We start from the raw sequence: 144,179 nt of genomic DNA, 5'->3' as shown, positions 1-144,179 counted from the left end.
CTGACTCTAGAAACATTCTGAAAGGCTCTCTGTCTGTCCACAGACGTCTAAAGATGATCTGATACAGGCGGACTTTGAGGGCGCGCTGAAGTTCTTTCGAGTGCCAGTGCCCAAGCGCTATCGCTCTGAGGAGAACGCCAAGAAGCTCATGGAGCTAGCGTGCAGTATGAAGGTAACCGGCCCATGTTCAGGCTTTCAAGTGCTTTCAAAAGTATTTCATGTGATGATCATGGAATTTAATGACAGAGAATTTGAGGAAAATGCTGTTTTTTAGTGTAGTATACACTAAGTATATACTAAGTATATAGTGTAAAAATTGCCAAATGAGAGAGCATTTTTCTCTTCATCAGAGGCCCAGAAATGGCAAATGCAGTGATTAGGATAGTATGATATTTGACAGGACTCTTGAATGCACTTTTGCTGGGTGCCAGAGGTACTGAGTGCTTCACCATTTTACTAGTGTAAATGTGCTTTTCATTTAGTTCTTGCTGTGAATAGACCACACAACGCAATTCACACAGCTTTTCTGTGCTGTGTTTTATGGGGCAGAAAGAGTGTGGATGTAATTCTCTGGATTGACCAGCGGAGGACACTGCAGGGGTAAAAAAGAGACCCGTGATAAAAAAAGTTCTTGGTTCTTGTTTTTAGTGTATTATAGCATCTGTACGTGTTATTTATATATCTACTGTATTAAAAAAAAATTGTATATATTTTTTTTCTTAACAAATCATATCATCACCATAAAAAAGGAAAGGTAAATGAATACCTGGATTTACTCACCCTCATGTTGTTCCAAACCAATAAGAATTTCGTTCATCCTCTGAACCCTATTTTTTATATCTGTATCTTTTTTTCCATCCATTAAAAATCCACGCAACCAAAACTTTCACATCAACACATTAAAAAGTACATAAAGACATCATAAAAATAATCCACATGAATGGAGCAGTTTAATCCAAGTCTTCTGAAGAGATCTTATCACTTTGTAGGATAAACAGATTTAACCTTTTATTCACATATAAACATTGATCAGCGACATACATAGAGCACATCAAATATGGTAAACAGAAGCTAAACAAGCCCCCCTCTTTGGTGAACAAGCCCTTATTTTCAGTGTTCTGAGACTTTTGAACGCCACTGTATCTGTCTACCTTTGCGCTTTGATCCCTGAATCGGCTCCTCATTGCCGTCAAAACATGACTGATTGAGTTTCTTTTGGGTCTTGCTCCTTTTCCTCCAAATACAAGCTAACCTTTATTCCTTTTTCCCTCAGTCACGCCATCCCACCACAACACTGAAAGCTCACTTTCACTGCTGAGTTTGGGTGTGTTTGTGTGCTCTTTCAATACGAGGGGCCTAGCGTTAGAAAATCTGAAGCCCACGGCCCCTTCCTCGGTTTAACACCAGTCGCGATCAAAAGAGCTTTCACAGACTACGACACTTCATTTCACTGCATCCAGGCCTAATTGTTCCCCGGGGTGTCGCTGAAAACACGCTGACTGATGAACTACTCTTGACATTGAGGGCTTTTATATGGATCTCATTTCATCTGTGGAAGCATTACGGATTAAATATGGAACAGAGCCGGTTCTGTGTCCTAGAGCTAGTCAGATATGGCGCAGTGCTAAATAGAGCTCATTTACAAACCTGCACGTACCTGCGGCTCTTGCATCGGTTTCACGCTCTTCTTCTGAGAAATGGCTGATGCTGAACACACAAAACGCACTCAGTCTCAGAGAAATGGGGTCATTCGATGAAAATGAGCTAGTACTGAGCTGCAGGTGGATAAATGTGGCACGGCTTGTGTCCAGTGTGCACGAACAGAAATCCTGTTAAATCAATTAGTGCTTAGTCTTGTTGCAATTGGATAAATTAGCTTGTTCAGAGCAAGTTTCACAGTTTTAAAGTCATAAAAGTTCATGCTAGTTGATTCTTGACTATCGACATCAAGTCTGGTCCACTTTGGAGCAGATAATTACCAAGAACTGAAAGGAAGGGGCCGTCTGACAGACATGTGAAGTAACCAACACGTACGTGGTACTTTACGAATGTTCCTTGACGGAGTAAAATTGCGTAGAAGTCAGCCAATACGATTGAATTTTTAAGAGTTTAAGATCTTGTTTGGGCCGGGCGATATACCAGTAGACCTGATAAAATGGTACAAATCTGTTAACCGGTAGAGATTTTGGATTGTTGTCTCTATCACGGTTACCCTGGAAATCCAGAGTTCTGGCAAGAGCACAATTTGAATTTGTTCAGCAAGTTTACTCTGGCATTGAGTAATGATGGTCATTAACTATGCCCTTGTATCCGAGCTGCACCAATCACTTCGGGTTATCTGATATAGGCGGGCCAGAGGCGAGATGACGACAGCGCTGTGACGTCAAAGTCATTAGTTAACATTGCAAGATGGCTATGGATGAACACCAGTTGTTTGAAACGGCTTTGGCCGCTACAATGAACGAGTTAAGGGCCCTACACACCGGGACGAATATCGGCTCGCGTTATTCGCCAGCGTTTTTCAACGCGTTTTTTGTGTTCACACCCAAGCGATTTTCGCTGACGATGAGCCGAGTGAACATGCAAATTCATTCCCTGACATTAGATGGCGCTTAATACCACTCCATAACAGTTCTCTTTTATCAGTTTTTTGTAGTCGCTGTCGCGTTTGTTATATAGTTCTTTATGTTCCGACACCAACGAGACCAGCAGCTCTACATTCATCTTGCCTTGTATCTTCCTCGTCTTATTTCTTCCCGGCAGTGTTTAGACGCTACTCTGCATATATCTTCTTCGCCGTTACGTATATGTGCTCGGCAAGACCGTTTTGTGTTTGAGCGCCCCCAAGTTGTGTTTTACTGTAACTTCAGAAGCTTTAGACACGTGAGCAAAAGCGCCAATCTCATTGGTCGGATAGTTTTTGACGCAGCGTGTCAAACCAAAAAAACGAACCCGAGGCGTTTTTTAAAAAATGACGCTTTTACGCGTGCCGTTTTTCGCGTCGGTGTGCACACTCACATTGGCGCCCTTTGTTTAGTTACGAGGCGTTAAACGTCGGCGAATATCACGCGCGAAATTCGTCCCGGTGTGAACAGGCCTTTAGACTTGGCTTTTTATCTAAAAGAGGAACAATAGACGGCGCCCGAATCCTTCCTTTGCAAGAGGACGTTTTTGCTGTTTTGCCGACCAGATACGGCAAGAGTCTAATCTACCAGTTAGCTCCGCTGGTAGCTAAGGTATGGGGCTTGTTGTGATTGGTCGTAGTGTTATCCAATTGCGTGCAGTGAGATTTTCAAATGCATGCTTGGTGCCGCCCCTCGAGCTGGGCGATTTTCATTAGTCGATGCCAGACCTTTAATCTTTTGGATTTGGGTCTGGATTTCCAGGCTATATCACGGTTGCATTCATGTGACATTGCAGTGCTGCATTTTCGCAAAAGTTTATCCTTTTAATTAATCTTTAAACCTTTCCAATTTAAACTTTCAATTGATTTTAAACTGTTTAAGTGCAATAAGAAGTGAAAGAAAACTTAATTCAAAATGTCCGTTTTTGCCAGTATTCACGTAAACGCAGTTGGTCATCCTAAATTAACGTAATAGTTGGTGAAAATTGGGTTTGTGTAAATATATTGGATCTGTGCATTAGATCTTAAAGTGACAGCAGCATCATATACCTGCTGCTGTCGGTGTGCTTAATATTAATACAAAATAAAGACTTGACTGAATTACTTTTGTAGAATTAGGCCCAGTTTTTGCTTTAGTATCAAAATGATTAAGAATTGTGAAATTTCAATGTAATCTAAAATGCATGCATCGTAACCTTGTTTGCAACAAAAATGGCTATATCATGAAATACATTAGTCGTGAAATAAAATAGCTATAACGGTTATGGTCATATATCATCGACCCCTAGCTCTTATCGTGTTTTGGCTTATCGCCATTTGATCTTTGTGGACTTGTTAAACTATGCCCTGTGTCCCTGGGTTACACTTTTACACTTTAGCATATCAATACTCTCTTCTGTGTCTTTGTTTTTATATGTCGCAGATCAGTCAGAAGAAGCTGAAGAAGTATGAGAAAGAATACCACACCATTCGAGAGCAACAGGAACAGCAGGAGGCGCCCATCGAGAGATATGAGGTACATTTATTTAGAGTCTGTTTGACTGTCTGACCACATGATGCGTTTCTGTCGGATTTACACATCTGCATTCATGACTGTGCACATGAATATTTACATGGCTCTTTAGGTTGCGCGTGCGTTTGCCCATATGCGTGTAATCTAGCCGTTAGATTTCGTTTTACCCCACAATCAGAACTAGTTTTCTCTTCAGCGCTGAGCTCAAACTCATTTTCTTTCATTTCCATCCTGTATCTTGTGCCATTAGCATATGTGCTTTATGCTTATAATGAGCAGCGATGTGAAACGAGGTTACCGCTGGGCTCAGAGATGATGAAAAAATGGCCAGATGGATTCCTGATAACGGCGGCCTGCCAGTCAACTGTTAGCCTGAGCCCAGCTCACGAGGAATTACTCTGATCATTTAGGAACTGTCAGTCATGTTTGAATGTCTACACACACACACACATAGTAAAAATTCTGTTTGAATTATCTACAACAAAACATTGGCTCCTAAATATCACAATTAGAGCATCATAATAGTTTGCTAGAGTTGCCCAGATCTTGCGCTAGTTCAACGGCATTAAACTTCTAATTAGAACTGTTAATAGAAAACGCAACTACAAATAAGAAGACATTCTTACATGTTGTGGTCCAACAACAGATTGTCCCGACAAAGTGCTTCATTTCAGGAGAAGCTTTTATGTGTAGCCTGCTCTGTGGTTCTGGAAGCCGTTTGTAACAGAGACGGGGGTGTGCCAACTGCCTCAGAGAGGCCCCAGAGATGTTTCAGTAGCAGCACCACTGCTCTGAATGTCCCGGCAGATGGAGGCGTAAAAATGAAGTGATGTGATGATGAAGTCAAAAGTTCAGTGTTTATTCCAATAAGTGAAAACAAACTTTTGGCTATGCCAATAAATTGATCCAAAACAGAGGAACAACTACAAACCAACTCCACTCAGTGAGCTTCCTAACAACACTAATACCCCTTTTCCACCAACAAGAACCGGGTGCTGGTTCAGAGCTAGAGCTATTGCCAGTTCGGAGTTGGTTCGACTGACGAACCCGTTTGCGTTTCCACCGGCCAGAGAGCCACAACAGAGCTATATCTTACGTCACTGCATACGTATCATGTTGCCCAGCAACGCTAGTGCGGCAGCGCCAAACACAAACACACCAGACTTGTTCGAGATGCATCGGCTTCTCGCAGAACGATCAGCACATGAAATCAAAGCACTGCGAAAGCGATCAAAAAGCACAAGGAGTCGTATGATCTCCAAACACTCCCGAATCTCTGATTCGTCCACGCTGCTCCGATGCATCTCGAACAAGGCATCAACAATAATAGACGTTGCGTTACTATGGATGCTCATGGGTTTGCGAAAATAAATCGGCATCCAAACACGGCGAATCCAACGCGTTCGTGCAGCTCGCCGTAACTTACATAGACGGATATTATAATCGAGCTGCTATTAGCTCGACTAGCTGCTATTTAAAAATGGCGGTCACAAGTTTCTCTTCAGTATTGTTGGTCACGGTAACCCCGCCCCCAGCCCCTGACGCAAGCGGTTCTTTCTTGGCTCCGTTCTAGACCCTGCAATGATTTGGTGCTACTTAAGAACCAGTTTTACTGGTTCGGAGCTGGTGCTTTGGCGGTGGAAAAACAAAGAACCGATTTGAAACTAGGCTCTGGCTCCGAACCAGCACCAGCTCTGCCTTGGTGGAAAAGGGGTATAAGAGGCCCTCTTAAAAAGGCTAAGCTCCTCCTACTTGGAGTAAACCATTTAGTAATTAGAGGTAATAAAGAAATTTAAGAAAGACAAAAAACAAAACAAAAAAAAAACAGATTAAACAGTAAAAAAGAGAATAATACAAAAATATTAAACATTGGAAACAAAACAAACTCAATTAATTATTAATGTTTAACAATGTTTAATGAAGAATCAAACAGAAAACCAGTCTCCCCCTCACACATGAGAACAGTTATCTGTGCCTTCTTTTGGCGGGAAATAGATATTCATAAATGGTGGCAGTTACTGTGACCGGGTTTTGTCTGTTTGCTATGGGAAAATGTTCCAGTACGCAAGTATGACAATTTATATTATGCAAGTGGTTAATTTAAAACAATAAACATTTAAAGTGCATCTGAAATCAAAATTGACCCCATTTACTTTGTTAGCGCATATTATTTATTTATTTATTTATTTTTATTTATTTTTTTCTCTCTGGCTATACAAACCGTATCACACAAACAATTTCATGTACATGTAACATGTAACATAACATGTATAATATTTAACCAAAAAAGAAAAAAAAAAGGTTTAGGCTGACAGCTTATAGCGCCTAACCTTCTCACTTAACATACAAACAAACATTTAATTTACTCTATAACATCATAGTCTAACATAGAGTGCAAACAAACTCATGATTTATTTTACTTGAATCACCCACTTAATCTATAAACCTCCAATCTCTTTATTCTTAGAAGCCTCTTAAAACTACTAATGGTTTGACACAATTTCAATTCATCATCTAAATTGTTCCATACATTCACACCCTTTATGGAGATGGTCATACATCTAATATTAGTTCTAACTTTCTTTTTTTTTTAATATACCTCTTCCTTTTAATCTGTATTTGCAATCCCTTTTTTTCAAACATATCTAAGATTTTAATTGGCAGCAAATTATTATAAACTTTAAACATAATCTGTGCAATTTTATATTCTTCCAAATCATAAAACTTAAATGTTTTTAGTTTAAGAAATAAATCATGTGTGATGATCCTTATAGCCCTTTTCTGTAAAAGAAAAATTGAGTGGGTATAAGTCTTGTAAGTATTTCCCCATATCTCTAAACAGTAGGTGATATATGGCAAAATTAATGAGGAGTATAGCAAGTATAATGCCTGTTTATTCAACAAACCCTTCATTTTATTTAGTATTGCTATTGATTTAGATATTTTCATCGTAACAAAATTAACATGCCTCTTCCATCCCAATTTACAATCAAGTATAACACCCAAAAATTTAGTTTCCTCTACTCTCTCTATTTCCCCTTGCCCAATTCTTACTTTTATCTCCTGTACCTTGCAATTTCCCCAAATCATAAACTTAGTTTTGCTCATATTTAACGATAATTTATTTGTCAAACCACTTTTTAACCGTTACCATTTCTCTCTCTACAACCTTCACTATGTCCTGCAACTCTTTGCCTGAGTAGAAGAAACTTGTGTCATCAGCAAAAAGAATACTTTTAAGCGATTTGGACGCTTTACACAAATCATTCAAATATAAAAGAAATAATTTAGGTCCTAATACACAAAGTATTTTTAAGGAATCTGAGTCCATTCCATCAAATGAAACAAATTGACTTCTATTATTTAGATATGACTTAATCCAGGAATGACCAATTCCTCTAATCCCATATTTACTTAATTTTTTCAAAAGGATCTCATGGTCGATCGTATCAAAGGCCTTTTTTAAATCGATAAAAATCCCAAGACAAATTTCCTTTTTATCTATAGCTAATGTAATTTCTTCTACTAGCTTCATTAGTGCCAATCCAGTTGATTGATTAATTCTAAACCCATACTGATTCTCAGTTAGAATATTATATTTACCAATGAAACTATCCAGCCTCTTAACAAATAATTTTTCCAAAATCTTGGAAAATTGTGGGAGAATCGATACCGGCCTATAGTTCGAGAGTTCCTTTTTGTCTCCCGCTTTGAATAAAGGTAACACCTTGGCTATTTTCATTTGATCTGGAAATATTCCCTCTTTGAAGGAAGCATTGCAAATATATGTCAATGGCTTAATCACACATTCAATAGTCTCTTTCAATAACGCCATATCTATACCATGGACATCAACTGATCTTTTATTTTTGCAATTTCTAACCGTTTCTCTTACTTCACATTCGTCAACCTCCCTTAAAAACATTGTATATAGATTATTTTCAATTAATTCTTCTACCCCCTCTTCATCTTGGGGTTCAATGATGTCCTTAGCTAGGTTGGGCCCCACATTCACAAAGAAGTCATTAAACTCTTTAGCAATGTTTTCTTTTTTGTCAACCAACATATTATTTTTCATAATATATTTAGGATATTCGAATTCCGGATTTTTATTTTTCAACAAGCTATTTATAACTTTCCATGTGCCTCTCATATTGTCTCTGTTTTTCTCTAATTTGCTACTATAGTATGCCTCTTTCCTTGTTCTAAGTATTTTTGTTAATTTATTTTTATAAACCTTATACTTCAATTCAGCATTCTCTGTTCTGTGTGTTATAAATTCTCTATACAGAGTATTCTTCTTTTTACATGCATTTAAGGCAGATTTATTAAAGCAAAATTGGAAGAATGTTTATGAAAATGGTGTACAGGAAGCTTACAGTTCATTCTTAGCTACATTTAGTCAATTGTATGACAAGAACTGTCCTATGATGATATACAACGTAAAGGACAAAAATGAGCAGCAAAAACTTTGGATGACTAAAGGACTATTAAAGGCTTCCAACGTTCCTGGAGTTCTCATCCTCCGTTTTCTAATCTCTGTTGTCGGCTCAGGTGTTTTTAATTTATGGTTACAATGATAAATGGCAAATATAGGTAAATGATCACTTGTATCTTCAATAAGTAACCCTCCTGAAACAGCTGTATCCATAATATTCGAATATATGTTATCAATCAGAGTCGCGCTATAAGCTGTGACCCTGCTTGGCTTGGTGATGGTTGGAATTAAACCCAGGCTATGCATGACATAAATAAATTCACTAGTTCCCTTGTGCACTTGTGGATTTAAGAGATCAACATTGAAATCCCCACACAAAAACACTTTCTTCCGCCCTGCTATCCTGTCAAACATATGAATTAAGTGATCTTTTGTGATGTCTATGCATGCTCCAGGGGCTCTATAAGCACAACTAATAATTATATTTGTACTTCTTTTCATTTCTATCTCTACAGTAACTATTTCAAAGAGGCCATCACATTCTTTTGACATGGTTAACACCTTGTTACATTTCAAAGAAACATCAACATACAGGGCCACCCCACCACCTTTCTTGTTTGCCCTATTAACTACAAACATCTCATATCCCTTCATAACAAAATCATTTGCATTATCATCATGTAACCATGTTTCAGATACTGCAATAACATTAAACCTCCTCTTAAACTGATTTAAATAATCTACAATTCTGGGGAAGTTCCTATTCAAGCTTCTACTATTAAAATGAATAATAGACAATACCCCATCCCCATCAAAATCAAAGTCATTAAATTGTTGGTCAGTAAAATATCCACAGTTATCAGTACAAGATGAATCTAGACCTATTATAGAAATTACTTTCTGGATCTATTTGACATTCCCTTCCATATAGGCCTTCTTCGTTTTCCAAATTGCCCCATAATCCATAATGTCCTAATCCAGAATGCAGATCTTGTGTAACAACCGTTGGCACATATCTAGGCCCTTCTGCGTCGTGCTCCATGTCACTTTCTACATCACAGCCATCCAAATCCTGATCACTGTCGTCCATAAATGGGAACACATACTCTTTACATGGCATCATTATAATTCAGTCCACATCCATGCAGCACTTCAATAGGCCTAATTGTCCATCTACGATTGATACCTGGCCAAACAAACTCAAATTCCCTTCCCTCACGGTCCGTGAGTGTATATCTAACAACAGCGGCATAGTCCAACAGAAAAATGCACACGCGTATAATACCAAAAAAAAAACTAAAAAAAATCCAATAGCACAAAGTAGCCTAGATTCTGGCCTACTCCATGGAAGGCTTTGATCCTGTTTTCTTACAGTTTTCATGATTCAAACCGTTCAAGTTCATGAAGATCCCTTACTGTAATAACTTTTGCCTCAGGTGTTCCAACTTTATCAGTACTTTGCCATTTCTTGTCCATGTCGCTTGTATCTTCTGTTGTTTCCGTAGATTCCTCGCCGTTCTTGCGATTTCTGCATTCTTTTTTAAGTTTTCATTAACATAGACATTGGTTCCTTTTAACTTTTTCCCTTGCCTCAAAACACCAGCCTTGTGTTTCGCAGCAACGAAACGTATTAAAATTGCCGGTTTCGTTTGTTTATCTTGCCGTGAAAGGCTGTGGCAGGATGATATATTGTTATTCTGTATGTCAATATTGTTGCTTTTGAAGAAGTGGATCACTTGAGATTCCAGTGATTGTTGCTCTTCTATCGATGTGTCCTCACCTTCTTTTCCCGCAGCAACACTCGAGTAATTTCTATGTCGAATATCCAACCCACTTACAATAATATCATTCATTCTTGCATTTTGCTCGAGTTCATCGATCCTTCTTTCAAGGTGGTCAATTTTCCGGTCTTTTTCTTTCATCAAGGATTTTAATTGCTTAACTTCGGCCAACAGCTCGGGAAGCGTGGCCTGCTGTTTGGCAATTTCACTCATATCCTCAGATAGCATGTTAAAGGGATACTTCACCTCTGGGAAGATGAATGTTTATTTAAAATAGGTCATTTAAGTAGAAGAAATGTGGAGAAATTTTTGAATTTGGAGCTTTCTAGACTGAGAAAAGCCAGAAAATGTATTTTTGGCTTATGTGGATGAAAGACAACAACTCCCAGAATGCACTTGCTTCGCTGCCTTAGAAGGCCACGCCTACCGGTTAGAGAGCACAGTTGAAAACAACAAGGCTAGCCTATGTAAGTGATGAGTTTGCCAGGGATTTAGAGACCCAAAATGTCCGGGATTCGGCTTTTGCGTTCTACAGTCGCCATTCATCATGTTTACTGTGGCGAGCAGGACGAGGCTGACGGCCGCGGGAGAACGGCGCGAGGCCGGTGGCTTCATTACTGAGACGCGCCGGGTCTCGCATCTCTCACGGAGGAGCGGGAATTTTCTTAGCAATGTTAAAACGCACATCAACCGATCACATGTTTAGCGTTCATGTAAACACTACAGTCAGATTCACCGATCGGAATTAATTCAGTTAGATTGAAACGAGAGGTGTGCATGTAAACAATGAATGGCGACCGCAGAACGCAAAAGCCGAATCCCGGACATTTTTAACAGTCTCGCCCGCCGGACAAGTCCGGGAAAAGGAAGATGGTAACCCCTACTTACTCAGCTTTCTCCTATTATTCAGCTTTCTCCACAGAACAAGAGCATGCTAGCTTAGCTTCCAAAGAAAGACGGCTGATACTGTGTACATTCTGTGAGTGAGATCCCACCCTGTATGGGCGGGTTGAAAACATGCGGAACAACGCCATCTACTGGCTGTAGTCTTTAGCCTCTGGACAGAAAATCCTCCGATGACGCAAAATGACGAATTTTGCGTCATCGGAGGATTTTTTCCAGACAAAAAATACATAAATCTCTCCTCTCAGGGGGATATGAGGGGGGAAAGCATGGTAATTCGAAAATACTACAGGTTTTCTACTAATACAAAGCTTAATGCTAAATCCTGAAGTAACCCTTTAAGTGATTTGCGAATCTCTTCCATGTCCTCGTCGAGTTTTTTTTTATGTGACATTCTTCCGAGAAATCCAAGCTTGATTTTTCTAATAGTCTTTGTATTTTAGTGTTGTGATTAGAAGGTTATATTACTAGTCTTGTGGTGAAAAATTAATCCGTGCAAGTTAATACACAGAAAAAATTGTTTGCCGTCGTAATCTTTAATCAAAGTCTGAAAAGTTACTTCCGGTCTGGAATGGCGTTCCTTCTCTGATGATGTAGGTTTGACGGCTTGGGTTGGGAAACGCTTAACATTGCACAAAATGATAAATCTTGACTGTAAACTGAAGCATCGAGTCGCCCGCCTACTTTGATTTGATTGGTCATCTCAAATATTCTGACATTGACGAGCAGTGACAGACCAATGAAGCTCAGATAAACACACACACACCCGCCCTGTCCTAATTTTCTGACGTGCGCTCTGCTCGGCCCCGCTGCGGATTGAAGATGAAGAACGCGCTGAATCTGTTTATAACAAGACTGAAGTGAACACAAATTTGTGTAGCCTACACTTAATCACAAATTTTTAGGTGGGCTTGGCAGAAGTTTGGCTGAAGCCCCCCTTAAAGGGGCCTAGTGACGCCTGTGTGACGAGCTGCTCCTAACATTTACCACAAAGCACAACGCATGATGATATACATGGCAGTCAAAACCATAGGCAGAGATTAAAGTTGATTCAGCCACTTACTCTAAATTTCTTGCTGACACACCAGCGCCTGCGCCCATACCCGGTACGCAAGTTTTGACAGCTAGTGAAGTGATATCAAAGAACCATAGCAAAGAACAGTCTGAACGTACCAGAGAAATGGTGCAGCCCGATGGGGAGTGAGGGTTTGAAAATCATTGTTGGTATGTGATGGTAATACTGCATTTAAATACATAGAATTTTGGATAGGCTAACATTATATTTTATTACATTTTTTTCATTACCCCCCAAACTATTATTTTCATCTCATCTAGTGGGCTCGGACCCCCCCCCCCCCCCCCCCCAATACCCTCGTAATTTGAACTGTGGTTAGGGGTTTGGGTTAGACATGGTGAGGACAGAAACAACACTAAACAATACACAATCAGTGACACACACATATCTGCGTTAACTGGTGTTAAAATTTGCGCAAAACAGATAATGTGTTATGATGTTAGTATGAAAAGTGTATGTATGCATAGTATGTTCTCAGTCCACTGTCATAATAAGAGTCCTTTTACAAAATAAGAGTCTCTAGTCACAGAGCCTCACTGTGACACCGTTCTTCGTAAAATGTACAGCGCACAGATAAACATCGGGATTATAATGTGAACAGTGTTAAAAAATACATTCTACCCATTTTAAGTTCGTCAGCCTTTTGAAGGTCAAACAAGTGAGTTGTGGGAAAAACGGCGTCTCTTTGACACAGCAGCAGCTCATCCCGGCCTCGTTTTCCGTATTCCGTGTTAATCGTGTCGTTGTCCAAACGAGCCGTTCGTTGTAGTTCTTGGAAAGTGGATTCTGTTAAATAAAATATCTCCCTTTGGAGTGGACTTTGAGCTTTTTAACCTTGCAGATCTTTTTTATGCTCAAACAGCAACATTACACACAAACTAAGGTTTAAAGGAGAACTTGGTAACTTTTTTAACTTAATAAAACTGTCTAGAAATCATTTGGATGGTTAAACAACCTGTTCTGGTGATATTGGTGACTTTCCCCGCTCCCCCCAGCGTTCCCAGGCGGAAAACCAACCTTGCAACTTGGAGACTACCGTCCCGGCAAGATAGAAATTGGAAGTCTCGTGAGAAGCGAGAATGAGAACGAGAACGAGCGCGAAACACGAATTGCTTTACGGCAATTCGACATAAACACACACGCATGTATGATGTATTACCAGATTACCCACCTCGGTAGACATAACTCCACACGATACAGTTGGCTTGCTCCGATCAAAACAAACGCACATGAGCAGCGGTAGAGAGGGGGAGGAGGCCGCCGCAAGTGAGTTTTTTACGGCCGTGTTGTGAAATATACGCCCCCCCACAGCTGTAGGGGGAGCTCGTGGGGAAAACATGCGACAACAAAAGGGAAAATCAGCGAAGAAGTGACTAGAGTTCGCTAGAGTTGCCGAGTTCTCCTTTAAAAGTGGAAAAGCATAATACTGTAGGACCCCTTTAAGGGACAGCAGCTTAATAAACCTGCTGCTGGGATTTTAATGTGAATCAAACAACAAAGGACAGATAAATCTTTTATAAAGATTTTTATTTTTTATTTAATTTATTCAATTTATACAGTGAAGACTGCAGTGTTATTTTACATTTGATTACTTTATTCAAACTCTGTACCTGAAAACTACTGTTAGCACAACCTGAAAACCTGAAAAGCACTGTTTATTGCTTTTATTGTTTTTATTTGTGCCATTTGTATATGGATTATTTGTTCGGATTTTATTACTATGTAGGCTACTTGTCTTTACTATACTTATTTTTATTAACAAATTTGAACAAAGATAAATTTCTTTAAATAATTTTTGGATTTGTTTTAGTTAATGATAGTTAATGTATTAATTCCAATGGTTTTTTAAAAGTTTTTAAAGACCTACAATATGAATATCGAAAACTTTACATATTTATAATTGTATTCCTCTTGTATTAATAATATCAAGTTAAGTCCACTCTTGCACTGAAAATGCACACTATATGTTGTATTACCTAAATTCAGTCATATGCTCCACTTAAATACATAAGCTTATAAATATTTCTGTGCATGTATTATAACCAACGCCTTTGTGAGATCAAGGAAACGGTTATATAATGTTAACAGGTTTGGGACTGTTACAGTATGGCATAAACACACATACACATGCACAATACAAACACACACTCGCTATTTAACAGGCTCTTAGTACAATAGCCGGAGGACTGAAAGTCCAGTCAGTGTGTTAATTGCTTTCTGACATATTTCCCTCTAACTGGTCAATTTTTAATCAGGTTTCTTCTCCAAGGTTCCTTGTATTCCCAGCACAGTTAACCATTATAGTGACTGTCACAAGACAATGACTGAGTCACACACCCGCTCACGCTCTGTGTCTGCCCTGTAGAGAGAAAACCGGCGGCTACAGGACGCTAACATGCGCTTGGAACAGGAAAATGACGATTTGGCTCACGAGCTGGTCAGCAGTAAGATCGCCCTGAGGAAAGACCTGGACAACGTAAGTCTTTCAGGCAGTTTGCCACTTTTGAGGGCATTTTAAAAGTTTGTTCTCATTGCAGGTCTAGCTTTAGCGGTTGGTGACATTCACACATGCCTGTGGCCTCTGCTGCAAATGTTAACACACTCTGTCCTTTTTCCTTCAGGCTGAGGAGAAAGCTGACGCGCTCAACAAAGAGCTTCTCATTACTAAGCAGAAACTGGTGGACTCTGAAGATGAGAAGAGACGATTGGAGGAAGAGTCTGCACAGGTCGGACACCTCCACTACCATCCAAAACCTTCCTGTACTACTGGTCAAAAAAAAAAAAAAAACTGAGTTAGATGCGTTCCTGGGTCAACATATTTTGAATATCTGGGTCTGAAGATTAGTCAGGTTCTGCATACTGAAGGTGTTCAGAAGTGTTGAACTATTCTTGGTGTCTTTTTCTTCACTATACACTCCAATTCACCCATTTAAAAATCTAAAATAATACATATTAATTATAATACAAATAAATATAATAAATAAAATACATTTTCTCACACCACCTGAATGCAAAATATATGTAAAATATTTTTTCTAAGAAATTAAATTACCCATATGCTTCAGAAATAGCTAATGTCAATGATTTCAGCTATGTTTAAAAAAGTTGAATTGCCAAATTCCCAGTGAAGGACTACACTACCCATAATCCTCAAGTGATTTCCACCAATCAGAGAAGTCATTTTACCATGAAACGTTTGTGTGGTGCTTTCTCAAAGAAAATTACATTTAAAAAGACAAAATCACAGATTAAGCTTTATTGGATAATTTATATATATATATATATATATATATATATATATATATATATATATATATATATACAATGAGGAAAATAAGTAAATGACATGTGAGGAAAATGACAATTTCAGACCCCTCCATGATTTCCAAGTGGGAGAACTTGCAAAATAGCAGGGTGTTCAAATACTTTTTTTTTTTATTCTATAAGTTATATAGCTATATATATATTCTTACATTGGCACAAGAAACATAAATTACGTATGTCTTTTGTTTGGTAGTGTATTTCCCAATAACCCCATAATATGATTACATTCATATATTTTATTGATGTCTATATTTTGGATGGAGTGTTATCAGGGGATGATCCCTGGAGAGGGCAGACTCACGGTATGCTGGATTTGTGCTAGAGTAGATTACTCTGGCGCCTCTGAGACAAGTCTTACGTTAGTACAGCCTGTGGACATAGTTGTCCTTAGATAGACAGGAGATATGTCTCCCAGAGGGGACACTTGGGTCAAATATAGTGTTGTTGTGAAATGACGGATTACTTTTTAAGCGAAAAAGAGTGTTTAACTTGCATCTACGTCTGTGTTTTCAGCTGAAGGAGATGTGTCGGAGAGAACTGGATAAATCTGAGTCTGAGATCAAGAAGAATGGCTCCATCATTGGAGAATACAAACAGGTGAACACACACACACACACACACACACACACACACACACACACACACACACACACACACACACACACACACACACAGTCTCTCCAGTGAGCATGGTCTGCAGTTTCTATTTGAGATTGCTCTGATTCTAATGGCCTTCTATCACTATAATAAAGACCAATATCCCTCCATTTGCTGCATTAAACCCTAAATCAGTTTAAATGTCCCAGTCTCTGTCATATCTCATCTTTAAACACCCCATCGCCCTGTTAAATTACCTTCACAAAACACTTAACTGAGACTCTCTATAAATGCGCATCAGTTTTACAGTAGGGTTTTCTCTTGCCCCTCCAAATGTTTGCCTAATTTATTTTTTACTTTATTTTTATGTGTGACTTGCAGTGCTTTCAAAGTATACATTTTATCAGTTCATGCATTCCCTGGGAATCAAACCCAAGACTTTTATTCCCAAGACTTTCTTGAGCATGTCACTATGTCCTTGTTATCCCTATACCGTTATTAGTGGGCTCTTTACCTTTTACTTTTGTTTCATGCATCATAACTGAACTCGTCCTCAAGGAAAAGAGCCCATTAGTCTGTAGCAGACTCCCTACAATACATCTGCTGTTTTTAAGGGACCAGGCACTGATGGTGTGCAGGCACACATTTCATCATTTTCATCTTTTTCTTCTGTTGCTGCTCCTGGCTGGGAGTCTATGGCAATGCTTTGAACCGGGTAGTTAAAAGTTTGGCACAATGATTAGGGTGGGTTTCAGTATCCCAGCTGGCAAGTGTGGTGTCAATAGCTGCTTTTCCACCGTCGGGCCAGTGTGTGAACCAGGGCTAACAATGTACCGGGCGGGAACAAAAGCCTTGGATCTCGAGCTGCAAGGATTTATGATTTATGACAGAAAAAATGTTACAGTGGCAGTTATGTTTTATTTGTGTCAGGAGTGCACATCAATCATTCTGAATAAAACTGTTATTAATCATGATCTTACATAAAAAGAGAACACATACTTATTCAGTCGTGCCTGCTTTCATTTATTTATGATCACAGCAATGCACATTTAGAAAAATATCGATCAAATATGTGTACATTACATCACTTGCACATCATTTTCAATCAAATTAATGCGATTCACAATTTTAAACTGATTCACTTTTAAAAAATTTGTTGCTGCTTCTCCTTCAATTGTTTTTTTAATCTTTACCAAAACTGGCTCAGACCAAAATTTTGAGTTATGACACTTTTCTACATAAAAACCTAGCTGGCAAAGACACCAAACAGAAAGTGAGGCAATAACAACTGTGATGCATATTGACATAAAATATTAGATGTATTGTTGTTCCATTAACATGATAATACCGTTACATTGGTTGCAATGTTCCCTAATGGACAAAAGATATTGAGCTGTAAATAATGGTAACTAACTTTAAATGGCTTTGACCACACAAATCTATTCATCCTTACAATGTCCAAATGTTGTGCTTGGCCTCAGCTGCGTTTTATTGTAGTTTTGGCCTTTTTTGACACATTTATTGACAAGTGAGTAGAGGGAAGGCAGGAAATGATGAAGAGAAAAGTGCAGAACAAGTTTTGTAAGCCTGTGCATGTTTACCAGCCACTAAGCCATGGCTCCAACCATTTCTAAGTCTTACATTTACATTTCCCCCCAGAAATAAACCAAAATAGCTGTTAATAGAGCACAGTAAATAGACCAAAGTGCTCAATATGCTCCTGTAAACATACAAGTCCAAACTGGAGCAGTTGAACATGCTTGTGTGTGGATAAGAGCTGATCTGATGTGTGAGTGTAGAGGAGAGGCTGGCCTGAAAGTGCTGTATGAGAGCATCTCAGTAAAAATAGTTGAGCTGCTGTCCCTGCAGAGCTCATTTTAATGGGGCCGCTGACAGCGTGATTCATGGTGGAGCATGATAATGGTGTCCTTTGAGCTGAACCAGCTCTCTCTCTCTCTCTCTCTCACACACACGCTCTTACAATGAGCATCAAAGGCCTGCAGGTATCATGCTGGACAGCTTCCCGGTGTGAAATGAACACACATTCACTCATTAGTGTGAGGAGGACAGGTTTAACACATCTGCCGTGAGGAAAAAACAAAGCTAGAGCAAAATTCCAATTCTGTGAAATGTTTTTTTTTTAGGCCTAGTTCATTTCAGACGTCTGCACAACTGCACAAATGAATAATTGATTCACATCTGACTTGGCTGTGCATCACAAAATGTGTCTTGGCTTTAAGTATAAGTCTCTGTTTGATCAAAAATATGTCCCATCCATCTCTTCAGTTAATGAGTAGCTCGGACTTATTCTCAAAATGTAGATGCAATCTTTCTATTAATGCTTGTCAATCAGCAAGAATAAAACCTCTGGCCTGTTAGTGTTAGAGACATGAGTGATGCCTCAGCTCCAGAGCTACAGCATGCTACTACTTTTCTAAGTGATCAGGCTTACAGTTTCGTTTGGCGGATGACAAGAGAGGCGGAAAATCAATGTCACTTGATGTTGATAATTAATAGTGGAGAGCAACATGAAGTTTTGGGAAGATAGGAGAGTGGAACACGGGGCAGAGTCAAATCTGCATGAAAACTATGGCAACACTTTATTTTACAGTGTCCTTGTTACATGTACTTACCATAATAATAACAGTAAATTATGTATAATTACATGCAACTAACCCTCAAACAAATCCTAATCCTACCCTAACCCTATAGTAAGTACATGCAGTTGCTTAATATTACTCAGTACTTAAATATATAATTACACTGTAACAATGACACCTTAAAATAAAGTGTAACCAAAACTATCAACCAGCATCAAACCTAAGCCCTGGTTTTACACGTACGCTAGGCTATGCGTACAGTACGCTTGACATAAATTTCCTGACACAAAAAATGAATCAGCACTGAGCTTGTCCCATTTTACTACGTAATGCAAGACAAATAAAAGATTTTTAGAGATGAAGGGATTATGTTTTGTTTTGCTGTAAATTAACCACATAACGTTCAACTATGCGTAATGTAAACCCTCAGGAGACCACAGACGGTTGTAATTACATGTACTGCATTAAGTAAGGGTTAGGGCTAGGGTAAGGGTTAATCTCATTTCTCTGTCTTAACCCTTCCCCTTCCCCTACCCCTTTATCTGCGTCTTCCCCTTGCCCCTCGATACCGAGTGAAGGGGGGTAGGGGGAAGAACGTTTCTCTAAGAAATGAGACGCCACTCGATTACCGTTTGCGTCATCTTCCCTTTCCGCTAGCTGGCTGCTACGTCAACAGAGGCGATACGCGTTGACATAAACAAACGAAGATGCCGTCGTCTCGGGTTGTGATATCGATTGCCTGGTCTCTCTTTATCTTTGCACGCTTGTGTGCCATCAGTCAAAGACATTGTTTCATTGTATTTAACGGCGGCGCCGGCGACACCATAGCTAAGCAAAACATTAGCAAATGGCAAATAGCGCATAGCTGCTAGCTAGCGGTTAACTTGCGATTCAAAACAAAAATATTACAATTAAAACCGCTTGAATATTTTATTAAAAGTATCATAAAACACGAGTGTCATTAAACTGCTGAAAATACTACATTTGTGCGACTCACTTCTGGGAAATTCCTACCCCTCTCTTTCAAGTGTGGTCCTCCGCAAACTTCGTTTCAAGGGCTATGTAGCCCTACGCCTTGGCCCCAGCCCTTAGTCAAAATGAGAATTGGGACACCACTTCCCCTCACATGAACGCGCAAAACCGAGGGGAAGGGGTAAAGCCGCTTGTCCACCAGCGTCTCGATTTCTGACGCGACGCCAAAGCCCATTCATTTCCTATGGAACTACGTCAGGCAGCAAAAACGCCCCCGCAAAGCATGATGGGTCGCGTCGCGTCGATTTGGTCAACAGCGGCGCTGCAAAAAAGTATCTCGGTGGATACTTTATGCAAATGAGAGCGTCAAAACGCGGGGCAGCAGCCAATGGAAACTCGGCGGCGAGAATTTGTGTATGGGCGTTGCTATGGTTTCATATTTAAAGTACATTCCCCCAAGCAGCGAAAACGTCACAGGCGTCGCGTCGGAACAAAAATTGATCGGACGCTGGTGGACAAGCGGCTTAAGAGTAAAGCCGCTTGTCCACCAGCGTCCGATCAATTTTTGTTCCGACGCGGACATACTTTTATGTACTTTAAATATGAAACCATAGCAACGCCCATACACAAATTCTCGCCACCGAGTTTCCATTGGCTGCTGCCCCGCGTTTTGACGCTCTCATTTGCATAAAGTATCCACCGAGATACTTTTTTGCAGCGCCGCTGTTGACCAAATCGACGCGACGCGACCCATCATGCTTTGCAGGGGCGTTTTTGCTGCCTGACGTAGTTCCATAGGAAATGAATGGGCTTTGGCGTCGCGTCAGAAATCGAGACCCTGGTGGACAAGCGGCATAAGGGGTAAGACAGAGAAATGAGACGCAGCCTTAATGCCCGACGAGGTGTCCATTGTCAGGTATTAATGGACGACGGCGAGGCGTATTTTCCATAGACTGTAAAAAATTAAATAAAAAGTATGATGTAAAATGACAGAAACCATCTTTAGAAAAAATAGTTAAGCGTAATTCGATTTTTTTATAGAGGGTGTGGTTTATGACCTATACTACACCCTGCCACCAGGGGGCGATCGAAATGCTTTGGCACTTTTCAAGACTTGTGCAGCATGTTTGGTATTTTCGGGCGGAAACATTTGTGTAACATTTAACTTACCGTTTAATACTAAGGAGGGCTCTAGCCTCCAAAGGACTGGACTAGGAAAGACACAGCCTCTCTAGGATACAGCCTTGCATTTGAGAAGCACCTATTCTCAGTTTAGTTTCACTGTGGCTTATCATAGTATGCACACACTTCCGAAAATTTTTTTAGTTCTCTTTACACTCAGCTAGCACATGCGCCTTGAATTTCCGTGCACTAATTAGTTTGTCCACAAGGTGGCAACACTGACCCAGGCTGTTGTTTCACTGTCTAAAAAAGAAACAGAACATCAACAACAACAAACAACTGATGATTGCTTGTGTGAGATATTATCTAACTCTAGTTTAAACAAGAACAAAGATATTTTTGTGACTTCTGGAGAGGAATAGCTCAGACACTGGTTAAGAATAAATTGCTGTGTCGAGCACCTGTGTTCGTTCATGATGTTAAATGGAGTACACTTTGAAAGGCTACATATTAGGTGTAAAGATACGGTTTTATAGTTGGGGCTCTAACCACTGTGTCATGGCTCAGATGTAAAACAGAATTCCTCAACTTTAATATTCTGGGGCTGCGTCATCCTTGCTCATTCATTCATTATTCATTTGAAGCTACATTCTCCCTGATGAAGAATGCATGTTTAATGAGGGTCTTCACCAAATTAAGCCATGCTGAGCTGCCCGCATTGATCCAGCGACACGTGCGAAGGAGTGATGCCCGGTTGGGAAAGAATGCTTGAACCCCATTAGATTTACAGTAGGTGAGGAACAGCGCTCTGTCTGAGACGTGCTCCTCACCTGAGCTGTGTGGCGCGGTTAGTGCACTTCCTGTAAGAGGATGCTGGGAGTTCACTCACAAAGAGGGGAAATGTGATATCCTGTAAGAGGAGCGATAGATGGAAAGATTGTATGTTCCAGTCATGATGATTGACCTTTTACCGTAAGCCTCGTTCTCCATCCTCTTCTTGAGCGAAAAGCATGTGTAGCGCATTGGTGTGAGCCAGATCGTCACTGACCCTTGACCTCTGTGTGTATGTGTCTCAGATCTGCTCTCAGCTCAGCGAACGACTGGAGAAACAGCAGACGGCCAACAGAGGAGAGATAGAGAAGATCCGGGTGGGTGATGACACACACACACACACACACACACACATACACACACACACACACACAGACAGACAGAAGTCCATAGCTTGATGCAGGAATGTGTTGATTATGGCTCATTACTTAATATTATTGCTGCACTGCTATTATAAACATATACAACATCCATACTACATATTTAATCTAGAATTTAGCACTCACTGTGGCATCACACATTATAGAGTAGATTTTTTTTAAATCCTAAGGGAAAAAAACAAAGACTACAGGCAAAAACATTGTTTTTTGTCATGCTCTGGTTAATTTTGAGATGTTGGGCTATTTGGTCTTCCATGTTGTTTTAGACTAGTGAAAGAAAACATTCACACTACACCTTTATTGCACTTTATCTATTTGCGTCTGTAGATTTAAATGACAAGACAAACCTTTAAAAGCTATTTTCTCAAACGAATGAACAGACTGAGCCAGAAATCTCCACTTTAGTAGAATTTCTGTACACAAACATGTAGTTTATTCTTTTAGTCCTATATGTATTCTGAAGGGGTTAATCATGTCATCCGCTGGATTTGAGATTGCATTTTATTCCTTAAAAACATGGGGATTTATTTTCTGGAATGATAAAAAGGATAAATTCAAAATCCTCTCTGTAAAAACAAGAAACAAGACTTTTGAATCTGGCTTTATCCAGTGTTCAGGTTTCAGTTCTTAAAATATATGCAAGTTTGTGCATATTTAATTACATAATGCCTCATTTGCATATTTAAACATAACATTTCAGAAAACGTGTAATACAGAAACAATGTTTGCGATTCTTAATGGAATTAATCAACTTTCCCCTATTCACCTGTGATATGTCACCTTAAAAAAAGTATATAGAAATTATTGCAAAAAGTGTTTTTGGCTGATTGTACTTTACCATATTTCATAGCTATATAAATATATACATTATTATTTAGGTAATATTGATTTAGCAATTGTCTAAGACAATAATATATACAGTTTATCATCATTATACCATAATATTTGATCATAGAATACTGTGATCGACCAGTCAGAAACAAGTATTCCAGATCAACGAGTAACAATATATCAATAATATCACCCTAATCAGACTCTAACGACAATTAAATCAAATGTAACACACTCTCTTCCTTTAACTCATTTCGATATGTAAATGATTTGGTAAATAGGCGTCTAATAAGCAAGATAATGTACGACCTGCGCCTCATTATTGCTTTGCTGATTGTCCTGATCTCCTGCCGGGCTTTATTTAGTGTTAATAACCAGCCGAGTTATGTCTGTAGTTTGATCATCTCCAGGCTTGTGAGGTTTAACGTGTGTGTGTGTGTGCAGATGAAGGTGGAGGGCTGTGAGAAGTGCAGTATTCTCTTCAGTAAGGAGGGTCGTCTGAAGGCTCTCAGCGCTCCTAAAGAAGGCAGTGAGGAGGACATGGACGAGGAGAAGGAGGCGCTGAAGAACCAGCTGAGAGAGATGGAGCTGGAGCTCGCACAGACCAAACTACAGCTGGTGGAGGCCGAGTGCAAGATACAGGTGCGCACTCACACACACACCACAGCTTTCAGTGTGTTTACTGGCTTTAGGACATAGGGGAACGTTCAGACTGTCTTATGATTGGACACAGATACACACACACACACACACATTGTTTGAGATAGTCCAGTGGTTAAAGATCTGGTAAATCAGGGTCACTTTGAATAAAGCGTGAGCTGAATGTCTTCTTTAGGATCTGGAGCATCATCTGGGTCTGGCTATAAACGAAGTCCAAGCAGCCAAAAAGACGTGGTTCAACAGGACGTTAACCTCCATCAAGACTGTGACAGGAGCGCAAGGCAAAGAGAGCGTCTAACAGGGCCACATCATCATCATCTCCCCCGCAGCCGGAACAGTGCGAACAACATGACTTCTCTCTCTCCTTTTATTTCCTTTTGTAAAAACTTTACTTCTAGGGAACCAGAAGTAAACACCCCCATTTGAAACACAAGTACTTACTTACTGAAAAACAAGACTTTAACGCTAGTGTTTCTACTACTGATGTTAACAAAGGCCTGGGGCGTATAGCTGACTGAACTGTCTTCTGGGGGATATTAACATTTCTGTCTACTGACCTACTCAAGACTACTTGCACAAACACAGTCCGAGTCAACATGAGGTACGTGTGCGGCCGGAAAACTAGCGTGACTTCCGTTATTGTGACAGGAGACGTGTTGATGGTGTGCATGTGTACGACTGAGGTCCCCTTTTATTGTACAGTGTGTGCGTGCGTGTGTGTGTGTGTTGGCCAATATCGTGGTCCTCTGAGGAAGACTAAAAACAGGATGTAGACAGGTAGCACACTGTACAGTGAACGTTTAATTAGATTCCTCCTCAAACCACTAGCTGGCGCCCTTCTGATATTAGCGAAAGCAACTGGTATATGATGGGATGCAGGCATTGTGAATATGAAGGGCTGCTTGTGTATCTGAAAGGTTAAAGGTCGCTGTTGATCATGGCTAACAGGAAGCACTTATGCAGTGAGCACGCGCTCTGATCGGAAAGCACATCTGCAGGTAACGGAACCTGTGTGTGTGTGTGTGTGTGTGTGTGTGTGTAACGGACTCTCTGAGGGGAAGGTCTTTGCACCTTACAGTCATATTTATATTGATATCAAGCTTGCTCGAGTTATTGTCGTCGTTAAAGAAGGCCCTTGAGCCTCTTAAGACAAATAGGCCGTTCTAAAAGGCACTGGGTTGTAAATAAAAAAGCATACGATTTGTTTTTTTTGGGATTAATTTTATATTTCAACTATTTGGTAACTGTACTAATGTTGCCTAATTGTACTGTGCTACAGATTATTACTCATGTTTTGCTTTTGTCTTAAATTTCAAACTGCTGTCTCATCATTACATGCCAAATGTACCTTTTACCCAGCATTACATGCGTGTGGACATGGTAATAGTGTAGGATGCGTTGTATACTTCCATGAATTTCAGTATAAACCTCTGAACACGTGTCTCCTGCCGTCTTGTGTCTGTTCTTCATGTAGTTGAGTTACGTCTTTGGCATTGCTAATTGTTTCCTGGACTCATTTAAGACTTCAAAACATCAACATGAACAAAGTTATAACAATTGAAAAAAAAAAAAAAAATCAGCTTATGTCAACATGCATGATTTGTTTGATCACATTAAAAAATAAAACATTCTCTCTCATTACAGAAATATTCTCATTAATAATTTAAAGATGCTTGATCAACTGAACTGGACACTAACATACATGAATATTTACATGCGGTGTAATCAACACCGACTCCAACTTACTGTACCACATGATCAATTACAACAGGACTTACTGTTATCAGACACCACAATCTGTCATTTAGTAAGAATCCATTTTAATTCTTACAATCCCTAAACACAAGAAGAGGAAGGTATCTTTTATCCAGGCTGACATTTGTGTGCGTATAAAGCCATTTAAACGCTAAATTAACCAAATTACAATTCATTTCCATATTAAACATGGCAACATCAGTAAAAAGGGGGATGACAAATTATACAATCATATAAATAATTCAATTTATATTTTAAATATTTGGATGCGTAACATATTTACTCGAGCATGACCAGATTTCTGAAATGAAAACCATCGATGAGGTCATTTATCATCTATGAATTAAAACCGGGGGACAATTCAAGATGTGTGTATTTAAATCAAAAATGTAATGCTTTGATGAACTAGATTGCCATACATCCCTATATAGAATTATCTGAATCATACAACATTTATAAATATTTGAATAATACAATACACGTAATACTTAAAGTACAGTATGTTAAGCATTGGGGTAAGATGATTTTTAATTTTGTCATTTCATCTGAATAACAACATTTGTGAGATTTATTCATTCAAAACCTTGTGTCTCTGGAAAATAGTGATCATTTACATTACATTATGTTGAATATTAAAGTTTTTTGTCTATTTGTTAATGAGGGATTTGTGGACATCAATGTTTCGGGCTTTGTGGAGTAAAAGTTCGCCCAGGGCCATCCTGCCCCTATTTTAATATTTGACATTTTGTGCAATAACAACAAAATTTGCAGATGTTTCTATTTATTTCCTATAACACATAGTCTGATGCATCCTCATCCTGCACATGCTAAACATATCTAAATGTGTTAAGTTTAAAAGGAAATTCACATTGTTCTTGACGGGGGCATTTTCCCAATTGTAACCCTCTAAAATATTTGTTAACATGCTCCTGAATATTAATTACTTTCACCCAGTAAGCCCAACATGTCGGCTGAAAGGACTTTGCTCATTAGTTGGCGAATCAAGAAATCCTGCTATTGTGGCGGCACCGGTCATGAATGAATATTTATGAACACATGCTACTTGACTTCCCGCAAGGTTTCCATTCCAAGTCTGTAGGCTATGACTCAATTAACTGCTCTATAGACCTTATTCAGAGCGATGAATAAGCGCCATGACGGGTATGAAAGCGAGGCTGTTGCTAAGTTCCGGTTCACAGGTTTCCTTAGTACTGTATTTTATCCAGCTTCGATGGACTTAACCACTGATCATGTGACAAGAAAACACTCATAGTGAAATGGCTATCCTACAGCACGTCTTGTAATATCATTAAGCTTGTTTATAAGCATGGAATGTTAACTCTTTAAATAGGCACATGGTCCAGTAAAATTATCGCCCTGGGATGATGTGCTAAACATGTCTGGGAATCTTGTTACAGGGAGTTACCTGGCATTAGTACAAACCTAAACGTCAGCGCTGATGAAACCAAACTCCACAGCTCACTTGTCACTCGTTAGTGAACTAATTTGGAGGAAGGGAACGGGGAACGTTGATAGCACTAATTTACCCAGAGCCTGACCAGTTCATGCTTGAATACCTCAACCCAACCCCAGTGTGCCTCCAACTCTGCCCAGGTTTCGCTGACACAGGCCTGGTGTTCTGCTTGCTCAGTCATCCAAAATAGCTTCCAATGGAGGTGAGGAGCAGCTGCAGAGGGGGGGAATCTGCAATGGTTTTCCCAGATGAGAGGTGTCCAATAAACAGCTGGGATCTCTTACATTCTGGCAACATGTATTGTGTCCAGTGTCATGCTCAAATACTTGGTCTTACCTCACCATGGCTCAATGCATGTTAACAGCTCAGAGGAGGCCAGTCTTATGGGTCTGTTCCTGGTCAGACCTGACTTTGGTGTGGAAGGACCTCAATGTAAAGCAAGAACTTGGCTGTAGGACACCGTAGAGCTGATTTCTTACTAAAAGTGTAGTAAGATGAGGAGCAGGACTCCTGTCATTTCATCAGTGCCTGTCATCCAACACCAACATTCCCCAGAATGTTCTATCCACACTGATCCCATCTCGTGTGGGTTACCAGAGACTGACAAGACCAACCCTTTCAAACCCCATGGACCCACACATGTATCACACAGACATCCCAAACTCCCTGATCTGATCCTTTTGAGTTGAGAGCACTCAGTCACTCTTGCAATCCCGAACCAGTCAAGTGATTGGGCTACAGTTTGTCGTTGTCAAAGACCTAACATATCACTGATGTCATCTTATATCATCGAATTTCATACACTCCAGTCAGCGTGATTTACGGGACTGCTCTCCTTGCTGGACATGATTTGTATGGATTTGCATTCTTCAGATCGCTTATTTCACCCTTGCTGCAAGGCAGAAGCTTGTCGCCCTGCTCATATTACAGACCCATCAATGTTAAAGTGCGTACTTTACACAACTAATCTCAGACTAGGTGCGTCAGTTATCAAGATCATTCCCATCCCAGAATTAGGCCCTGTCCCAAATGGCACACTTCATATGCACTTACGGTCTTGCGGACTTACAATGGCTGCCGTGTGCGCGTGTCCATTAAGTCCACGAGACCGCAGGGTGTCCCATTTGTCATTTTAGGTGCTCACGAGCGCCCCCTTTGCGGTCGATATGCGTCTCGATGCGCACTTTTGCAAGACTTCTCCCCGACAGTCAAGGCAGCGTTACATCACGAAAGTGGGGACTTGTAGGAAGATCGCAAGTGTTTAGGGTACAATTTGGGACAGGGCCTTACAGGTCATGTGACAATGATGCAGTGATTTGCACAGAATGGAAAAAGAAGGGACCTATCCCAAATAGCACCCCAAACCCTCATTGTCTTCCGAGTCCACACTTTCATGAAGTAATGCTGCTTTGACTGTCAGGGACAAAGTGTGGGCCGAAGTGCCTGCAAAGGGGAAACTTGTGAGCATTCTTCTGAAACCTAAAATGACAAAAGGTCATCGTGGAGTTAATGGACACACGCATACAGAGGCCAGAGTAAAGGTCCTTGCACACTGAGTCTGAAATTTTCGCATGCGTTTTTTCGTATTCGTGATTCGGTGGCTCTGAATTGTCAAAACATCAGTCAAAATGCTTGCTACGGATGCGAAAAACGCAGAAAATCGAACCTGACGAAAGTTTCGGGGGTAGCGTGCAAGCGTGATTGACATAACGTGAGGTCGTATTTATTTTTTAACGTGCGGAAATTTCGGATGCGAATTTCGGACTCAGTGTGCAAGGGCCTTAAGGGTCCCTTCACACAGAACAAGTTTTTGCATTCCACTGTTCTGCTTTTCCGTTAACGTGCAAGACCAGCGGTCTCCAACCCTTCCTGCGTACTCCGGTCTAACCCTGCTTCAACACACCTGCCTGAAATGTTCTACACTGAACACCTTGATTCGCTGCTTCAGGTGCGATTAGAGTGGAGCTGAACTCTGCAGGACAGCAGCGGCGTCCCAATTCAGAGGCTGCATCCTTTAAAGGACACATACGAAAGCTGATTGTGTCACAGTGGTGTGACAGAGGTTGTCCCAAATCGAAGGCTCCTCCAAATGAGTCCTTCGTTTCCCGGGCAATGAAGGGTACAACAGATGGATCCTTCGTGGCCTTGCCCACCCCAGAATTCATTGCGCGCCAGTGACGTCAGGATATATATATATATTGTTTTTTTTTTTGTTTTTTTTTTTAATTACTAATTACACTTTTAAACGTAAGTATTGGGTTTCAATTTACTCATCTAATGATTCAAATGTAAAAAAAAAAATGACAAAATCTTTAAAGTGATTCAAATGTTGACTTATCTTACTAAGTGATTTGATTTTATATAGTTTATACTCTTTATTATGTACATAAATGGACCATGGTGAACATTTTTGGACAGGTTGTGAAGCCTGTAATGTTTTCAGACAGTTTAACATAACTTTCAAAAAACATTCAAACATTCATAACATTCAAAAAAGTCCTGTACAAACGTTACTGTCACTCATCAACAGCAGCTGTCACAGTTGCTAGGCAACAAGAGCCATCCTCTGTAGGCTAGACCGTCACATTTAACAACGCTCAGTCCGAACCTCACGGACTTCGAAGGCGTGGTCTTTGATGTCTGCATCCTTCAGCCTCTGAATTGGGATACAGCTAGTGACTGATGGACGTGTTTGACCATTGCACTTGTTTTTTGCAGAATCTTTTTTTTTTTTTTCAACTTTTAAAAAGACTAGGCCTTTATTTTTTTATTCCACTACCCTGCGTCTCGCAACACATTCTTTGTGTATAGCCACTAAGTCCACAAGACTGCAAATGCACTTGAATTGAGTCAATTGGGACAGAGCCAAGAGCTTGCTCTCCTTGCTGACCAGCACTCCCTCGCCCTTCGGTCACGCTCTTTCAACTCACAATTTCATTGGCTGTTGCTCATTGCTGCCCTCTATCTTATTGGAGACAGTGCACATACGCAACAACTGGTTGGCTAGATTAAAACAAGCATGAAATTTATTGTAGCATATTCAACATCTCTGATCAATAACGGACAAATTCCACGAACTGGGACATCTAGTTAGAAATTCAAAATATGAAACTGCAACAAGCTTCTGTCTTGTAGTGCACTGGACATAAAGACAGAATGGACACAGAACAAAATACACCACACATCAAAAAGTTTTTTATATATTTATTTAAAAAAGAAAAGTTTACACTTTATAGAGATTTAGCACTTTATTTTAAAAGCATAAATTATGGCAAAAAAAGTGACAGACAAACCACTATAGTATTTTCACAACTAATAGTTTATAATTTGATACCACGGCTAGCAAACATCTACTGCTGTCATGTTCAAGCACTGCTCGCTCACAGAAGTTGTGCACAATCATCACTTCACATTATATTGTTACCCTTTATAATATCTCAAATCTAGATCATTTTTTCTTTATATAATTTGTCAAGTTACATAAAAGTTGTGATATGGATAACTGAGAATCCCGCAGACTGCTTTCATTCGCAGTCTGACTCAGGAGTATTTACAGAATCATGGAAGAGCTCACAAGCAAGGATTTGCCAATGCTCGTAAGTTACAAATGAAGTGAAATAAACGTAAACAATGGGCATAAACACACACACACACCCCTCACACCCCAAAAAAACACACACACAATCACATGAATATTTTTTTTTTTATCATATAGGTAAATCATTTCAGTGTATTTGGATGTGTCTACAAAGATGCAGTTAGCTCTTCTATGAAAGTACATTCTACTACATAAATACATTCCAAACCTAAACATGGCTCTATTGCTGGTTCAGTCTACGGGGACTTCGGCGTCCCGGCTCGCGGGTGAACCAGCTCAAATGACGGCCGTCCCCATCTGCCCCGCTTCATACGCAGGGGGAGATCGGAGACGAGGAGAAAACATTACCTTCAGCAATTCATTTTGCAAAGCTTGCTCAATCTGAAACCGGATCTATATCTCTGTACTTGCATCGCAAGCTCGCAAATTGAATTTCCAGCTTTTCTCAACTCAAGTGCCACACACAAGTCCCTTTCTTTCACGACAGGACAAATATTCTCCCACTTAAGTCTGCTCGTATTGATTAAGCACCAACGTTATAAAGTGTCTCTAATCTAATGGTTATCAATCAGTATTAAATGAAAAATGCCAAATCTAGTCAGTTAATCATCATTTATCTTGTTACATGAAACTAAAATATATGGTGTTTGGACAAAAGATTTTAAATGGTGTATTGGTTCTATCAGAGGCAACAGTCCAATCAACCATTCAGTGCCAATGTTGTGATTTTAATCCAGATTTCTTTCTAAATGAAGAGTTTTTGCTACTGAGACAGAGAAAGTGCCGACACTGGGGACTTGAACCTGCATTACTCATGAGCTCCAAGATGTCTCCAGCACATATATTAACTGCTGCGTCATGGCTCCGACAAATTAACCAAAGTGTGCTAAAACAGGAGAAGCGGAAAGTTGCGTTTAACATCTACCTGAGTAGAGCCGATGAAGTGGCGTACAATCTTATGCGTATCTTGGGGCCCCGCCCACTAACAGTGACATCATACACGAGTCGGCAAACGGAATTGGAAACGAAACGAACTTTTGATGGCTCCCAGGAAATCAAGCCTGGTTTATTTTAATCAGATGTTCTCTTGCGGATCTTTTGCTGGAATCACCTCAACACTTAATTTGACAGGAGATGCAGCTGTGCAAATGTCTTCTCCCATCCCTCGCTACGATAGACCACTGAGATTCAATCGCAGCTGATGAGCAGAATTATAACCTAAACTGAACTAAAATATGAGTTCTAACAACATATTTATGAAGACCATCTGGCTGTCGGGAAGCAGGCTGGCATGAAGAGAGACATATTTGCACTTCAGGAGAAGATTTTGATGCTTTTTAAGCACTGCAACAACATCTGATGTTTATAAAGACGGACTGGCTGCGTTCACACTGGCACAAAACAAAAATCTGATTTTTTACTCACATCTGACACATATTGGAATTTGCTGCATACGTGTAAACAGAAAAATCTGCACGAGATCAGATTTTTCGCATCTGTTCTGAGCCACTTCCAAATGTGGTTTTAAATCAGATACATATCTGATATATGGACAATATCTGACCTAAACATGTATATCCGATTCCCCTTGGATTTCCCGCTAGGTGAGGGTGACCCGTTTGCCAACACAGATAGCTTTTTAATGTTGTATTATGAAGCAGATGTGGAGCATAGAAATGTGTTTTCATCCTCTGCCCCGTGATTTGCATAAACAGCTACACTACTGGATACTTTGTAACGAGAAAACTTTGCAGTTTTTGTAATTTCTCTCGCCCTCGTTAATTTATTCAAACTCATTTAAATAAACATACTCTTTCAACGCTTCTTTATTCCACTTCAGAATTATAGATCTAAGTGAACCGTTTTTACCGTTATCTTTCCGGTATCCGTTCAGGTAAATTTTGCACCGCTAACATCGATGACAGCTTTTATCTTATCTATGCTGTCATAGTACCAACCGACATGAATTAATAATAAATAAATAACAGAATCGATTTGGGTGGGAGTTAATGTAATCATTTTCTAAAGTGAATGTAAACAGGCAAGACAAAAAAAATCTGATATGTGCATTAAGCCTTGCAGTGTAAACGCAGCCTATATGGCTTTTACGCTGAATTTGTATATTTGTATTAATGAAACATCCCTGTTATATCTTTATTGACTATGAGACATTGTTTTGAACTATGTAATATTTTACAGCACATTTGTGAGTGCGGGAAATCATATCACGAGGTAATCTTGGTTAAAGTCAACATGTAACTACATTCTAAACTCGTGTCTGTAAACAACTATGTATTTTCAAATGAAAGAAAATGTTTAGGGCCCAAGCACCGATGCTGTGAGCACCCTCTTGGAATTGCTCAGTTTATTCCTGTTTTGAAATTGCAAAGGCGGAATGTTTTACATTGAAAATTGATTGGATTCTGAAAATGAGCGTTACATATAAGCGAACCAGAGGATTAGAGGAGAGGGGTTGAAAAATAAGAGGGATTGTTGATTTCAGCCAAAAGTCATTGCAGAGGCATTTATTTGATTAAAGTTTGATGAAAAAAGGTTCCAATCGGGCCAATTTTCATTTCATGTTGACTTTATCGTTAATGAGTTTTATGTTTGCAAACTGATAGACACAAATAACATGGAAGACTCTGAATCGACGTAATGTAAAAATGAACACATTCTTTGCTTCACTTTGTTAGCCCTCTGTTTGACTAACTCAATATAAGGTTAACTGTGTTAACTCCCAGTTGTCAGTCTTTTGAACTGCGTAATGCTGGTGTGGCGTCAGATCGAGGAAAGGGCCTTGTGTGTTTGCCGATCATTCATAAAGCTCAAAGAAAAAGAAAGGCCATTTTGTCTTTTGATGCGCTTTTCTCTCAAATCTCTATTGCATTTCCATACAAAACTTACCCATACAAGACTTACCAGCTTTAATTCAAAACTGACCGAAGTCTCGTCTGGTTGGGGAACAGAAAAATGAATTTGTTTTCAAAAATGTTCCAAAAAGTTAAAAACGAAAAGAAAGAAAGGTTACGCTTTATTTTAAGGTGACGTTGTTACATTGTCCTTACTCAAATACTTACTTGTGTACAGAATATGTACTTATTATAGTGTTACGGTTAGGGTTTGGTTGAGGGTTAGTTGCTTGTAATTATGCATAATTTACTGTTGTTACTATAGTGTAACGACGTGTAACTACGTCACCTTAAAATAAAGCGTTATGTCATTATGACAAACAAGTATATTTAAACTGTTATGATCATATGATGCATGTTGTACTATTGCTTTTATTGAACTATTCTATACTATTATTCTACGACTATTCTGTATTGTTTCTGAGATTATATCCCATATTTTCCTATTTGAAAGCTACACTATTACACATTCAAACACAACAGCTAAAATATGACTAAATACATGGGGAAATTTATATAAGAGGACACATTCAATACATATGTGAGCTGGGTTGTGTCCTGTTTTTGTGAAATCCAATTTTTTTTTTTTTTTGCCTTATACATTTGGGTTTTGGTGAGAAATTGTGACATTCAATTGCTTACTGAAAGCACAGTAAAATATCAAAACTACTTTGACATACAAACATCAATACATTCCTAGTGATATTGGTTGAATTATCTACTTGTACATGTGAAGCTAACAAGAGGAGGACATTTTTATATAAAAATTACTTTCATTACTTAACGATAAGCATTCAGAGTACAGTAAAACAATCCTGACGGTTCTTCGAATAGCTGTAAATCTGAATATAGCACAGCTAAACTGATATCATCAAGCGTATTCCCATTTCTGTGCTCTGTGGTTGGTACTGTATCTGGGAGTCTTTTGAGAGCTGTTATTAATTAGTTGGCCTACAGTTGCGCTACAACAGACCTGCTGAAGAAAAACGCAAAAAAGTAAAAAGCGACTGCTCGCTGCTGCATTAACCCGAGGCCTGTTTCACAACACGTGTGAGCGGCGGTAAAACATGCATTGCGCTTTCACACCCACAGAACTGCAGTACTACTGAGAAAAATAGGGATTTCTGGTTGACTAAATTGAGCATTTCCTTTAATAACAACCAGAGTCTATTAAACAGCTATCGGGAGTTAGCTAGCTACTGAAAACTGAAAATGAAAATTGCTCTACACAGAACTGAACCCAAACACAAAGTGTAGCTATAAACTCCTTCAGTGATCTGGATTCAGTCTGATTTTCTGAATAGAAACTCCTGTTTGTGTGCCTGTAACTGCATAAAAGCCTTTAATGCTAAATATTGTGTTGCTAAATAGGTTTTTCTGCAAGAACAGGCAGAGCACAGAAACTTGCAGCTACGCTTCTGCTATGATTGTGCAGGCAATGTGAATGCTGTAACATGGCCACTGAAATGTGTCCAAATATGTGCCTTTTGTGTGCAGTGTGAAACAGGCCTGAGAAGTACGAATGACAGAATGAATGGAAAGGCGAATGAAGGGCCACCTATGCCGCGTTAAGAGAGTCACCTGTGCTTTTGCAGGGAGAAGTGAGTGAGTGAGTGACCGGGTCACACTAGCTGCCCCTCATACCGTGATGACGTGTACGAGTATGCACCCCAGTCAACGGCCAGAAAGAGGAAACCAATCTGCCGTCGGATGTGCTTTAGAAAGACCTGCGTGTTCGCCTGTGAGGTGTGGGTGTAGGCGGCACGGTGGCCAGATGTTTGGAGGACGACCTCTTAACCCAACCAGACCGCCAGACTTTGGTGGACTGAGCAAAAACACGCACACGCGCGCGCAGATCTGACGAAAAGACACGGCGAAGCCGCTCGAGTCGGAGAGAAGGAAGCATCACTAATCTACTACAGGTAGATTAAGAAAAGGGCTTTCATATTGCATTTTCACAAGAATAATTTACTAGATTAAATTGCTTAGCATATATGTATACTGTATATATAAAACTGGAAGAAAGTTCTATCCTAGTATAATGGTTACATATCACTTTCCAATTCTAAAATAATTAATACCAAGAATATGTATATGTATATATATATATACTGCATATAAATATACATAAGTACATCGGTATATCTACACATATATATTTATAGTGCCATAGACCATACATATATATGCATGTATTTATAATATAGCCACACATACACATGTGGTGAATATACAATGAAAATGACTATATTGCAATGCCAAGTTGGAGTAAGACTCAACCGAACATTCACATCTCAAGTAAGCTTAAAGCCCAAAAGAGTTCAAGTGTATTGCTATATAAGGAGGAACCGAGGTCCCCAGCCGGTTTTCGGGACGAGCAAGTCAAATAGAGTATTGCTTTTGTAAGAGTGGTGCATTTTTGGATCCTTAGATTGGGTTTGGATGGGTTTGTGAATGAAGTTTGGGCCGTCTCTGTGCGGTGGAGACAGCCTGGTCATGCCTGGAGTGGTACGACAGTTTAGAGCCACACAACCTGATGGTTCTAGAAGTCAGAGAAGAGATCTTGAGGACCCAAGTGAATAAAAAAAGGAGCGATGGTCCGCGGCTGGTAAAAGGGATTGTCAATGAAAAGACCACCTACAGTGAGGACAAGAGCAGAGAGAGCTGCGATTAATGATGCGGCACGGCAGGAGGCAGCGGTATATATATATATATACATTCTGATGGCAGGAGGGAAACGGGGTTAGGGTGTGCCACAGGGGTGGATACTAGGGTCTCTGCTCTTTCGGGCTGTACGTGGGGTTTTCATTGCACTGGGAGCGTCTCAGGTTAATAAAAAAGACATCAACAACTTAAGCTGCACGGTTAACTTTCCGACAAAACGGAAAAAAACTTGGAGCTCATTCCTTTGATACAAGGCAGAGGAAATGTGAAACGTATGTGGCACCTCTGAGGTTTCCATACAGATGTAGTTAGTACATAACTCTGACAAATCAGATCTGTTGTGATTTTGGAGAGAGTATAGTACAATGACTGCTATCACTACCAAAGAGGACGGGCCATTGGTTCTGAGTGGACACTTGAGGATGACCATGGCGAATGGGAGGGATCCGTTTACAATGAATGGGAATATAGTGACCACTCGTTTAACCATGGAGATGGAGTTCCTCTTTGGTAAGCGATGATCATGACCCAGCCATAAGCCAGCACAAGCATTGATCCACGTGATCCAACGGGAACCAATGGAGTCAATGTTTCATGAACGTTAAATCCAGAACGTTTGTAGAAACAGGGACTGGCGTCTTTGCAGAAGCCAATGTTATATTACAGGTGTGCGGCATCGTCTGTAGCTCAAAGGGTCAGGAACAGGGTTATTACAGATAACTCAAACCATTTTTGTAAAAAGCTCATGAATAAAATTCAATATAAAAAAAATAAACTTTTTATTTAGAAATAAATCAAATAAAAATGGAAAAAAAAAACTAAATAAACATGAAAAAAAGCATTAAAAATATTAATAAACACTATCTCAATCATACTAAAATAGCAGTGGTTAGGAAAGACCCCCCGAGCAAAGTGAGCGCACGTGAACCTCAATGTGAATTCGCTTGTGCTGGCCTTTGGAGGAGTATGAAATAACATCTCACACACAATAAGACACTCACCAAGAAGTCAAAACAAAAAAGGACAAAAAGACATTTCAGTAGCATGTCTCCATGGATCCCTTGTTGCTGCTTTCGATTCTCCGCTGTAAGGCTGTGACTGGAGGCTCCGGTGTGTGTCCATGTGAGGGGCCGTGTTTGAGCTGTGTGTGTAATGTGTGTCTTTGTATGGTTCAACTCTACTACTACTAACTGTTCAGTCGACATCTAGAGCCTGATCAACCAAACCTTCTGTGAGGAGACAGCAAGGTAATGTTTAATGACTATGAATGGAATAATCAGCTTCATAACTAGCTCGAGACAGGGTCACCATTCATTCATTGGGACAGCAAAAGGGGTCAGGTCAGCATGAAAGGGTTCAAAGGCCATCTCGACATGCGTTAACTGCCCAAAAAAGCTACTAAACTGCAGGCTGATATTCTTAAACGTCCAACGGTTTAAAACAAGCTCTGTCTGGAAACACAAGCTGCTAGAATGAAATAAAAAGTAATGTTCCGGGTTCAATACATGCTGTCAATTATCACAGAAGAGAATGGACTCGTCCCTCAGTTTGTAAAAACAAATCGTGTTCACAATGTACTTGATGGAAGTCTATTGCATTGGACTTTTTATATTAAAATACATAACATTAAAATATAGCTTTAACATTATACATGTTAACACAGTCAATGCTTTGATTTAGTCCAACAAAACCAATCAAAAAACTAAAACAAACCAACAAACCAAAACAAACCAAACCAAACCAAACCAAACCAAACCAAACCAAACCAAAACAAAACAAAACAAAACAAAACAAAACAAAACAAAACACAAAACAAAACACAAAACAAAACCTTCAGAATAGACTTTGACAGAAATGCATTTCAGCAGTTTTCACTTACAAACTGAGGGACAAATCAAAGCTTTTTTCTGTGGTCATCAACAATGTGAAGATGCTGTCCATAGAGCACAAGTCGCATTGAACCTGGAGCATGCCTTAAAACTTCTTTAAGTATCTGAAAGCTACACCAAATGTTCATTCAGTGCTGCTAAAACTGCTACAGAAGAACATATAACTGCTACACGAGTGACTAAAGAGGTCTGAAATATACAACAGTCAGTGCTTGGCAGTTGATGAAGATAAAGGTTTATTTGTAAGCAGTAGTTTGAATTAGATCTATACATCTTAAGCACAGCTCCTGATATCCGTACATTGAGTAAGCCTGTCATGCCTATTCCCATTCTACAAGAAAAACCATAACAACAAAAGAGGCTGATATAATTTAAAATGTCCAAGAATGAGGTAACAATTCACAGTACAAATCCTTCAAGTTTTCTTTCTGAAGAACATAAAACCTGTATTTGTTTAAAACCAGAAGACAAATGTGATAACGATCAAATAAAAAGCTCTTTACAAATATACCCTCATAGCTGTCCCTGCGTGTGATAGGGATGTGCTCTCTGACCTCCCCTTCTCACGTACATTTACGCGGTGTGTGTGTGTGTGTGTGTGTGTGTGTGTGTGTGTGTGTAAGGTAGACTCCTGAGCTAAAAGAAAGAGTAGTGGGGGACGGGGTAGGCGGGCACTTTCATGACGGGCAACAGAAGCATTCTCTTGGGCAAACCTAGAGAGAAAATGAAAAGAGCACTCCACATAAGTCCAGGACAAAATAAAAGACCTGAGGGTGTTTTGTTTTAAATGAAGCTAGAGCCAATTCAGTCTCATTCTAGCATGGGGATATGAGCCCAAGAGAGGGGAGGAGAAGAGTGAGGTCAGGTGAAGAGAGAGGGCAGAAATCAAGCATTCATTCAGATAGGAGATGACACACATGTACCTGCTGGCTAATGTCATGTGATATGATATACACATACAGTTGACCTGCTGAACCACATGGTATATTCAGTCATCTTATGAAAAATGGCTCATGAGTAGGGCTGGGCGATATACTGTAGATAAAATAAAATCTAACAGCTCCAGATCTTTCATTTGATTGGTTGATATTTCAACAACTTGTCGCAGATATTCTGTACATTGAATGATGGTGTAATAATTTCAATATTTTCCAGGCTTTATATATTTGCTTGGAAAGTATGATTTTTCTAAAGTCCCCAAGATTTTAACCAAACCATCACCAATTTCGGCATTGTATAAATCAAACAATAAAATACAGTGAAATTATAGTTAAAAGAATTCATGGTATGTTTTCCACTAAATTAACACACTAAATTAAAGGAATAATAATTATCTATTCGATTTTGCTTTATTTACAATGTATAAATCTAACAAACAATAATATACAGTGACATTTTAGTTAGTTTTTTCAGCTTTTCACAAACTTAAAATAAATTGTATTTTATTCACAGTGTATAAATCTAACAAAAAATATTCAAGGTATGTTTTCCACAGTTTTTATGAAATTAACACACTAAAATTAAATTTTTAAATTGTATTCACATGGTATAAATCAAACCATAAAATACAATAAAATTCTAGTGGAATAATACTTGTTTTTGTTCATTAATTTTAAGAGAACTGTTTTCCGGAGACGAGATTCTGAACTTTTTTTCCGAAAGGTTTAAATCCGAGACACTAATAAAAATATCTGTCTTTATCACTATTGCATTAAGTTGCGACATTCAGTACATATAAGCAGGTTAGTTTACTAGCATAGTCTTGAAGAAATGTAAAAACAGCACAATGTCATTGTGATATTCACGTCCATACTTAATAATGTCCATAAATATTCAATATATCACCCAGCCCTAGTTTTAACAACTAGACAGAACTATCTAATCGAAAGTAATAAAGTTAATAGTGGTGTCTGAACCATATATCTGAATTGTGGGTCGGGGCACATGGAGGGTTACAGGAGTGATTTGCTGGCTGGCGCTCTTATGTGGAGTGTTCATTCTGTGCCGTGTGTGTGTGTGTGAGTGTATGTGTGTGTGAATAGAACTGTAGTCGTAGTCTCACAGTCGTTCCCATTTAGAAATCCCAAAGCAGCAACAGGAGGAAGAGGGTTGGACAGCGTAAGATGACTGGTGAGAATTACTGCATGCACACAGCTCTCAGGCACCAAACCGGAGAGACGTCAAAGAGAGGGGCGCACTGTTCTCTTACAGCACAATACCAGGTTTCACCTTCCACCTAAAGGAACAGTCTTTATGTGGCAGGCAGAGACCAGGCCGCTGGGAGCAACCCCATACCCACCCCCCTCATCCTGCGAGGAATGAACACACAAACCCTCGTTCCCGCTGAGCCCACCTCACCTAGTCCCCCCTGCACATAAGGCTCATTCAAAGCATCTTCATCTGGGCCTGACCGGAGAGGCGCTTACAAGTCGGTTTACTGTGTGCGCATTCTTCTAGTTGCGTGTTTAGAAGTTGCAGTGCGAATGGGCGTCCCTGAGCGGTGTGTCTGCGTGGAGTATAACGGAATAAACAACGAAAAACTGTGTCAAAACTCAGCAGCAGTTTCAGCCAGTTATGACAATGGCGCATGATGAATATTAAACATAAAACGGCAGTTATTCGAGGTCAGTCAAATTATTAACTGAAATTAAAACCATTAAAGCCTTTTTTGTTTTTTCTTAATAGAAATAAAGCTAAAATAAAAAATAGATATAAATATTCAATGAAAAACTTACACAAATTTGAAATGCTTTTTTAAACTTGCTTTTAAAAAAAAACTACTAAAACTGAACCAAATATAAAGCTGAATAGAAATATTTTTTAAACTAATAAAAATGACAAAAGCACATAAAATTACTAAACTTTAAGAAATTAAAAAGCTAATTTAAAACATTAATAAATATACTACATAAATAATACAAATTACCTGTTCTGAATGTGCCTTCTCTACTGTATAGCAGTAACAGTATGTCCGAAATCACTCTATAAAACAGAGGCTGAAACTGCTGAGATTCTGAAGTGTACATCTGATGAACACTTAACTACTGCGCGCACTTTTCTCATCAGTCAGAGCTTTCTCTAGTCTAGGATGTACAGGCGGGGGGACTCAAGTTTGAAGATTATACTGTGTTTACTAGAATATTAACTGGGGATGCCAATTTAGAAAGTTGATATAATGTGATTTATTATTAAAAGAATTAAGTGATCAATTTAAAGGGAGAGTTCACTCAAAAATGTTAATTCTCTCACCATTTACTCACCCTCAAGCCATCTTCAGATAAACATAAAGATTTCTGAGAGTCCATGTAACGCCTGCTGCTCGGGTGACGCATGAAAACCACACACAGCAATCGTGACCGTAATCCATACAACCCCAGTGGATGAACCAATGACTTCTGAAGCCAAATGATTGGTGTGTGTAAAAAATATAACAATGTACATTGTCATGAGAGGGACAATGTGACATGTGACATACATGCTTTGTGAAGTTCACATGAGAAAATGCGGTCCTCCGTGCTTCCACGTTACTTCTCAAGTGAACTTCAAAACGCATTAAAGTCACAACACAATGTCCCTCTCATGAACGCTCATACCAGACACAATGATTTACAGAAAGTAAAAAAATAACTTTTTTCTTACACCTATTGTTTGGCTTCATTGATTCTTTCACTGGGGTCATGTGGATTATAGACTGCGGCAGCCTTTCATTATATGGACTCACAGAGATGGAGGATGGCATGAGGGTGAGCAATGATAAGAATTACATTTTTTAAATATCTCTTTTAATATTATAAACATGCCCCCTGACCTGTACAGAAATCAAATAAGGGATTTTGCTACTAATGGAGCGGTTCAAGCAAATAGTAAAGGGCTGTTCACACCTAGGATGATAACTATAATGTTAACTATAATTATAAAGTTTTAATAATTGTACTAATTCCATGAAAACAGTGAAGTCCACAAATATAACAATTTTGTTGGAATCACTTTCAGAATGATTTTCCCCCATTGTCAGCCAATCAGAATCCACCCGACTCTAAAGAGCTCAAGCATTTAAAGTGGACGCTTATATAGTATATGTTAAATCATTCTTGGTGCGAACATGTTTTTAGATTGCGCAGGGTTGAACTATTAAAGTGTTATTTAATGGTGTCTTAAAGGGATAGTTCCCCCAAAAAATTAAACTGTCATCATTTACTCACCCTTATGTTTTTCAAGCCTTTTTTCCAACCATTTGAATGAAGTTCAATGGATTCCAATGTTGTTTTTTGGAACCCGCTGACTTTAATTGTGTGAGGAAATACAGATTTGAAAATGATATGAGGGTGAATAAATGATGACAGAATTTTCATATTTGGGTGAACTGTCCCTTATTTGCCAGCTAGTCGCAGTACTAGTCTTCAAACTGTGCTTAGCGTGATCTCTCCTCTCAGGCCATCATGCCCAGCGGCTGCTTTGAATGGTGTAACTGTGTGCTGTAGACAGTAGCACTACGCTGACGCTTCGAGAGCCGCCCAGAGTCAGGAGAAACGGGCCAAGCGTCGAGCAGGCAGACTATACGAGCAAAGTCACACTCAGGCCAGGTGCAGCAAGTCTTGCTCCAACCACAATTAAGAACCAAAAGGTTATGGTTCAGTTCCATCGTCCAGGGAGTCGTTTCTCTACGGGATTCTTTGTGGGGGTTTGAAAGCCCAATTGGAGAGCTGAATGGGGGAGTAAGTGGGGGCAGATTTGGACCCTAGACCCTGACTGGAGGAAGGGAGGACGGGAAGGAAGGGGTACGTACCGTATGCAGGAGTGGCGGCCGCAGCGCTGTACCCGTATGGGGCTCCAAAGCCTGTGAGAACACGGGATTCATGACGGATGGGGAAGTAAGTGTTAAGACTCCTTCACAATCTTACTGACATGAGTCATGTGAAAGAGCCTTTCTGAATACTATTATATAAACTATAAATTGATTATATGTAAATACATCTACTCATAAACAAGCAAATATGAATGCAAACAGTGTTGTGACAAAATACCATGTTAAAAACAACATGAGTTGGTGTTCTCATCAAAATGAAAGCTTATTGACCAGATCATTTTTAAAGCTATTGAAGCGATTAATTAAAGGTGGTATCACCTCCGACAGGGGGAGGGTGTTGTGAGGTTTTGAGCCAGCTTTTTCTTCAGCTCTGACTTCGCGTGCAGCCGTGCACGAGCACAAAACCTCCCCCTGTCGGTGATTGGTTGGAACACTATTTGTTTTGGTTTTGAGTGTTTGGCTAAACCATTTGTTTTTGTGTGCAGATCTCAGAGCCTAGGCTGCCTACAGAGACGCGTTTTTTGACGGCATGCTTATGGGGCGGGCAGCTAGCGGATCGTTAGGAAAGATTAGATGAATGTGATAAAAATATTTTTGGGCCTGAAATCACTGATACCACCTTTAAAGCTATTGAATATATTTGAAAACATTTTTCATCATTCCCTAAAAATGTTCAGATAACTGAAGAAAAAAATAAAAAGAAATTCAGAATAAAAAAATAAAAAAAAACATCTGTATATTGTTTGGAGATTAGAGACGCACAATATATCAGTTCCATATCAGCGAAATTAAAGATTTCTGATAGTATCGGTCAATCGTAGGGATGTACCTGAAGCCGAATACTATGTTCAGAAATGAAATGATGCAATGGAGCCTCTAAAGGGACATGGTGATGGAAAAAAATACGAGATGGGAGGAAAAAATATATTCCAATGATTTTGCTATCAATATGCAGGGTATTGAAATCGCTTTTGAATGAGCGCTTGCTTTTTACTTTGGCGATAACGCATACTCTGTGTATAGGGTGCGGCGATACTGACCGCACATTATACAAGACAAGATACTTGTCAATAACACTCAGGATTTGTTGCGCATCGAATCCTCCACCATTGTCCTGTCAGTCATTCTCCTTACCCTCTTCACGTGATCAGTGAAATCTGATGGACTGTAATTTAACTACTGCAGCAAGCCTAACCATGTCCCTTTAGGGGCTCCGTAGAATGCGTTACTCATTTTCCGTGCCTTTCCTAATTCAGATTTAGGCTTCAGGGTGCATTCCTAGTCAATAGCATTTAAAACAATTGTTTTTATTTTTCAGTGTATTAACCGAAATAGTACAAAAAATGTTCAGCTATTTATTGTTCAAAAGTTTGGGGTCTGTAAAAATGTATTTTGTCTCTTGCACTCACCAAGGCTGAATTGAATTGATAAAAAAAAAAATGACATAATTAAAACAGTAACAGTGAAATATTATAACTTAAAATACTTATTTGGTGCTCAAATTCTTATCAATATTGGAAAAATTGTGCTTAACATTTTTGTGGAAACCATTATACACTGATTTTTTTCAGGATACTTTGACGAATATAAAATTCAAAAGAACAGCATTTACTTGAAATAGATATCTTTCACTTTTGATCAATTTAAAGAATCTTTGCAGAATACAAGTATTCATTTATTTAAAAAAAAAATCTTACTGACTCCAAACTTTTGAACGATGGTTATAAGTAAATTGGGACTTCTTTTATAGAAATGCATTGTTGCATGCAATTTTACATGAGTCAAAAAAGTCAACTTGAAGTAAACAGGCTTTTAGTCACTATAGAAAGACTGTCATCAAACACACACCTGGCGTGACGTATCCCGGTGCGGCCGCAGCGCTGACGAAAGCTCCTCGCGTGAGAGTGGGTCTTCCTCGTCCTCGTGCGGCCTGGACCGCGGCGGCAGACACAGCAGCAGCTGCAGCTAATGCCCCTTTACTCTACAACACACACACACACAGGCTTTAATGAGCACTGAGAATCTACAGTAATGCCAGTGTTTTATGTGTAAGGTTGCCACAGATTGATTTCTGGAGAAAAACGATGAGTTAGTCTGCAGTTCCCAGTTTCATCCAGGATATCTTTATCACAGAATATCTAATCCAGCAGTCATGAATCACCAGGCACTGACCCTGGTTATTGGAGAGACACACTGAATCTGGACATTATTGATCACTAATGGAAGCAACCGACGACCTACCGGAGGGATTATTTTCTTCTTCTTGTTTCCAGCAGCATTAGGCCCGGAGAAGAGTTTCTCTAGAGCTGCGAGGGCAGCGCTGGCTTTGGCTACTTTCTTATTGGGCCCTGCGCCGCGAAACTTCTGCCCGTCGACTTCCACCTGCCAACGAGAGCACAGGATGAGGAGGGCTGAACAGGAAATTACATCATACATCCGCCATCAATGACTGAAATGTGAGATGATGTGTATGATAAGGTGCTTTCTTTTTAGAGGTCGATCGAAATTGGAATTTGCTGATATGATGACAATGTTTTCAAAGAAAGGCAATAAAAAGATTGTTGTGCTGATACTAGTAAAATCCATATATTAAATGTGTTATATAATGTTCTTTCCTGTAACGGGTCGGCCCTGAGAGAGGCTGCAAGAGTTTACTTTGAGTAAACCAGAAAAGTTTATTTCGTAAATAAAATACTAAAATATCCAGAAAAAAATACTATATGCATAATACTTTAAGACTTAATTATAAACAAGCCTAAAATACACTGGGACACTTATTTTGAAATGTCTATGCGTCACTGCTCCCGGCTCATTCAAAAAGATAAGAGAGATAAGCACTCTTACAGCCACTTACAAAACATTACAATATTAACACCATAATTATTTTCAGAATTCATCAATAGCAGATCAAAAGGAATCACTTAGCATACCATTTTTGACTTTGAAACTCACATCACTCACAATTAAATTAGAGCCTTTTGAAGTTTAATAATCACATTAAACCATATTGCGATTCCTGTTTTACGTCCCCAAATTTGCAGCAAGACCTCTTGAAATTATAATTAAGACTTTTGTTATACCAAGACTTTTTGTTATACTTTTGTTAAAGTCACCATAAAATCAAAATTGAGAATTCTCAATCTCAATCACTCATATCCAACATTAAAATCTGGGTTAGAGGTTTGTTCAAAACCCTCACTCCAAATATGACTAATAATAATAGCGTTACTGCTCGTTTTAGCAAACATCATAAATAAACAGTATTGTATTGCCGAATAGTGATTAAGAGGTTCATGTGTGTTTGAGGCCCACCTCCATGACGAAGCGTTTGTCGTGACTCCCTCCGCTCTCTGAGATGAGCTCATACTTCAGCCCGCGGCGTTTCTCATTGAGCTCCATGACCGGGTTCTTCCCGCTGGCCGTCAAAATAGGACCCTGAGTTCGCACCTAGATGCAGAACATGTTATTGAACTGAATCAACCCAGACTTGAGCTGAATATTGATACTATTGTCCTCTGTAGAGCTGCTTTAGAGCTGAAATCGTGTTTCAGAATCGAAGAACTTAGTAACATTAACACTGTTATTTTCTTGTTTAGTACTGTGAAGCTGCATTGAAACAATTGGATTGTAGCCTATATAAAGCACTTTCTAAATAAATGTGACTTGACTGGAACAGTAAAAACATTTAATAAACGCTTGAGTAAATGTGGAGTTTGCCGTTTGTGTGCTTGTACCTCCAACGTGTTGGAGTTGTCTGAGTGTGATGTGTTATTGCTTGAGTGAGTGGACGATTCGCTCTTGCCCTCCCCGTCTGACTTCTCATCTGCACTCATGGAGTCCAGGTCTGTGTCGAAGCCCGTGGGGTAACCCATCGCCTGTAGCACCTACACCACACGTCCACAAAACATCGTCACACAACAGATCCAGCATGGAGATCCAACAGGACATAATGACATAATAACAGGACATCAGCCTTCTTTAATAACTTAGACTGGAACATAAAGTCCACACTAGAGGCTTAGTACTGTAACTACTAGTTTGTAACTAACTCAGTACTTTATTAGGTTGCTCCATTTGTTCTCAAGGCAGAACATAGCTAGTCGTTTATACACTGTAAAAAATGATTTTGTTGTAAATAAAACAGACTATTGGACTATTTCAGTATATGTGTGTTTAAAGGATTAAAGTCTGTCAGATAAAACAAAGGCTTATTGATGTAATTCAGTCAATTCAATTTTATTCTAGCCATTACTCCTTGTTGGAGGCTTACGCAAATATTTAGTTTATACGTAGATTTACATTTCAACTAATTTTTAGTGTTGCACCATTAAACAATTTAGTAGTGTGTAAATTGCAAGCTCTTAGTGCCCCTTTTCTTCAAAACTTTCAATTTAGGCTGTGGCTATGCCACATCAGTCCTCATTTTACTTAAAGTTTTTATCGAAAATTACACAATGATCCAAAAAAGTAAAGCTTTAAAGTCTCTCGTTTTGGAGGTTTTGTTATGAAAGTATCACCAAAATGATGAGACATGCTGGGAAAGATCAGTTCATCTTTGTGGCCATCATCAGCATGAGCCGGTGGAATCAAAAGAAGACCGTTTCTTGGACCGTTTCTGAGGTCATTATTGAGAGAGAAATCATCACCTCGAAAAGACTGTGCTTGTATAAAAAAAGGCACAAAACAGATCCGTGCAAATTAAGCTGGATGTTTAACCAAACAAAATCCTGAATAACTTAAGAAATATACACAAAATATATTATACTGTACATAAACTGCAGAATATATTAGTACAATATCAGTTGTCAGCCAATAATATATATTGAAAATACTGATGAATACTGATCAAATAAATCTCTAATTATATATACACTACCGTTTTTTTCTCTCTCGTATGCTAATAGTATCTTATGTTCACCAAGGCAGTATTTATTTTTTGATGAGACATACAGTAAAAACATGAATACTATGAAATATTACAACTTCAAATAACTGTTTTCTATTTTAATATATTTTAAAATGTGTTTCTTCCTGTGATAGCAGAGCTGAATTTTCAGCAGTCAATACTCCAAAAGATTGATGAATAGAGAAAGAAAACATTGTCACTTGATCACTTGTACTGCTATTGATGGCTCATATCTCACAGTTAGGGTGAATGCATGCTTTAAGTGTGTGTTTACACAGGGTAAAGGATACCATAAGAGCGCCAGGGTTCATTTGTCAGTCTGACCCAAATTGGGGCTGCTGGTACTGTTAAATGTCTGCGCTCACAGAAAGAGGATTAGTGTGGTCTTACGCTCCAGAGCCTTTGTTCACAAGCACTCTGGGATTACATAGATTTGAGCCCTTTTTGCATCCTGGGAATCACTGGTGTGAGTGTGTGGGAACAAGCTTTCCTGGTCTTCCTGAAGAGAAGCACACATAGCTGTAACCTTCTATCCAGTGACGGGTCATCTATACCGCTAACAGATTAATTTAACCACGGTCATGCGATCCGAGTGTACATCTAATAAGAGCTTAACACTAGCACAACAACTAGGTCTGTATATGATCACACTGGAAAAAGTGTAGTATATGAATATTTTAATGGAACAATTAATCAAAATTAAACTGACATATGGCATAGAGCAATTATAAAATCGCAAATGCTGTGATTCAATTAATAAAATATATGTGTTTTGTGTTTCAGAATGAAGCGCGGCACTGTGTTCATTTACACACAAGCAGCTCACGATCCATGTGTTTTCAGCGGCTCTGAGCGGCTCGGTTCACAGTAAATGTTGCTCCACACAAACTCCAGGTCTGCATGTGATGAGTTTGGGTCGCTCATAAATAAAAGCTCAATGGTTTAACATTTGAAAACTAAGAAATTGAGATACAAATATTGTAATTTAAAATGTTTACTGTAAAATAAAAATAATTATTATTTTATGTTATTTTACTAAAATATGTATTGTTTAATATTTTTTTGAGCAATAATAATAATATTAATAATTATTATTATTATTATGATTTTATAGTCATGTTGATACATAATTTCAAAATGGCAAAATTGTGCAGCCATACAAACAAGCACAGCAAACTGGAGCTTTTAAAAAAGTCCTGAATTTAACACCTGGAAACTCTGAAAATACATAATATTTAATGTAAATTGAGTTGTAAACAGCATTTAATTCTGACTTTAAACCTTTTGTGCATGCGCGCCAAAAAAAATGCACAAGGTTTGCATTTTTATCTGATTAATCAAGAAAACAAAATCAACAGATTGATAAAAAACAATTGCTAGCTCTAGCACTAATTATTAAACCTTTTTGCCACATTTATTCAATGAGAGCGCAGAACGTGAAGGGAAAAATGAATCAACGGGATCAGGAAAATTGGCAACCCAGCACTGTGGCTTATTGTGGATATTGTTAAAGGAATAGTTCATCCCAACATAAAAGCTCTGTCATTATTTACTCACCCTAGGCAGAATGTCCAAGCTGCTCTTTTCCATACAAGTGTGTAAAGCTACAGTATCAGAAGGCTAGAAATAATATAAATAAAATACCACATGGGTCACACGGACTACATTTATGGTGCTTTTTTTTTTGTCCTTTTTTATGCTTTACAGTCAACGTTCACTTTCATTGCATGGAAGAGAGCAGCTCGGACATTTTTTTGTCCGTATATGGGTTTCAAATAACACAGGGGTGAGTAAATGATGACAAAATACTAATTTGAGTGAATTAATCCTTTATTTCTTTACGTAATGCTCACCACTCCAATCACACGCCTCAAACTAAAATCCAGATGTACCTTTACAGCCACGTGCAGCTTGGCGGTCTTCTTTGAGGAGCCAGAGGCTTCATAGACCGTGCCGTCGACGTCTACAGACATGGTGAAGACGGGGGCGTGAACCGGACCTGACTGAGACAGCAGTTTATACTGCAGCCCCGGCCGGATCTGGTTCAAGCGCATCAGAGCGTTCATGGGTTGATTCGAGTCTATTGCTTTGCTGTCAAGAACTGCTAGAAGGGAAAAAGAAGAGAAATAAGCGTTAGCAATTATAGCGAAAAGGAAACGCTCCTTAGACACACAGGTCGTCTTCTAACTTTGTAGCATCCCTTCGTTCCATCAGCTGGCTAATTGTGAAATTCTGCTGCTTTGAAAGCAATTTATTTGAGTCCAGCGAGGAGCACAGGCTGGGGACAGTAGCGCGGCTCCAAGAGAAATTAAGAATCAATGCCATTGATTTCCCAACGGTTGTCTGCTTCCTGTACGAGAGAGCAAGAGATGGAGGTGCAGGAGGATGTGGAGCGAGAGGGAAGGGACGCCGCAAATAAAAGAGTCGAGTGAGAGCTCTACAGCTTACAGAAGAGAAAGCAGGTGAGAGATTAGAGGTACAATACAGCAAAGGAAAATAATAATTCTGAGGTGAGGAAAAATTAGACGTGTTATGCGGTAATCTTTCTAGAAAGAGGACAAAAGCTTTTACGGCCAAACAGGGGAATAATAAAGAATAAACGTCTAGAGAATGCAGGTTACTGTATGAGCGTGTCCTTGCTGGTTTAAAAATAGGAGATTATATTTAAGGCAGGCACATTTTTCCACATTATATCATGTACTAAATTCATGCATTAAACTGACAGATGGCATTTAAAAATTAAACAAAAATATTGTATTAACAAATATTAAATATAAAATAACTTACTCATAAATATTATACATTTTCAGAAAATCTGACCAATAAGAACATTTTCTAATGCCCAGTGCTGATACTGTTCTCTACAGAGAATATCGTTATCTGTTGATGAAGGGCAGTGACATAAAACACAATGCAGTTTAATGATAAAAAAAAGTCTGCATAAATTAAGACTTATTTTGCACAGTATTTAATAAAAATACACACACACAAAAAAATCACTGATAATGGCAGATGCCCACAATCTCAACAAATACCAGTAAATTAACCAGTCTGGACAATATATTTGCCTATCATTACTAAGACAAACCTTTTCTCAGGTTGCGCTTCATCTTCTTGATGATGTCTTTGTCATCCAGCAGACCATCTTCATAAGGTCTCTTCAGCCCTAGACCTGATACAACACAAGAGTAAAGTTAATGTGCCGATGAAAACACACCGACAAACGAATTACTAAAACACATCGAAAACAGACTCATAGAGCTGTATGTTAGTGTAAAATTACTAAATTATTTACATTATTAAAACAAATAAAAGGTAAAGTATTTAATTTCAGAGGCACTGAATGGATTTGCAAAAAATATGACTGTTCAAACAGGTTTCTCAAAAACTTCCTCTCTTTGATTGGACAATCAGACAGGCCCACCTCAAACTCCAACACCATTGGTTGAGTCAAGTTATTGTTGTCGGGCAGATCAGGATGTTCAAACATATAGATCAATGTTTTAAGTGTGCCAGTTTTCACACTTTTCACAGATATCAACCTACGAATGACACGCTTATAGTTATATCTACAAATGAAACTAGACTATGAATATTTAAATATTGGAAAAAAAGACACACTTCAGGTTTAAGTAATGAATTGGGTATGTTTGCTCACCTTCTTTATCTGACCAGGGGTATTTCTGTGAAGGTTTACTTGAGGGGAGAGGGTCCATTTCTAAGACCTTATAGATCTGCCCAAAGGCCATAAGCCGCAGAGCATGCTGAAACACACACACACACACAAAGATTAGATATGATAAAAAGGTATCAAGTAGGGATGTGCCGAAGCAGAATACTATGTTCAGAAAGTAAATTACACATTCTATGGAGCCCATAGAGGGACATGGTGATGGAAAAATATATATATCTTAGTCCTTCTAGAATTGTATTTTCTCGCAATAATCTAGTTGTGTAATTATATTGTATATAATTTGTGGTCATCAGCAATAGCTATCAATATGCAGGGTATTGAAATCGCTTTTGAATGAGCGCTTGCTTTTTACTTTCGTGATCACGCGTACTCTGTATATAGGGTGCAGCGATACTGACCGCACATTATACAAGACAAGATACTTGTCAATAACACTCAGGATTTGTTGCGCATCAAATCCTCCACCATTGTCCTGTCAGTCATTCTCCTTACCCTCTTCACGTGATCAGTGAAATCTGATGGACTGTAATTTAACTACTGCAGCAAGCCTAACCATGTCCCTTTAGGGGCTCCGTAGAATGCGTTACTCATTTTCCGTGCCTTTCCTAATTCTGATTTAGGCTTCGGGGTGCATCTCTAGTATCAAGGTTATCAAAGAGCAAACCTAAATTATCTGCTCTAGAAAAAATGGTCTAAAAACATACCCTGAACACACACACACACTTGTTGCTTATTCTTTTAATAATAAAGCAATAACTCTGCTTGAGCCCAGATAGCGCCTGTAGATGTGGAACATCGGGCACTGAATCACCGTGTTCAGAGGAATTATGGGGCAGACTGCCTCACAAATAATTCATGCTACAACTAACTCGCATTAACTCATCTCAACAGATATTGACAAAGCTGTTTACTTTAGTTATAGCCCATTAGGAGGCTCCATAACTTTGGTTCCAAAAGTATCTCTAGAAAGATTTGAAAGCCCATTTTGAGAAACACCTTTAATTACAGTAATCAGAGCATCTGTACGAATATCATCACAGAACAGTTTACAAATTGAAGTGGTATTTTTAGTATTGTCCCAAAGAGGCAAGGGAGGCACAGCCTAAACAATATTTTGAGGTGAAAATGGGAGAAGGGTGATTTAATGTTAATAAAATTCCTAGTTATTCATTTCATGTCTCAGAATGTGCATTTCTTGCTTGTAAATTCACCACAGTATAAAACACCATAAAATATCACTGAAGTCGAAGCACTGCTGCTCTTCCCCGAGCGCTCAGAATCTGCCGATGTAATTACAATCTTTCGGAAACTGTGCTGAGGCGAGTCTGAGGGGACAGAGAACTGGAGGGGGAGGCACATCCATAGCCGGAGTCTTTTGCCTCCGTTGCCAATCACAGAGAGTAGCCAATTATGGATAGTACAAGACATATTGAATATCTGATCGCCAACATATTGACCGAGTTACCATTCGAAAAGCAGCTACAAATTAAGAAATAAAGGAAGACTCCACACCTAAGTTGGATATAGGGCTGAACGTGCTCTTTTAACACAGACAGATAAACCCCATAAAACTAGACCAGTTCCGTTATAAATCAACAAAGCCGTCCACACTGCTAGTGGCCGATGTGCCTTCACTTCTATTTTTGACTTTTTTAAAGGTTCACACTTAAATGCTTCAAATTAGTTTTGTAGATAAATTAAAACTGTAACTACATATGAATTTCCTTGCAGTTTTTCAATATTTTTATTGTTTATTCAATTATAATAGTTATTAATAATTGTTATATACACTAGCATTAAGTAGTTTGGTTTCAGTAAGATTTTGTAATGTTTCACCATCATTACTCCAGTCTTCAGTGTCACATGATCCTTCAGAAAACATACTAATATGCTTATTTGATACGCTAAATTGGATACATAGTTATTTACCCACTTTCCCAAGCTTAGCATTGAGATTAAAGATGACTAGACTGTAGTTAGTAAACATTCAGAAAGTTTCACAAAGTACATGTTGTTCCTAATGTAAAGTTTTAAGTGACATTTAAGGTTAATGAGCAATAATGGCATTTTAATGAGGCAAAATTTACATTGTCCTTCCTTTAAATTCAGTGATTAAACACGCAGCTTATCTTTAACTCATGAACTCGTCATCACAGAGTAAATTATAGCTATGAGCACCATCTTTTAGTCTCATGTGACCACAGAAACTCTCTCTTGAATGCAGTATTTCTGCAGGTAGGCGTTACTATGGCATATTACCGCAATGCATCTCATTTATGACTACGGCTAACTGCAGTAAAAACATATCCTCATTTACACCCGCAATATTCCCATAAAGCATCACATTCACAAAAGTAGATGATGAATAAAACAAATGTATTGAATAATTTTTTTCCCCAAAACATAATACGCTTAAAAAACATTGCTGTTTTCCTTTTTTAACAAGGAAATACTACAATATGATAAAAATGTTAAGCAATATAAAAAAAATTCAGTGGTGTGTGTGTGCTGAACCTCTTCGATCTGCTGCAAAACAATTAGACACATTGTGATTCTGATCTCGACTGCATGAGTGTTCAAAGGAAAAGCAATACAGAAATCTACTCAGAGATGCAGCTCACACACACACACACACACACACACAGTCCCCAGGGCAGGAGTGAGATTCACAGGCAGACTTTGTATCATTTTCCCACGCTCATTAGAGAGCCAATCATCAAGGTGCTCAATCGGGATGTGTGTGTGTGTGTGTGTGTGCGTGCGTGCCTGCGTTAGGGCTGGGTGATACAGAATATTCACAATATATTTGAGAAGATTTTGCTGATGATATAAAATCAAATGATTTTAATTCTGAAGAGCGTTTTGTTAGACTAGTTCCAAGATCCATGATTGCGGCAGTGTTATGACAGGTTTTAACACTACCTCTGAGATAAACTTCAACAGCAAAAATGGGGTTAGAGGCTCATGGATTCAATTCTATGAATCAGTTGAAACTGATTTAAGGAGACATGACTCACTGCCAACTGTAATATCATGTGCATATAAGCCGGAATCACTGATAAGACCAGTGTGTGTGTGTGTGTGTGTGTGTGTGTGTGTGAGAGAGAGAGAGAGACACATGGCAGTAATCTAGATAGCACAGATGAGATAAGCACCTCTCTGTCATTCACTGACACCTGCATCTCACACACACGGGCAGTACCTGTGCATTAAACGTGACGGCCTCTGCTTCCTCGTCCATCATGGCCGACAGTGTGTTTGTGGGCTCCTTCTCACAGGGATCATGCAGGCCTGGCCCACCTGAGAGGAAACAGAAGAGGATCATTATTCACACGGGAAATATAATAACAAAATACATGATTTATATAACTGACACAGTTAAGCGTTGTGGAAGCTACTGGAAACTGTAGTGTTTCATTATTTAGTTACTCCCCATCACTGCAGGTCAGGAGTTAATTAAACCTTTAAGCGAACCCTTATCGTTTAAATTATGCCCTAAAGGTACAATACAGATATATATTTTTTTATGTTCAAATAAGATTATATATCACTGTGGGACGGGCTCATTTCCTATGCAAGCCAATCAAACGTTAATGTCTGCATCTCGTTATTAATGAATAAGTGAGAAAAGAGTATAAGAGTAGAGAGGGATGGACTAGTTGTGTCAAGAGTAGATATATGAGGCTCCATTATTCCTCTGGGCCTCAGACAGGAACTAGAGCTTTGCAAATGAAACCCAGATCTGACAGTGACACCGCTGCAGTCATCACACCGTACAGGACATGCCCATACTATCGCGCATATTCAGGCTTATTCATAGTCTATTATGATGAGGGATCCATTGATACACAATTTTGTTTTTACTCTTTTCAATATTTTCATTTAAAACAGCATTCATATTAAAACTCTGACATCACCGTCTAACAAGCTTTAGGTTTACATTTGAAAAATCAGGAATCAAATTATTATAATGTATAATATAAAATGATTATAATATACAGTTTAGGACAATGTTTTATTTTAAAATGGTTAAAACTAAATGTCCTACAGCACTGGTAAACAAGCTTTTTACATGTAGCTGATACATTATACATAAAAATATATATACTTTTATTCAGAAAATATGCATTTAATTGACCAAAAGCGACAGTAAATCTCTCTCAAATAAATGCTGTTCTTTTGAATGCTGAAAAAACTGAAATTTGCATCAAACCATCATATTAGAATGAATTCTGAAGGAGCATGTGACATGTGATCCACATATAGATTTAATTATGCCAAAAAATACAACTTTAAACATTACAAAACCATAAAAGTCCCCCTATTCGTTACTCCTAAAAATGAAATTGTCTGAAGCACAATTGTTTTCCCCCCGTTTTTTATTTATTTTTTTACTTATAATGGATTTTCCAAAATTAGTTTTTTTTTGTTGCTCATTTTTATGGCTTCTCTGTGGAAGTGTTCATACCTGGAAGCAGTATGCCAGAGGCGAGACACTCCATGACCCGGCGCAGAGCCTCTCCAGCTCCCAGAGGTCTGTTACACGTGGCGATGGCCTTTTCACATATTAACTCCAAAGGCTGAGGACAAAAGAGCTAATCACTTTTCAAAGACTGATTTATTACACAAAGAGCTATCAAGTCATCAAAATGTGCCCATGGGCCACTGGGATGAGAGATTAAATCTGTGGTTATTGTAAAAACCAGTCAGTTTAATCACTCAATGTACAAGTTATTTATAATTATAAAGTGGACGGATCCAGTCCTGGATGTTGATTGGCTACTGAAGTGTTTAGACATGCTAAAATACACAAAATAGCTTTACCATGACAGGAATAAATTACAGTTTAAATATATTCAAATAAGAAACGGTTATTTGAAATTGTAATAATATAATCACAATTTTACAGTTATTACTGTATTTTTTAACAGTATGCACGCACTGTATACATATATATACCATTTTTAGGCACTAGATATGCAAAAATTACACTTCATATCCATAAGTTATTTTCAAAATATGGAAGCTCTCAAGTTACATTTGTGTTTTTGTCACGTTTCTGAAATTTTTTTTTGAAAAATTTGAAAAAATATATAAAAATACAGTAGTGCAAAATTTGCTCAGTTGCTCAATTTTTATTTTGGATGACAAAGTACTGTGTAATTTTTATATGCAATAAGAACTTGTACGACAAATGAAGTACTTTCAAAGTCTTCACCACATTAACAGTTTAAAAATGATGTTGAACTGTAATGGCAGCTTGAGGTATTTTTAAACAAGATATTAATATTATATATTTAATCTCTGATGCAAGAATGCATTTTAAGTTGCTTTCTTAAATTTTTAAATACAATCAACAGATGTTGGATGTTTAAGTCATTTCAACTTTAAACATATTAAACTGACTTAAAAATTAGTTGAATCTTGTATAACATAAAATTGAAAATTGTTTAACTTAGTTGAGTTAAAGCAATGTAGAAACATATGTTGTCACAGCTTATTGATCATTCTTTTTTTTTTTTTTTTTTTACAGTGTACAGATTAGAGTTGTGGGATTAAAAATAAATGTATACGGGAATATTTGTCACTAATCCATATTGCTGCACGCCGTGCCTCCATTACACACTTGAGCCCCATTTTCAACAATTCAACGTCAATTAATCCTTACTTACCAAATTCTATACACTGAATTCTCATTGGCAGATTACACACCTAAAGTTTTACCGTACCATCACTCTAGTGTTTGCAGTGATAAAGTCAATCTGACTACTCACCCATCCTTTCAGAGGTTCCCACGCCGGGACTCTATTGCACATGTCTCTCAGTATTCGTAAGACGATCACGCACGACTTTAGGCCGTTAACTCTAGCCTGAGGAAACCAGAGGGAATCGGCCAATGAGCTGAGAGCAACAATCAAACTCAACCTTTAACCCCTGAATCTCTAGATCTTGACTATGTGTGTGTGAGTGTGCAGGTGTGTTCAGCTCTGGTCCGTGTTGTGCGGGTGATGGAAGAGGGGGCGGGGCTTATGTCGGTGGGGTGGGAGAAGGGAAGATACGGTGCAGGAAAGCACTAGACAAATCCTTTATGATGACAAGCAGGTTATGGACAAACAAAAACAGGCAAAAGAAAACTAAAAGTGTAACAATTGCTTTTGTAGCCTTACGATAAGTAAATGTTCGTGATGAGGTGTTGAGCGTTTGGAGAGCAGGAGGAAATTGAGGAAAATGGCATGTAGTTTTGGGTCATAAGGCTACAATAACAATGAGAAGAAGTGAGCGCCAACCTGGAACCATTTGGCATGTCGCAGAGAGGCCAACGCCACCAGGCACCTCTGTCTATCCAACAGGTCCGCCGGCTCGCTCGACTCAACGCTCTCTATCGGTGAGAAGAACGGGACAGGAAATCAAATCACACACGCGTAGACACGCACGCACACACACACGCACACACACACACACACGTGATGAGGGAGGGGCTGTTAAGGCACAGCAGGAGGGAGAAAGGAGGAAGCCAATCGGCTCAGCTGGTCCAGTGCATCCAAAAGAGATGAAACCTCAGTGCATCTCCTTGGCTGGCTGGAAACTGGAGGAAGGATTCGCAAAACGTGTTAGCATGTGCCAAGTGTTATGAAATACTAAACCCAGCCTAAAACACGCCAAATGAGGCTGTTCAATTGGCGTTACACACTATCCTAACCAGGCACGCCGTAATACAATTTTAATTTTAATTAATGTGTGAATGTTTTGTGCTAATGAGCTGCAAAAGTCACAAGCAAAAATACATTTTGAGTCACTTTACTAAATATATTTTTGTTTTGTTTTATGCTGAGTAGCTCCGCCCACAGAGCACTCAGATTGGGCCAAAATCCCAGTACCCACAGATGCATTGGTATTTCTTCAACTTTCGGCACTTTTATGCCAATAAAGTGTTGATTTTTTTTTTTTTTTTTTGAAAACCAACAGATTTAAACTTTTTGTTATATAAAGGTCACAATAAAACTCTTGGAAAATTCATTTGATTCATATTTTACAGTGTGTAATTTCCAGTCAAAATTACTCAAAAAGTGTGAAGATATTATCTTATACATCCAATTAAACATAAAATGCTAGAGTATAAGACTTTTTTAAATTATTTTGTTAAAAAATTCTGCATGTGAAAATTATTAATTTGAGATGTGGTGTAAGTTACATGTGCTGGTTCATAAATGAGTACAGTGAAAAAAGACAACATTCTCCTCTGACATTTATATTACCATTCAAAAGTTTGGGGTTGGTGAGATTAAGTCTCTCATGCTCACCAAGGTTGCAATCATCTGATTAAAAATACAATAAAAACAGTAATATTGGGAAATATTATTACAGTTTAAAATAACTATTCTCTATTTGAATATTTTAAAATGTAATTTATTCCTGTGGCGCAAAGCTGAAATTTCAGCAGTCTTCATTTTTTTCAGGATCTGACCAATAGAAAGCTCAAAAGAACAGCATTTATTTGAAATATATAATTTTTTGGTAGATTATAAATGTCTTTACATTCAATCAAACTTTTGAACAGTCGTATACAGTGTTGGACATTGTTAAAAGACTAACTAAACTAATGTGAGTGTGAAAAGCATGTTTTCGTTTCTAAAAGTCTATATCTGAAGAAATCTGCACACTGAATAAAACATCAAATACTTTCTGATTGGCTGCATCTCAAAATATTTTTCTAATTTCCTGCGTCGTGCCTGGTTAGGAGTAAATGTCAACAGCATCAGCACACGCTAACACCCTCAGCGAATCCGTGCCAGTTTGTGCTTGGATTGACACTGGAGTAATGAAGACATGCAGTGGGTATTGTTATAGACCAGTCACAACAAGAGAAGAGATCGCTCGCACACAACACACACTAACATTTTGAGTTGTCAGACCATTTTTCTTCATCTCTCCCACCCAAACAATACGTAAGGTTCATTCTTCAACGTTTGCTAATCTTTTCTTATATTGGCTCAGTAGGTGAGCATCTACGTACCAGTGAGACCATCACATTGTGTTCCTCTGCAGATAAACAAATAGATAAAAAAGAAAAAAGACAATGCTGCCGCTGTGTAAATGCAGGAAAAGGCGTTCAGGTGTACGGGGGTTATTTAGAGATTATATGATGATAACTGAACCATTACTCTTTCATAATACTCTCTGGATTTTAATCAGAGCAGCCCAGCTGAGGATGGTTTAAAGAGGAAGATCTGTCAGAGTGATGGAAAGGTTTAGCCCGCCCTCTAATCAATGACTCACACATACCGCAAAAATCAACATCAATCCATCATTGATCACCCCACAAACTTCCACACATTCAAAATGAGACAAATGCTTCAGTGCATTATTAATCTGATCATACACAAACACGGGTGGAAAAACATACAGAGGGGTCCAAAAGTCTGAGGCATCTAGTAAACGGCCTCTATTTTATGTTTTTGAGGTTTAATAGATTTTTTTTTATAAAAGTTACATTTATCAGCAAAACAAAAAGCTGAATTGAAAAAGTAATGAATCACATATTTACAATATAGACATTTGGACTCCTATATTAAATTAAATATATCATTTTTAAATAATAATGAAAAAATTAAATAAAAAACAAGGTTAATGACGCCATTCAGCTAAATAGGACCATTTGTTTTTTTAAATTGTGACATTGTTATGACCTCAAGGGTGATTCTTTTTGATTTATTACAGTAAAAAAAAATAACTTTAATACAATGATTCTGTATTTAAATCAACAAATAAAGGGGAAAATTTTAAGGGGCACTTTGTAATATTGACAGCTAGTGGTTGAACAGTGTACTGCAAATTCAAAATATTGTATAGATTTTTCCCCACCCCCTCCTCCTCAGCCTCGGATTGCCAGATTAAGGACACGCAAAAGAAGCAACGAGCCTTACAGTGTAAATTAATCAGCTAATGTATACGTTTGCAATGTTTTCAATGTTTTCAATACCAAGGCTATTTAGGTCGGGTAGAATTCGCAATCTGTGACCCAGTTCCTTTGCTGGCTTCCATCGCATTGTTTTCTGCCAACTGGCAACCCAGGGAGTCTAAATACTATTGTGTAAATTGGCAGTGGGCGGGATAAAACAGATATTCCAACATGGAACGCACACTTCGAAGTAGAATAACTGGCTGTAGCATTGCTTTTCAGAGAAACAAGTATGTAAACTTAATATGTTTGCAGAGATGTAGGAAACATGCTATGACATTTTTATGGTTTAATACAGTCCGTAAATGTCATGAAATAACATCACAAAATGTAAAATATCTTAATGGTCCTAAAAACACCTAGTCTACGAGTGTGAGTATCATGTGCTGTATATGCAAGTGTGCATTGTCTGTGCGCGAGCTGATGAGAACTGCACATTCGGGCCGGTCCTGAGATTGAGCAGTTTCTCAACGGGACAGGGCCCTTGACCTGGTCATGAAAATACGAGGTGCTCTTGTGGTGATCTACAACCCATCGCTCCATCTCTCTGTCCCTCCCTCCCTCCTGACATCTGTCATCCCACACTCCAGGGACAGTGTCCACATCTGACACATCTGTTAGATGGATGAGGTGTGTGCTGGCACAGGTATTGATTCTTCAATCCGGATACATTCTTTCATTTTCCTCCCCTTGCTTCTAACAATCCACATCAAAGAGGATGGTGGTGTGAGCAAACCAATGAGAGTGTGTGTGTCAGAGAGAGCGAGATTAAGGCACGCTGGCCTTGATGCAGCACAAATGCTATTTTGTGTGGCACTGCTTTCGAAAATGCATTAAAAAAAAGCAATTAGCAGGTGACCAAAATAGTATTTTTTCCCAATGCTGATAGCAATGAATAGAGAGCAGGGTAGTCGATATAAGGCTGAAAATGTAAAACATTTTTTTAAACAATATTTACTTTGGAGAATTGAGCATTATTCATTAACAGTGCCAATTTTTATCTGTTATTTGGCAGTGTTGATCATCTCAAAATGGCCCAGTATTGGCCAGTATCACTAAACACAAGTATAAGTTGCATTTTCTGTGCTGCCACTAGGGGTGCTATAAGATCAGATAGTAGTCAGTTTTTTTACTTTTATCTTATTGTGTTTATCTTTTCTTTTTTTTTTATCCCATTGTGTTTTTTATTGTTGTGGTGTATAGCACTTTGGAAACCTTGTGCTTGTTTAAATTGTGCTATATAAATAAAGTGGATTGGATTGGATTTTTAACAATCTGAAGCAAAAGTTCTTGCCGAGTAAATTGATTCAAGTTGGTTAAATGGTTAACATATCTATAGATAGCTAACTGAATAACTAAAGGTGCAGTCACAAGAGGTCCATTGTCTTTTGTCAATAGTTTGCCGATATATGAAATCACAGCTCACACAGAAGTCACTTTCAAACCAAGCAACTTTCTGTTGGTCAGCATGGTGAGTTCAGTTCACTATGTAAAAATCTGCTTGGGAAAAATCTTTCACCCTCATGCAAAACTCTAGATGACGTGGATCCCTATTGAAATGTCTGGATTAATTCACGCAAACACTGGCAAATGTGACTGGAGACTTTTCTTGCATTTTCTATGCTGATTTTATTTCAACACAGTGTTCAACACAGTTACCAAGTATACTTCATTACTTAGAAATCAAATTATCAAATTCAGCAGAAATCTGTGGTGGTACTTATGGAAATCCATGAAGGTCGTAACAATAACACATCTAGGTAACTCTATCACCCTCTTAGGTATTGAGGTTTGCTACTGCCACTGCAACCGAAGAGCACTCAAGCATGTACAACAGGGCTGCAACCTTTTCGTTGGCAAAGCATTTGCATATTTGCATAGAGCGACAGAATGTGTATGACAGTGTGTATGTGTGTGAGTGTGTGAGTGTGTGTGTGTGTGTGTGAAAGAGGCAAGGAGCCAGTGTATGAGGGAGAGAGCGAGAGAAAGAAACAGCCTGTTTCGCACGACTGCAGCTCTAATTGTTATAGCCTAAACGCCATCCTCTAAAGATACAACCGCTTCGGCTGTCAAAGCGGTCAGTCACGGGTCACGGCACCAGAAACTCCAATAACAGACTTCCATCTTGACTTAACTCGTGTTCTGAGCTCAAATGCCTCTGCATCAGGAATTACTGACCCTAAGCCCAAATTAGACTTGACATAACGCATTCATATTAATGTCAAGACTTAAAGAGAGATAAAAAGTGTGGATTAAAGACAGGACGAAAGTGAGTTAAAGGGATAGTTCACCTAAAAAAAAAAAAAATCCTGTCATCATTTACTCACCTCATGCTGTTCCAAACTAACATGACTTACTTTCCTCTATGGACACAAAATAAATTATTTTGTCCATACAATGAAAGTCAGTGGGGTCCAGTGTAATTTTGGACCCCATTGACTTTCATTATTTGGACTTCAACAGTTATTCTTTTGTGTTTTGCTAAAGTAAGAAAGTCATACAGGTTTGAAATGACATGAAGAGAATTTTAATTTATCAGAGAATTATCAGATGAAAGGCAGGAAAACAACACGACCACTACCCGAATTGTACCCAAAGTGCACTGGGCTGCTCTTACTGTCCAGGTTGAGTATGTAATATGGATGAAATAATGGATAAACAGTCCCACCCTGAATTGTTCTTGACTGAATATTCGGCTTCACTTAATAGTGTCCCATTACAGAAGTGTTTCATGTTGTCTCTTATGTCTGTGTCTACTCTCTTACTCTCCTCCCGCTGTTGTTCAGCACCCCCCGTGAGCGGCCCCGCGGGTCAAGAGTCTGACAGCGCGCAGACCACTCAACCTACTGCTGAATCAGCTCTATGTGTGTGTGTTGACTATAAGATGAGTCCAGTGGTGTGTGTGCTTTATGTGCACGGCCCTAAGAGAGTTCTGGACGCAGAGTAAGGAAGAGACTAAAGCTCGTTCTTCTAATGGACCATCGCTTAAAATGCACACACAAACATTCATCCATCCCGCCCTCCCCTTCACCTCCTGTTTAGAAAAGAAAAAAGAAAGGAAGAAGGTCACATGCAGGCTCAAACCTTGCTCCTCCGTCTCAAGGTCGTCTTTCATCTGCGGGGAGGTGAGCATCACCTTCAGTGTGAGTTTGGGTTCTGTCGTGGTGCAGACCAAGATGGCGGCCTCGGGAATACAGTGCTGTATCTCATACTTCTCTTCTGTCAATTTCTGTAGGGGTCAGAGTTTTAATTCCAAAGGGTCAAAAACATGCAAAAATAACCCAGAATGAATGATCATATCTATGGCTTTATAATAGTGTTGTGAACTATTTAAACAGATCATTTCATAGAAAATTTTAATTTCTTGCTCTTTTATTTGGAAATTATTTGATGTTTAATATAGACAAGGGGTGTCTCTATGTACTGGTATTGACAATAACCATGATAGTAACAAAATGAAAAGTTGATTTCATGTTACAAACTACACGTATCATTATATAGTAACTTCTAATCACAATTATATTGTTAGAGAATTATTTTGGCCACCATAATCATGTAGCAAAAATGTGTTAATATGACAGTCCAAATGTCGACAAAGTAACTTTTATTTTTCTTCCCGAACATATATCACTTACCGACACCAAGCTGCAAAACTGCCCACATTAAAATGTGAAATGTTTAGACAAAATCTAAATAAATAAATAAAAAGTATAATTTCACACGTCAGGCTTTTATGGCTCATATATTATGATATAGGAGAATATTGAGCTCATACTTGATGAGGAAAAATATTTCCAGAGGCCCAAACTGAGCAAAAATATGCAAATTGGTGCAGTTGCTGATATTTATATGGCCAAAAGGTAAGATGAAATTCTGATTGCTTGTAATATAAATCAGTGGGGTTGTATGTAAATTCAGTGAGAGTATAACAGATTATATATGTTAAAAAAAGTATCTAAATATCACTTGTAACTCTATATCTCCCAATAATATGTCTAGTAAGATGATATTTAAATGCCTAGTTTTATGGTCAAAGCTCTGATGTATAATATTTGATACTCACAAATGTGATTATAGATAATCAAGTAAAAGTTGTTTCAGTCCAGTAAATGTTCATCTTGAAATATAAATAACAATATAAAAGTTATTCCTATGTTTACTTTATCATTAAAGATTTCAGATCAAAAAGACATGTGTACCACCACCTGAAGGGGGACGTCTTTACAATTTACTTTACTTGTTAAAAAAGGATGAACTATCAGACGACAGAAGGCTTGTAGTTCATTGTGTACTACAGTCTTTTCAGCAAAGTTTTGCCCAAGGCTTTATAAGGTTAAAAGTGCAGAACACACCTACTGAAAACAAACTGGACAAGAATCTAATGTTTAAGGCTTTTTGTTATCACATGACCACAAGTTGGTCACACCATCACAATGCATTTACAAACCAGACAGCACAGATGCTTACTATAATGTTTAACGTAATCCGGTTTGATGTGGGGAACCGGTTTGTAATCCATTCAATTAATTCCAGCCGCACATTTCCAATCCGTCTGGTCTTTTCATGTAAACCAGAGGATCAATTACATCTCCCAGTCCCACCACAGTGACCCTTGTGTGTGTGTGTGGGGGGGGGGGGGCTGTCCACACACACACACACACACACACACACACACACAGCTGAGACAGGAAATGTGCATGTCTATCACTCAATCGCTGACTGCTACAGAGAGAAAGAGGAAGAAAGTAACGAAAGGTAAAGTAGGGGACTGCCGTTCCATTACGAACAGATCCATTATACGGAGAGTTGACCTGCTGGCAGTGCAGTCTGCTTTAATGGGATTTCTGTCTGGATAGGGGGTTCAGACTGGGTCACCGCAGATCTCCCCACCCTCCAGGCCTGTCCTAAGTGTCTAATTAGGGAAACCGGTTGTTGGCAGGTTTAGATTAATTACACATGATGCATGTAAATAGAGCAGGTCTGTTTCGTATGTTGCAGCTTTTTTTCTGTATGGAAATCTGCAGTTTCATTTCCCTCAAAACACTTTTGAGTCTACAACCCTGGCAGTGTGATGTGTCGCAAAACAAACTCTTGTGCGATTGCTCTGTTAGTGTGGTTCATTTGAATAAGTGTGAACACTGCCATCTGAACCCTGGTGCCATCAAACAAGCGGACCGAGACGCTCCAAAAACAGGACAGGATATCACAAGATGTGACCTAAAGAAGACAGAACGCGTAAGAATGTTCTTCTCGTCATATAGGAGCTATGTTTATTTTTACTTTTTTGGTTCGATCTTAAAAATGACAGTGTGAATGCTAACTGAACCAGGACTAAATATATCTCTCTTTTTTTGGTCTGGATCAAAAGAACGAAGATAACCAAACTATAAGTGTAAATACCCTAAAATACATTCAAACATGCAGTCTCCGATAAAATACAGTCACAAAACATCATACACATTAAACTGAGACTAGGCTTGATAGACTGACTTACTGAACTTGTAAAAGTTACATCAAAATATTCTTGTTATGACCATGTAATATCAGTAAACAATATTCTTCCACATGGAAGGGGCAAGAAACCAGAAAGGGACATGACATCTACAGTACTGTTTACATGGAGCAAATTCCTCCCACAGGAATTACATTGGTAATGTAAAACCGAAAGTTCACCTGCATAAACTAGTACTATTATTACAATAGTAATTTTAGATGAAAGGCAGTTATTATAGTGCAAAAATGCACATTTTACATTTTTGCTTTCTGATTTTAAACCCTCTGGGATGTCTTGTCCCATAGAGACTGACCCATTATTGTCCTACAATCTAAATTTATTACAGAAATGTTTTTTGACAGAATTTATCTGAGATTCAGTGTAATTCTAGTATTATTTATATGCTATTATGCTCTTTATTATTTATTTTAAATGATACATTTTTTTGTAATTTTGTTGCGTGCTTTTTATTTAAAATTTTATTCGTTTTTATTAGTTTTTTCATTAGTTTTATGTAGTTATTTTAGTTTTAGCTTTACTAATTTTAGAACTTCAAATTAAACATTTTATTTCATTTAGTTGCCAAGGAAACATTTCTAAGTTTTAATCTAAAATTTAAGTTTTATTTCAGCTTTATTTCAATTAATGAAAATTATATGTTTTTTGTTTTAGTTAGCAATAAAAGCACCTTTGAGATTTTTAAAAAGAGTAAAAAATAAGTGTTTGTTGTGCAGCAATTTGTGTTTATGTACTGCAAATAATAGAAATTACAGAAGCCGTTACAGTTGCAAATGTTCAGGAGAAATTGCAACAGTATTGCAACAATTGTTTGGTAACATATAATTACAAATCACCTTCACAAGCATATTTTAATGAGTGCATTACCACAATACATGCTTCATTATTAGCAAGAAACAAATGCAAATCCAGAGGAAAACGTGTTCAATTGTAGACAAGCTTCTCTTGTTCTTCTTGGCAAAACTAGTCGCAGTGTACCGCAGTGCAGTTTTTTAACAGATGAAACGCAAACAGTAACTTTTTGAGTGTATATTTAGCCACGGCAGATCAAAACTCCACCAGTAAAGGAGGTTGTGAAGGACACTTATCAAGTGTGTATTTTGGTAGCTCATTTGGCTTTTCTGTCAGCAGGTGTTATAAGTGTGAGCACGTGTCGTTACCTCGATCTGCAGCGGGAGGTTGTCACAGACGGTGCACAGCAGTGTCTTGGTGGGTTTCTCTTTGCACATGAGCACCAGCTCCAGGTCCATGTCATCTTTAATCAGGAGGCCTTTGGCCACCAGACCGATCCTCATCACTCCACATAACACCCCTCCTTCACTGGGACCACTGCTACAGCTGCTGCCCTCGCTGAGACCAAACACACAAAATATGACTACCATCTCTGGATCAGAAAGATTTTTAGCCAATAAATCAACAGCTAACAGATTCTGTCCATTTTCCCAGCATGTACTGGGAACACTCACTTTGTGCTGCCTTCTGGTGATTCGTCAGCGCTGGCCTCTGTCTCCTCCTCCTGTGCGCTGGGTGAATTTGACTGATTTGTTTGGCTGGCTTGAGTTTGGTCCATCCACTCAGACACATGTTTCAGGGCGCACTCCACAGTGGAGACGAGGCTCTGCACCGCCTCCAGGACCTCAGAGGAAGGGTAGATGGTGGAGTGCTTAGCCATGACATGACGGTCATCGTTCCCGAACGACCGAATGGACCTCTGACGGAGAGAGAAAAATCTCATTAGCTTGAAAAATAAACATAGTAAGAAACAATACATAACGCCGAGTAGTTGTAGATGCAAAAACTGTGCACATACCAATGAAGCATTTATTCAGCTGTGGACATGTTGGGCCCTATTTTTACCATCCAAGCGCATGGTCTAAAGCGCACGGCGCAAGTGCACTTAGGGCGTGCCCGAATCCACTTTTGCGAGATTAATGAAGGGAAAAATGGTTGGCGCGTTCGACACATGTTCTAAAATTCTCTTAATGAGTAATGGGTGTGTTGTGGGTGTAAAGTGCATTAAAACAATCAGAGTCTCATCTCCCATTCCCTTATAAAGCCAGTTGCGCTCGCGCCATGGCGAATTGCTATTTACATGCGGAATTTGCAAGCGAAAAAACTGAACGATTCTCTTGCGAGAAAACAGATCTGCTTATGCGTGAGGTTAAAGCTCAAGCAGATCATCTACGGGACAAGCTGGATTCCACCATATCTTTATGTACACAATATTAATCTGTTAGATTGTAATCCTTTTATTTTTAATATTGGGCATGTTTGTGTGCTGCTGCCCTGTGTGTGTAATAAGCAGAGTGTGCGCGCGTCATGCACCCGCCTATAGGCACACATTACTAACGAGCTCTTTAAATAAAAAAAATACTGCAGTTAATTTCAGTTGCCTCAAAATAACAACGCGCCAACAATGCGCCTGAACACACCTCGTTTTCAAACCAGCAGCCCATGGCCGTACAAATGGGAACCAACGCATTTGCTATTTAAACAACTTGGTGCAGGACGTGAAAATGATAACTGCGTCAGGCTGAAGCTAGCAAAAAACACTTGTGTCGCGAGCATATGATAGGGCCCGTTATGTCTCAGGAGTGAATTTTTATTAAAACTAAGACTTTTTATGTGAAGGTCACAAAACAAATCAAACAAACTAGTTATTTCTCTAAGTCAACAGCACAAAAGCACCCGTAGTTGAAGAAACAACTAGATACCAGTAGCACTGATAAAGATGCGTTACACGCACCTACACACACACCACTATGTTAACAACTTCAGAAGATCACCTTGGCTGACTTCTTCAATTTATCTTCTAAAGTAAAGTGTGCGTGAGACAGACGTGCAAGGTTAGAGCGAAGCGTTTAGCGGCAGATTAAACTTTAATCAATCAAACTCACCTCTGCTTGCCTTCATGGCAAAACAAACGTCTATGGAAGTAACATCTACAGAGCTTACAGAAAGAGGTTCACATGTGTGTCTGAAGCCGTGTCTCACACCCGACTCACTGGGAACACTCCATCAGACACGGATGTGCTGTATTAACCCATGTCTGCAGGTGTCAGTGTGTTCTACATCATCCTCACGGGTGGAAATCAATTTGAGCTCAGTGACAGTCACCCAACAACCTCTTCTAATCAGACATGAAGCCCTCCTGCTCCCACTTACCCACAATCCTACACTCTTTCATCAACCACTGTCTCTCACCTTCAGTCAGTCTCATGTAATGTCGTCCACTTCGTGACTAGATCTAATAACCAACAAATTCTCAATTCCTGCATTAGAATTCAGGGAGACGCTTCTCAGCTGGCAGGACGTGACCGAAAAATGGTGCTAAAAGTGGTGAAATAATGCTAAATGTATAATAGAATGCAACTAACCACACACACACACATATATATATATATATAGACACACACACATATGCGTGCGTACAAGGGAGATAACCCACAGCTACAGTAGATGTGCATTAAACTATTTTAATGCATGGCAATATTTAATGCAAATAACCACCCGACTTAAAGTGGAGTGCATTTTAAAATAGTTTAATGCACAGCTAGCTGTGGATTATCCCGCTTACACCATGGTCATTTGCCAGCATTGACAAGTTAAAGCTGTTATTGATGTTTGCTGCACAATATTTGACCGAAAGGGTAAAAATTCTTCTGTGTGTGCGCAGCGTGATCTATGATCTCGGTGTTCAAGTGGGGTGTGTGTGCTACCTTGATTAAACTGACTGGAACTACCTGTGCATTAAACAATTTTCTTGCACACCTTCCAGCCAAATAGAATCGAGTATTCAGACAGAACATGATATATTCTAATTGGCTGGAAGGTGCCCAATAAAACCATTTAATGCACAGGTAGTATCTTTTTGCCATCAAAGCAGCGCTTTTGTAACAAATTCAAGACAATTACAAGCCTTTAACAACCAATTTAAAGACAATTACAATAAAAAAGAAAATTGTGTAAAAACAGATTATGTTATTTAGCTTATTGATTTTTTTGGAGAGCTGTGCATTCTGGGATTCAGTATGGGCTATTTTTTATTACATTTTTTTTTTAATTGGGATGTTCACGTGCATCTTTGGCCACTGCTTTGCATGTTTTATTAGCATTTTTGTAAAATATGTATTGTGTTTTTGTCAGGCTATAAAAAATTTGTTGTTAGAGGTAAGCAGTTTAAATGAAAGAAGTCTCATTCTCACCGAGACTGCATTTATTTGATAAAAAAAAAATACAGCAAAAAAAAAAAAAAAACGTAATATTGTGAAATATTACAATTTAAAATAAATGTTTTCTATTTGAATATATATTAAAAAGTAATTTATTCCTGTGAATTTTCAGCATCATTACTCCAGTCTTCAGTGTCACATGATCCTTTACAAATCATTCAAAGATTTGATGCTTGAGAAACATTTCTGATTATTATTACCATCAATGCTGAAAAAACAGCTGTACAATTTTTGTGGAAGCCATGACACAGGATTCTTTGATGAATAGAAAGTAGAAAATTAAAAGAATCTCATGGTATTTCATGTTTCAAGCGGTTTACCTGCTAACATTTTTTACGCACATTTTCAATACGATCAAATTATCTTGCAAACCAACAAGGATATCAAAAATAAAGATTTTTCAGATTTTTGCGCATTGAGAGCTAGTCTTTGCATGCAGCAAAATACGACGACGACGAAAAAAAAAAAAAAAGAAGATGGAAATAAAAAGGTAGGTGTGCACTACCAGTCATTTCTTTCATCAATTCATTCATCAACCTTCACAGCACGGAATCTCAATGATATCAGCTCTATTCAACACGAGTTCCATTCCCTAATCCCGTCATTTTCATTCTGTCGCTCTTCCTGCACCATTTCTACATTCGAGAGCAGACTTGCTCAATAGCGTATCAAAGCTCATATCAGCGCCACTGCAGTCCCCGGGGGGGTGTGACCTTTCACAGAATATACACATAAAAACGACACGACGCATCCATCTTCTGAACGCCAGCTGTTGTTTAACTAGCAAGAAAAGAAATACAAGATTCATTTGTTTCAATCGGAATTCACAGAGTGACATTTTTACACTGGAGGCTTCAACAAGACAGTCGGGCTTGTTTGTCGAGTGCGAGGCACTGATGGTTGAAGGCTGCAACCTTTAATGGAGTTGATCAATTACTGTGATGCAGAGTGAACACTTTGACACTGCTATACAAACTACACGTGTTCGAGAACATTAAAGCAGCCTTGGTGAGCATGTGTCTTTCAGCATCTGCAGCAGTGGGTGGCTGGGGTATAAAGATGCATATGTGTGCGTGTGCGTTACCAGCAGTGACAGCGGCCTCTCGGTGGCATCAGGCCAGTATTTAACAGGGTTTATGAGGCGCTCCTAATGGCTGCCTGCGAGTGGCCGTAAAACATACTGGGAAGTGTAAAAGAGTGTAAAATAGCTAAGGAGGAGCAGAGAGCACTGCATCTTAATCACACATCATACCGAAGAGAGGGAAAGGATGGATAAGGATAGAAAGACGCTTAGTACGTACAAGCTGTGCACAGAATAATGGTTACATACAGTATTACCACAGTGTTGGGTATCTTCAACTACCTTGTAAAACACAGTGGGCTGCAATGAAAAAAGGTGCAGTAAGCGATTTCTGAGAAACACTGTTGATATTTAAAAAAAATCAACTTAAACAAACACACCCCTCCCTTCATTGCGCCGCCCCCAAAAATACATGAACACGCAATATACCTGATTCAGAGCAGCGGTATGAAATCGAGGCTGCGAGGGATAGACTTACCGTATTTTTAATGGCATCCGCTGTATAAAGGTCCTAGATTACATTAATTTTCCACAGCTCATTTTGTCTGGGATTTTTTGACAACTGAAATTTCTCGGAAAGATATTTTTGCAGTGTTTTGTCAGCAGAACAATTGTCCAAAAACACATTAAATAACAGTACAACCCACTGACGAGATGTATGTCTATCCCTCTAAGGTCTATGCAAGGGTGGATGCCTCTTTATCATACTGTAGCTGAAGAGAAGCAAAATAATGCTTCATGAAACACAGCGAAGATGACAAGCATTGAGTTGCTGCCATGTGATTAGATATTTGCGTTAATGAGCAGATGAACATGTGTACCTAATAAAGTGCCAATTATAGCTAAAAGAATTTACATTAGTAAGATTCTGAAAGTCATTTCATGTCCATTGTTTCGTACAGAATTGCAAATGTAATTTTTATTGTAATTTGAAACCAAACATTCTTAAAACTAACCAAAACCCAAGATTCTTAAACTAATCAGAGGCTAAACTCAGAATAGCATAATAGTATACTAGGGCTGGGTATTGGCACAAATTTCACAATTCGATTCGATTCAATTCAATTCAATATTGATTAATTTGGATATCAGGTACAATACATGGCAAATTTTCTCAAGGAAAACAAATCTCTTAACTAATGCTGTAAACTATGGGAGTCAGTTGTAGCCTACAGGCTTCATTAGCCTACTATAATATTGAAGGTACAAATGAACTGATTTGTACAAACACTTAAATTACACATTTATTTTTATAACAATAAAGTTATATAAAATATAAACATTTAAATGGTGGCTGTCATAAAAACCTGCCAGATTTATTCAAACATGCATTCAAAATTGAAGAACATTAAAAATTATAATGAATATGTAATATGGTGCATATATTTAGCAAAATGCTCCTCTCTAGAGTAAATTTTTCTAGCTGACTAATGAGTTTATGGTATAGGATATGGTTTTTCTGAGGTAAATGTGACGCTACATGACATTGTTTACACGCTGATTTACTGACGTATTTCGCGCTGTAACTGGTATTATTAAGGCGGAAGAGAAGATCATGTGCTGCTGCTTCTCTTGAGCTGAGCTGTGCCAGAGCGATCTCACGCCACAGCGCCAAAGCGGTATTTATGTTTTTGAATTTCGTAAGAAAATGGACGCAATTTGAAATCTGAGACTTTGTTTCATATCAATAGTAACAAAGCACAAAGATTATTGCAATTTATTGGATGGGATGCGCTACAATGTTACATTCATTCATCAACTGAAAACAGGATGAGAGAGAGAGAGAGAGAGAGAGAGAGAGAGAGAGAGAGAGAGAGAGAGAGAGAGAGAGAGAGAGAGAGAGAGAGAGAGAGAGAGAGAGAGAGAGAGAGAGAGAGAGAGAGAGAGAGAGAGAGAGAGAGAGAGAGAGAGAGAAGAGAGAGAAAGAGAGAGAAATCAAGTATAATCAAGCAAAGGAGAGTTTCATCAAACCACTGGATTAAGAAATGGCACACTGGGGACACATTCAGATAAACCGATCTCAATCGGATGGAGTAAGATGGACAAATGCATGCACATAGAAGGATAAAGCCCATTAAAACTGAAGGGGAAATGTAAATTTTGCATGGTTTATTTATTAAAAATGTCACTGTTATAGTGCAGTTTTTATTGTAGCAATGTCTATTTATATCAGATGGAATAGATAACTGCACAAGGGCACTGGCATGTTGTGTCATCTCTGTGTGTATTTTGAGGTCAGTGTTCAGTAATAAATTAATTACACACCCCTAATTAAAATGTCTTCCAGTCAGGCAATGATCTGCAAAGCTCTGTGGCCACTTATTATAGACTTATAGGCATAGACTTGAGCTAACCACAAAAAGCTGTTGACTGATGCAGGTCTTGTTGATGAGTGAGAGAGTGTATGTGTGTTTGGTGAGATTGACACAAACAGACTGTGACAGTGTGCGTGAGCAGCTTTCTGATGCCCAAATTGTGTAAATCTCAAGCGGCCCCAGAACATAGACCTGGAGAATGCCGCTTTAAAAATGAATAAGCAAGCAATTTATGCTTTGTATAGATGGTCTATTTGAAGAGCTCTTTTCCAAAACGCGATAAACGCCATAAAAAAAAAAAAAAAAAAAAAAAAAGTTTGTCGTGTCATCAACGTTTCATGCCAAATCGCTATATTTCCTTGTTCAAAATGTACTGCAAGATGCAGTTTCTTTCCAAACTGCGATAAGCACCGAACCTATTTTTAGCCTAAACGCGATATATCCTCTGGACTAATCAGAATTATCTCTCTCTCTCGCTCTCTCACCCTCAAAGCACTCGCGCGTATCGCGCCAGACGCTCAATTCGCCTCATTCACGCGTCCGCGCCGCGCTAAACGCCTCATTCGCGCTGCAGGACCTCCAGATGCGCGTAAACGTAAAATGCGCACTCACTCACATACACAAGGTCATGTCGTGATTTGTTCTATGTAAAGTGGACAATGGTTCTACTTTTTATGGGTTCGACACTTTACTGAATGCCAATGTATTTATTATGCCTTTTTTTAAGACAAACCATACATTTTTTGAAAAAATTGATGGATTTATAGCATTTTGGAAAAAAATGGATAATAATCATTGTTCAACATGTTCAGACTGAGCCAAAAAAAAAACATTTTAACAGGATAAATTGAATATTCACAAAATGTGTGGGTCTAGGTAAAAACAATTATTTTCCTGAAAACTATTTAAATGGATTTATATGCATTTTGGAAAAGAGCTCCTCATTTGTAACATGTTGATTAGCACTGAAAATATTTTTTATTAAATTCTAATTTTTTTAAGTTTAAAAACATGGTAACAAAGCCACATACAATGGGAAGTAGAGGGCTTAAAAAGCTTAAATGAGAAGCTTGCAGTTTTGTTAAAGCACTTAAATTCTTCCCTAAAATTAATTTTATTTAGGCTTTAAAGTGGTCATCATCGAAGTAATTCTAGCTTCTAAAAGGTAAAAGGCTATTTTCTTATTTTTGCACATTTTTTGAAAGTTGTTTACATGCAGAACCTTTCTATAAGCCAGAAACACAATACGCAAGAATTGTGCATTTATTTTCTGACTGCCATTAGCTTTACAAGAAATAGAGCTTTTTTTAATGTTCTGAAAGTCAATTTCTTTGAGATAGTGTAGGGCAGGGATCAGCAACTCCGGTCCTGGAGGGCCACTGTCCTGCAGAGTTTAGCTCCAACCCTAATTAAACACACCTGAACAAGGCAATAAGTGTTTTCAGGATTACTAGATAGATACAGGCAGGTGAGTTTTTATCAGGGCTGAAGCTAAACTCTGCAGGACAGTGGCCCTCCAGGACCGGAGTTGCTGATCCCTGGTGTAGGGTCAAGCTGACACACAGCCAGTGTATGTGTTAGTGAATTTTCTCTGTGTGTGTGTGTCGGTGTGTGTTCTGCCACTTTGGCCACAGTTTGACAGGAAGTCGAGTGAAACCAGGAAGGTCACCTCGTTATGTGCACAATAAATCAATACAGATACAGAATCAAAAGACACAGAAAGCTGCTAGAATGAAAGCAGTGGGAAGCGCTTGGGTGTGTATGAGTGTATGCGCTTGCGTGTGCATATCCAAGGTCACCCCGGCTGCGGCGGCCAAGCTGGGTTAGCATTAGAGCTCACGCTAGCAGGGCGCTCATTACGTTGGGTTATTTATGAACCTCCCCCCCAACTCTCAGACTTTAATAATTCAAACAGCACAGCCCTACTCTCCCATGAGACCCTGCTTCCACAAGCCGGAGGTGAGGCCCATTAATCAAACGCTGATCTCCTCCCCCCTTTTCTCTCTTTCTCTCAAGCTCCCCATCACATTTTCTCGATCACATCTTAACTCGTTTTAGATTAGAGCGGCTTGGACAGAAACACATGTAAGGGAGATTTCGTAATTTAGACATCAACCTTGTACGAACAAAACCGTGATACTCAATCAGCCACACAAACAGAAGATGAGGGGTTTACCATGGCGGCTGGGGGGCTGTAGGCGCGGTGTGTCCGTGAACGTGTGTGTGCGAGCGGTGGAGATGGGGGTCTCAGGACGCCCTCTCCTCATGCGCTCGCCTCTCTGCCCACCCCGCTGCACCAAACCTGAGAGACAGACAGAGAACAACATTAATTACACCATTCCGGCATGTATTCGGTACATTTTTCTTGTTAGCATTGCAACAGTGTCAGTGGCACAAGATGGAAAAACAGCACTGTAATCAAGGGGACTAAATGTGTAGCATCACAAACCCTCACACACTCTTCCCTCAGGAGGTATCAGTGACTCTTTGTTTGAAAATGAGCAATGCAGTATATGAATGTTATACATATTTCATGATCTGGGTGTTGCTGCACAACTGAGATGCGGCCCATTGTTCCGCTTGTTTATTTCCCGACACAGGGAGGTTTTAGCATGTATACTTGTTTTATTGAGCACTTATCCGGGTATGTTTATCAGGGTTATCTCACAAAGTGCTTCCACTGCTCAAGATAAACATGACTATAAGTGAAACTCACCTGACTGCAGAGAACACACAGACCAGAATCGGTTTGAGTGCTGGCAATAACCATAATTTGTGGATCAAACACTGAACTACTGTACTTTTTTTTTTTTCCTCACTTAATCCCTTCTTATCTGGCCAAATCTTCCCTGTATTAATGCAATTTCCCTGGAATATAATTTCATTCTCTGGATTATGGCATTCAGAGCTGAACAGATGTACTCTCAAAAAAATGATTTCAGGCCAAAAATATAAAAAAAAAAAAAAAAATCCAAACACTGTGAGGGGGATTGATCTGATCTCAGTCATATTTCAATGCTAAAGAAACAAACTCATTACATCATATGTAACCAGATATTAGTGCGTCTACATTTTGCAAATGGGCTGTTGGCTGGGAATTTCAAAACAGTGAGTGTACAAAAAAGTGTCCGTTCCTGAGCACCGTCCTGAATGTCAGAAATGACAAATGGGACACCTGGGAGCAAAGACCATAAGCCAATATCAAGTGTGCCATTTGGGACAGGGCCACATACTAGGATTATTTCCATGCTCTGGTCAATGCATATAATATAAAACGTTCTCACCTAATGGACATTATCCAATAATCCATAACCAAGATAATGTTAAACAGGAAGAAATAGTGTTGTCTAATAAGCCACAGCTTATCTCCCAAGTCCCTTTATGCTCAAAACCTCTAGGTTTGACATCCTTTTAAGAGATGAACAACTGTATCTCACGAGGGACCCTACGCCGCTGCCAATAGCGTAATTACGCTCAAATGCAGCCCTGCAGATCTTCTGTAATAATGTTCAGTGGAGTGTGTCCACACAGAGACATTCACAGTCTGCTCGCTGGCGTCCCTGCTGTCACTGCCTCGTTATCAGTGGCACAATCTGCTGAAAACACACCACGTATCAGACCTTTCAGAGAGATCATTAGCCCAGACAGAACTAACTGACGAACATTTAAAAAAGAAATCACAAGACTGATCATCAAATGCCACATATAGCCGATTCAAACTACAATACAGTCTAGTTACATATATAATTTTAAGATGGATTACAATATATACAAGTAGATTTTAACATTTGGTTTACCTAAAAAAACCAACAAACTCACAATGTTCAATATACTGACTTTGATTATTTACTATACTTTATTCTGTCTGGCAGAATAAAAATGTTCTTGAATAATCTTCATTGGTGGGCTTTCACAGAAGATATTGATAATTAATTAATCACCATTTCATGCAATTAAATTAAATGTTTTCATCAACTGATGACCCTAATCATAATTCTGTTAAAAGCTCCCAAAATAACATAGAAACTGCAATGTGTTAATATGGGTCAAATAATAGTGGCCAAAATATAGAAAAAAGGAGAATCTTTATATGCTAAGTTCTATGAAATATAGGCTACTCTTTGCATTCATGTTTGTTTCATATGGTTTAAAAATATATATTTTTATGCCATTTTCAACAAAAGACATTTAATGACTATAAAAATATCACGTGGTTTATCAATCAGGTAAAAAACAATAACATATTTTCCTTACATTTTGAATATATGAGTGTAATATAATCGCGATTAATTGCATCCAAAATAAAAGTTTGTGTTTAAATAATATATGTGTGTGTACTGTGTATAATTAAATTTGTATATATAAATATACACACATGCATGTATTTATTTAAGAAAAACTGTTATTTATATATAAAAAATTATATTTATATATAATATAAATTATACATAAATATATACAGTATATGTATGCAAATATTTCTATACATGCATGTGTGTGTATTTATATATACAAAATAATTATACCAAGTACAAACACATATATTATGTAAACACAAACTTTTATTTTGGATGCGATTAATCACGATTAATCTTTTCCCAGCCCTAAAATGAATGCATCCGAGGAATTTTATTCATCAAGCTGAGGTTCAACAAACTCATAATTGAAAAAAGCAGGAGATCATAGATTACCATGCAACAAGAGTGGTCAAATTATGAAAATACATTTAACATCTATATTTCACCACGAACAAGAAGAAATGCACACACATCCTCAACAAATAAATGAAAAGAACGAGATAAGCCTTCCGCAACACTGCCCCCTTCACCGACCTTCCCCTTCACCTTCTTTCTGACTGATCTCAATCCTTTAATCATTTTTTGGTTCCCTCTAGCAGTTTTAGATAATACAGGTATTAGAAAAGCAAGAGTGGGATGTTGGGTTTAACTGGATTCTGTCACCAGGACAGTCTGGCCTTCCTGAAGACAGCCAGCGGCGACATTAGCGCCCTGCAAACAATTACAGTCTCACTTTGTTGCAGAATAATAGGGCAAACAAACTAGTTCACGCCCTCCAAATACCTGCCAGACTTTAAACCAAAATAGCGAGCCTTACAGGCCCTTATTCGCCAACATTTTCAATAAAGTATCAAGATATTAGCTTTTTAACATTAACAGTTCTAGTTTGAAATGCTAAAAAAAAAAAAAAACGGCTTTATTCAACTATTGATTTTCTTCTGTGTGGGCCTCTGACGTGAGTTCACGAGAGCGCCACGACACATATGCGAGAACTGAGATGATGACGCAGATGGGTCTCGATGTAGTGTTTAAAATGGTTCTAAAGTGTGCACTTCCTGGATGTCCGAATCGTGAGAAACCAACGAGAAAACATAAAAGTGCCTTACCAATGCCACAAAATGAATGGCTTACCTTTCACACTTTCCAATCAAATGATCGTGATCATCATCTTTAATAGGCGCATATCCAAGTGTTTGTGCGGAAGCTAAATTAGCACTTACTGCATGATGTGTTTAAGCTAATGTGCATTTCTCTCTACAGGCGCATCCCCTATAAGCCTACTGCAGAGATGAGAGTCAGCGTCACCAACCTCATCTTTGCAGCCGACACTAACTCAGAAAACACTAGCTTATTAATAAATAGTTCAATGTTCAGTCTCCTTGCTGTTTTTTCCGACACATTCATAATCATTGCTTTTGCCGGTGCAAAGCGCTTAATTTATATTTTAATGCACATTATGGTTTCTTTTTTCTCTGTAATGTTACAATGTAACATACTATTCTTTCTCAGCCCTGAAACTGAAACCATTTTCCGATGCCACTCTCCAAGTAGCCTATATATTTAAGTAATAAAATTAACATCATAACCATTCAACTACTTGACTAATGTATTAAATGAGTGAAAATATTAATTCAATGTTTTTATTTAGGAGTCAGCTCCTTTGAAGTTGTTTGTACAAAAATACGATCCTTAAAACAGAATGGATGGCACAGCACATTCAGAAACAGAACCTCTTATTGTGATTCATTGAATGTGCGGTTCTTTTGCATACTTTAATTAGTGGCAAACCTCATTAAACCACATCAATCCACCTGAGACTTGAGACAACAGGGAGCTAGAAAGGAACGACATTGTTTTCGACTACCAAGCCGAAGACAGAAAGAGGTTTCGTGAGGGGAGTGGGTGAAGAGGGTTACTACTATCGTGTCTTTGCCCCCAGTGCTACTAATCACATGCATTCATTTTCTTTTATTCTTCTCAGTGTTTTGAGGAAAACTGTTAATTTCTCCTCTAGGGTAATCAACTGAGCTGGCATTAATGAGAGGGACTTTCAATCTGAGCCTAGTTGACGTTTTCTGTACTAGTTTGGCATTTATTTCCTGCCGAAAACCTTCTAAAATTTCAAAATTAGGTTGTTGTTTTTTGTTTCCTCATTACAAACACCTCATCAGATTCCTCTAAGGAAAAGCATTCTGGCGGATGGCATCTCATTAGTATGAGGTTGCCAGATCAGCGACACACTTCTCTGCACACTGAGTATTGGACGGACACTTAATGAATCTTACACAAGGCAAACCGCACCTGCTCCCACTCAGAGCAACCGGAAACGACTTGGGCGCTGGTTAGGGTGTGTGCGATAAACACGTTAATTGTGTTGCTCCAAACATACAAACCATCCGTCTGGGAATGCCGTGTTATCCTAATGTTATTTCCAACTCGAACTGCAACCCATGTAAATACAAGTTATGTTTAGGTGAGTGGTGGGTTATTTTCACAGCTAAATATGGGGGCCGGTGTTGACGCCCGGATGAGTTTAAATACCACTGCTCATCAAAATGTTTACTTCAGAGCCATTTTAACCTCTTTGACTAAGTCTATTAATGGTAATCTCAACATACCCCATATATTAAGAATGTTTACTGAAGGAAATCGTTCCAAACTCACGCACATACTTGAGTATTCCCTCAGTAGTGTGTTCGGGAGGAAGTGCCTGGACTCAAATCTGCCGACTGACACGCTGAGCGAGTGCCGTCTTACACACACCCAAACAGAAGCACACATGAATGCACATGCCCAGAAAGACAATGCACTTTAGGATGCTCTTCTCATGAAACTTCCTGAACTCTATCCGAAATCCAAGGTTTCTAGATGTTGCTGAATAATTCATTACTATGAGGAGTTTAAATTATAATTATGAAGTAGTCAAACCTGCGAAAGTTTCTATTCTTATGCTCAACAATGAGACATTCTGAAAGAGAAAAAAAATCAGACAGATGAAAGAGAAAAGTATTTTAACCTTCAGCAAACATTCTTACAAGAGAGCTGTCATGATTTACCAGGGAAAGAAATTGGCAGGGCGGGGGTGTCAATGTGGATCTAAGATAAAGTCTTGTTCAAAATGGATGTACCTTTTAGTTCTTAGAAATGTAATCTTTGTATTCAAGTTACATAAGGTTTTGAAAATGTTATGTAGTGTAACAAAGGAAAAAAAAATGTTACGAATATTTCTAATATTTATAAAAAAAAATTACACCTTGAATACTGCGAGTGTACACACAAAGAGAGTTCGACAAAGATACAAACTTTTTTTTTACAGCTCAAACTCAACTAGATAAAGTACAAAGTAAATTTAAGCTAAAGTTGTGAAATTCACAATTCACAATTGTGATTTTTTTTTTTCTAATCATGCTCTAATTTTGTTTTATGAAAAAAAAAGTGTTCAAATATTATTTAAATGTTTGTATTTAGGACATAAAATATTTGATAGCAAGACAAAGGAGTCAGCCACAGCCAATATAATTTCCACAACCGTCATTTCCATCATAAAATGCTATTAAACAAAATACTGCACATCATTTGAGATGCTGGAAATGACACTGTGGTCAGAATTTATTACTTTCAGAAAATGTTTCAAAAGTAATGTTTGAAATGGCCAAAAGTGCTCAGTTGAAGAATAACCAAATTACATTCATTTATTCAAAGTAGAAATGGCCCCTTTTAAAACTTTAATCAGATGCTTGTACAAAAATATATGATTCTTAAAACAGAACGTCTTATTGTAGGCTAATCCATTGAAAATTTGCTGGGAAAAAAAAATGTAAAAGGAAAGGTTTAGAATATTTTATGATAATTTTATAATAAAAAATGTTTACACCTTGAATTCTCTGAGGTACAAAAATCATTATAATCCTTATTTTCAAAAGTATATTGATTTTGTTTTTAAATATACTGGCAAAAAAAAAAAAAATTACTTGTTTTCATATTTTGAGGTTCTGCAAGGGCCTTCTCTATGATATAAGAGAAATTGTGTTTTCTTTGGCATTTTTACATGGCACTAATTTGGTCAACATAAGTTTATAAATAATAATAAATTATTACTTAAGGTTTTGTTAAATTAAACAAAAAAGCCAAAAAGAGGAAAACCAGACTGCTGTGAGATATCTACATTTAATAAAGTTATGTGTAAGTGTGAATGAAAGTAATTTTCATAATAAAACTGTAAGGCAGAACAAAGACCAAAAAGAACAGGCAAATCTCAGAAAAACTTTAAAATGTCCTTCCAACACTTCTAAACGCATCAATGAAGCATCAGTACCACTTGAAATACATTTATTAATATAAATAAAAAGAAATATCAACCGTTCACCTTTTTTTCTCAGGGTGAGAGGATTTAAGAGTCAATAAGAAAATCTACCATGACCCAAAACAGCGCTCTGAGGTAAATTTAGCCAAACAGAAACAACACCCTGTCATCTTGAACAGACGCATAAATCTCATTACAACCTGCTCTGTTCAAAGGCAATGGAAAAACATGTAAAGGTTATAATATAACGCCAATTATTGCACAATGCAAAAAATACACAATCTTCCAACACAGTTATCTCCAATGCTGACTTGTCTTCATGGAATCTCTTGATTAAAACATGGCTTACTGTACGTTGAAGCGGAAATGCGAGTGAAAGTGCCACTTCACGCATTTGTTGATTTGGCAGTGAAAGAAAATGCTGAACAAGCTACAGGGAGAATGGATGATCAATAAACGAATAACTGCGTTGTCAATATTTAAGATGGAGGGGTGCTTCCTGCTGACTGGAGGTCAACCCTGAAGGGACAGAAGCGAGGAAGAGGAGGATAACAAGGATATAGGCATTTCGAAGGGAAAGTATAAAAGATTAGCAACTAGTGTGTGTGACTTCATGTTGTCATTCACTGTTTCTACAAATACATCATAATCTCTCACTTAGACTCACTTTTCCTCACACAATTCTCATTTGTCTCACTTCTACAGTTTTGCCACTTCCTCAATCAACTTCTGATGGCCTAATGTGAAACTGACTCAACTGAGCAGTAAGGTACGTGACGATGTTTTAGTACTTCACCAAAACTACACTACAAAAGAATTGTGTAAAACCCAGTAAACCTTTAGATTATTACTTCTGACATTAGAACAAAATATATAGATGTGAGAACATGTACGAAATTAAACAACAATCGCTTAAATATTTTCTAATTTCACTAAACATTTTAATTTCATTTTGTGAAAAATTTTATTAAACATGGACCTTTATTATCATTAAAAGGGTTTATTTCTGCTTCCGTAGGATCGTTTTGTAAATGTAAGCAATTAATTTAGACAAGCTCAAACCGGGTGCCGGTGTGGTGAGACATCTTCAGGAGCGGATACACGCGGGGAAGTTACAGTACGCACGTCGAGTATAAATCAGCCTTAGACAGAAAGATCCATCAAAGCAAATGGTTCTCAAACTGAAATCAATATTATAATGACAGGATTGAGCTGCTGTAATTCTACCATGTTAATATACTTTTTATCCCAGATTTCCCTGAAGAGTAAGTCACAATACCAAAACAGTTAATATCAGTATCAATGAAATTCACCTAATTTGATCATCTTTGTAAATACTAATGGGGTGATAAACAAACAAACAAACCCAAAAACGTAGAAAAACCCGCCTGTGGCCTTTTCACTTCTGTAAAATGATATCACATTGCTTCTTGCACGTCTTGCACTTTCAAAGTGAAATGTCCAGTGACTGGCAGTAAAGTCCGTTCAGATGAACTGATGAACGTAAATCTGACAACATTTTATGTTGGTTATTCTACGTATCTTGGCAGTAAACAAAATGTGGCAGTGGCACTAAAAGATTAGTTTTTAGTTAATTTGAAAATAACACTAAACACTAAACCTATCTGAGAGAGTTAAATCCTCGCATCGCTAGTGCACTACAGGCCCAGGTGAGATACAGAGCAAGTTCACCACATCAGAAAAGCCACATCTTTGCAGCTGGTTATGTGATGCAGCAAAAATGTGGCAGCTAAAACAAAATTACTGAAGTTTTACGAGAAAATAGTTTGAGTTTTTCAACTTCAAATTTTCATGTTTTATTCAATGTGTTACTTGCCATTTCTTTTTAACTACACACTACACATATTGGCTTGGGTTTTAGACAATAGTGTAGACATAAACCTGATCTACAGTATTGGCTGACTCGTTCGTGAAATCCAGCTAGGATATTTCAAACGAGGAACCACAAATAATGGCCTGGAATTATTAAATGAGATGCATCAAACTGACATCCTCTTCAATGTGGCCTGAGGACTCCAATAACACACACACACACACACACACGTTTAAATCCCCATACAAACACCCATGCTCTGCCCAATAGCGTTTTATTCTAAAACCCTGAACTGCATAAACACACACACACAAAAATGCAAAATGCGAACAATTGTTGTGGTATTAAAGCTACAGTCAGTCTGATCATCTATTAATTTAATGGCTGGTAAAGTAGCCCTGGAATAAAGCCATAAACTCAGACAGAGAATATCTTTTAACTCAAGAGATTATGATTGCTTTCACAGAAATCAACAGTACATGGTATTGTTTTCTCTTGTTTTAGGCTCAATAAAGTCCAAACAACCACAGAATGCTGCTACTCTTAATGTGAAAGTAGGTAAACAATAGTCATGCTACAAAAAGTAATCAGCCACAAGCTAATAATAACTTTACAGTGTACAGTAAGATAATTACATTAATTGAAGCAATGAATAATTGCAAGTTGCTGAACAAAATAATTACATATTAAGTGCATTGTTCATTACCCGGTACAGTGTTGGTACATTAGGTAACACTATTTTACAGTGTCTTTGTTTCATATGTTACATGTACTTACCATAGTAATAACAGTAAATTATGCATAATTACATGCAACTAACCCTCAACAAAATCCTAATCCTACCCTAACCCTATAGTAAGTACATGCAGTTGCTTAATATTACTCAGTACTTAAATATATAATTACACTGTAACAATGACACCTTCAAATAAAGTGTAACCGCACATATTACCCATAAAAGTACGAGCGTCTGAGCACATCAGGCTCATTTACACCATAATCCAACTCTTTTTACAATAACGTCTTTTAATATCTCTGTACAGTGTATGAATATTAAGTTTAAGTAAATGACGTAAACAAAAAACACAATTAATCACATGTCAAATAATGTTGACAGTTCACAAGCGCAAAAAAAAAAAAAAAAAAACTCAAGTTTCTCAAAAGCTGGACCTGTTTGTGCAATCTGAGGTTACAGTGACATAAAAGACGTCTACAGACTCCTCAGGATACTTTGAGCTTCCAGTTGCTTCGGTAACACTGCAAAAGTGCTAAAAATACAGCTGCCCATGATACAACACAACAGCTTAAAGTGAAAGCCATTTAGAGTGGACTAAATCTTTAGAGAAGTCCTAATGGACAAAGAGAGGAAACGCATACAACACTTGTTTAGCACTTATTGAAAAAACTTTATTAAAGGAAGGAAGGACAAAAAATGAGAAGGAAACTGAGCAGGGCAGAGGGAAACTCCATCAGGACAATGAGGTGAATAGATGCAGGAAAGAGAACGAGAAAATCATTGAAAACTGCTGGATAAAAAAGAAAAGCAGATGAAAGAAATAATGTGTGTGTTCCCTGTGTGTGTGTGTGAGTGTGTGAGTGTGTGTGTGTGTGTGTGTGTGTGTGTGTGTGTGTGTGTGTGTGTGTGTGTGTGTGTGTGTGTGTGCAGATCCAGCCTACTCAACACTTTGTATCCCGCCGATAAATCAAAGAGGCTCTTAGAAGTGAGCCAAGGCACCGGTTAAACACAGCACAGCGGTCAGCCTCAAAATCATCATCTTCCGGTTTCCTCGAGACAGACCTCAGACACACACATCACAGCAGCAGATAAGTTAACTTTAAGGGGACATACTTGTTTGATCTCTTTCCATGAAGCCTTATTATAATAGTCAAAGTTTCTTGTTCTTTTACACAATTATTTTTCACCCTCTCGCTGCACCTTAAACAGCCTGCTTTTGGTACTTTATACTGTATGTAAATCACCTCTGTTAGGATGGCTAACCTATTAGAAGTTAAATTTGTACAAAAATGGGTAACACTTTACAATAAGGCAAAATTTTGTTTGCATTAATTAGACACTCAATACTTCTAAAGCATTTATTAACCTTACCTAGTGTTAATTTCAACATTTACTAACACGTGATTGAAATCAAGTCACATCTTTTAATATTATTTAATGGACCTGAGCTGACATGAACTAACAATGAACAGTTGTACTGTATTTTTATTAACTAACATTAATGAATATGAATAAATACTGGAACAAATGTTTTGCTTATTGTTAGTTAATGCATTTACTAGTGATGGGGACGAGACCGCCTATGCCGAGTCCGAGTCAAGACCGAGTCTTTGAAGGGTCGAGTCTGAGTCGAGACCGAGTCCGTTGGTTTTCAAATTCAGTCGAGTCCGAGTCAAGGCCGAGTCTTTGAAGGGTCGAGTCCGAGTCGAGACCGAGTCTTTAGGAGTCGAGACCAAGACCATAAAAACATGTCAGTTTTCATATTCATGATTTAATATCACCCCAGTTAATAATCAACAGTTAGGCCTACAGACTAAGCTAGATTGAGAATTGTTTAGAGGAGCAGTCTTAACATCTTAATATGGACTATGCTTTTACTATCATTAAAAAAATCCCTACCACATGCACCATCTTCTGCCTATTTTTCTAAACAGTGCTGCTCTGTCATCAACATGTTAAGCCCACCCTGACTTTTTTAATCATAGTTAGGACATGCAGAGCAAATAAACATTTTCTAGTGTATTCTAGTGGACTAGTGATGGGGACGAGACCGCCTATGCCGAGTCCGAGTCAAGACCGAGTCTTTGAAGGGTCGAGTCCGAGTCAAGACCGTGTCTTTGAAGGAACAAGTCCGAGTCGAGTCCGAGAAAGCAGAAATCGGTCTCGAGACCGGACTCGAGTACTACATCACTAGCATTTACTTATGTTAACCAATGGGACCTTATCGAAAAGTGTTACCTAAATAACAAATAGGTGTCATGTCTGATTTGTGAAAATGCACATTTATTTCCCAGACGTCCAATTTTAAGGATATTCCAATTTTATGAGGCACGTTTAAGCACTTTTCACCAATTTTCTATTAAATCAATTATAAAGTATATAATATATACATCACATATTATATAAATATAATATTCAAATACTTTTTAAAAATTATAATATCATTTATATAATAATTTTTTTTTTTTTTAAAGTGCACCATGCTGTCGCAGACGACTATATATTTTTTGTCAGAAGCGAATATAATTAAACTACATATTTTCACCATTCGTCACCATTTGGTCACCATTCGTGTCAGTTCTGAAGCGAAACCACCTGAGAATCGCTGCATTAGCAAGAGAAAAACAGTTTTATATCATTTGACCCTTTGAAAGGACTCTTATATAATGGCTCTCTCACTCCTCTCTCTCCACTTCAGCTTCACATTCTAGCCAGCTCCCCGCTAGAGTCGCATCCAACCTTGGGCCGCCGTGGCTCAGTATCACGTGCACCATCTGTTCAGCACAGTGGGCTGCCCCCTGCTCCTCCACACTGCAGCGCCAACATGTGTGTGTGTGTGTGTGTGTGTGTGTGTGTGAGACCTGAGGAAGCGAGGTATATTTGTGAAAGCGGCGAGACAGTGCAGAACAAACTCAGTCTGTGGCTGCATTTATGCAGAAAGAGGAATTTAGAAACAAGTGCGGGTAAACCGAAAGAGGAAAACAGAGCGCGTCTGTGCGCACGCATTAGCCGCGGCACCTCGCGACTCGGCTGCCAAGACACAGCGGATCACTGAATTCATTCATTCCAGGTCAATTTGGGCATGTTACCCGACAACAGCAATTTAATAGCGCGATCGCTCGTCGTCTCTCTCTCAGAACAACCCATTCCCTTCGGTTTCCAGCAGTAACCATGACCCACAATGCACTGGGACAAGCAGTCGACGCTCAATCAGATTGAGCGATGTTGTAAATATTTCAGTGGCTGTCTTTCCATCTTCTCCATTCCTTCTCCGTCTCAAACATGCGTTTACTTTTTTCTCTCAGTCCACCTCTGAAGTTAGGCGGTGTTGAAAGGAAACGAATGAAAAGAGAGGTAGGGTTATCAAAGGAGGACGCCCACACGTGCGCTTTCACAGGCAGCGCTGACCCCGGGTGCACGGCTCCGACGCTCTCAATAAAACGCTCTAATTAGACACAGGGAATTCATGCAGGGGCCTTGAGGCTGAACGGGTCTGAAGAGTTCATCGCACCTCTCGCTCGTGTTGGGTTTGTTTGAATGCACAGGAAGTGGGAGAATGATGCCAGATTAAGAACTAAACATCACTTTTGAATGAACCTCGAAGGGAAGTGGAAGAAACAGAGTGAAAAGGTCACTGAGGTCACGTCTGTCTCCATGCTCAGAGTAAAGCACAAGCTTACTGCACAGTATCAATGAAGACTGCCACCTTGGTTTTCTTTTTTAACAGTATGTGATTAAGTTATTCTGTAGGGAGCAGAGATGTATTAAATATTCAAAATGCATGTGTAATGATTTTGCTGCCGATATAATAAAGTATTACTGTGAATATTGCAGCGATTACATTTTTTGTTTTCGAAATTAACAAAACATGCCATTTGAAATATTTGGTGATCGTTCCTTTTCTCTTTATTAATTTTGGGAATCAGTTCAAACTAATAAATTGATGAATGACTAATAAACTGACTCTAAAGTGTTTCAATGATTCAAGCTATATTTAAATGTGCAATAATCTCTGCATACCATTTTCATGCATTAAAATGTTTTAGATGTTTACGATAAAATAAATATTTGAAAAGATAGATATTTTATTAATATATAGGCTATAAAAAGATAAATATTTGTTTATTACTATTGTATCAAACTACTAAAATACATTTGTATAAAATTGAAAAATTCTAATAAATATCTGAGATGACTATCTGTATCCAAAATAGATTCACACGTTTTCCAAACAGTTTATAAATAAATTAAGAGCATGAATGATATTTACTCAGTTTTATTTATATGCACTAATGTACCAATACACCTTAACTAACAGTAATATTTACCTACCAAAATATTTTTATACATAAAAAAAAAAAATACCATGGCAAAAATATCCACAAAGAAAGATATTCACAAACAATGATGCCTAATTTTATATTGACAAAAAAAAAACTGCGGTAATTATAATAAACATATTCTTAAGTAGTTTATGTTCAGTATATTAAAAACTGTATGTTCTGCCCAGTGCTGGTAGTAAGCCTTTACAAACATCACCTCATTCTCATGGAGAAGTGCAGCTCTTGGGGGTTCAATGATAGTGTGAATGGAAAACAGAGATGGGGCTTATGCGCGGTGTGTGTGTGTGGTGACGAAAAGCGCTGTGTGTGAGGAGGTGAAAAACCGGCTTGTCAGCAAAGTGCTGAATTCCTAACAGAGTTCAGTGAGCCCAGCACCATCAGACAGGAAGATGTGTTCATCTCTGTGCGTAAGCTGCAGTTTTGACCCCTGACCCCATTTCCAGCACGCACCACTGTACTCGTTACATTTTCATCACCTCTCATCCTGCATTTCTGAGTTCATCTACTCAGCGATGTGATGATCCAGCACAGAGATTAATGCGACGGATCAGAGACGCGTCTCAGTTCTCAGTCCGTGTGTTTGCAGCACAACTCGTTCCAGTTCTCTCTGCTGTTTTGGCTTGATACAATGTTGAATCTCATGATCAATGTAATACACTTTTCACTGTCAATTCACTAAGTTTTATTTACATGATTAGATTTGTATTATTCCTATTTTATCCATTTATATTTTATTCAAATTTAATATGCATAATCTTTACAAAAAATGTTAAACTACAATTCATTTTTTAGTTTTCATTTAATTATTGTTTACTTAGTAACAAAAAGTTCACTTGTCACTTTTACTAGCTTTGCATTGTTCTTTTTTTTCTTTCTATGTATAACTACTTTATATGTTTTTAATTTTTTAACTAGTTTTTTATATATTGCCTATTTATTCTAAATTAGGATGTTCTTTGATGCAATCTTGATAACATCACAGGTATCCCTCAGAGAACATTATATACATCCCGGCTACACGTATGGAACTGTTTTGCTTTGAACTTCCCATGTTTGAGCCAGAGCCTGATCCCGAATCAGAAGACAAAGACCTCAAATACAGAGGATGCTGTCTAGTCTGTGACAACATGGTGAATAATCATCTTTATTCATATTTATTTCTTGCGTATATGTGAGGTAGTATTGTTTTTTTATTACATTATATTAGTGTTAAAACAAAGACACTACAGAAATATGTTTATTTCGTAAACATTGTCAACTGTGAAAAATTAATGCATATTACATATGCTTTAAAAGTCTTTGTGGCAAATAAAGTCTCTGAGATCTCGATACCTTGTACTTCTGGAGACTCCAGGTAGGTTGCCGCTCTGGTAAATGGCAGCACTGGAGACTTATGGCGTGTTCACACCAAATGCGAATTTAATTATTTGCGCGAGTAGATTACATACAAAGTCAATGCAAAGATGCGAATAGACGCGAATTGGGCGACACGTTTGCCGCGAAAGCTCGATAATCGCCTCAAACGCGTCTTCCGCTCGAGTTGAAATTTAATATTGTTTTACTTTCCAGTGCGAGTTAAATCTCTTTTTTGGCCCATTTTACCTGTAAAAGAAAACTTGCTTAATTATGCACACCTCAATATAAGCAGTTATTCACTTCCAGCCTTCCTTAATTATATAGGCCTATCACTTATAAATGATTAAATACAAAATGAATTGTAATTTTTAAGATTGATGTGTTTGGAAATGGTAAAATTTGCTTGGAAATAAAATATGATCAGAATATAAACTTGCATAATAATTATGCACGCACTGTATTCATCGCTCATCATTTTCAGTGAAGTGAAAGTAATGCGAGTACATATGTGTGTTGTGACATTAATGTTGGACTGTAGTTGTCACTGCATTTTTATTTTCAGTCTCTGAAAAGTCTGCGTCAAACTGTCTTTTTTAAAAATGAATCCCTGTGGTTTTGCTGCTGGAGTATTCATGTGTTTGCGACTCTCTCGTATTTACTACTACATGACACGTGTGAATCGGTGGGCGGGGCTAGAGAGGTAATGATGTAGAAGTAGGCGTGGTCTTTTGTAGAGGCGGTCTTTCATTGCACTATGATGTCATAATGTGACAAAATCAAGAACGAGGCGTTTTCTGAGCTTTGTTTCAATAAAAGCTTTTTTTGGACTAATGAGGAAGTTTTGAGTTAGGAAACTTACAGGATATTTTTATAGTACAATGACCTCTTATGCGTCAAAATATCAAGAAAAACATTTATGCATATACAGTATATATATATACATATATAACATTTTGCACCGTTTATTATTATAATAATGACTGATTGTTTACTTCCTTAGTTTTGCACGGTTATATTTATATTTCTATTATTAATTATTCATCATCAATATCTTATCTATTAATTTCTTTTATTTTGAATTCTAATTATTATTATTTTTTTGCACTATTCCTATATGTATTGTCAAAAACTGGCTCTTTTTGGGGTAACACAAATACATTATTTCTTGTCAGGTCAATAAGATAAACTGGGAGAAAAAGAGGACGACAGAGATGTTTGGTAAGACGGGCAAAAAAAAGTGAGGCTCTGTGCCGACTCATCCCGCGGGAATTGTCGTCATGGCTACATCCTTCCAGCAGCAGCTCCCTGATTCCCAGAGAGCGACGAACGGAAGACAGGAGGAGTAAGAGAGAGAGAGAGACAGAGAGAGACAGAGACAGATGGAACGGCTCTTATTGCAGAGGATTGGGATGGTATATTACCACGTGGTAAAACAGACAGAAGCATTGTCTGTCCTCTGACACAACAAAACTCAATCTAACACTCCAACACAACCAGCGACTTCACACAGTAAGATTAAAGACAGCATGAAATGGCTTTGCATCACATTTAAATACATGTGATGTATTTAGCCATTGTGTTGCATCGCGCTGTATTTTTCACTACTACGGTTAACAGCTGTATCAGTTCAAAAAATACTAGCCGAATTAAAAAAATATAGTTGCATGCTTATAATTCATATAGCACTCAGCTAAGGAAGCGCGCATCTCTCGTGTATCAGTGTTTATCTGTATTCATCAGTAGCGGTCGGAGACTCCAGGAGTCCCAGCGGCAGACAGTTTTAATCAGAAATTCAAGTGGCTTCAGGCAGAGCAGTGTCCTTCTCTCTGAGAGCACCTCATGTTTATGTCTCCCACTGAACAGCCCTTGCAAGACATACCTATTCAGCCCAGTCCAAAAACATCAGATATGAGATGCAAAGAACAAAGCCTGGCAGAGGACAAAGATTACACAATAAAATACAGTAGCTAGGGCTGTGACGGTGGCAGTTTTTTACCACCGCGGACGGTGATGGCGCGGTGGTTGGGGGGTGATATATATATTCTTCAGTACCATGGTACAACACGGACTACATATGTGCAAATACACAATAAACAAAACAAATAAACACAAATATATACAAAAATGATATACGCTCTGCAGAGACAGTGGTTGTTGAATGAAGCATCTATAGAGGGTAAAGAGATCCCGATGATCTTTTCTCCGCTGTAGAGTCTTGCGGTCGGAGGCTGTGCAGTTCCCGTAGCACACAGTGAGACAAGCTGGTCAGGACGCTCTCTATCGTCCCAGAAGGAGGTGAGAATGGGAGGAGGATGTTTTCTTTCCACGGTTGTTCCATTGAAAACACAGCAGTTCCTGATTTCACGCTGGGAAGTTAGCTGTAGTTGGAGTAAGTCCGTTTTATTATCGAGAGAGCGAATATTGGAGAGGAGAATGTATGGCAGAGCTGGACGGCTTGGGTTAGCTTTTAGCTTAGTACGGATACCGGCCCGCTTTCCCCACTTTCACAGCCTCGCACAGCGTTTCCGGCACCCTCTCTTCCGGCCAGCGGCTTCAAGCAATACCACGGGGCCTGGTTTGCGTAGTAGTCTTGTAGCTCGTCTCGCAGTCCGTCGTTTATTCCTCCTGAGCTTTGTTCTCCAATGTTCAGCAGGATTTGACAATGGTAGACATATACACAAGAAATAACGAGGTGCATCTATTTAAAAACGTTTCCAGTTTGGTGTAAACTACACCAAGCCTTGCCATAATAACAAGCACAAACTGTGTTAAATGTTTGACGTGCAAGTAAAAAGGTTTTTCCTACTTTACCACAGTAAAGAATGCGGGTATAATAGGCCTAAAAGCGAACCAAGGAAAAACGTTTATAATCCCCTGCGAAAATGGGTGAGACTGGAGTGAAGATTTGTGAAAAGAAACAAGAGATTCCATGTCCAGTGGAATAACTAATGGGATATTGTTAAATTCGCAGATAATCGGGTGACCAGATCGCAAAACAGAATACAAAGCCGACAAAGCTTTAATTTATGGGCTTACGCAAAACTCTCTCATTCGTCATGAATCTAAATGTTTACATGGCTGCGATGTAACGAATTACTAACCAATTATTTATTTTGTAAACAAAGCTTTCTGCTTCACTCCTGTCATAATATTCATGAAAAACAGCATTCACATAAAAAATGTTTTGGCAGACTGCAGGTGCTACTGTGTGCGTTTGTCAAGTTACCAGCCCTAACAGTAGCACAAACTGCTTCACAGGAAATGACAAGGACAGGGAGATGGTTTCAAGGAAATGATGTCAAACGTCAGATGCTGATCTCGGGTTAAATGAGGATTTGGAAAAATACTGTGAAACAGGACAATATGAATATTACTACTACAACACTGAGTTTTACTTAAAATAATAATAATAATATTTTTATTTTATTATGTTTGTTTTATTTACAGTATTTACTGCTTTGTTTTTTTATTATTATGTATTTATCATTTTTAAATATAATATTATATGATACAAGTTTTCTGTTAGTTTTTATTATTGTTTATTATTATTCATAATTTTTTAAACAATAATAATAATAATAATATGTGGTATCTGATAACAGAAAGAGACGGCTTCAAGATTTTTGCTTACTAAATTTACGATGTCAGCTCTAAAAGACGTCATAAATGCTAACTGATGACAAAAAAAAAATGTGTGGAGAATAAACCAACATCAATCAGATGCTACATGCACGATTAACAATTAGCAATGACATGTCAGATGTCCTAAAACCGCAGAGAGGCGTGGGCTGACAAAGTCATTGGATTCTCAAGGACACTGCGGCGAAAGAGAGAGAGTGTGTGTGTGTGTGCGTGCGTTTGATCGAGAGACGACGAGCGTGCAGGAATATGAGAGGTAGCCTGGGAATACACTCACTTGGATTGGCCGTACCGTGAGCATGTGTGTCAATGTGTGGTTCTGAGAGCGGGGCTTGGCATCCGAGCCGCAAAGCATCCTGGGGGGAGTAGAGTGATGACGGCAGGGTTCGGGACAGAGAATCATCACTATGGCTAATGAATCGAGGGTTACAAGAGAGAAGAGCAAAGTGGACTCTAGCGGACACAAGTTGTTAGTCTTTGCAACTTGCTCACCCTAGTAGTTCAAGCCAGCGGAAACGATTAGCAACCATTTGGACAGGAAGTCAGAGCGTGTTGTTCTGTCGGAACAGCGATACACTCCATTACCTGAACCAAGTCCGAAAGGAGCAATAGAGCTGCCCTAAGCATCCACTCCACTGCACAAAGAGCCACAGCGAGCAGACTTAAAAGATAACGTGTGATTAAATAAAATTTTCATGGGTGCATTTCTGCCCATGCCAAGACAAGATCAATGCCAGCCACAACCATTACTTGGTTATTTTTTTGCCCCAGACACATTCACTTCACAATTACAACCATGATAAATTGGCCTTTCCTCCTGTGTCAGTGGATGCTTGAGAATGAGACATCATCCCTGTGTGGACATAAAGGTGTGTGATTACTTTGCCAGTAGTCTATGTTTGGTCTCTAGTAGAGGTTTCAGTTGTACATCATAAGTGGTGCTGAGGACTCCACATCCGCAACCCATGAGAAAGGAACAATCTGAGATTGTTCCGTAATTGTTCTGGAAATTAAACCATCCGCTAGGGCTGCGAGATTTGGAGATGGGAAAAAAATTGCCATTTTTTTCTAATAAGAAATGCAATGGCAATTTAAAAAACAGGTTTGCTTTGCTTGTTTGTAGGGCTTCACATTCACAATATATAATAACAATAATATTAATATAATATAAATAATAAAGACGGAAATATGGCGCATGTTACGTTCATGTACGTTGTAACGAGATTTAAAAACCAGGTTTGCTGTGCTTTGTAGATCTTCACAATATATAACAAAAATAATAATAATAATAATATATAAATATAAAATAAAGATTATATTATATTTCACTCGACGAGAAATCTCGTCACATTTTAGTCCCGCAAGATCTCATGCCACACCCCTATTGATAGGTGCTTCTTAATCCAAGTATGGAAGACAGAATGATGGCGCATGTTGCGTTCACATATGTACGTTAAAGTGACCAACTCTTCAGATTAGAGAGATCATGTGAAGCAGCATTTACTGTGAACCGAGCCACTCTGAGACACTGAAAACACAGGTGGATAATAAGCTGCTCCTGTGTAAATGAACACAGTGCCACGCTTTACTCTGAAACATGCAGCGCATATATTTAATCAACTAAATCGTAGCCTTTGCGATTTGATAATCACACTAAATCAATTCGCAATTACGGTTATACTATGATTAATCATGCAGCCATTCCTTCAAGATATCCGTTGTCTGACCAGCACACGACACGGAATTCATGCAATAATGAAGACTGTATCATCATTTTACTCATGTTGTTCCAAAACTTTAAGACTTTCTTTTTCTGTGAAACATAAAAGATCTTTTGATGTTTCTTCTGTATTTGTCCTTACAATAAACGTCAACAGGATAGGCGAAGGTTTAGAGAGACTCTCAGGAGTAAACAGGTTACGTTCAACCAAACATCTTCATGATACAAAGTTGTGCATAAAAAAAACAAGCCTGTCAACCTACAATCCTCCTCAATGTCCAATGGGAAACATCCAATTGGCCATAAGGATTGTGAAGGGTTTAAAACACGGCATATCTGAACAACACAATTATGTTTCATCGACAAAAACCAGAGGCGGTGAGGGGGAAAGCATTCTAACAAACTAAGACTTCAACACTTGAACCGCATCCAGACCACCCTGTACTAATTATTCCCAAAATAAGCAGTGGGGGGAAGCGTTCCACACCCATAAAGCACATACTCAAAATAAACTCCAGCAAACAGATCCAAGAATGGTCCGGTGGTCTCGAGAACTTCTGATTTATGTGCCTAACCCCAGCCTGACCCGCTCAGGACGGCCGTGTTTGAGAGGTCGAGAGAGAGGTCACGTACCGTCAGCGCTCTCTTCCTGGCCCTCTCCAGCACCTGCTCACGGAGGACAGACGCTGTCGTTTCTGGACCTGTCGAAAGAGAGGATCATTATAAAACAATGACAACTGGGCTGGAGAAACACAAAAGTGCTGCATTCAATGACTGCCACTGTACTTCACTGTCACGTGTTTTAATGGGGCCATATCATGCTAAAGAGGATTTGCATTGCTCTTATGATATAAAAAATATTGTCAACAACGATCAGAACATAACTGTTTCTCTGCCGTCCTCCCAGCTCGTTTATCATAATAGAGGTCATTTACATAAAGGTGCAGTACAAAAACTGTTGAGAGAGAAGGTGGAAAATGGTTGGTTAATTCCCAATGCTAGTTTAGTATCATTAAGATACTATTATAGTTCATTGAGATGCTATTATAGTTTATTTTGAATTAGATTGTATGTTTATTTTTTCAGTTTTCATTTCAGTTGCAATTTTGTCTGTACTGTAGTTTTTTTACATTTTTATTTCAGTTTTAGTTTTTTAGTACATCAAGTTAAACTAAATGAGAAATTTTGCCTTGGCAATAGCTGAAAAAATAAGTTTAATATTTTCGTTTTATATTTTTTTATTTCAGTTAATGTTTTTGTTCATTTTAAGTTTTAGTTTCAAATATAATAATAAAGCAAACAGATAAGAGGTATTTCTGTAATATTATAGGCTAACTCATTTGAAATGTTAAGACACAATTTGTAGAAAGTTGGTTTTACCGTTCAAGCAAAACAAATACATAATACTGTATATTAATAAAAATGCAGAACACACACACATAATAATATAATTTTTTTTGTAAAATTTAGCACAAAAAATTCAAATAAATGCTGCTCTTTTGAACTTTCTATTCATCAAAGAATTCTGAGAAAAAAATACATCACAGTTTCCACAAAAATATGAAGCAGCACAATGATAATAATAATAATAATATTAATAAATGTTTCTTGAGCATCAAATCATCATATTAGAATGATTTCTGCAGTAATGATGCAGAAAGTTCAGCTTTGATCATAGGAATAAATTACAGTTTAAAATACATTAAAGTAGAAAACAGATAGGCTATATTAAATTGTAATAATATTTAACAATATTACTGTTTTTAATGTATTTTTGATCAAATTAATGTAACCTTAGTGAGCAGAAGAGACTTAAGATTTTTTAAATCGTATCAACCCCAAACCTTTGAATGGTAAAGGCTGTATTTAATGTATGCATTTATTTATTGAACACTTATAGATGGTTCCTTTGCTGCATTAGCGAAGCCATAGGCCACGCCACAAGCCATTTTCTAACAAATCCAACTTGTGGATTTGGCTCTCGACTTGTGGTGTGAGATCAGTGTGTCTGAATGCACAATGTGGGCTGCTTTTAAGCATCACCTCAGCACTCTCTGAATCACTGCTGATCCGGCCCTGTTCTACATCTATCATTCCCTCAATGGGCTCCGGCAGGAGAACAACAACATAGCGCTGGCTTTAATCGCACAGACCCTGTGGTTGTTGTCCGCCACACCACGCTAGATCCAGATGGCAGAGAGTGAGTAATACAGATAACAGGAGCAGTTCAGCATCACACAGCAGCTCTGCACTAGTCTAGCATATGATCCCTGAACGCCATCGCTGCGGGGGGCGGGGGGCGAGCGGGTGCGCAGTGGAAATGGCACAACCTCCCAGCTCTGTAAACAATAACTGCTAGTGGTGGGGAAAAAAATCGATTCTTAGAAGCATCGTGATGCGGACGATTCTGAATCGATAAACAAATGTCAAAAAACTATTTTTTAAATGTTTTTTTCTTTCTAACAACATTATATTGACGGAAGGCAAAAGGCGGAACCCAGAAGCGCAGAAGTGCAGCGCCCGGACAGTCTGTGGCGTGCCCATAACACACGTATGATGGCTGAGCGCGAAATCTGAACGGCACCCTCTTCGTTAAAAGCCAACATATGGAAAATTGGCATCATTTCACTGTGGACTATTTTGTATTTTTGTATGAGAGCTGCTTTCTGTATCGTTTAGTTTTCACATCAATATGCTGTAATACGTGTGTGTTTACTGTACTGTCCTCCACAGTCACAGTGTGCATCAGTGCAATGCCAGTCACAAAAACACATTTTGACAGTGCTCTCTGCAGATGTTCATTCACTTTTTTTGTATAAGCTGTTTTTGATTGTGGTACAGCAACAATTTCAAGTCATAAGTCTTAGTCTCTTTATTATCTGTGTATAAGAGCAGCTTTGTATGTTACTAATTATTCAGAATATGCGCAAGTCCACAAGCATTATTTTTGTATGAGAGCTGCTGGTACATCATTCTATATTTGTTTTATATGAAAGCTGTCTGTGATTTCGCTAAAGCAAAATGTTTTTTGTTTTGTTGTCTGAAGGATTATGAATCGTTGCACATAACAGGAGGATGTTGGATAGAAGTCTATTATTTCTTTATTAAGAAGAAATGCTTTGCTTTAAAAGTACCAAGTAGTCACACACACACACACACACAAAAGATGCATCGATAATCGTTTTAGCATCACAGCCCTCTGAATCGTTATCGAATCGAATCGTGAGGTGCCTATTCCCACCCCTAATAACTGCTGCCATGATCATCAAATCACCATCCACAGTTGGCAATACATTTCCACTGAAAAAACCACCATTTGACCAATAAGAAATAGACCGTTGCCCCATGATCCGCATTTGGAGCTGGAAGTAACACACCTCAACAAGCAATGATGTTTCAATTCAATCACGTGATGCAGTGAATGCTCTAACTGGCCATAAAACAAAACACAACATACAGTACGGCCGCTGGCGTTATTATAAAACAGAACTTGCACCGTGAAAGCAGCACTTTACTGCTTTATTAATATTCTCTAAAGTCAACAAATCTCGCAAAGCAGCTAGCTTGCATTTTTTCATCTTTCATGAATGTCTGTAATTAACACATTGAAGCTAGAGCTGTCATGATCAAGTTACTGAACAGTTTTCCTCAAACGAATTTGTCAATAACACTGATTCATTTAGAAACAAAAACACCACTACTGGTTTGGAAAGTGAATAATGCATATTTTACAGACATACTGAATGGGTCAAAATAGTGGGAATGTGGCCTGTTATATAGCCTAGGCTATATATATATATATAGCCTAGTTCACTATTCACTAAGTTCACTTAGGTTCCTGAAGAGTTGGTTGTTGTAATGAGTAAACTAAAGTGTGAAAACTCAAATTTTAAAGTTTTTTCCCCCCAACTCATTCAGGCCTAAAAAGCACTTAAAAATCTTTAGAGTAAAAAGCAATTTTCCAATCATTCTAGAAAGAATAATTGTTTCCAAATAGAGCCATTAAGTCATCTGCTGAAAACCTCTTTTAGTTTTCATACAGCAAAATATAGGCTACTGCAGAAAAAAAATATTGCAATGACAGTTTTTTCCAATATTATACAGCCCTAGCTTAAACAGTTATCTTTTTAACTGTCTATTTTGTTCATGTCATAGTCTATGCGAGCCTAATACATACTAAAATGTCTTTTAATTTAATATAAATAAAAAGCATGTTTTTCCAGGTGGTCACAATTTTAAATATATCTAGAAAAGTCATTTTCTAAATATAACAGACATGGTCAAGTTTTTACTCATTGAAAGCCCTTATCTTAAACCGCACCATGCGACTGGAATTTTAAGTGCACAATTATCACAGTTGTCAAACAGTTGAGAGAAGGCAATTATGTAATAATTTCACCTGGCCCGATTGAAAGCAGCCAGCGATCTGTTCTGAAACCCTGGCAAAGCTCGAGTCAAGGATCAAGTGAGGAAAGTGAAAATAAAAGCAGTTGTGGGTCATACAAATCTACCATTTATTAGTCTTGGAAGCACAATGGATGAAAACAATCACTGTTAAACACAAGCTCTTTTCCTCCCATTCCAAAATTATAATTCAGTCTCTAGTGGGCACTCAACCGCTGGGTCTGAGCACTCTCGAAACTGACCGAGCGTGTGTTTCATGCTACACGTCCATCGATGGGCATCTTGCCAAGACTAAACTGGTAGTGGTGCGAGGTCTCTCTGTGCTTCAGTATCACTGCAGTGACTGGCGGAGCGGCACGCCTGATTGTTTGATGATAAAGCAGGCACTGGAAATTGTTTTTGCCGGGAGACGGGTGACAATGGGTCATCTCTAATCCGCCAGTAACTGCGTTCATGAGCCATACGGCGTCTTTTTATCCATGAAAAAGGGGTAATCGGAGGAAAGCAAGAAAAATTAGGACGCAAGGTTACGAAAGAAAACAGCAAAACACGAAGGAAGGAAGGAAGCAAAAGAGGCAAATAAAGATACAAACAATGGATGAATAACAAAATATGAACAGTGCAATATAACATTAAAGAATAACAGCAAGAAAGAATGATTAATGTAGGGAAAAAAGGAGGCAAGGAAGCATAGTAAAAAGAAAGAAAGAAAGAAAGAAAGAAAGAAAGAAAGAAAGAAAGAAAGAAAGAAAGAAAGAAAGAAAGAAAGAAAGAAAGAAAGAAAGAAAGAAAGAAAGAAAGAAAGAAAGAAAGAAAGAATAAGGTATGGAAGGAAGGAAGAATAAAACAAAAAGAAAGTATGAAGAAAAGGAAAGATGGGAAAAAAGGATGGAAAGAGAAAAAGGAACAAAGGGTGAATAAGAGGAATGAAAGTAAGCAAATGAAAAACAGGAAGGAAAGAACCATAATAGACAGAAAAATGGGCAAAAAAGTGCAGATGAAACATTTGTGCATTTTACGGCTGTAAATGCTTTTAGTCAGACATCGTCATCAATATTACAATGATCTGCAGAAGACCTAATGAGACGCATGAAATACCATGAAACCTCAATGGTGTTTATGACTGAATATTGTGACGATATATGGAAGCACACTGCAGTTGTTCTGTAAGACTATTGATGTGAAGTCCTAGTGCCACATTGATCAAGCTGCACTAAAATAGAGGCATTAGCAGAAGTGTGATCAATGCACAGAGCTCTAATTCAAACATCAATAATTACACTCTTATGTGAGCTGCTATGATACAAAGTGCTGCACACTCAATTATCCAGCAAAACAAATGTGAAGTCAGAAGTGAATAATGGCTGCCTCATGAACACGGAGGCCATGACAATTAATTTTAATTGCTTTCTGTCAAGTTTACAAACTAATAAAGCTTCAAAAACACAAACATGTTTAGAAAAACAACTTGGACAATTTTTGCACATACATGTAGGCTATAGTCAAAACTAGTGTTTTTGCCTTGATCAGTCGCCACAGCCAATCATGCTGCATGCTTATCGGCTCACTGACGTTGACGAGATTAACTCCTTAGATATAAAATTTTGGTACCGAACGAAAAGACATTTTTTGATACTCGATGGTATCGAGGCAATTTAATCAGTGCCTAAAAAGTTTCCGAGCCATAAGCAGAACAACAGACAATGAAATCCTATAATGTTTCCAAATAAAGTTGATAATGAATAAGCTCTGAAGCTATGAAAGCAATCCCAAGAACTCCGGCAGTCTACACAAAACGAGTCTATATATTTGTCACAATGAGGAGTGTTATTCCTGCGTCTAAATCGGTCGAACTCCACATACGTGCGATGAGCTAAGCGGGATCGTCAGTAAAGCGGAGCGTGTGGTGATGATGAAAAGTGAGATTCAATTAGCGCTCTCAGACAACGTCTCCCACACAGCACTCCACTTTGAATACTGGAGAAAAGGTCGCTTTCCAGATGAGAATAGCTCTACTATGGGATGCATGTCAAGCAGACGGTGTCTGTGCTATAAATTTTAATTGATAAAGGCCGACGTAATCTACAGACGCCTACTTAAGCTAGGACACTAGATATCATATAAACGGCATCTTTGCCTTTGAGCTATAAAAGCCCCGACTCACTACAAGGCACGCATACTAGAGTCCCCTGATTGGTTTATTGCTCATGACAGCTTTTTCAGGACAAACTTGTTTCTTGTCAGATAATGTTCTTCCTGAAAAAGGCTAACGCCCTCCTGAACATGTTGTGGCAGACTAGGGCTGGGCGATATGACGAAATATATCGTCTGGACGATAGAAAATGTCTATCGTTTTATATAAGGCTCTATCGTTTACGCCACGATAAGGCGTTTTACGGCAGAATTAACCTCACGGCATGCCCATGCACGCTGCAATACATAAACAAACATGGAGGAAGACGGTAGTAAACGCGGTTCAGACCAGGGTAAGTTAATTCTCAACTAGATGACCAGCCAACCCAACCCGTTAGTAGCTCCACAACAGCGCGCATCTGTGCATTCATTCATTCACACACACACACACACACACACACACACACACACACACACAGAGAGAGAGAGAGAAACGCGATTCATATTTAAACAGTCTTTTTGCGTGTACAGATTGCGATTAGAACAAAGCAAATATAGAACTGACCTATTCCTCAACCGGATCCGTTGCTCCTCGAAATGAAAACGAGGTGAACCTGAAAGTGAACATATCCAACTGATTGTGGGTGTTCACTGTCACAGGTTTGCGTGGATTGCCTCAGATTATTTGCTTTTGAATAGCGCGCGCTCTCCGTAATTAAGATCAAAGTCAACAGAATATTTTGAATCTCTTTTGCACTTATAAGAAAAAAAAAAACTATCGCGCCGGCGCGATTGTCGAACCCAGGGGGTTAAAAAATAGATTTTCGCCAAAAATCCTCTTTGGCTCCGCGGCTGCCATGGTAAACAACGTTAGCCTGCCGGTGACTGAAGTCTCACGTCACGTGCGAGTCAAGAGCGAAGTGATTGACATGACCAGGCTACTGTAGCTATGGCTTGGATTCGTTAGCAAACATTGCCCCCCTGTGGTATTTGCATGTTACTATCACAAGCATAATGTTGTGGCCTGCCCAGAAAAACATTGGTTCTAATAATTATTTACCTCCGCCAACAGCGAGACCGGCCAATGTTAGAGACCCGGCCGGTAATGGAATACAGGCCAATATTAGAGGATTTACGGTAGACTATTCATGAACTGAATTAACAGAAAAATTGCTATATCGTTATGTATATCGTTATCGGGATATCAAATGAGCTATATCGGGATATGAAATTTTGGCCATATCGCCCAGCCCTATGGCAGACCTTTGTAAAAACAACAAAAACTTTCAGCATTCCAAAGATCTGAATGCCAATCGACAAACCAGTCTGACTGCAAGTCACTTAAAAGAGCATCGGGGAGAATCTGCTGGCCAAACCCTAATTTTCTCTTGTCAGCAGCTTAAAGGTCAGGGATGCCATTATTATGAAGTACCAGAGCCCTTTAGCTTCCAGGAAATGCTGTTCCATTAGCATTATTTAACATGCTTTACAGAGGAATTTAAAAGGATTTGCCACAAAATGTCGCAATAAAATAATTCAGCAGCAAATTAATTAACATCTAAATTATTTCCTACAAAAAGGCTGTAAGCACTAAGCAGTTTTTAGTTGATTGTCCTTATTGCTTAAACTCTTGTAGGTGGTTAAAGCAAAAGGCCAGATTATTCGTTCTTCTCCCACAACACATCAGGAAAAGTGCTCTGCTAAAACATATATAGTGTGTGTGTACATAATGAATACACACACACTATATATGTTTTAGCAGAGCACTTCTCCTGATGTGTTGTGGGAGAACAACAAATAATCTGGCCTCTTGCTTTTTAAATATAGTATAAGTTAAGGCTTTTTGTATATAGGTTGGGACGCTTGCACACGTGTGTGTGTGTGTGTGTGTGTGTGTGTGTGTGTGTGTGTGTGTGTGTGTGTGTGTGTGTGTGTGTGTGTGTGTGTGTGTGTGTGTGTGTGTGTGTGTGTGTGTGTGTGTGTGTGTGTGTAGGCATTAGCACAAAATATGGATTCAAAAACAAAGACTAATGATTGCCAACAAAGATTTTGGACACACTACAACAGTCTTGCAAAAAAAAAAAGCTAATTTTTGGCCAGTATATGTCTCCCTTTTCAGAATTTTAATGCGTTTATGAATTTGACTGAACAGATCCCTTTCTGTGTTAATTCAAATGACCGTGAAAACCCATAAAGACTTTAGCACGTCAGTGTGAACAGAGTGACTGACTGCAGAGAGCCCTAATTACCAGTGCCAGCCTTAGACGTCCAGATGTTCTCCTCAGAGAGCTGACGACTGCATCTGAACACACAGAGACGGATCAGCACAAGGATCAAGAGTGAGAATAATGATGAAAAAACTGAAAAAAGGACTAAAAATACTCCAAGCCAACGCATCAACAAAATTGCTTCTGGCTTTGGAAGCTCACATTTGTCTTAGTGTTCCTCAATGTGTCAGACAACAACTTGTAATGCAAACGTGTAGCATTCTCATAATGGTGCGTCACAATTTCGGCTCATGCTTTTCTTTCTTTTATTACTAAAATCAAAACGACTTTGGGGGGGCAATGCCGCTGTGGGCAAGTGATGTGTGTGGCTGAACTCCGTGTCACACCGGAAACACTGACTATATCAGCAAGCCTAGAGCATCACAACATTCTCATTTTTTTCTCATTCTCATTTTTAGTTATAGTGAATGGGCCTGCAATGACAGAAATGAGCAAGTTAGTGAAGGTTGATATACTTCAGCTAGCTATGTGACTCTGCCACCCCCTTAAATGCGGACAAAGACAAAAAAAACCTGGACCAAAAAATAAAACTCCCCTTTTATAATGTTTTATAAACCACATTTCCTGTGCTAAATATAACAGAGTCTCAGCCGTTCAAGCAAGGACTGAGATGGGCGTAGTCACACATGCACCTGCACGCTCATTCTGGTTCGCCTACGAAAGGTCGGAGTCGTGCCGCTGGCCTCTGCTGTGAAAACCTCGCTAACTCGCGAATGATGAAAGCATTCTCCTCTGCCATTCAACAAATACAGCTTCTCACCAGGTTCCAGACGCCTTCCATGAGACCAGACGCGTCCTGCAGAGATCTCGCACAAGAGCCGTCCAGCCCGGCTTGAGCAATAAGGCAGTCCTCTAACTGCCAAAGCAGGATTGTTAGCCCAGACTCCCGCAGACAAAGCAATTGTAGAGAAGAGCCAGATCTCTTCCTGCCCGAGAGGAAAATAATCCTCAACAGTATGTTTTAGCAGACAGATCAGGACTTTTGACCCTAACTCAGCCACAACACTGTTCGAGAAGTATAGTAATGCTGGTTCCTGAAGCTAGCAATTTGGTGAAGTGCGCCAAAAGGGTCGAAGTGTTTAACTGTAGCTGCTCTGAAGACAGTTCTCACATGAAAACAGCCCAGAGATTATCCGGCTCAGGCGTCTCAAATAGAACCTCTTATCTTGCCAAACGATGTAAGTGCCTTTGACTTTTAGTAAGGCGGGCATGCATTCATTCATGATTTTTCATTGGGAAAATAGGAGGGATGACCAATGGGAGGCATGACCAATGTGATCAAAATCATTTATTACAGATGTATAATTTTCATGGTAATTAAATACCACAGTATATTTAAGTGGTATCCTAGAAAAACCACCAAACATTTTATACATTACATTAAAATGTCTATTTATTTATTTTAATAATTAACTGAGGTTACATTTTGTTAACATTACTTAACTATTAGTTAACAAATAACCAACTGCTCAGTGACAGTAGCTGAATGAACTTCCTCATCTGTAGGACAACACAAAGCTTAACTTCACATCCACTTCTCGTTAGTGTGAGAGTTCGAACAAGCTACTCAAGTCAGGCCTGAACAGGAACAGTGGAACTGAAATCGATAGACAGACACCCAGTCTGAACGGGTCAAGCTTTCCCCTCACAAAGAGTTCTCTGTCCACCGTTTAAAAACACGGCCCCCATGCTCAATACAGAGCTCATTCCAGCTTCAACCATCCATAAAACAAGCCAACACTCAACATCCGGGTCTCATTTGCCCAAGAGCCAAAATATTTACCTTCGCATGTTCTCTCATCCTGCATTGAGCGCCAAAGAAATCATACACTGGTTTAACACACACATCCAAGTCAGGCAAATAAAAGGGGCAAAGATTATGGGTATTATGTGAGGGCTTTGACTCGATTATTGAAATAAAGACAAATTACTAAATTAAAATGTGATGTAATAGCCACTGCCATACAGATTACAGCAGTTAATCTAGTCATGAAAGACACAGCTGTGATGTTGAAGAGTTATTCACCCGGTGATTAGATTTATAATAGATGTCCACTGCTCAAAGAATGCAAGAGTTAGGAACAAAACAGAAGAGAAAGGGAGGAGAAAAGCCCCTCTTCTGTTCATCACTCTTTACACAATCTGGGCCAAGCCCAATCATTTTACTCCTGCAGTTACCATGGAGACTGGCTCCCTCCCACTCCTAGGTGTTAAGAGACATTGCGATCGGAGGCCAAGCCTGACGCGCAGTGCAGTTTGTGTTGTCACCTCACTTGTTTTTAACTGCAAACTCGCTAATAAGCATAGGTTGAGTCGGTCAATGTTGAGCTCATCTCGAGGTGTACGGAGGGTGACAGAGAGTGGTAATGGAAACCGTGAAATCTATTTCCTGGGTCCTGGAGTTAAGAGACACACTGGACCACTGTACAAACGCTTGTAACTTTGAAAGCTATCATTTTAAAATGTAAAACAGTTGGTCAAAACTACCCAGCTGAAAAACTTGTTACAGTGACAACACAAGTTTCTAACAACACGTAGTTACTATATTGTGGCTATTTAAATGGGCAATACCTTGATAAATATCATCATCTGATCAGCTGTTTTGTTAGTAACTTTTATTGTTGCTAACTGCTTTTTTTGTTTGTAAAAATGGCCAGTTTGCACTTTTGTAAAAGCAGTTTAAATATATCTGTTAAAGTTTAATGGCATCATCACCACATTTGAGATCCTCATTGTTTCTGTGACAAATAAATGCTGCTGTTATTTTCACAATAAAGGAGATACTTGACACAAAAACACAGAAAAACTGTACAAAATCTTAGTTATGGTGACAGTATAAAACATGAACAGATAGATTTTTTTTACATAGAATACAAGTAACAATTATAAACACCTTCATTTATTTTTAAAACCCCGTCAGACATCAGAGTTTAACTACTGTATATACATTTCACAACAAAAAGACTTTAGTTCCTGATTTTTTATTTATTTTTTATTGTTCAACTGCACAACGGTTCAACTGAACTGTCATTAAAATGAATCGACTTCCCAACTCACTAATGTAGGAGTAATGCTATGTTCATACTTGATGGGGAAATTTGAAAGAAAAACTACACTATGATGAAAATTGATGAGCTATAGTCACACAGAAGTTAAGTTAGTAGCAACCCTCTACAACGTGAGTAAATCTCTCGCATATGCGACCAAATTTCATGAGAGGCGACAAAAAAAAAACAGTCTAACTAGCCATGGCTAGTAAATTTACAATGGCTAGTAAATTGTACGATTACGGTCAGCTGTAATTGAGTTAGAGGCAAAACATAAGATTAGCGCAGATACAGTTTCATTGCCTGTTGAGCTTTATGCACCGTCGCTTGGCTGAGAGCGCCCTCTGATGCTTTCTCGCTCTCTCACACACACACACACACACACACTCACCGTGAGAGAAAGAGAGAGCACATGCAGGGCTCGTTGACTGAACCCGATCGGACCAGTTCTGCATCGTCATGAGTGTATCATTTGCAAGCATTTTCAAGCCTTTGACAATTTAAACACTGAAGCGCAAGACGACGATTTCTTTTCTCTTTTTTTTTTCTTTTTTTTTTTTTTGCTTGATCTGACAATTTCACACAAAATGATGTCAAAATGCCCGTCTTGGCGAGCATCCCAATAAACATATTTGGTTATGTGTTGAGTGATACAGTTGAGAAATAAAACGTGTACAGTATCATTATGATCCGTGCATTGTCTTAAAGTGACAGCAGCCTAATATACCTGCTGCTGCCGCCTGTGTTTTTAATGTTAAAGGCACAATATGTAACTTTTTTGCTTTAAAAATAGCAAAAATCACTATATCTATGTTATATATTTTTTTTTTGTTGTGTACTTACATTATCCCGACTGTTTCCAACAACTTTCAGACCAGGAGAAATTTGTAATTAAATTCGAGAAGCGTCCCATTTCTTTATTTCCGTTTTGTCCCTGCCAATGTCGTCATATCCGCGTTGTCCCTGGTTTCCGCTCGTGCTGCCATGGTAATAGCTGTCTCTTAGCAATCCCGAACTGCTTCATATCACAGTCATGATAAAAGATTCGATGTATTCACTCATCCATAAACATTATTAGATCGGCCGGCTTGACGTTGACGACAAGATCCATAATTCTTAGCAAATGTTGCGTCATCAATCTACGCCTTTTGTTATTGTAAATAGGTTAGCGACCCCTAGTGGCGAAAAATGCCATACTGTACGTTTAACTCAATGCAAAAAAACTGAACAAAAAACAAATTCACTCAATACTCTTGACTGGATAACTTTTGTAACTTTAATAAGGATTCATGTATATTTCATTTACAGTGAAGACTATGCAATATTATTTTACATTTGATTACTTTATTCAATTTCTGTAAATAAATGCACTGTTTATTTAATTTGCATCTTTGTTCTATTGTGTTTGTGCTTTTGCTTGTAGTTTGATTATCTGTTTCATTTTATTAGAATTTTTTTATTTAATATTTATATTTAATATTATATTTATGTAGAATGTTTTCATTTGCATTGGTCTTGTGTTTCATGTAAAAAGTCTGGAGTGTAAAATAAATCTTTTACTAGCCAATGGCGACTCGAGCTGCAGTTTGTGCGTGGAGGGTTGAGTAGCATCACTACGTTAAGAAATTTGCTTGCCTAAGGTGAGAAAGTGAGAGCAACTGTCTCTCTAACGGATAACATTTGCAAGTTTCTGCGATTCTGGTACTTGACACTGGCATTACCAGCAGAGAGCACGGAGATACCAAAAGCCTCTAATCAGCTTAACATTACAGGCTTATAATCAGTGAGGTCTCTGTGTCCTAAACCGCCTGCTGAGATGCTCGAGGCCCGCACATGACCGGAGGCCTCACAGGCCGCGCACACCTGGTCATACAATTCTCATTTCTGTGCCGCAGACTAGTTTTGACCAATCGAATTAGGGCGCCAGCACTGCACATTTTGGCAGGGTACTCAATTTAACACAGTCAGTAATGTCTTAAGTAAATGTAAACAGCTAGGAAAAAAATGTAAAAATCGAACGCGTGTCAAAATTTCGAATCTGACCAGTAGGCCTTCCAGTGCGAATGCAGCCCCTGTGACCTCTCTGTGAAAGAGGAAGCGAGGAATAACGATCGAGGTTTGCATCAGTTCAGACTTGGATCTCCAGAGACTGCACTATCCTCTACAAATATTGCTGAGAGAGCATCCGCTGACAAAGACAATTTTTGTGCGCATGCGACTGTGTGTGCAAGCTTACGTATGCGTGTGAGCTTATTGTCAGTGCAATTGATCAGTTTCACTGCAATCTTGGATCGTCACGTGGAGCAATGATTGTCACATTGCAATATGGCTGACAAAATAGCAACGTTTTAAAGTAGCATTTGACTCCCATCTTCCTCACAGATAAGGTTTTTTTTGTTTTTTTAAAGGAAACTATTTAGGCTACTCCTTCCATTCCCCCTTCACCAGCACCTCATCAAATTTGGTGCAACATAGACAGTGACAAAGGAAGAAGAAAGAGGGGAAAAAAGTAAAAGCAAAGACATTGTGAGGCCTGCCATTGTTTTATTCTTCTAATATGTAAAAAATAACTCCAACCGAAAGGCAAAGTGGGTCAGAGAATTCCCCAGGTACCGCAGAGAGGCAGCCAGTCGTTTCACAGCAGAAACAGAGCTCAGCCCATCCCAGCTCGAGGCTCTCAGACCTGGACAGCCATAGGAGTATATGAAAACATATTACACACCGGTCATTCCTAAAGGCTTTGTTCGAGTGAATATTACGGTTGAAGGGGGCATATATTGGAAAACAGGATCTTCTTTGCAGTCTACTATGATACTATATAATATTCTACGGTTCTCAAAATGCAAAGCATCCTACCCAGTCCATCAAGGCCATTTACAGAAATTAGGGTACAAACAAAGTAAGGTTACGTAGTTACATTGTACTTACTCAAATAAGTACTAAGTAATATTAATTAACTACATGTACTCATTATAGTGTTACAGTTAGGGTTTGGTTTAGCGTTAGTTGTAATTATGCATAATTTACTGTTATTGTTATATGTCACCTAAAAAAATAAAGTGTTATCAAAAGTAAATTCCTATGCCACAGTCCATTCTGATGACCAACATGCGAGTTATCTTGGTACATGGAGGTTAGATGATCATTAGAGGTCAGTTACAAACAGAAGAAAAAGATAAAGTATAGGAAAACAGCCTGAACCGAAACTAGCTTGGTTAAATTAAAATGAGCTAATTCAACAATTCTTGCTTTTTTTTTTGTCCCAACTTAAATTGTGTGAAATCCACTTAAATATGCAGAATTGTGTGAAATCCACTTAAATATGCAAAATAGAAATTCTAAAACCATTTGTGATGAGACTACATGAATCATTTTTGTTGGCATTAACCTGCGCAGGGGATTTCTAGTTCCCAGCATGCTTTAGGACTGGATGGAGAGAGTAAATGTTGAAATTAAGTGATATTTTGTGTGTTTTTCAGAAGGATGAAAAAAGGAGGAAACTGATGGCCGGTTTCACAGACAGGGCTTAGATTAAGCCAGGAAGGATTAGACCTTAGTTCAAATAGGATATTCAAGTAGCTTTAATAAAACTGCCTTAGAAAAATGACACTAACATATTTTAAGATTTGTCAGTGCAAGTTGCTTTCAGTTCAGACAGCTCAAACATGCATAATAGTCTGGGACTAGCTTAAGCCTTGTCTGTGAAAACAGCCATTAGTGTTTAATGTTCTGTTGGGATTTAGAACCGTTTATGTTATATTGTTAATTTGGGGGTTACCATTGTGCTGAAGAGTGAAGCTTATATCCTCAACCCAAGCACAAAAGGCTATACCGTATGTTGCTTTAATCAATAACCCATTATTATTCAAATCCCATCTTAAAATTATTATTATTTTTTTTTTATGGCTCTTGCTAACTAGTAGTGAACAAAGATTTCAGTTCATTGACATTTCAATTTATTGGCTCAATTCAACCCAGTCAAATTGAATGAGTTAAATTTACATGGCAATTTCATATTAAGAAAAGTCATCTCCAATATTTGAACATTTATATACAACTGAATCAAATTTAGTCAAAGACTTAATATACTGTATGTACACTAACATGTAACTCAAGATTCGGGGGACTAATTTAAGATTCAACCATTGAAAAGTCCATATTGGTCAACGACTAATCTGAATGTTCAGAGGAGGATGTCTCTGTTAAATCCTCTGCTAACCAAGGCCCAAAAGAATGGCTAACATGTGCATTTACCCTCTTAAATCAATTATAGGTGCAATAACAGAGCTGCTGTTTATATTGGCATTGCTGTTCACGTCCAACATGTTTGTTTATTTCCTGAGAGTGACAGCCAGTTGAAGACTGCTCTGCTCTGTAAATAGACAAGAGACTGGGAGCAGGTCAAAATTAGCAGCAGCTGACAAGCTATCTGTGACGCAATCAGGGTTCGACCTGAAAAAAACTGAGGGCTGAAGCCAGGTTTACTGCTCTACATACAGTAAGTCACAGATGATTTACCATGCTAGCAAAGCTAACCCGGCTACTGCTGCCCACGTTAAGCCTGATCAGTGAATACTAATCAGAAGAGACTTAAAAGTAATCCAGCCAGGATATAACACATCCACCGCACAGATTAAAGGGTGTTCCCGTGGGGTCAGTCAGGGTCAGACCGTCTTATGCATATAGGAGTGTGCAAAAATACACAATGGAAAAAAATCTAGCAGCACTGCAAAAAATTTGGTACAAAAAACCCTCCAGTAAATAGTGATTCTCTCTGTAAAGATATAATCTAGCTCAGACAACACAGTGTGATACATCATTAGATCCCTGTTGTTAGGGAGCACCCCAGAGTCTTATGGGAAAGAGGCATTCTGATCTCCAGAGAGAGAAGAAGGCATGACTTGCCAATTCAGCCAAGATTTACAGTGTAGCAACTGTAGCATTGAGGAGGCTGAGAAAGAGACACAGCTGTATCAATACATGGGGCTCAGCACATAGAAGGACTAAGGGTGCTGAGTCCTTTCAGCGCTCTAAGGTACGCTCGCACTGGCTGTGAGTAAATCGCTGAGGTTACAGAGTCACTAGGTGTGTTCGACTTCATGTGGCGCTGCGCAGACCGATCGCCTTGAACACGAGACAGTGCTGACGCCACGTCACTGTGACATATGGCATCAAAGTACAGCAAGAGCGATTCGAGAGCAGCTGAACAAGCTCTGATGACAGCACAGCTGTTTCCCGATAAACTTTTCATTTAACCATAATGTTATATTGCCTCATGTTTATCAAAATAACACTGATAAAGAAATATATAGAATCAGAGAATTGTGCCAGATGAAGACCTGATGGTCGAAATGTTGCACTTTCAATAAAAAAGTTGTTTGGAGCTGTTATTTTCAGTGTGCGGACATCACGCTTCCTTTTTCCATAAAAATATATCCATTTTATTGGTATTTAAATATATAGCAGGGTTTTTCCTGCATAGAGAATTATGAGGTGGCCGCCTCCGTCAAATTTCGTGCCACCTCCGGCTCTCAACAAAACTCGGACAGACAGTCATGGTCAGATACATTTTTTCCACCGTGACGGTTCTGTTGCGGTTACCGCTTGTGTCCATTCTCAAACCGTATAGTGCTGCTGCTGCTGCGCGCAATGCGCGGATAAGTAATAAAACATTCAATTCCAATTAATCGAGGGTGGATGACAGATAAATAATTTTGTGTTGAGTTTAATAAAGACACGGAACTCGGTAAAACGCAATGAACGTGCGTCACTTTACTTTCGTTTTCAACAACGTAACGTTAATTCTCTTCATGGAAAACCAATCAAGGAAAACATATCAGGAGAACTCGACAATAACGCTTGTCTGGGACCATATACTTTGTCCGGGACACGTGTGTTTTTCTTTCTTTCTTATTTGAAGGGAAAAGTGAGAGAGAATTGTAGCCCATCCGGATAAATGCCCTGATTAAAAAAAAAAAATAATATAAAAATATTCCGAATCGCCGAAAACGTGAGGATGATTCTGTTTTATTTAATTTTATGTAAGTGGCGATTGAGAGCCTATAGCTGATAATAATATAGGCCTACCTAATGTACTGACGGTAACACTGTTGCGCTGTTGAGGCTCGTGCTGTTATTTGTAACATATTATAGTTAAGAAACAATATATAGCCTAGGCTACACACGATCAGAGTGATGTTTTCCTGAATGCCATCAAGATTGAAACCGAGACTGATTTCATAACAGTTCAATAAACAAATAGTTAAAATTAAGTCACTTACATTTGAGACGCAATGACTGTTTTTGTTCTGTTTCTGCAGCGAAAATAGTTCCAAACAAAGATCACAGCAGAACCGTAACGTATCTCACAGCAACACTCAGCCGTGTTTCATTACTGAATGATTCAGCGTTTTGAACGAATCGATTGAGTCAAAGATTCAATTACCTATTCATAAACTGCCTCATTCGGAATGAATCAGCCTTTTGAACGAATCGTTTGAATGAATGACTCAATGACTCGCTCATTAAGACGGTCGCCTGCCGCCTCCTACTGGCGGTTTAGTTTCATATAGTATAATCTTTTCAACATTCCTTATTTGTATATTCAAAAATATTTAAAATAATCTAATTTAATACAGTTATAATTTTTCAATGTAAATTTTTTAATTTGATTGGAAACAGCCTAATGTCTTATTTTAATTGAATATATTGATCAAATTTAAGAATTTGAAATGAAAGATTGGAGCAAACATTTAGTAAAATAAAACCTTATAAAGGCACAAAAATTATTCTGTTTTCAAACAGCGATGTAATGAAACATTGACAATTTACGTTTGAATGGAGTAAAGCCTCTGTTAAGGCTATTAAGGAAATGTAATTTTGCCAAAAGAAGAACTTAATTCTTAAATTGTTCATTTTTAATTAGCCAACTTCAGTGTGATGTTACCATATTATCATGCTTAACACTGAGAATTTGAATAATTGTAATGTGATCAGATGCAGATATCTAAATCAAAGAATATGGGTGGTTTGCGGGTGGATTTTTTTATTTTTAACAGTGGATTTGGGTGACTCAAAGTGCACCAGATTAATGAATTTATCTTTAAAATGTACAAAAATTTCTCCCCCCTAGAGGTACCAACCTCCACTCACAAAAATAATGCCGAAAACACATTAGGCTATATGATGATCTATGAAAAATAACATTTAATTACCCTATTATTAAAATACATTATTAGGATTTTACCACCTCCGCCTCATTTTGAGCCAGGAAAAACCCTGTATAGGCTTATGTAGAACTTTATTCTTGTACAGATGGTGCTGTATTAAGCATGAAAAGTGTTTCTGTTGCTTCATGAAAACATGTGTATTTGATAAATATTGCATCTAATCCACTTCATCTGTGATAAAGTACGCAAACACCTTGTAAGCGTCACTACTGGAAGCAGAAAGTCTCCAACTTGACGGCTTCGTTTTCAATTCCGCCTCTGACAGCAAGCGGCAGCTCTCTCCGATCGGTCAGCGCAGCGCTGCATGAAGTCAAACACAACCTCTGTTCTGTCCTTCATACATGACCTCGGTGTCTAACCTGCAGTGGATCACTGTCTGCACTATTTACAGTCGTGGAACTTTATATATCCTCAACTGTTGCCGTCACTGATGTTGGCAAAAATCGTCAAATGTCGTTGAAAATGATTGACAATTGCTTTTTTGCTGTCATCATTTGCAGTCAAGTAAATGTAGATCATCCTACTCAACCTCAGTATCCAAGTGCATCAAAAATGAACGACTTCTGGTCACCTTGGCATTGCATATTTGCGTCAGTGTGAGTGTAACTTCAATTAGGGTAAACGTACCTATTAAGCTCAAGTACCCATTAAGCACACTACCATCTTGGAGCTCAGATTATAAAAAGAAACAGCAATGTATTATCCTATTTGATGTATTAACCAATTGATGTGTTTGTTACTATATACCTCCTGTAATTTTAAACCAATCAGACCATTACACACTGAGATATGTGTGTCCATGTGTTCACACTGTCTGGCGGCTATTTTCAAAGCTGTCTGAAAACTTTCACCAGAAGAGGAGCCCCTCAGATGTTCATTTTTTATATGTTTAAACATTTATTTTGAAGAAGTACATCTTCTTATTGCAAAATTAAGAGATTAATGTTTAGACTTTTGAATATTATAACCTGGAACCTGGATGTGGGAAATAATTACAGTTAGATCTAAAAGATAGTTTTAGCAACATAGCCCAGATGCTACAAACATAGCTAGCTTACTAGCTGTATAAGATTGTGTGCTACATTAATATATTACTTCACAGGAATTAATGGCTTGTACTTTTAAATCCATAATATTATAATTTTACATTTTATTGATAGTCTGTGGTTTTAAACTGCTGTAATTTTTAAAGAATTCATATTATTGTTAGGTGAGCTTAAAGGGTGCACTACTATGACAATCACACAGCTTCAGTGTGACATCAATTAGAAAAAGCATAATTTCATAGATATTGTCTTTAATAGTTGTTCATATTAAAATTGGTATAAACTTAATACATTACCTAGATTATTAATTTAGCTAAATATTTTCCTTTAAATTTTAATTTAATATTTATTAATTAAAAAATGTTTTTGCTCCAATTAAGCACAGTGTGTGCTCCCTTTAAGCTCACCCACATTAAACGTCTATGTAAATACTTAATAATCAGAATTTAAATATTAACTGATGGTTGTCACTATGTTAATCTTCAAAAAAATGATTAATAAACTTATTTTCACAGTCTTAAGATGACAAAAGCTAGACGAAACTATAGTGTATGCCCAAAGATGAAAGAGGCATGTCATACAAAGAAGGAGCCATCAGAAACCTGTCGTATCTGTCCAAGAAGTTTGGAGTAGACAGGAAAGCTCTGACCCAGAGAGTTAAAGGGATACTCCACTTTTTTTGGAAATAAGCTCATTTTACAACTCCCCCAGAGTTAAACAGTTGAGTTTTACCGTTTTCGAATCCATTCAGCCGATCTCCGGGTCTGGCGGTACCACTTTTAGCATAGCTTAGCATAATGAATTGAACCGGACAAGACCATTAGCATCTCTCTCAAAAAAATGACCAAAGAGTTTCGATATTTTTCCTATTTAAAACTTGACTCTTCTGTAGTTACATCGTGTACTAAGACGGACGGAAAATGAAAAGGTGCGATTTTGAGAGTATAGTTCCTAGCCATATCAGCCTAGAAAATTGAAACTTTACATTTTCTGTCGGTCTTATTACACGATGTAACTACAGAAGAGTCGAGTTTTAAATAGGAAAAATATCGAAACTCTTTGGTCATTTTTTTGAGAGAGATGCTAATGGTCTTGTCCGATTCAATGATCTATGCTAAGCTATGCTAAAAGTGGTACCGCCAGACCCGGAGATCGGCTGAATGGATTCGAAAACGGTAAAACTCAACTGTTTAACTCTGGGGGAGTTGTAAAATGAGCCTATTTCCAAAAAAAGTGGAGTATCCCTTTAAGGAGCACATTGGTTTGTTTTGTTATTTGATTTTTTAATATGGGTTACATAGCTGAACGTGGACTAGTCTAGATGTTGCAATGAGTTTGAATGACACGTCACTATGAATAGGATAGGCTACCTGATCAAATTAAATGCCTTGTTGCTTGATTTTAGTGTTCTGTTTTTTTGTGATTGACTCTGTACCTTCAAATAAAACTTTTTTCAATTATTCCTTAAAAAGGTTGTTTAAAATAAACAAGAATTTTTAATAAAACTTGTTGTGAGCTTATTGGGAACAGGGGTGTGCTTAAAGGGTACAAAACGTACCCATTAAGCACAGCCAGACTTTTTATATTTAATGATGTACATCTTAATTGAAATACTTTTGTCATTTAAAATAAAATGAAATATTATAGTGTGAGAGATTAATATTTTATTTTAAAATAACTTCTTGTACTAAAACCAATATCTTGTGCACTAAAAATGTCTCAATGTAGATTTTGGTGAGCTTAATAGGTACGTTTACCCTACCATCCCTCAAAGACCCTCAGGCAGCTTTTGACACTCACACTGTCCTCCAGTTTCCTAGTTCACCTCGTCCTGAAAACATCCCTCAACTCTCTTAGCTGAAGGCCAGGAGGTATGTGTACACTTACATACTGTATGAGTGCAAGGAAGCAGAGAGAAATCTCTGGGATTTGTCAAACCCAAGGAATGAAGGAAAGATATGCAGCACAGGGAGTCCCTTGGCACAAAGGAGATTTCCAATTACTCACTGCGCCTGAGAGCTTAGCAGGCGGCCACAGCCATGAAGGGTAAGAAAGACAACTTCAGCATGGAGAATGCTCTTTTTAGGGAAATCAATATTCATTCAAGAGCCAAAAAAAATAATAATAATCCAAAAATCCAACTGAGAAATGGAAGGTAGAAATGATTATCGTAATGAAGAGCAGCAGGTGACAGTGTGTTTGGTGGACACTGGCTGGTGTTAATGAGCACAGTGGAAAGTTCATGCTGGACAGATGTTACGTGAGGTTCTGGACATCATTAAATATTATTCATTTTGTGCTAATCTCTTTTGTCTCTTCATCTTTCTTGCACACATCTAAATGCTGTTGCTTCAAGAAAGCAATTACATAATAATCACTTTATGACAAAGCTAAATTGACTTCACTATTTGCTAGAGCTTTCTCGAAAGTCTCACATCTGCAGGTCCAATACCATTCTGCCCATCTTCCAAGAAATTGTTTCATCATTCTCTACTTTCTATCCAAAAAACTAAAAGAAAAAAATGAATATAAAACAGGTTACACATGTGCTCAAGATATATTAAACTGTGGTGCTCATGTGGGTGATGCAGGTTTGAATCAAATTCTCCCACTCTACCAGTCATTTCTTGTCACTCTCCCGAAGCAAAAACTAGGGCTGGGTGGTATATCGAGTTTGTACAATATATTGATATATTATTGATATATAACCAACATAGGATGAGGCAATACTGTTTATATCGATACACAGTTGTTTGATATTACAAGCGCATCTGAAAAATAGCAGATGACACACACAGCAGTGTTTCCCCTACCATTATATAAGGGGGGCGCCCCGCCCTCCTAACGGCTCCCCCCGCCCCCCCTTGGAGGTCAAGTAAATTTGATTTGATTTTCTTTATAGCGCCAGATTACAATTTGTTATTTTATATAAAAAAAAACTACATGGCCCTTAAGTAATATGTTATTTATCTTATTTCCACGATGACATGTCTTTTCTGTCTGTGTTTGCGCGTTTACAATTATCCCAATGAGTGCGCACGTGCGCACACTCACACACAAACAAACACTTGCGTCACATACAGTTGAGCACTAGCGGACAGAGAGCGCGCGGCGGGAAATATGTCGCTGAACTGAAGATGGCAACACTCGCTCTACTGCGAGTAGCAGCCGGAGTAGCTCTTCTGCTCCAAGTCTAACGCCCGGTTCACATATATTTCGTTTGCGGTGAGTATTTTTTTCCCGTACACTGCACGCGGATGCAGTCCGTCGATGATCGATCCGTTCCAGTTGCGGTGCGTATACAGCAGTGCAGAGATCGTTTCCGCACCGAGTCTATTTCTGCTGTGCTGCAAATGCTGAATTAAAGTGACAGCGCATGTTTCGTGATCAAAATGAACACCGATTGACCTGAAAATGTAGTAATTTCACCATAAGTGCGATTAATTAAATAAAATGTAGTAATCTCACCATAAATTTATTTAATTAATTACTACTTTTTTCACTTTAAGACTGAGTTAAAGCAAGGAAAACTACAATTTACCTCAACAAGGCGACATAATGAACAACACTCGTCTCATTCGTGGAGGTGGAAAAACAAGTTCTTTGTGACATGCAAGATTTATTGTATTAAAATTTAAATACAAAAGATTTTAATATAAGTACATGGTTAAATATTTTACCACTTGCTTGAACAATTTAATATATAATTATATAGAAGTAATGCATTGAATAATACATTGTTTAAATTGTGTTTACGTGAACGCGCGTTCACAGCAGTGGTGCGTCTGACAGGATTATTCTCTCCAATAAATGCATCATAGAAATAAAAACTTCTCATAAAAAAGCCCTTTTGAAATTTGTTTGTCATATATATGTATTAACTAACATTAACGAACAATGAATGACCAATATATTTGTTAGTATTTATAAATCTTTTTTTAGTTGGTAGTTAAAAAATAAAACTATTTAAGCTCTGGTCCATTAATATTAACAAATACTTCTATAAATTTAACAAAGGTTATTTGCAAAAGTCAATTTTAAAAAGATTTAAATATGTTTATTTATTTTTTTAAAGAGATATCTTATGTTAACATTTTTTAACTTTTACAAACCATTACCCTCCCAGACAATTTATGTGACAGATAGATAGATAGATAGATAGATAGAGATAGATAGATAGATAGATAGATAGATAGATAGATAGATAGATAGATAGATAGATAGATAGATAGATAGATAGTGTCTGTGTCAATTTTCCCCAAACAAACCAACCAACCCCCCCCCCCCCCCCCCCCCCAAACCTGTAAACCTAGGGGAAACACTGCACAGTGAGCTGCTGCAATTTTTCCTAAACATGAGACATGATTTATATTAAGGCTTTCAAAATAACTCTTAAGATATAGCCTAGTTAACGCGTATAGTTTAACGTGGCTTACCCCGTCAGGTACTTGTGCTTTTTAATGTGTTTGAGATGTGGTGTTTTCATCAGAGGATAACGTGTTAGAAAGCCATGCAAATATCTTAATTTTACTGTAAGGATTGGACTAGCCTCATGACTTCTATGACGACTGTCAAATTTTCTTCGTTTTTCAAGACAAGCCATGACCAAAATTAACGTTAGAGATTTCTTTGTAGCTACTGTTTCAATCCCACGTGTAATGCAGCTCACTGTCACTGATTGATGAAGAAAAAAAAAAAAAACGGGTTTTCTTGAGTACGTCCGTTTTTAACGCGTCTTGAATGCTTTACAGTCTGATGACAACCGAGATCTTAGTGTGACAAGGCTTAGGTGAGGATCATATTCATACAGTCTCACAAGAAACAATCGTAAAGGACTATTTTAAATCGTACAGTGTGCACCCGGCTTAATATTATCACTAAGCTCTGTGCTTTTATTTTTAATCTTCTATAAAAGCATTGTTTTTGTTTTTAGATTGTAATGTTCTTACATTGTTAGAATATAATGTGATTTTAACCCTTTTTGCACATAATATATAGAATAGCCTACATGGGTACATTCAATATATTAGTTTCCAAAACCTTCAAAATGAACATTGCTTGCAGGACTATATTAGGCATGTGAAATAAAAAATAAAAAATTTAAGTTTTTTTTGTTATCCAAATGTGGTTTGTGTTTTGCAGGGGTACAGGACCATACCACTCGCTTTGTGAAAACTCTGAATCCATGAAGGCTCTATCTGTAATTATGTATCAACACATTCACACAAACTAATAATCATGCGAGTGTAAGTGAGGGGTTGTTGGCTAAATTTGGCAGGAGGAACAGAAATGAACAATGTGCATTTTGGTCATGTTTACTAAGTACTGGAGCAAATTGCCACCACCCAAACAATTTGACCACAAAGTAAAATAACACTGAGAAATAAAAAAAAAGGGACTCAATACAACCAGCTAGGACTGGAATACGGATTCATTTAAATGCCTCTGATTCGCCAATGCATTCATATTTAATAAGATTAATGCTGCAGCCCTAAAGTACACACACACACATGCATTTGTTTTATGATGGAATTTTTGTATAGGGTTTCATATCAAGAATACATCACTGAAAGCCTGGTCTTTATTTATAACCCATACACTTATGACTTCAACACACCCACACACGCCCAGAACTGAGCAACATTACCAATTATCCTTAATGAAGAGACCGACAGTCATTATGGGGCTTTCAACAGCCGCTACAACCGTTCTGAGAACAGCGAATACGATCGGTGTCAGATAAGTGCAGTTCTGTCACAAAAGGACAATTCAGAGGGAATCACTTCCTACAATTACGTCTGGCAGCTTAATTCTCGCTACCATAACTCACACACATGCCATTGTGGGTTAAAAAGAACTGTTCAGTACTGTATTACGGCACAAAGGAACAAACGTGGCGGGGCGAACGTAATAACCCTCACTTGTCTTTATCAATATTCTGCTCACTCATTTATAGGCTAAACAGAGGGCTCCTTTCATCTATCTAATAGTGTGTGGCCAGCATACGCACCAGGCACTGTCTAATTGGTTAATTCTCCGTGGAGGCAAAGGGGTGATGACCATCAAGGCAGAACAAATCAAAGTGTCCTACACCCCCTCCTTCTTTCTCTTCATCTACCCTTCTCCTTTTCTTTCTATCTCTCTATATCGCTCATAAAAATCATCATGGTGATACACCACTGTGCTGGAAACCTCCCTTATTAAATTACACACACTATCAGATGGGGAAGCACTCTGCCTTCCAGTCTTTAATTGAATATCTATCTCAGCCATGACAAGGAAGTCAAATAGGAATTAATTGCTACATGCACTGTAAAAAGTGAACAGTTGGATCAACTTAAAAAAAATTACTTCAGTTGGTAACACCTAAAGAAATTAAGTTTTCTCAACTTAAATTATTGTGAAAAATGTTATAATTTAAGTTGAGTAAACTTAATTTTTTTAGGTGTTACCAATTGAAGTATTTTTTTTAAGTTGGTCCAGCTATTCACTTTTTACAGTGTGCAATAACACAAGTGGCCAGAGCGCTGTTCAAAACTTAGAGCTGCCTACCTAGAAAGAAAGCAAAAAAATAATCAAAATAAGAGGCAACGTAGCATGCATCCTTAATGATAATGCAATCCCACAATGCACTGCTTAAAAAACTCACTGATTTTATTCAATCTTGAAAAGTATTAATGTGTGTTATAACTCTAGTAGCTTTGTTATTTTGTGTACATGAGTTTTGATCCCACTGTGCTCTGTCAAGCCTAGATGTTTTTAACGCAAAAACCCATCCCGAACGCATGCCTCCTAGGATATTTGTCACACCATACAAATCTTATAATCTGCAAAATCTTATCAGACTAATAGAAACACAGGTGCTTCGAGAGAGGCAGTTAGTTTGTCTTACTGATAGAAACAAATGTGCATCCTAAAATACTCGAATAAGTTTAGACCAAATCCACTGAGGAATTTGTGTGTATTTGAGATTCTCTTGCAGAGGCAGACATCATCCTTGAACACAAGTTCTGCCTCATTCATCACTGCACATTAAAATGCATTTACAGTACATTACTATTTTACTATTCATACTAGGGTTGCCATACACTACCAGTACCAGTCAGTAAAAAAAAAAAAATAATTACTGGTTGTAATATTCAGTACACGCTGATAGATATTAGATACGTGATTAAAGGAAGGCTCTTCTCTTGCTTTCTGCTTATAACAATCTCAACACAAGTTTAGTTTTTTATGCAGCTAAATAGCCTACACTTCAAAGTTTCTGGATTGACAACCACATTTAAATCGACTGAATCGGAAACTGCAATGATAACCAACAGACGATACAACAACAAAAAATGACGTATACTTAATTGAACAGCTTTTGCTCTGGTACTAAAATTGGTACCGAGAACCGCAAAATTGGCAGGATAAAACCAGCAAATGTTTTAACCACCAGGCAACGAGTTTTGAATGAGAAAGCACAATAGGCAAGCAAAAACTTGTTACAATCTCTTGAAAAAAAGCTCCCAAATAATTGTTTTTATTTTAAATTCATGATCTGCACAGTAAACCACCGAATTTCAATTATTCCCAAGAGCATAAAAGACACTGTCCAATGTGTCCATGCGTTTCAATTCTGACCATTTAGAACTGTAAGACAATACTTTCCATAAAAGATTAGGATTTGTAAGATTAAATTATAAGAGAAACTGTTCCCAGGTCAGCGTTTAATTACTACGCTTGCCAAATTCAATAAATCAAAAGCAACAGCACATGGTTTCAAATCAACACTAATCATCTTTGGTTTTAAACACCTTTATAGCTTTATAATGCTAAATTTATTATTTTATAGCCTGTGTGGTGCATATAATGATTTGTTTAGAAATGCTGCTGTTTCATTGAATGTGTGTGTCTGTGTGTGTCCGTCTCAGGGAATGGTGACCCACTGTCTCTCTCTCTCTCTGACTCTCACATGCCTTACAAGGCCATTCCTTCCCTGTGTGTGCGTTAGATCTGGTTTCTGCTCATCGCTGGATCCATTTCCGCTGCTCCTGTCGGCACATCAGCTGCCTTAAAACCACATACGCACGCACGTCTACACAAACTGCCTGTTGACACAGTGCAGGGCACTTTTCCACTGCACACCCCCTCAGGAGCTCCAGTCCCACGGTGCCCTTCCTCCAGTATGCACTCACAACCAAATGCACACTTGTACCCAGCTCTTCACTTGCTCCCTTCGACCCCAAAACAGACAAACCATTTATCAGACAAGGGTCACACAATGTCACTCTGAGGTCTTTTGCAACAGTGCAGCTTACTAGATTGGAAAACTAACAATTATCTAGCAAATTGAGCATGGACCAGCGTTTCCTGCTATTAGTGCTGCCGCTTATAGATACAGCGTCATGCTAGAAAGATACATTTTATCTTAGTTGTAAGTTTGCAGTCAGAATGCAGTGCGATATAAAAGTTTGATTAAACACAAATTCAAAGACATGCCTTTCTTACGATTCATATAGTATGATTTATGAACAAATCACTTTAATGATCAAGTTTATTTAATGAATCATTTACATTTATTAATTTAGCAGACACTTTTATCCAAAGCGGCTTACAAACGAGAACAATAGAAGCAGTTCAACTAACAGTAGGACGACAATAGGCAAGTGCTATGACCCTTCCCTAATGCAGTGCATGTCATTTATTTTTTTAATAATAAAAAAATAGAATAGAAGAGAAAGTGCTAGTATTATTGGATCAAGTGCTTTAAAGGCCGCCTGAAATAAAAATGTAAGATTTTTTTAGCCTTTAGTATGAATATGTTAGCCTTAAGGTTATGAATAACCTGGTGTGTTCCAATCCAATGACAAAATTCGCATTTAGGAGATACAAGCATTTAAAACTTCTCACTTCCACTAAATTGATCACGGATTTTTATGACATCATCTTCTGTCCAATCAAATGCTCTCTAGAATCTAAAGCTCCGCCCCCTATGCTATAAATACCACCAGGCCAAAGTGACCGTTGATGCGTCACGGAGCAATATGGGTTGGAGATGTGAGTTCTGTTGCTCAAACGCTCGAGTTTTATTCCGTTTTCCAACGTTGGTTAAGAATGAAATGGCTAGAATTTATTCACACCTCTACTATTGAATCCAACGTATCATCAGCGCTCGGATTCGCTTCCATGGTGCCGTCAAGTACGACTTGCAGTCTGTGCGGTAAACTACACACTATTGGCTGTTTGAAAAGGGGAGGAGCCATTCAATATGTCCCGCCTTAGCTTCCTGTTTCAGTGAAAATGACGTCATCGCATCAAACAAAGCTGCGCGTTCCAAGGCACTTCAGTGGGCCTTTAATTATAAAAACATTCAAATGTTTCTATTTCTATAGTATAATAATATAGTAAAATAATTTTGTTTAAAGTTGCCTTCGTTTAGCCCAATTATGTACACTGTTGCACAGACATATGAAGGTCAGTTGTGCTCATGGGGTATCCGGGTCCGAGTCTGGCCTTGGTCTATCTTTTACCCGTCCCTCTTCACTCGTCCTGTACTTTTCTGTCAATTCCCCACTGTTGCCTAATAAAGGCATAAACCAAATAAATAAACAAATGATTAAACCAGCACAGATGTCTTTGTAGTTGCTTTGCTGTTTGCTAGATTCTGACTTTGCGCAATGTGCCAGTTCTTTTATGGGATTGTTCACCTCTCATTAGTCAGACAGAGTTAAATTCAGCGGCCAAGATGCAACCAAGTCACGGGCCAAAATCAGTTGGCACAGTGGGACGTAATGCCTGTAAACTGGTTGATATTCGATTATTGCCAAACCAGCAATAAACAATGTACAATGGGTAATGACCTCAAGAAACTTGTTTAAAATACTTCTCCTTTTGGAAAAAGGAAAGCTTCTTCTTCTCTGTTTGGTTCTCCCTTTCTCAAACACTCTCCCCAGAAAGGCTTTCTTTGTCATGCAAACAGCAGACAGTAAATCAGATGTCCTGATGGCGCAGTGGCAGACGGGTGCACAGGCTCAGGAGGAGGAAGCGGGCTTTGGCTTGAGTCGAGCTCAAATTCCCCCTCTGTTAGCAATGTCAGCTTTTCCCATCTGCAAGAGAGCAGGCCAAGAATAGCTCCGATCGGCTGGAGAGCGATGGAGGGAAAAAAGGTGAAAGAGTGAGAGAACAAGGGAGAAAGATGGAGAAACACTTCATCAGCTGAATATCACCTCATTCTGTCAAACGGCCAATATTCTGCAAGTCTATTAGGCACTATATTGGCATTTAATAGAAGAATATACAGGCAAAAATCCCAATACATAAATTTCTTAGTTTTTAAGTAATTTTATATGCATGCATAGCTATTTATAGCTGGAAAAAAACAAACATGCACAATATTTAATTGTTTTCTACATTGATAATAAGAAATGTTTTTTATTGATCATCAAATCATTTTAGACTGAGGATCATGTCACACTAATGATAGTGTGATGATCAACGTACCAGTAATGATGCTGAAAATTCAGCTTTGATCACAGGAATAAATTACATTTTAAAATATATATATTAGAAAACAGTTATTTTAAATTGTAATAATATTTAAGAATATTACTTTTATTACTAGGCCTATATTTTGGTCATAAATGCAGCCTTCGTGAACATTTCATAAAACTTACAACAAAAATCTGATTTTGCATGATAGTGTAGAGTGTGTGAATTAAAAAAAAAACCTAATTGCACTAAAAAGAATCCCAAAACATACATTCTCAATATCAACTTACTAAAACTCTAGCAGGCAAAGTGAAGTAATCACTAGAAATTAAATGTATCCATTTCAAATAAGATAAATGAGCTGAGAAGACGTGTTTAAATCCAGCTAGAGTCTGTGGTGTCGGACAAAGAGGCAGAGCGAGTTATGAGAGATTACATAGACAAACAATTTCTTTTTATTCGGAACAACATGCACCAATTAATTGTGCACAATGAGACCAGGAACATGCATTAAGAAATTAAACAAGGCCCATTCTGATTTGATGTTGATTTTAAGATTAAGACTGAATGTGGAGGAATGTCAATAAAGCCATAAAGAGAAAGAAAAATCCATTCTCAGGTTTATTATGCCCCTCTAAATCTCCACAGACAGCCGGTGTGACCTAACGATGCTGAAAGTCAGCTACATCTGCCACCGTTGACTCCCTCTGCCCTCAGGAAATGCCACACACACAACTCTTAAACGATTATTCAAGTGCTAAATCCTTGCAACAGGCCGTGAGAGTCAAATTAAGGCCTCTAGGGCCGATGTGGGCCATAACCGAGAGACTTAAGGCCCGTTCACAACAAGAACGATAACTATAAAGATAACTATATTAGCATCCACACCAGCGGACGATATCGTTCTGGCGCGTGTTTGTCTGCCGCTTTAAATGCTCGAGCTCGTGACAGCAGGATGCATTCTGATTGGCTGTCTATGTTTTTATCCTTCATCAGCTGGATAAAATCATTCTGAAAGGGATTACAAAGATATCGTTTTTCTGTGCCGTTATAGTTAGCTGTGGTGTGAACTATTCTTAAATATTGAGAATGATTTTTAGTAGTTATCGTCCTCGGTGTGAACGGGCCTTAAGCCTGGGAGAAACAAAGACAAAGAGCAACCTGAGACATTCGCACTTTGACCTCCCGACCCGAGCATCTGTCATCTCTTCAGACAGGTCTATATTTCTGTTCTGTCCTCTATGATATGACCCCATAACATCTTGGGGAAGAAGGCAGACAGACTGTGCGACATCTGTCTCGTATGTCACACTGTACAGAGGAGATTTTAAACCAACAATATTTTAGACCAGTGGTTCTCAAACTAGTTTGGCCATGGGACCCACAATAACTCATGGATATGCAAATCCCTCCCAGCAAACACACAACGTACCACACTAATAGTAATAGTTAGGGATGCACTGATATGAACATTTCGGTCGTAACCGATCATTTTTATTTCAAAGCCGATAAATCTAAACCCAAATGTTGATATAAGTTTTGAGAGCCTAATTACAAAAACAATAGTCTCACCATTAAAAGCCATGTCCCAAGCACACAACTATATAATGTTCTCATTATAATTTTATATAGCCAGATCTGAGAGATCATGCGCTGCATGTTACATTTAACCATATTTTTCTTTTTGAAGTAATTTCAATCATATTTCAAGCCATTCAAAACCATCATGTTAATCAGTGCACATCTGAAGGGAATAATCCATTATTTATCGGCTTTAATATATCGGCCAAATTGTCTTATTGGACCGATAACATTAAAAATGAACATATATCGGATAATACCGATATGTGGCCGATATATCCTGCTGCATCCCTATAGTAGTAATATATTGGTATTTTTTGGGACATAGTAACTACAACGTTGCATGCTCATATTTTAACCGCAAAAACACTGTGAACCAACCCTTAAAACTTTTAACTTGAGTGCCCTGTTTATAGAGTACAATGTCATGCGCGAGAGACGCTGCAAAAAATGCAAAGGCAACAGTCAAACACGTTTGTCTAAAGCATTTCCATAGAAAACTAAGTCAAAATAGTGCAGTGGAATAGAAAAGGCACATTCTGTCTGACAGAAGAGCAAAGTCTTTGCAGAAGAGTCAACAGCTGTCAAGCACGTCTTTCAAGCAACGACATACTTAAAACGGAAACGTTTTTTCTTTGTGTTTTCGTGTACAGACGACAACGTTGTCAAGACAATGTCACTTTGTAAAGAAACACTACGCCCCTATAGACTGAACAAGTAATATAGGCTACAGCTACATGTGCATGACATCACAGTTTTCACAAATTACGTTTAAGACGATTACGTTTTCAAACACGTGCACTTTGACACCCGTTGTTTGTTTGTTTTAGTTTGCGTTTTAAGGTCACGAAAATGCTGTTGTTGTGTGAATGAAAGGCCAAAATTAATTAGAAAGGTTTCAGTTTTTAGTTGAAAACGGTGTCGTGTAAACGGCCCCTAAATTTTGTTCTTTGACTACACACTCTGGGTCACTGGTTGAAAAACACAGTTTTAGACTCCATAACCAACATCTTACGGTCAACACAATGAACATCACCAGATAACACACACCGCAGTTTATATATGTGTTTTCATGCTTTTGTTTTGGCACAAACAACTTGGTTGGACCCGCACAGAAATGAAAAATAAATAAGTTTCAACTTGTCTCTCTCTCTCTCGCTCTCTCTCTCAAGGGAATTCAGTCCTTACAAAACAAGTGCAATCTTTCGCATTTCAACCTGAGGCAATATGTGATAGCCACAAGCTATTTTCAGACAATGTGCCAAGCAATTTCCAAAGCATTTCAGATGCTGGGCTCACAGCAGCGTGTGTCGTGGAGAGAGAACAGTGTGTGCATGTGTGTGTGAGGGACGGAAGCGACGCATGAGCTGATCGCATGAGGAAAAAAGCATCACAGTTATGCTCTTTGTTCTTGTGAAAGGAAAGTGGATATTCAGGATCTATAGATCACACATAGATGAAGTCAAACATAACTTCACCATACTTGTGTAGCCTAACAAGTTAACATTAGGAGGAAGTAAAAACAGATTTATGCAGCCTACACCTTCACAAAAATTTAACCATGGTATTTCTGTAAAAGTATTAGTTACTCCAGTTGTAAAATTGTGGTAACTTATCCAAAATAATACAAATAAGTGATATAACAGAATTCTGAATATACAACAAAATTCATGGTTTTACAGTAGTATGGTATTTTGGCAGGCTAAAGCCTTTGGTTACCACACTTTTTGGTCAATGAATTGCCATGAATTTCCATAATTGTTCCAGTGGTTCATGGATGTACTGTACTATTTAATAATAATACCACTATTAATAATAATACTTTTATGGAGATTTTATTGCTAACTAGCCTAAATATTATTATAAATATATTAACTACATCTAAATAGTTTATTATGTAAGGGCAAAGTCCTTTTAGGCAAGTCGTGCCACTCGGCCGCCATCTTGGCAACGCCTCCGGGCAGCTATTTCGGACTAACAAGACCAGGCTCCTATCTAAATGAATGGGCAGAGAGTCAGAACTGCACTTTCACTGGTCACTGGGACATAAAAACTGCATGTATAGAAACAGCAGTAAAATATGATAAAAATCGCTGAAAAAGTTTGATGACTTTGCCCCAAAATAAGGTTTAAAATGCCTTTTCCCCCACAGGTTATACCTTTACTACGCATGCGCAAGGGTTCACGTTCAGGACACCAAACTTCATTTACGTCTCTATCCAGAATGCCGGTGTTGTGCCAAGCACTTAAGCAATTATATGTATTTAAATGTCTGAAACCTAAAATAAACATTATGTGGTTAAAACACTGAACAGTTGTGATAGAGCCTATGACAAGCGCTGAGCGCGTCCGTCTTTGGCTCAGCGGCAGCCACAGCGCGAAAGCACAGGTTGAATATGGCAGTTATGTCACGTCACTGTACATTCGCTCCTTAGTGGTCAGCTGCTGACTGTTAAACGCAGATGATTGGCTTTCCAGCGGGAGGGGCGGGACATGTGCATACAACCGCCATCTTTGCCGTTACGGGTTTTCCTTATATAGTTGTATTGAGGATTGAGGAAGTGGCATGTCTCATATAAATTGTCTCTGGTAAGGGATAATGTACAGAGAGGCGGTCGTTATAGCGAATAACAACCCCGACAGGCTGAACAGGACCCCGACGCGAAGCGGAGTGGTCTTGAATCAGCCTGAAGGGGTTGTTATTCGCTATAACGGCCGCCTCTCTATACATTATCCCGCTTATTACATGGCTACCTACAAAATAAATAAATAATTTGACACGAATTATTGATTTAAAAAGGAGTTTATTGATTTAAAAACGAATGTATTGCTTCCGCCAAAGAAAGTCCGTTCTGCGTCCATAGCAACGCGCTGTTTTTCATGGCAACGGTCAGTTATACTTCGCAGCGGTCTGTTATCAAGAAATAACAGACCGCATTGTACATTAGAATTCAACCAAGCCATGTAATAATTAGGGGTTCAAGCACGAAGTGCTGAAACCCTATTGTAATTGTACTGATTTTTATTATTATTATTATTATTATTATTATTATTTTCCCCTTAAACGCATCGTGCAGACCAAACCGTAAGAGCTGGAACCTTGAAACTTGGCCAAATGGTAGTCCTCAATTTGGGGAGAACCTATAAAAGTATGACCCCGATTGGCCCATAGGTGGCGCTATAGCAACCAAAAGCGCAAAACTGCTCATAACTACTAGACCGTATGTCGTAGACTCAAGTGTCTTATATCATTGGAAAGCTGGACGCCTGACGAACAAAACGTATATCTCCGATTTCATTTCCGCCATGATAGATTTTCCGCCATTTTGAATTTTGTCAAAAACCTACTTTTGCGAACTAGTCCTAGGTTTTTCGCCCGATCGGAACCAATCCAGTGCAGAAATGTTCTCTTGAGTCTGAATATCAAAAACTATCGAAAAAAAGTTGAAATTTCGATTCACGGACGCTAAGGGGCGCCAAAACGTACGTCGTGGGCAGGGCCTATTTTACTAAAATGGCTATAACTCCAGAAGTAAATGAGGTATCTTCACCAAACTTGGTACACATGTGTAAGAGGTCAATCTGAGGTCACAGTAAAAAAACCGCGGCGATTGGCCACATGGTGGCGCTATAACATGAAAAAAACATAAAACAGGCTATAACCACCTGACCGTTAGTCCGATTGACTTGAAAATTGGTATGCAGTGTCTTGGTCCAAGGTGCCATGTATGTGTATGAGGACATTGGCGTATCTCAAAAAACATGGCCGCCATCGGCCAATGAAATTTGAGCACCTATTAGACAAGGTTAACGGAGGCCGATCGGAACGAAACTCGATGGGCATGTTCGACTCAAGGCCCTAGAGGTCTGTAAGAATTTTGAAAGAAATCGGCCACTAGTTGGCGCTAACGAGTTTTATGGCTCTGTAATCACGTGGTGTTACAAATATCCACACAATATGCATATCATTTGATAGATCTCCTCATCCTGAACAACTTTGCCTCAAGAACCATTGCTGTCAATCAAACCGTTCATTAAATATTCGCAAACATGTTAAAAACCTACTTTTGCGAACTAGTCCTAGGTTTTTCGCCCGATCGGAACCAGACCAGTCTAGGACAATTCTCTGGACTCTCTAGATCAAAAACTATCAAAAAAAAGTTGAACTTTTGCATTTGGATGGCTCTAATAGGGTCATTTATAAAATGGGCGTGTCAAAATACATTAAAAAGCCTATAAATCCTAAATAAAAACTCAGAACTTCACAAAAAGTGGTCAGCATATGTGACATAACATCATTAACAAGCATGAAAAATTCTATGGAGATCGGACGATAGGTGGCGCTATAACTGTTAAAAAGCTTTAAAATCATATATTTCCTATGGTAAACTGCCTGTATTGGCTGTAAATGGTCTTTTCCATCTCTGATCATATAATTTTCATATCATAATGTTCAAAACTAGTGCAATACAATTCTCTGGACTCACTAGATCAATAATTGTCAGAAAAAGTTGAACTACTTCATTTGGATAGCTATAATAGGTTCACTTCAAAATCTGGCCTTTACCAAGTGTCCCCGAAAGCCTATATCTCTTTAATCAATGCTCAGACCTTCTTAAAAACAAGTCAGAACGTGTGAAATATCACCCTGAACAAGCATGAAAATTTTCAGACAGATCGGACAAAATTTGCCTCTATAACAGTTAAAAAGGTGAAAATGATATGAATTAATGGCATGTTAAGCCAATAAGTGGTATTTTACTGCCCCCCGCTGTTTAAAATAGTCATTTTCTCATATTGGTATTGGTATCAGCCATGGTAAATCATGATAAATGATGGTGTGTGTGTGTGTGTGTGTGTGTGTGTGTGTGTGTGTGTGTGTGTGTGTGTGTGTGTGTGTGTGTGTGTGTGTGGTAAAAATATAACAAAGGTTTTATTTTCCAACATGAAAACAAACATAACAGAGTGCTAGTGCACAAACAATAACCGACAATGATAATGGATGAGAGGGGAACTTAAATACACAGATCAAGACAAGGACAACAGGTGACGGTTATGATGATGAGGAGCAGGTGATGATGAGGAGGGTGATGAGGAGCAGGTGCAGGTGATGACGACAGATAGTGAATGTGATGAAGACAGAAGGTGAATGTGATGAAGGTGAATGTGACACCAATATCACTAAAACATTGTGTGTGTGTGTGTGTGTGTGTGTGTGTGTGTGTGTGTGTGTAGCATTATTGTGTGTAGCATATGTAGCAAGTATGCATTATTGAGTTAACATGGAAACACTGGTTTGCTTTAGTGCAGAAAACTGGTCAAAATCATGAGGTTTAAAGTGAAAGTGAGCCAATAAGTGGTCTTCTACTGCCCTCTGCTGGCCATTCTACTTATTAATTAAATTTTTCCACATGTGCTTGCATTTATACTTGAATACACACTAAAAATCACTTATATAGCAATAACTATTATAACACAATCATATTTTGTCAGTGTTAATCACTTTATTTGCACTGACACTTCAAATAATTGCTAGTAATGTGGTAAATCATGGTAAATCATGGTTAACTATGCTGTGTGTGTGTGTCTGTGTGTGTGTGTGTGTGTGTGTGTGTGTGTGTGTGTGTGTGTGTGTGTGTGTGTGTGTGTGTGTGTGTGTGTGTGTGTGTGTGTGTGTGTGTGTGTGTGTAAGCATGCATTGAGTTAACATGGATAAACTGGTTTGCTTTAGTGCAGAAAACTGGTTTAAAGTGAAAGTGAGCCAATAAGTGGTCTTCTACTGCCCTCTGCTGGCCATTCTACTTATTAATGAAATATTTCAACATGTGCTTGCATTCATACTTGAATACACACTAAAAAAATCACTTATATAGCAATAACTTTTATAACACAATCATATTTTGTCAGTGTTAATCACTTTATTTGCACTGACACTTCAAATAATTGCTAGTAATGTGATAAATCAGGCTAGAAACATGGTAAATCAAAGTAAATAATACTAGATTGTCGTTTATCTCCTGGTAAATAATACTAGAACGTGGTATATCATGGTAAATCATGGTTAACTAAACTGTGTGTGTATGTGTGTGTGTGTGTGTGTGTGTGTGTGTGTGTGTGTGTGTGTGTGTGTGTGTGTGTGTGTGTGTGTGTGTAAGCATGCATTGAGTTAACATGGATAAACTGGTTTGCTTTAGTGCAGAAAACTGGTTTAAAGTGAAAGTGAGCCAATAAGTGGTCTTCTAGTGCCCTCTGCTGGCCATTCTACTCAATAATGAAATATTTTAAGTCAAGTCAAGTCAAGTCAAGTATATTTGTATAGCGCTTTTCACAATACAGATTGTATCAAAGCAGCTTCACAGTATTAAATTAAAATAATACAACAAGGTTTGTTTCTAGTGGAATTTATTGATAAAATCAAATTAGATATCCCCAGAATATCCCCAACTGAGCAAGCCAAAGGCAACAGTGGCAAGGAACCGAAAAACTCCATCAAGTGACCTAATAGTGTCCTAAAACTCCATCAGGTGACCCAATGGAGAAAAAAAAAACCTTGGGAGAACCCAGGCTCAGTCGGGGGCCAGTTCTCCTCTGGCGTTTATTAACTAGAGGCCGGATTGTAATTTGAACTGTAAGATTAAAAATATTATATGAATGCCTGGCTGAAGAGATGCGACTTTAATCTAGTTTTAAACTGGGAGAGCGAGTCTGAGCAACGAACAGTATCAGGAAGGCTATTCCAGAGTTTTGGAGCTTTTACATGTGCTTTTGCATTCATACTTGGACACACACTAAAAATCACGTATATAACTAACTATTATAACACAATAATATTTTGTCAGTGTTCATCACCTCATTTGCACTGACACTTCACATAATTGCTAGTAATGTGGTTAATCATGCTAGAAACATTGTAAATCATAGTAAATAATACTGAAATGAGGTGTATCAAGGTAAATCATGCTAGAATCCTAATAAATCATTCTGGAACATGGTATATGATAGTAAATCATGCTAGAATCATATTAAATAATTCTAGAATGTGGCAAATCGTTGTGGGAGGAGCCTATTTTACTCAAATGGCTATAACTCAAGAAGTAAATGAGATATCTTCACCAAACTCAGTACACATGTGTATGGGTTCAATTTGAGGTCACAGTAAACAATTTTATGGAGATCGGACCATAGGTGGCGCTATAACTGTTAAAAAGCTTTAAAACCATATATATCCCATGGCAAATTGCCTGTATTGGCTGTAAATGGTCTTTTCCATCTATTATGTCAGTGGTTACATGCTTGCTAAATAAATCTTAATAACTTTTGATGCTTTTGTGCTTAAATGCCTTAAAGGCCTTAACTGCTTGAACCCCGATAAATGCTGCTTGCAGCTTTAATTATCTTTATATTTGTATTAATACATAAACGTCCATGACTCGTGATACTTCCAGGTTTTTCATGGTTGTTACCGTGTAACTTTAGGCTAACGTTAAATATATGTAAGAAAAAACAACAATATTTTGGAGAGTATTTTAACCAAATAGAGAGAACGATACTTCCCACATGTAGTCCCATGTCTGCTATTCGTCTATTAAAGTAAGATTCTGCCCCTTGAATCAATTCTTCAGTTTACTCTAATCAGTTACCTCATCTGTTCTAGGCTCATTATGACAATTTTTGGTTCAAATGAATCGGTCAGCTATTGACTCCAGAACCGTTCGGAACGATTCAATTCGATTCGCAGGTGTATCGTACCAAACGGTAAAGTGAACCGAATCAATAGATTCATTGAAAGATCCGACTCACAAGAACAATTCGTTCGCGTCGCTATCACAGAATAGACCGTGAAACTGCGGAAGTCTCTCTACAAGACACCTGCTGCAAGATGATTATCAACCTTTACTTAACCGCCTCTACATGACTGTGTCTGTAGGAAAAAGATAACAAAACAAACCCACAGTACTACTAACCATCTTTGCCACATAACGTTACATTCACCGCACTGACACAGGTTAACTGAGACAAATAAAACAACAACGTTTCAGTTTCTTACAACATTCAAAACAAGAATCACGTGCAGTTAATAAAACAACATCCAGCAAGCATGTGTTTGCTAACACATCTAAACGAGGGAGTGGGAAGCTCTTTCCAGAGTTGGAGAAAGAGAAAGCAACTTTTTAAATGGAACTTGTCGCAACCGTTGAGCCAAACGAGAGTCTCAAACGCGCTTAAACGCGAACCTCCAGGGCTGGAGGAGAAAAAGCCGCAAACACGAGCTCAGAAAGACTCAGAAGCGCTACTTACTGGTGAAAGACGAAATGTTAAATAATCCAAGAGTATCCTGAATGTGTAGGAGTCGAGGTTCAGACTAATATCGTGGTGTCAGCGGGACTCGCTCTTCTCCGCCTGCTGCCTCACTCACGCGCACTCAGATGAATGAGGAACGCGCAGAAGCGTGCACGAGCTCAATTCATTATTCACGCGGAGGACAGTGAAACTGCCCAAGTTTCCCAACATCGATCTCGATCTGAAAATATTTACGGGATCATTTTAGTGGAGTTTTTGACTTGCTATCAAACTGCATGCAAATGCCCTATAAGGTAGGAAACCTACTCATATTTAACACCAAACCTTTACTGTTTACCCCCGAGTAAGAAAAATAGGCTATTTAAAATCAAACACGATAAATATAGCGAAACAAACAGGACAAGATGTTTTAGATGTTTTCATGAAAATAAATTAATGATAAATGGGAGAAGAAAAAAGAACTGACCCCCGAATATTTGACATTTTTTTGGAATTACACGAACACACATACTCACTGTAAAAAATATTGTTGGTTTAACTTAAAAAGGTAAGTTACATGGTTGCTTTAAAATTGAAAATTTGAGTTAGGATATTGGTTTAATAAATAGAAACTCAAAATATTATGTTATCTGAACCACACTAATTGTCTAAGTTGATTTGACAAATGCTAAAAAGTTGTGATAAATCATGAAAATATTTTTTACAGTGAGGATAGGCCTACAAGAGGACTAAATGTCCTGGTGTAAAAGACCCCTATTATTTTCTCTTAATAGGCTATATTATATAACAACAAAACCACTGCATCATTTTCCGAAATACTGCAACAAACAGTTTTGAATAAGTTGTGAGAAACTGGATGTGGTGAATATGCAAAGTGTTTCCATATTGATGGCTCCTGCACAATGCAGATTTGTGAAATATATAGGCCAACACAAACTAAAAGAGGCTGGCTATCCATAAGGCCCTAAAAGCAGAATAATACAAATCTTATTTTACAAAAACGTAAGATTTTATGAAATGCCAAACAGGAATCAAATAGAAAACGGAACACTTCGGTCACAGTTGTTACTCCATTAAATTTTTTATTTTTATTAAAAAAAAAATAGGCTACATTAAGAAAGAATTGAAATATAGCTAAAAGGTGGCCTGCTTTACCTTAATCTAGAATAATTATTTAAGGTCAGATTTGCCCCATGGTTCACAGGTGATGCAGTAACAGTTTCTAAAGGACAATAGAAACGGTTAATGCAAACAAACCATCTCTTCACACACTTGATGGCACGCTCACAGCAAAATTGGGCTACACAAATTAACAGCCAAAGTTTATATTGGGTAAGCGACTGATTCCTTCGCCTCAATTAAAATAGTCTCACATAACAAGCCAGTGTTTGTTTCTCTCCTCCAGCCCCAGATACAGCCTAATAAATTATTCAACTACAGCAGATGCACCAGCACAACCTCAATATACCCAAATGCAGCATCTGAAAGCGCGAGGTGAAGTTAAATGCACGCGCGTGCATGTAATTCGTCCATTTGAAAGCCGATACAAAACCCATCGTCCGAGAAGCGACTGCACCGCCGTGCCTGAAAGCATCAAAGAAAGACACGAAGGCATTTGCAGGTAAAACTACGAATAGATGTGCTTGGATCCGCAGATACTGTACATTAACTAATAACAGCAGCACATATGCGGATAGACACAGATGATGTCCTTCATGAACACATGAAACAGTCATCGCAACAACACGATACGCTTTAAAACCATATGCGTGTTTCTATCGGCATGGTAGGGTTTTAAAGCGTCCTGAACGAGATGAATTACCGTGGTCTCGTTGGCCGTAATCCCCCGCTGGACCGATATACCTCCAGTCAAGTGTTTCTTTCTCCGGCTGTCTCTCTCTTTCTGCTTTCCAACTGTCTCAAGTATTTGGACCACGGGCGCGTTCACGTCATGATATGCGCGTGCTCTAATTGGAGGGCTGCTGCTCTGCAATAACTGATACAGTGTTACACTGTTTCACCTGGCGAAACATCTGACTGTCTTACAGTGTTATCTTTCGAATTATTGAGCCTCGAGGCTAAGTTTATCTGGGACTTGTGTTCTGGAAAATATCCAAATTGGAAGAGCCCAGACCATTTTGTCATTGCACCTATTTTTATCAAATATTATCAGCTCATGATTAGTTATTACAGAGCTTACTCAAAGAATCCTGCAGAGATAACCTGAGGTAAAATATGTTTAGATAGATAGATAGATAGATAGATAGATAGATAGATAGATAGATAAATAGATAGATAGATAGATAGATAGATAGATAGATAGATAGATAGATAGATAGATAGATAGATAGATAGATAGATAGATAGATAGATAGATAGATAGATAGATAGATAGATAGATAGATAGATAGATAGATAGATAGATAGATAGATAGATTTGAAACACCTTTAATCTTGTAATGTAATTTGAAACACCATGTATTGAACTTCACCACTTTTGAAATAATTGACTGAAATATAAAATACATTTGTGATTTATAAGTCACCATCATCTTCTCGCAGCCTCCTCAGATTGGACGAGAGGTCTCAGATTCGCTCTTCTTTTGTTGCTGGGCATATATAATATAGCTCATCTTGTCAAATAGCTACATAACAATCCAGCAAGGTGAGTCTGATTGACGAGATACAATGTGACTTCAATGTTTATCAATCGGCTCCCAGACAAGCGCATGAATCTGTTCCACGCAGAGCTGAACTGTATAATCCAATCAAGGGTATGAAAACAGGTATGTGTGGAGTGACAGTAATTCAGTGCTGTGATTGTTGTAGCATGGAAGCCAAGGCCACAAGGAATGCAGAATACTCCGGCTCTCAGAGAAACACCTCTATGGCAGTTTCAAAGCAAGGCCGAACACATTAGTCTGGTCTCTCCTGTAGAACAACATGCCAGGAACACAATCTCCACACACACACACACAGCTCAACGGTGTTTAAATTCCTGTTCATTTTAAGGGTGTGTTTGTGTGAAACTCTGCTTACACACCAAAACAACAGGGCATACTGTCCTGAAAGGACAAATACTCTTTTCTATGTCTCATCATAAACGTACACAGATGGATTTCATTAAATAAAATTAAACATTAATACAACTCTTTATTAAACAGACACCCCTCCCCTCTAGAACAACATAATGGTCCCAGTCATCTATATAAGAGGTGGCATAATCTAATAAATATGCATGTTTTTGCATTCATTAGTGAGCTTCAGCCTGCAATATTATAATTAGATATTACACCAGATCCTCCCTCTGCAGTGCCAAAACTGCTTTTAAACTGACTCAGAGCATCACAATGTATTCACAATGTAACTATCCGTCCACAAAGACGGTATTATGAAAATATAAGTACCATAAAGATTTTGCCAAGTATCATATGCTCCTGGAAGAACATTCCTATCATCCAGATTTGATTGGCTGATGTTGTTGCTGGTAGCTTAGTGATAAAAAATTGGTACTAGTAACCCATGCAAATTGAGCCTCTTGTAAACTGCTTTGGATAATATAGAATCAGCAAAATAATCACCCCACGAATATTACAAACAATGTGCATCAGCATTTGAATGATCTTTCATTGGTTCCGCCCCATATTCTCATGGCAACTTAAAACAATTTGTATGACAAGACGAAATCGGAATATATTGTACGCCTTGGCTTAAACCAAAACGTATGACTGCATTTTTTATTTTTTTATTTTACAACTTAACGCGTATGATTTTTTTAGGATTTCGTCATCTTGCCTGACCTTGGTGACTTTGCGCAGAAAGTCCAAAAGTGAGACTCTTGAGTAATAAAACTTATGACGTTCCAGGAAATCCCTAATATGGACAAAGACATCCAGTGATAGAGATAGAGACATTTTGACTTACTAAACATGAAGAAAATTAACACACCATTGCAACAGTATAATAGTTTTCTGTGTTCTTCAAGACATCTCGATAATGTATATTTATTATAATGCATTACCAATCGACATAGCCTTTATCACTCCATATATTACAATAAAATAATTTAATTTCTTTTTAATTTATATTTGACAGATAGCATTATTATTTTTTTTCAAGATTTCAATAGATATTGCAATATATATCGCTATCGTGAATTATTTTGGCCATGATACCCGCGTAGTGAAAAATCTGATATCGTAACAGCCTACTCCGAGTAATGAACTTCACATTGTAACTCTTCTCAGATGTTTGTGCTACAGACATGTATGATATCTCAAATTGCATGGCTTTTGGAGGATAGGTGGGTTATTACATTTTGAAATAATCAGACTAACAACCAGGTGGACAAAAGTAAGAAAAAGTTTGATAGACTTACATAGCTAAAGGGACCAGACCCATATCTAGAGACCAGGTGAGACTTGGGGTTTGACATGAACCATTCTTGCATGCCCTAGCGAATACCATGGGCTCCCCAGAAATTGCAATGCTCTGGCAACCACCCAAACCTTGGCATTGTGGCTGCAGGACTTGTACGATATGAAAGTCCAGTTACCTTTTCAAAGTTGAACAGTTCCCCACAAGGAAGCGTTCAAGATCCAATCAACTGGTTACTTTGCAAGTCATGTGATTGTGTGTGTTCATGTTTGCATCCATATGAATGGCAGTGCCGCTCTCTCCACCACACGTACATGACTGGATGGCCAAGACTGACAATTGGGTTGTCTGTCCCCTATGGGGCTTCCATCCTGACCTGCCAAACCCAGAACATACAGTCTCCCTCTCACCCCTACCTGAAACACAGCAGGACAAAAGCGGCACAGATGGCCAGCACTCTCTCCATCCCCCAACCTCCCCCTTCTCAACCTCTTTCTCTTTCTCTCAATATGACCGCTTCTCTCTTCAATCGTATCACAACAAGCCTGACATTCAACACCGACCTCAGGAGTTAGCTTTTATCTGTCCTTCTTGAGGAGGATAGGATTTGAAAGCTAGAGGTGCTAGTGCACTTCCTGCCCCCTGCTGACGCCAGTTCAAGTAAAAGCACTAAGAGGGTTTTCACATAAGGGTCTTCTTCAGTTCAGTCGATGATTTAGCCAACCTTGCCAATTTTCCAGTTGTGTTAGAGCCATTCCAGATGACTGGCCCCCAGGGGCCTGGAAGTACTGGTGATGTTAAACCTTCAGAGGAAGATATGAATAAGAGAGAGAGATAGAAAGACTGAGTAAGGGGTAAGGCTGACAGCTGGGTTGCAAGCCCCTGACCTAAATGACAGGTGGCCATTTCGAAGCTGAGAGTGTGAAAACAACCAGGGAACTAGCTGGAAGACATATCTAAGAGGAATCAAATCAATATACAGGTGGCAACAACTTCTTTACCTGAACAGAAGCAGCAGCACATCCACAAATTAAATGGACAAATCTGATGTTCATACGGCTTACCCCTCGGGAAAACACAGATCAGAAAGTACTGGTTGACCAAAAAATGTAAATTCAGTCATCATTTATTCATGCATGTCAAATGATCCATTTGATTTCTCTCTTCTATGGAACACATATTTAGTGAACTAACCCTTTAAGGATTTTTATTTATTTTTTCGGTTTGTCAAAGATGGTCTACCAGCCATGATCAACTTGACTATGATTAACCACCAGGTCCTCCAGGTAAAAGTCCAGCTGATCAACTAAAGCAACTAGACTGGACCTGCTAGTGATCATCAATGACAACGCCTGACCTTAAGCTAGTTTTAGCTGGATTTTCCTGCAGGGTATTGGTGTGTCTCTGTTCTGGTGTTAAGATGCGTTTTGGTCGATCGGATCACAAGTGGACGAGGCTAAATACAGGTCTAAAACGTTTTGAGCTTGTCCACTTTCGACCACTTCCAGAGGTAGTTGAAAACTCATTCGACTGGATTGCATTCGAAGTGTGAACACTCATGTGGTCGAATACATTCGAACAGCCTCAAAAGAACGTCTACTCTCCGCCTACTTACCTTATGAGTAAAAATTATGGGAAGAGCGCTAGTCAGATGGGATTTAAACTGTCGGCTGGAGACCCAAGTTTGGTTTGAAGACGATAGACCCTCATAGACCGTCCCTTCAAAGAAATCAGGACAGAAGTGGTTGAAATGGGACAAAGGAGACGGATTAAAATGCCATGTGTTAACGCCAACGTGTCTATCTCATCTACTTCGATCGACCAAAACGCATCTTAACACCAGGTGTAAACAGAGCCTTAGACATTTCCAGCTTCTACATTCAAACTTGACAGCAATGCTATTATAAATTCAAGTCACGTGTTTGCAACTCATTTTACTTCCATAATGCGACATATTTCCACGTGAAACAGGATATCCAACAAGACATGTATAGAGCGGAACTTTTATCCTTTAGGAATTGATTGGATTGTGGTGTTCGAGCCAGAACCTAATGTGTTTGTGAAACATCAGCAGCACACGTTGGTTTAAACTGAAGTGGCCTTGGTGATGTCATCTGAAAAGAAAGTAATTTCAGAGGAGAAGTTATGACATTTCGATGAAAGGTTACAGTAACGAACATTTAGTTGGAAGAAGACCAGGAACATGCGATGCAAAAGTTAAAAGGGTACATTCTGATTTCGTTATGACTTTAACATACTTTAGTTATACATATGCTCAAGAGAAGTATAAACAAGTTTAAGGTGACTTTTATGACAATCCCGTAACCATATCTGTATTCTTGTAATAAGAAAGAGAGTGTGTTGGGGGAGGGGTGGCACAAGCACCACCTGGCCATCCACTCAGTGCCAGGGCGGCAGGAGTCATGCTGACGTTCAGCAGATGGTAGTGGCCAGCGTGGCACGGGCTGCGGGCACCAGCAGCGGAGAGGTGCCGACGAGCCCAGCAGGTGGTGGAGCGTTGAGATGGAGACATGGACGAGAGGGAGCGAAGGTCCACTGGGCAGCACAGACAGACTGTGTGCATGAGAAAACAAAAACACTCGTCGGATCCCCTCATCAGTCTCTGTTTTTTAATTTCCAGCAGATGCACAATGTCAACAACCTTCCCATTCAACAGGTCTGATACACAGTGTCAGCTGTCAGCAGTAAACGGACACTACTTTGTCTCGACATGATTGATGAATCTCTTGTCTTATAGGGTGGTAAGACCAATGGAAAGAGAAACGGGTCTGTTTTTAGTGGGTTATTTGGTGCATGCGTTCCTGTGTGTGGGTGTTAGATGAGACGTTTATTTTTGGATACCGGCGTTGTCTGTGTTTTCTTATTTAATTCTCCTTTCTCTCTCTGTCTCTTTTTTCTTTCTGCTCTTCTTCATTCCTGTTCAAACATTTACAAACACACACACAAGCACACCTGTCAACATCCTTATAAACAGTCTGGTTATTGAGTAAACCTTCATAATGAACATCTGTCACCATTAATGGATAAAAACGAGTTGAGAGCTCAGATCTTCTCACATCTCTTTCATTCTAACACGGACATTATATTTCAGAACATTCTCATTAGCTCCTCCCTATTGTCTATCAATGACCCCATTTGAGTGACATCTCAAACTGACCAATCCCATGTTCCCTATGTTGATGTTCTAAATCTTACTCCTAAGCCACCTTGTTGTCTACTGTCTACATAGGCAGCCGCTTTCACAGGCAGCATCATAACAGGGAATTGAACCTCTGATTCGGAAAACTCTATGCAAAAAGCAACACAAATAGCGTTCCTTATAAGAAGCACTTGAGAGGCTGGGCTCAGTAGAGATATCATTATCAATAGAGATATCAACCTTCAGACTCCATCGTAGCTTTCATTGGCCAAGGACCGCACAGGAGGCCGTCTGACTGACATGTAAAGCAACCGATCACAGTTTATGTTGTTCAGCATCATGTTTAGGGGTAGTGAAAATGTTGATGCCCCTACAACAGCGGTGTCAAACTCAGTTCTTGGAGGGCCACAACCCTGCAGAGTTTAGCTTCAACCCTAATTAAACACACCTGATCCAGCTAATC

At 38.5% G+C, this 144,179-nt stretch overlaps 2 protein-coding genes across 6 annotated transcripts in view; one reads left to right on the top strand and one right to left on the bottom strand.

Annotated features, from left to right (window-relative positions):
• rabgap1 (RAB GTPase activating protein 1) overlaps window positions 1-25,099 on the top strand; it is a 114,278-nt gene extending 89,179 nt beyond the window's left edge. For both annotated transcript variants that reach the window (XM_081354595.1, XM_081354596.1), the window contains 8 exons: window positions 44-172; window positions 4,047-4,139; window positions 14,699-14,809; window positions 14,955-15,059; window positions 16,171-16,254; window positions 22,025-22,096; window positions 23,435-23,632; window positions 23,826-25,099. In XM_081354595.1, coding sequence (XP_081210721.1) covers window positions 44-172; window positions 4,047-4,139; window positions 14,699-14,809; window positions 14,955-15,059; window positions 16,171-16,254; window positions 22,025-22,096; window positions 23,435-23,632; window positions 23,826-23,948 — 915 coding nt within the window. In that variant the 3' untranslated portion in view covers window positions 23,949-25,099. The remainder of the gene's footprint in view (window positions 1-43; window positions 173-4,046; window positions 4,140-14,698; window positions 14,810-14,954; window positions 15,060-16,170; window positions 16,255-22,024; window positions 22,097-23,434; window positions 23,633-23,825) is intronic.
• Window positions 25,100-33,981: 8,882 nt separating this feature from the next.
• strbp (spermatid perinuclear RNA binding protein) lies at window positions 33,982-138,148 on the bottom strand. Of its 4 annotated transcripts, none has more exons than XM_081354591.1 (19): window positions 138,002-138,148; window positions 96,311-96,378; window positions 75,625-75,750; window positions 67,287-67,531; window positions 66,981-67,170; window positions 63,393-63,537; window positions 57,637-57,728; window positions 57,124-57,219; window positions 55,818-55,929; window positions 54,552-54,649; window positions 51,314-51,419; window positions 50,744-50,827; window positions 49,548-49,759; window positions 46,484-46,633; window positions 46,062-46,196; window positions 44,991-45,131; window positions 44,598-44,730; window positions 42,729-42,779; window positions 33,982-36,026 (listed from the first exon to the last, which is right to left on the bottom strand). In XM_081354591.1, the coding sequence occupies exons 3-19, from the start codon at window positions 75,625-75,627 to the stop codon at window positions 35,932-35,934; spliced, it is 2,088 nt and encodes a 695-aa protein (XP_081210717.1). In that variant the 5' UTR covers window positions 75,628-75,750; window positions 96,311-96,378; window positions 138,002-138,148; the 3' UTR covers window positions 33,982-35,931. The 4 variants fall into 4 exon arrangements, with proteins under 4 accessions (XP_081210717.1, XP_081210718.1, XP_081210719.1 ...); XM_081354592.1 differs by lacking the exon at window positions 138,002-138,148 and adding an exon at window positions 136,177-136,339; XM_081354593.1 differs by lacking the exon at window positions 33,982-36,026 and adding an exon at window positions 38,155-38,655.
• Between the last annotated feature and the right edge of the window lie 6,031 nt (window positions 138,149-144,179).

The sequence above is a fragment of the Scardinius erythrophthalmus genome, assembly GCF_964197995.2.
Source record: "Scardinius erythrophthalmus genome assembly, chromosome: 23".
Classification (NCBI taxonomy): Eukaryota; Metazoa; Chordata; class Actinopteri; order Cypriniformes; family Leuciscidae; genus Scardinius; species Scardinius erythrophthalmus.
The sequence above is the reverse complement of the archived record's forward strand: the minus strand, read 5'-3'. Positions and strand labels throughout refer to the sequence as shown.

Excerpts from the sequence above, each read along its gene's own strand:
- strbp (XM_081354591.1), bottom strand. Across the intron at positions 55,930-57,123 it reads GGGAACCTCTGAAAGGATGG|CCTTTGGAGTTAATATGTGA; the intron begins GTGAGTAGTCAG and ends TTTTGTCCTCAG. Across the intron at positions 45,132-46,061 it reads ACAAACGCTTCGTCATGGAG|GTGGAAGTCGACGGGCAGAA; the intron begins GTGGGCCTCAAA and ends TCTCGTTGGCAG.